Here is a 135,553-nt window from a genome sequence, read left to right as displayed (position 1 = left end):
CCTTAATTGGTACAGGTTGAGGGCAAGGGAAAAAGGCATGGAGAGATAGAGACAGCGAGAAAGAGAACGTTTGTGCCAGTCAGGGTGCATGAGACCTCACTAGCTCACTTTACCACTACTTTCACCCTTTTTGGAGTAGGGACAGAGAGTGAGTTCTGTTTTTCCTATTTCAAGTTTAATATAGAGAGACACGCGGATTGTGTGTGAATAGTACCATAGTAGATGTAAAAAGATAAATTAGGGGGTGAGAGAAGACAGGATATAGACTGGGAGACAGAGAGACTTAGAGGAAGGGAACGAAGGGAAAAATGAGAGCGAGTGAGAGAATGTTGTGAAAAGCAGAGGAATGTGTGTGTGAGACTGGGCCATCCAGTGTGGGAGGGTGGGGGGCTATGTCAAAGCCCCTCCTGGGTAATTGGCTCCAGATGTGGGGCAGCGTGGCTTCTGCCAGTGAGGCGTCAGGGCCGCGTTAAGGGCTCAGCGAAGTGCTAAGGGGATCGGGGGAAAGGCAAATGCACCCCCCACTTCCCAAAAACAGAGCCTGCTCAAAGCCCCATACTGTGCTGCTCACTATTGTGGCCCCCTTTCCAGACGAACTTCCCCACCTACCCAGCCCTCTCTGTCCAAGTCAGCTAAGGGCTGTTGGAGACAACCATTCTGCTCTAAATGTAGTAAACAGCTCATTGTGTTCTCCTCTTCTAATGTTTCTGTGCAGTTATGTGGAATTATCTTGATGTCTTTAATCTGGTCCTATTTTTCTATGGTGACAGCATTGCTTGAATCAGTCTATTCAACATTATTTTTCTGCTATTGTGTCAACTATGACTGTAGTGAGAAAGAGAAAAGTGATCAGCATGGAACCCAATTCTACTGCCAAGGCTTCACAAATGCATTCTGTTGACATTTGGTTGGTGTTGAGCGATGAACTCAGCGTTGTCTTTCTGTTGCAGGGATTGATGAAGCACTTGAGAGGACAACTAGGGGAAGTGGAACTGGAGGGCACTTTATCGAGCAGACCCCTGACACACAGTAAAGAGAAGGCCCTGCTCCATTCTTGTCATTATAATAAGGGTTATACACACAGCCCGTCAGCCCACAAAGACAATACAATGGTGTGTTTTCAAGATCTTTACAAGAAAAGATGTTGCAATGTGAAAAAGTAATCTTAGCTTCTTTCAGCTTAACCTTTCACGTATGCTTTTGTGATCGGTGTATGTCACTCACTTGACAAAGAGGCTGTTTTGAAAAGGTCTGTGGCCCTGAATCTTCCGTCAATTACACTGCGGGAGCCTGCTGCCAGCTTTACATAAATTTAACTGAGTGTTAACTCTTCAACCCAGAGAGAGAGAGTGTGTATACACGTTTTACTATACTTGTGAGTACCAGAAGCTCTCACAAGAATAGTAAACCAACAACGTTTCAGAGAAGTGAGGACATTTTGCCAATCCTCACTTGTAAAAAGGCTATTTTAGGCTTATGGATTAGGGGTTAAGGAACATAGGATTTTGAATGGGAATTAATTGATGGTTCTCAAAAAGTCATCACGAGTATAGTAATGTGCGTGTGTGACCAAATTTGATTGGTCCATACCGGACCAAATCTGAACCAATCATAGACGTCTATTTTAACCAAATGTTTCACAAGTAGAGTTCAGTACTGTACAGAACAGTAGAGTACAGTCAAGTAGATATGTTCAGTACAGTACATTACAGTACATACAGTTAATTCAACTGTACTCAAGTGTTTGGAAGATATATCCTTCAAACACCAGCTTCGAGGCATTATCACATTTATACAACGGGTTACCAACATATTCAAATAATGATTGACATATTTTCATTAACTTTTATTTTGATGAATTTATTCATACTATTTCATCCTTCCACAAGATATAGTCATGACACAAATCTAGGGTTGCTACCCAAGCCAGCTGGTCATTCGTTCTATCGGTTCAGTTGGCAGAGACGCGACCCAGTCATTTAGTCTTTTTGTTCTGCATATATGGACGCGACCCAATTTTCAGCTGTTTGAAGCTGGTGTACAAAACCAAACGAAGCAAAAACAAAACTTAAGAACGGGAAGCATAGAAATAGCGCACATAGAACAGACTTCCTTTAATGAGAATGAAAAATCTATAACTGACCATTTCTATGCGAATTCCGTCGGGTCTTGCAAAAAATGACATATTGCAGCTTTAATAATTAATAAACAAATTTGTTATCAAGAAAAACATTAACTCATTGGTAGGTCTACTTTTAATTGTTACTTCTGTGAACTTTCCTTATCCTACTTAAATGTGGGTTTTTGGTAACAGAATGACAATTTAAAAAAAACTGAGGATGGATTACTCCACAAAACTAAGCTAAATGACAGTGACAAGAAGGAGCAGGTACAGAATGAAAATATTAGAAAACATACATCCTGTTTGCAATAAGGCACTAAAATAACAATGCAAAAAATGTGGCAAAGAAATGAACATTTGTCCTGAATAGCCTAAAAAGCGTTGCTTGTGGCAAATTCAAAACAACAACACATCACTGAGTACCAGGAGTGTAAATTGGGTATGTCAGAGTATAGCAGTCGCCATACACTAGCTGAACACCAACAATTTAAAATAGGCTGCTAAAATCATTCCAATTCCAATTTAATAAAGCAATTGCAGTTTAGCGGGATTAGTGGCTGGCTTTAGGACCACGTGAGTGGCGAAGAGCTGACTGGCTTCAGTACATTCAAAAAGTATGCAGACCCCTTGACTTTTTCCACATTTTGTTATGTTACAGCCTTATTCTAAAATTGATTAAATAAATAAAAAATCCTCATCAATCTACACAATACCCCATAATGACAAAGAGAAAACAGGTTTTTAGAAATTAAGCCATGAGGTCGAAGGAATTGTCCGTAGAGCTCCAAGACAGGATTGTGTCAGGGCACAGACCTGGGGAAGGGTACCAAAACATTTCTGCAGCATTGAAGGTCACCAAGAACACAGTGGCCTCCATAATTATTAAATGGAAGAAGTTTGGAACCACCAAGACTCTTCCTAGAGCTGGCTGCACGGCCAAACTGAATAATCGGGGAGAAGGGCCTTGGTCAGGGAGGTGGCTAAGAACCCGATGGTCACAGAGCTCCTAAAGGACTCAGACCATGAGAAACAAGATTCTCTTCTCTTTGGCCTGAAAGCCAATCATCACGCCTGGAGGAAACCTGGCACCATCCATACGCTGAAGCATGGTGGTGGCAGCATCATGCTGTGGGGAAGTTTTTCAGCGACAGGGACTGGGAGACTGGTCAGGATCGAGGGAAAGATGAACGAAGCAAAGTATAGAGAGATCCTTTTTTTTGTTGCTTTTTTTTGTTGAATTTATTACCCCTTTTATCTCCCCAATTTCGTGGTATCCAATTGTTGTAGTAGCTACTATCTTGTCTCATCGCTACAACTCCCGTACGGGCTCGGGAGAGACGAAGGTTGAAAGTCATGCGTCCTCCGATACACAACCCAACCAGCCGTACTGCTTCTTAACACAGCGCGCATCCAACCCGGAAGCCAGCCACACCAATGTGTCGGAGGGTACACCGTGCACCTGGCAACCTTGGTTAGCGCGCACTGCGCCCGGCCCGCCACAGGAGTCGCTGGTGCGCGATGAGACAAGGACATCCCTACCGACCAAGCCCTTCCTAACCCGGACGACGCTAGGCCAATTGTGCGTCGCCCCAAGGACCTCCCGATCGCGGCCGGTTACGACAGAGCCTGGGCGCGAACCCAGGGACTCTGATGGCACAGCTGGCGCTGCAGTACAGCACCCTTCTTAACCACTGCGCCACCCGGGAGGCCATAGAGAGATCCTTGATGAAAACCTGCTCCAGAGCACTCAGGACCTCAGACTGGATGCGAAGGTTCACCTTCCAACAGGACAAAGACTTGAATCAAACATTTCTGGAGAGACCTGAAAATATTTTGGGGGGACAGCAATGGCTTCTTCCATGGTGTCCTCCCATGAACACCATTCTTCTTTAGTGTTTTACGTATTGTAGACTCTTCAACAGATATGTTAGCATCTTCCAGAGATTTCAGTAAGTCTTTAACTAACACTTCTAGGATTCTTCTAAACCTCATTGAGCATTCTGCGCTGTGCTCTTGCAGTCATCTTTCTCAAGTTATAGACAATTTGTCTTACCGTGGACTTTCTTTTGGAGATACTTTTGTAACCCTTTCCAGCTTTATGCAAGGCAACAATTCTTAATCTTACGTTTTATGAGATCTCTTGTTTTTTTTCACCTTTATTTAACCAGGTAAGCTAGTTGAGAACAAGTTCTCATTTACAACTGCGACCTGGTCAAGATAAAGCATAGCAGTTCGACACATACAACAGAGTTACATATGGAATGAACAAAACATACAGTCAATAATACAGTAGAAAAAAAGAAAAGTCTATATACAGTTAGTGCAAATTAGGTCAAATAAGGGAATAAATAGGCCATGGTGGCGAAGTAATTACAATATGGCAATTACACCCTGGAATGGTTCATGTGCAAAATATGGATGTGCAAGTAGAGATACTGTGGTGCAAAAGGAGAAAAATAAATAAATACAGTATGGGGATGAGGTAGATAGATGGGCTGTATACAGATGGGCTATGAACAGGTGCAGTGATCTGTGAGCTGCTCTGACAGATGGTTCTTAAAGCTAGTGAGGGAGATGGGAATCTCCAGCTTCAGTGATTTTTGCAGTTCGTTCGAGGCATGGTTCACATTCGGCAATGCTTCTTGTGAATAGCAAACTCAAATTTTGTGAGTGTTTTTTATTGGGTAGAGCAGCTCTAACCAAAATCTCCAATCTCATCTCATTGATTGGACTCCAGGTTAGTTGACTCCTGACTCCAATGATCTTTTGGAGAAGTCATTAGCCTTGTGGTTCACATATTTTTTTCAACCTACACTGTGAATGTTTAAATGTTGTATTTAATATAGACAATAAAAATACAATAATTTGTGTATTATTAGTTTAAGCACACTGAGTTTGTCTATTGTTGTGACTTAGATGAAGATCATGTCAAATTTATGCAGAAATCCAGGTAATTCTGTGTTGAAGTGTTGAAGTAACAGTGTTTATTACAACAACAGCACAGGCAAACGACAGGTCAAGGCAGGCAGGGGTTGGTAATCCAGAGTAGGGGCAAAGGCACCAGACGGCAGGCAGGCAGAGTGTTCAGACAGGTGGGCTCAGAGTCAGGACAGGCAATGGTCAAAACCAGGAGGGTGAGAAAAGCAGGAGCTGAGAAACAAAACGCTGGTTGACTTAACAACAAGACGAACTGGCACAGACAGACAGAAAACACAGGTATAAATACCCAGGGGATAAGTGGGAAATTCTCTAAATACTTAAGAAAAGTTTTTCTCAACTTTGATTCCTAAAAGATGTTTCAGGGGATTTGGTCAAGTCCATCAGATTTGTCTAAAATCCTAAATGAATTAGGTATAAGAATGTCCACATTACATGTAGTGCAACAAGATCACTCATGGTCTGTAAAGTTCTCTACTTTAGATTTTTTTAAATTATTGTAATCACCATGGTCACAAGCCTAAACTGTCAACTCAATCTGCCTGATAGATTAAAATAGAAAATTAATTTAGGTTCAAGTATGTTACATTTAATAAGGTTTTAGAGTCATAAAGAAACTGAGTATTTTTATTTTTTTGTATTCAACTCCTTCAGATTGCTGAAAGATTTGACAGAATGGTTGTTTTTATTGGGGATTTTCAAATTAATAATTTTCCATATTTTACAAATGTTTGTATTAATCTTTCATTTGGAGGCAAAAATACGTCTGTTTTGAGTATGTTGTCAACCCCTGTCAGTGACTTGTCAACTCCATGTCTGATGCCTAACTATTATTATTTTTTCGCAATCACTGTTCTGCAACATATGCTTAAACAATTGAAGTATTTGCTGAGCTAGACTCAAGGGATCATGTTTGCTTTATAAATGTTGTTTAATGTCCTAAATGTTAAAAAAACATGCCAAAATATTAACATAATTAGCCCTGGGCCATTTAATAGTGCTATAAAATGAAACAAAATTACGTTTGGAGATTTGTATTACATATTTGAATAATCAAATGTTAGAATTAAACAATCAAGGCCTTTAAACACTTGTTGGACAATAATTGTACAAATGTAATGCCTTTATGGTGTCTGATGGAGTTGACATAACACCAGTTAGTTGCATTTTATGAAAAATAAGGTTGTTCCTTCACATGGTGTGATAGCTGATACTTTGGTCTATCAAAATATATATTTCAAATGTTGTTAATATTAAGACAAATATTTGTTGAAAAAAAGTTGAGATTGTCCCATCTTTCAAGAATCCCTGAGCTCTAAAACAGCAACATTTTCTCTCAGACTCATAGCAAAATGTGTAAAATAGCATGAGATTTCTCAGACCTTGCGAGCACCGAGAAATTCTATTATGCCACCGCTGACGCATCGACGCAACTGGACTGTGCAGAGGTGGAAGTTAGGTAACGTCGGCTGTTTGACATGACATGAAACTAAACTACAGTTTTTAATCCCGGTGCTGAGCTAGTGTCTACCACCTAATTGCTGTATGGCATGTGTTTGTAGAATTTTAAGTCACCTATCAACTGAGGTGACTGAAGCTACAGTAGACAAGTTGATAATGGCTGGAGTAAATGTAGCTTATTTTTGCTGTTCTTCAAATTGTATTACCCTAGGTTTAGGTGAAATGACGCCACTGCTGAGTACCACTCTTTTCAAGTATGGTGGTGGCAGCATGATACTGATGACAAGCATATTCATAACATGATGTAAGGAGAAGGGAGTTTTTGGGGGGATAAAAAGAAACAGAATAGAGCTAAGCACAGGCAAAATACTAGAGGAAAACCTGGTTCAGTCTGCTTTCCATCAGACACTGGGAGACAAATTCACCTTTCAGCAGGATAATAACCTAAAACACAAGGCCACATATACAGTGGAGTTGCTTACCAAGACTATCATTGAATATTCCTGAGTGGCTTAGTTACAGTTATCGGCTTGAAAATCTGTCGACTTGAAATGGCTGTCTTCCAATGATCAACAACCAACTTGAAGAATAAAAAAATAAAATAATGGGCAAATATTGTACAATCCAGGTGTGTAAAGCTCTTAGAGACTTATCCAAAAAAGACTCCCAGCTGTAGTAACTGCCAAAGGAGATTCTAACATGTATTGACTCAGGGGGTTGAATACTTATCTAATCAAGATTGTTTTTAAATTAATGAAAACTAAAACACTATGTTAACATTTTCTTCCACTTTGACATTAGAGTATTTTGTGTAGATTGTTGACAAAAAAATGACAGTTACATCCATGTTAATCCCACTTTATAACACAACAACATGTGGAAGTCTAAAAAAATATAGACTCTTAGCTTTCATTTGACACCCAATTTAATATGCTGCTATGAACTTCACATGTTGGTGCGCATGGGTCTGTTTACATGGAAACGCCCTAATATGACTGGAGTGGTGTGAATGAGGGGACATCTGTGGACTTAAAAGAGTCCTCAGAGTGAGGAATGTTCTTAGTTTGACGTGAAAAGCATGGTTAGTGATATACCATGTAAATCGATTGGGGTTGAAGATGGTCTGGGGGATGGAGAGAAGCAAGGAGGAGGGGTTAGAGGCAGCAGGATGACACGGTGGTTACGAAAACACAATCTGTGGTGACACTGTCAAATTACATTTTGTAGAGATCTATTATAGTATTTACAAGTAGATTCAGACTGTTCTCATGTCTGCGTGACATTCCACAACCATAATGTTAGAACAATGAAAACTCACACCGCCACTAGGAGAAAGTCTAATATCAGAAAGTATTACAAGACTTCTTCTCAGTGCTGGCTTTGAATAGGTTGTAAAGGTGAACAGTAAGCAGATGTCTTACAGGACTTAGATCTACTACAGTGCCAGATGTAGTAGATCTGGCACTGTAACTAAGCCACTGCAGTGAGCCTATAGTGACCGCTCCTCATCTGTTGCAGGAATGACCAGGAAGTGTGGCACTCAAGCAGAGGTTCTGCTTTCCCTCATGTCCACGCTCTCAGAGCCAACCACTGATCATCCTGGCTACTACCACACACCCTGTTACACCAGGACTACCTAAGGAAACCTGGACTGTCTGACCATTCATCTGTCTGGCCAGGACCTGTCTCTTCCTACTGGGAGGATGACAGGACATTATACTGGGTCCCTGTGGGTTTACTCTGTATCGTTACTCAGTTCTCAGAATAGGAATACATTGAACTGGAATTCTTAGACTTTTGAAAATATGTATTTAAAATGTGCACACACACCCACAAACAGAAGGGTGTGATCATAACAACATACATCAAGTCCTTCTGTTCACCTGACTTAGAATTCCTCACAATCAAATGTTGACCGCATTATCTACCAAGAGAATTCTCTTCGATTATAGTCACAAGTTTATTAGCAAGTGCATCGGCGATGTCGTACCCACAGCAACTATTAAAACAATCCCAAACCAGAAACCGTGGATTGATGGCAGCATTCGCATGAAACTGAAAGCGCGAACCACTGCTTTTAACCAGGGCAAGGAGACCGGAAACATGACCGAATACAAACAGTGTAGCTATTCCCTCCGCAAGGCAATCAAACAAGCTAAGCGTCAGTATAGAGACAAAGTAGAGTCGCAATTCAACAGCTCAGACACAAGAGGTATGTGGCAGGGTCTACAGTCAATTACGGATTACAAAAAGAAAACCAGCCCCGTAGCGGACCAGGATGTCTTGCTCCCAGACAGACTGAACAACTTCTTTGCCCGCTTTGAGGACAATACAGTGCCACTGACACGGCCTGCTACCAAAACCTGCGGACTCTCCTTCACTGCAGCCGACGTGAGTAAAACATTTAAACGTGTTAACCCTCGCAAGGCTGCAGGCCCAGACGGCATACCCTGCCGTGTCCTCTGGCTGGCTGGTGTGTTTACGGACATATTCAATCAATCCTTATCCCAGTCTGCTGTTCAAGAGGGCCACCATTGTTCCTGTTCCCAAGAAAGCTAAGGTAACTGAGCTAAACGACTACCGCCCCCCATAGCACTCACTTCCGTCATCATGAAGTGCTTTGAGAGACTAGTCAAGGACCATATCACCTCCACCGACACCCTACCCGACACCCTAGACCCACTCCAATTTGCTTACTGCCCCAATAGGTCCACAGACGACGCAATCGCAACCACACTGCACACTGCCCTAACCCATCTGGATAAGAGGAATACCTATGTGAGAATGCTGTTCATCGACTACAGCTCAGCATTTCACACCATAGTACCATCCAAACTCGTCATCAAGCTCGAGACCCTAGGTCTCGACCCCGCCCTGTGCAACTGGGTACTGGACTTCCTGACGGTCCGCCCCTAGGTGGTGAGAGTAGGTAACAACATCTCCATCCCACTGATCCTCAACACTGGGTCCCCACAAGGGTTTGTTCTGAGCCCTCTCCTGTTCTCACTGTTCACCCACCACTGCGTGGCCATGCAGGCCTCCAACTCAATCATCAAGTTTGCAAACAACACTACAGTGGTAGGCTTGATTACCAACAACGACGAGACGGCCTACAGGGAGGAGGTGAAGGCCCTCGGAGAGTGGTGTCAGGAAAATAATCTCACTCAACGTCAACAAAACAAAGGAGATGATCTTGGACTTCAGGAGACAGCAGAGGGAGCACCCCCCTATCCACATCGACGGGACAGTAGTGGAGAGGGTCGTAAGTTATAAGTTCCTCAGCGTACACATCACAGACACACTGAATTGGTCCACCCACACAGACAGCGTGGTGAAGAAGGCGCAGCTACGCCTCTTCAACCTCAGGAGGCTGAAGAAATTCGGCTTGTCACCAAAAGTACTCACAAACTTTTACAGATGCACAATTGAGAGCATCCTGTCGGGCTGCATCACCGCCTGGTACGGCAACTGCTCCGCCCACAACCGTAAGGATCTCCAGAGGGTAGTGAGGTCTGCACAACGCATCACCGGGGGCAAACTACCTGCCCTCCAGGACACCTACACCACCCAATGTCACAGGAAGGCCATAAAGATCATCAAGGACAACAACCACCCGAGCCACTGCCTGTTCACCCCGCTATCATCCAGAAGGCGAGATCAGTACAGGTGCATCAAAGCAGGGACCGAGAGACTGAAAAACAGCTTCTATCTCAAGGCCATCACACTGTTAAACAGCCACCTCTAACATTGAGTGGCGGCTGCCAACATACTGACTCAACTCCAGCCACTTTAATATTGGAAAAATGTATGTAAAAAAATGTAGCACTAGCCACTTTATACAATGCCACTTAATATAACGTTTACATACCCTACATTACTCATCTCATATGTATATACTGTACTCTATACCATCTACTGCATCTTGTCTACGCCGTTCTGTAACCATCACGCATTCATATATCTTTATGTACATATTCTTCATCCCTTTACACTTGTGTGTATAAGGTAGTTGTGAAATTGTTAGGTTAGATTACTCGTTGGTCATTACTGCGTTGTCGGAACTAGAAGCACAAGCATTTCGCTTCACTCGCATTAACATCTGCCAACCATGTGTATGTGACAAATGAAATTGTATTTTATTTGAGTAGGGACATGGAATAAGAATTGGTGGTGGTACCTCACGTCCCGATCTCCAACAACAGAAGAAAAAACATGAAAAAATAAAACTGACAGCTCTAAAAATGATGGCGCAAGCTGCAGCTGCCAACAGAGGTTTAATTTAAGCCCCGTGTTCCCTCCTCCCCACTCCAACTCTCCTCCGTTAAGTCCATTAAGCAAAACAAAAACACTGAGGACACATGCATGAACCCTCCATCAAAACATCTCTGGTCTGCATTAACATACAGCTCAAACTCAGGGAAACGCTTGGAGAAAACTGCCACATTTGGTTACATCTCTCTACCAAAGTCTACGTATACAAAGCACACAATGTCAACAAGCAGTGGTAGAGGTGGAGTCGAAGTTGCTGTGAGCTTGGTCAAACACTAGATGGTGCTTCTGTTCAGTGATTGAGGAATATTGACAACTTACTCTATACTGGTTCCTTTGGGAACATAAGACATGGCCATCAGTGTAGTGATGTTCCTGATTATCACCATTTCTGTGAAAACCTGTGTCCTGACCAACAGACAACAGTGGTGACAGATAGCTATGATCTGTACAACTCATATCTGTTACTGTTTAACAAGCCTGTGTTTCTGCTGCAAAGCATTACAGAAGAGCCTCTCTTTGCAACCAAAGTCGTCAGACAAGCAGACAAAGGATAGCTTTTGTTTGATCAGTTCACTGTGGAAATATGTGTAGTTATGGGGCAGATGAGAGATGAAAATATCTCAATTGCGTACTCACTTCCTTCTCAAAACCCAATGGATGAGAAAGCCAGGGGTCCCGCCACTCTTACCTTCTCCAATGAGTTTTGAGGCGGTGGTAAGGTGTATGCAATTGAGATTCTGCCCTTGGTTTCTATAAAGCCAAACTAGGAGATCCTTCCTCTGGGGTGCAAAGCCTGTCATAGGAAAGACACTGGACTCCTCACTGCTGAGGTAGACCAGAACTAAACCACGTGAGCTAAACTAGCAAATCTCTACCAGAATACTCCAGCAATGACACACCATGTCCTCCCTCCCCTGACGATAGCAGATCTCCCATATGTGTGAGGAGTGGGCGGACTCCTGCTAGGCCTGGGGACCAGAGTACTCCATTCCTCAGATTAGAAGCAGCAGTGCAGCGGCCAGAGGTTCCAGAGGGTGCCGAGAGACAATCTAAACAGCATCATGATTGGAAAAGTACTGGGCATTTGGCTTTCATTAGCTACAGACCCCAAGCGCTACACTGCAGACTGTCCCAACGTCAATACATTGCATGCAAATACATGGTAGAGTGATTATTATTCCACAGTAAAGGAGATCGCAGCAGTACTCAATTAAAATTCCAAAGTCAATTACACAAGTCCCAATGTTTCCCTTTTATTTTACAATAAATGTATCATGTAATACAACAGATGATAAACCATGATTTGCATTTTTTATGTTTTAAGACAGCAGGATAACTTTTCTATGATTGATACCTGAGGTGCAGTCAAGGAGTGTATAGTATATTCACTCAACACATCAGAGCATTAAGTAACTGAAAATGACATTGTCAGAGAGACCATGTAAACTACTAATATACACTACTCAAAAAAATCAAGGGAACACTTAAACACAATGTAACGCCAAGTCAATCACACTTCTGTGAAATCAAACTGTCCACTTAGGAAGCAACACTGATTGACAATACATTTCACATGCTGTGGTGCAAATGGAATAGACAACAGGTGGAAATTATAGGCAATTAGCAAGACACCCCCAATAAAGGAGTGGTTCTGCAGGTGGTGACCACAGACCACTTCTCAGTTCCTATGCTTCCTGGCTGATGTTTTGGTCACTTTTGAATGCTGGCGGTGCTTTCACTCTAGTGGTAGCATGAGACGGAGTCTACAACCCACACAAATGGCTCAGGTAGTGCAGCTCATCCAGGATGGCACATCAATGCGAGCTGTGGCAAGAAGGTTTGCTGTGTCTGTCAGCGTAGTGTCCATAGCATGGAGGCGCTACCAGGAGACAGGCCAGTACATCAGGAGATGTGGAGGAGGCCGTAGGAGGGCAACGGTCAGAAACAGACTCCATGAGGGCCCGACGTCCACAGGTGGGGGTTGTGCTTACAGCCAAACACCGTGCAGGATGTTTGGCATTTGCCAGAGAACACCAAGATTGGCAAATTTGCCACTGGCGCCCTGTGCTCTTCACAGATGAAAGCAGGTTCACACTGAGCACATGTGACAGGCGTGAGTCTGGAGACGCAGTGGAGAACGTTCTGCTGCCTGCAACATCCTCCAGCATGACCGGTTTGGCGGTGGGTCAGTCATGGTGTGGGGGTGGCATTTCTTTGGGGGGCCGCACAGCCCTCCATGTGCTCGCCAAAGGTAGCCTGACTGCCATTAGGTACCGAGATGAGATCCTCAGACCCCTTGTGAGACCATATGCTGGTGCGGTTGGCCCTGGGTTCCTCCTAATGCAAGACAATGCTAGACCTCATGTGGCTGGAGTGTGTCAGCAGTTCCTGCAAGAGGAAGGCATTGATGCTATGGACTTGCCCGCCCGTTCCCCAGACCTGAATCCAATTGAGCACATCTGGGACATCATGTCTCGCTCCATCCACAGACTGTCCAGGAGTTGGCGGATGCTTCAGTCCAGGTCTGGGAGGAGATCCCTCAGGAGACCATCCACCACCTCATCAGGAGCATGCCCAGGCGTTGTAGGGAGGTCATACAGGCACGTGAAGGCCACACACACTACTAGGCCTCATTTTGACTTGTTTTAAGGACATTACATCAAAGGACATCAAAGTTGGATCAGCCTGTAGTGTGGTTTTCCACTTTAATTTTGAGTGTGACTCCAAATCCAGACCTCCATGGGTTGATTAATTTGTGTGATTTTGTCAGCACACTCAACTATGTAAAGAAAAAAGTATTTCATGAGAATATTTCATTCAGATCTAGGATGTGTTATTTTAGTGTTCCCTTTATTTTTTTGAGCAGTGTATTTATTTTCTACAGCACTTTCATTTACAAACAAGAATCTCAGACTCTGAACGCAAAAAATAATTTAGGGATCTGGCAGTTCATGGTCTTCCACAGCTTCAAGTGATGCTACTAGTAATGTAGAGTTACAAAGTTCCAGGGGTGTCATGCACCCATCATTTTAGAGGGGGCACAAAGTACATGAGGATATGCCTATTTTTCTGCATGGCTTATGTAAGCATACCTCTTTACCTGGTGTCATTTACCAGTTGTCGATTGTAATTTTGATGTGTGTCATTCTGACTGTTGTATATCACACATCTCGATATGCTGCACTAACACGCCTAGGATATTACACCAGTACATACGATCATATAGGCACATATGATCATTATCATAAGGTGCCAGATTACATTTAAACCAAGTATTTATCTGTATCCTCCTGACCGGTGGTGCCTTTTTTAAAGAAACTAAATATGCTTCTCTGCATCTTTGCCAAAATCTGGGTAAAAGATTGAAAGGAATGCAAGTCTTATTCAGTACATTTAGAAAGTCTAGCAACCTTACCAGCAGGCATTCCAGCTTAAATGGTTAGATTAAGATACTCTAATTTTACTGATAACTAGCTACAAAGCTAATTCAGGCTATGTGGTTGGTAGATTGGGAACCCATCTAGCTTGCTAGTTTAAGCTAATTTCATAAAATTGTTGTGGCTAGTATTACAGCAGAAACTAAATGTATTTTATTTATTCATCAAGGAGTCAATAGGCTACATCACTTGTCAAATTAACTTATTAACATACCACCTGCAAGTCCTACCCATCACTGGCTCTATACTTTGCTCCATGGTTCACCTTGGAAGGAACCACTTACTAGGGAGAATTGGGGTGCCTGGTCCACTCAGTGTGCCCCCTCTGTCAAATACTGCTGACAGATCTTTTTTTAAAGAATTAAGGTAAAACATGGGCTTAAAAATTAAGTTGTCATTAACCTAACATCTGAAAAATGTGACAGATCTGCACATGTCCTTGTGCCCCCTATGAGCATGACGCCTCTGTTGTCTGGTGATTGGCCGGTCTTCAGCATGGTCAGCCCCAATAAAAGAGCTTGGCTCGCTAAAGCATTATGAACAATTTCTTAATCTTGTCAATAATGAGGGAGTTTAAAAGCAGTTTAAAAATAACAGTATGAATAGAAGAACTTCACAGACACTAATACGTCATCCCACATTCAAGATGTATTGTCAAGTGTACACATTGTCCAGAAGTAAAAAAGGCAACTCTGAAGCTTTGGAAGCACCATAGCTAAAAGGTACAGTCAAACATACAAATACAAGAGCAGCACTGATTGTATGGGGTTGGTGGGCAGTCAAATGCTTTCAGAGTCTGGGTGAAGTGATGCAGTGATCTTGTGGTCATGCCACTGACCTGTGTTGTGGTCATACAGTCTTTTGTGGTCATGGAGTTCTGTTGTGCTGCCTAATAGTATTTCTTTGGCATAATTCTCCCTTTAGGCTCTATGGAGCAGAGCGGTGGGTGGTCTAGTTCTGCGGTCCTGTTCAGGGGTTCTGTGCCCAGGTGACCACGATGACACACAGACTGAGCAGTCCCACAAACAGGCCGAAGATCAGCAGACATACAGCCTGGGGGGTGACATCACTTTAGTATTAAATACAGTATTATATACAAACAATCACAGGTAGTCATAATCATTACCAGATGTTATTGTAGAATAACTATGCGTAGATGGCTATATAAATTCAATAGTGATGTTTTCTTGAGTTTCCAGCCATTACAAATTCCTATTTTCTATGAGTTGAGGCTAAACAACTCCAGTATGAGGATGAATTGGGTAAGTATGCACTTACCCCCACAGACTCCAGAGACTTGAGCGGCTGGTTGCTGAGCCGGAGGTAGAAGATCCCCGGGAACACAAACAACAGGCAGGTCGACGTGGTCGAGCCTGGAGGATGCAGAGGCACAGGCGGTAAAACATCTCAGAACATACAGTACACACACAATATACTTAACACCCAAATCTAACTATAGATTAAAAGACCGTCACTCTAAACAAGAGAACATTAACCAACCATTTGAAACCCATTTATCTGATAAGGACCTAACGTATGAATGCAAATGGTACAATAATAATCCCCTCTCCCCTCAAAGAAAACCCCATTAGTTAATGACTAAACACCTACCCACAACCCCGAACACATTCCTGATGTCAGGGACAAGGATGGCCAGCAGCATCACCACAGTCAGGATCAGGAGAGTGGAGAAGATATGATACACCCAGGAGAGAGGCCTATCTCCACAAAACAGCACTGACATTGCCTTCCGGGCCTTTAGGGCAGACAGCACAGGTTTAGAGCAGTCATACAACTGGACTCATTCAAATATGGTACTGTGATTGGAGGCAAGTCATAACTTTCTATGGGACAGACATGTACATTCTTGGTCATTTAGCAGATAGAATGTCCCAACTACTCATATGGAAGTATGAGAGTGTAAGCAAACAAGCAGACGCAGAGCAGTAGTCTAAAAGGGGTACAGTACTTACAGGGAAATGGATGAGGGGTACAGTAAGCAGCACAGCCAGCAGGATGGCCAGACGCACAGCCATCACCAAGACATCACGCGGCAGGTACGTGTCGTAGCTTATCAAGAGCTCTGAGTCTACATGGCCTGTCAGAGATATAGCAGAGCTTGTCCTAATATTTCTTAATTCCATAACTTTTTAGATGGGTGTATTGTTAGATATTACTGCTAGGAACACAAGCATTGTGCAACACCCGCAATAACATCTGCTAAATGTGTGTATGCAACCAATAACATTTGATTTGAGTGAAGGACTGGTCCAACATTTTGGAAGGAGGGGGAGACACCATGGATTGAATAGTTTCAACCAGCGCTCTCTCTGTGAGGTGTCACTGTCCGCTTACTGTAGAAGGTGAGGTAGCCAAACAAAGCAGAGATCAGGTAGAGCAGGAAGCTCAGAGAGATGCTAACATTGGTCACATTCTGCATCCTCTTCTTACTGGGCCTAAACACACATCAGGAAAGTGATTAATTATTTCAGTATACATACATTTAAAAAGGCCCCACAATACATACATGATAACTGCAAAGGCCATGATAATTTCCATGGAAATATGCTGTGAATGTAAACAGGAAATGACTGCCCACTCAGCCTTGTAGTTTTTCGGAATGCTCTTTAATAAGACAGAAACATGGCACAATGGTATTCAAGAGCAAAAACTTCCTAAAATGCATCTGGTAGAAGTAAATTCATCTACATACATTCATAAATAAAAATGACCAGAAATATATACATTTAGTGAGGAAGGATGAGGATAAACGGCGGCTGAGGTTATTATGCTCGATTAACAACAAGACAGAGAGCGACCCCATGCAGGCAGAGGGTTGTCGTAAGGACATCGAAAACACAGGTATATACAGTATGATGTGTATGGGATGTGTCAGGCAGGGTACTGACCGGTCCATCTCACTGTAGATGGGCAACACGGCAGTGTGGCAGAGGAAGGAGAAAGCCAGGGTGGGGATGGTGTAAGCACTCTGAAACACACACCAATCATTCACCACACTGCAGTCATTTAGGCCTTAGCAGTTTATACGGTAACCCGGGGAGGGGGAGCGGTTTGTACGGTAACCCGGGGAGGGGGAGCGGTTTGTACGGTAACCCGGGGAGGGGGAGCGGTTTGTACGGTAACCCGGGGAGGGGGAGCGGTTTGTACGGTAACCCGGGAGGGGGAGCGGTTTGTACGGTAACCCGGGAGCGGGAGCGGTTTGTACGGTAACCCGGGAGCGGGAGCGGTTTGTACGGTAACCCGGGAGGGGGAGCGGTTTGTACGGTAACCCGGGGAGGGGGAGCGGTTTGTACGGTAACCCGGGGAGGGGGAGCGGTTTATACGGTAACCCGGGGGGGGAGCGGTTTATACGGTGACCCGGGGAGGGGAGGGGTTTATACGGTGACCCGGGAGGGGGAGCGGTTTATACGGTGACCCGGGGAGGGGAGCGGTTTATACGGTAACCCGGGGGGGGAGCGGTTTATACGGTAACCCGGGGAGGGGGAGCGGTTTATACGGTAACCCGGGAGGGGGAGCGGTTTATACGGTAACCCGGGAGGGGGAGCGGTTTATACGGTAACCCGGGGAGGGGAGCGGTTTATACGGTAACCCGGGGGGGGAGCGGTTTATACGGTAACCCGGGGAGGGGGAGCGGTTTATACGGTAACCCGGGGAGGGGGAGAGGTTTATACGGTAACCCGGGGAGGGGAAGCGGTTTATACGGTAACCCGGGGAGGGGGAGCGGTTTATACGGTAACCCGGGGAGGGGAAGCGGTTTATACGGTAACCCGGGGAGGGGGAGCGGCAGTGTGTGTGTGTGTGTGTGCGGACCGAGTAGTTGAAGCAATAATAGTAGACATTACCAGCTAAACTGAAGTGTGGTAATGTCACACGTGTTATTCCATACACTACACAATCCTACACTCTTAATGACTGGGAAATGTCACCAGCGACCAACTAAGAACTAGAGACAGACAGTGCCATTTACTGAAGCGCTAAAAGAGCCATAGGACTGCTTCTGCAACTGTCATTATACTGCACTACTTATTGCAGCTTACCAATTATTATATAGCTTCTGTGTGTTTTATGGACTACATATCCATGGTTGATGAAGACAACTTTTCAACCAATGCATACATACCTTACTGGAGATGACGAATAGTTTGGGCGTACATTCCGAGGAATTGGATACCTGGAAAAATGTTATGAACAGAGAAAATGGAGCAAGGATAAAGCTACTCCATTCTTTTAAAACTTTTTTTAAATGAGACCAGTTGTAAAACGTGGCTAAACATGTGAGCGTTGTTGCGGTAGATTAAATTCCAGTCATGGCTGTGGAGAATGGTAAATAGCAGCCATTTAAAAATGGACCCAAAGCCGTGACTGTGTACAAGGAAGCAATAGTGCAGCGCTTATACCCAACAAGGTCAACGGTCACTTCCTTGCACTGGCGAGGTCATAGGTACTTCCTCCGCTCCAGGACTGGCACCAATCACAGTGCAGTGTTCCCTGGTCTTCGTCATACATAACTAGCTCAGTCAGCCACCAAAGCCTCCCATTCAGAAATTCAATCTCCAGGATTGTGTCCTATGGCCTAATCCTATGGCCCTGAACCAGGCCTGCAGTAAAGCTCACAGCCTTCAGGTCAATGTGACCAACAGTATCTGGAGTGTGTGGCCAGGGCAGTTTGCATTGTGGTTGTTACCTGGTTGATGCTCAGGGTCACATTGCTTGGGAGGGGGCAAGGGATGGCCCATTTCTTGACCACAACCTGGGAAAGAGGCGACAGGTCAGATGGATTATGGAGGAAAAGAAACAAGTATTTTACAAGCATAAGATTTGAACTGAACTCACCACAACTGTAAAGAAGAGAATGAAGAGGAATGCAAGGCTACTGGTGTAGCCCAAGAAACCTAGAGGTTGGAAGGAGAGGAATGGTGATACACAGCCATCAAAGATTCAGGGGCAAGAATGCCAGATGACGAGACCAAACCAGGACACTCACCAATCTTGGGCAGCAGAGCCAGAGGTAGAACCACACACACCGTCATCAGAATCAGCAACGTTTTGCCATCTTCATACCAGGCCCCCCTACAGAGAGATAGTCAGAGAGGATGACGGGAGAGGGGGAAAGAGAATATTGATAGTTGATATCTTCAGAACCCCCCCACCCCACCAGTCTTATGATGAAGACACTAATGGGGAATCTCCCTCTCCCCTGGAACCCTGAACAAAAAAATTGTCTCCATTTCATGCTCAAATATAGCGAGACAGTCTCATCATGTGGTATACATTAAAGGCTTTAACTCTCACAAACCATAACAATTATGTAATTCACATGCAAACGTTCTGTCAGATGGGGCATGATTTCAATCAGTTTTTTTTCTGAGGGCGAATAATATTTTCCTTTGCTGAGGGATAGCCTTGGCAATTTATTCAGAAAGCGGGTGGTGGGAGAGCGAGGGGGGTGAAAGGGTGACATGTGGAAGGCATGCTGGCTCCGCTGGGGTCGATCGGGATGGGAGTGAGCGGTGGCTCTGGCTGCTGGGAGGGAAGAGACGCAGTGTGGGGTCATGGGGGACTGGTTCCAGGGCTGTTTATGGGGCTCCCAGTATCAGCAGCACCTGCTCTGACCACAACACCAAGTGACTCGTTTGGCAGTTTCACAGCTCCTGGGTTACCATAGTGGCCCAGTCTTCTCTGTCTGCACAGGGTGGACATTCTTTAACAGGATGCTATGTAAACAACCACTCTGACCCAAACGCCTGTCTCAGCTCAAACCTAAACCCTTCCTAGGACAATCAGGTTACACTACTGTTCAGTTCAGAACCTTTCCTCTGCTTCTACCAAAGGGAAGCCCATATCACCACTGGCTATGTGGAGGATGTGGATCAACCCTGGTTAGATTACTCAATAGAGAGGGGGAAAAAAAGATTGTTGAAATGCCCGTGAAATGTGCTATAACAAGCTGCAGGATGGGACTGAGTTTTGACTAGCTCTGCCAATGAGTCCATCTCCACCAAGTGTTGGAGATTAGCATAAATCTGGTCAATGCAGCAGAAACCCATCCCAGCTGTCCATGACCGTGCTTGGCTTCATCAGTGGCCTTTAAACAAGGGCTCATTGACTTACTGTAGGCAGTACATAATTCACTACAGACACAACTCGAAAGCTCCAAAATAGACTACAACTGACTGCCTTTCACTCTGGGATACCAAGATAAATGGAAATGCTTTTTAATATAAATCAACTTGGGGTATGCTATTTAATATAAATCAACTTGAGTATTTATCATTTAATGGGCTTCAATATGAGCGTGTTAACATCCCAAAGCCACTCATCAACAGCACAGTTGTTTCCCTCAGCACGGCCGTAATTAAAATGGCAAAACTGATATCCCGTTGTATCGCTCTGATTCCAGGGAACATATGCAAGAGATTTGGGGCGAGGCAGTGCCTCTAATACAAAGCAGCTGCGAGGGGAAGAGTCAGATGTTGACGGATTGGGCCGAGACCAGCCACAGCTATCGCTCAGCTCAGTGTGGCTGATAATAAAGTGATATAAGTTCAATTCTAGGCCTTGGACTTCTCTGTGGGCTGTTCTCAGGAGGTAGGGAGGGGAAGGGGTACGTCTTCCAGGCAGCCAGGCCTAAATGAAGGACAGGACACTGATGGAGTCTGAGGAATGGTTCTCACTCAGTCAGTCAGTCAGAGGTACAGTTCCTTCACTGCTGCTCCACGTTACACAACACCACTGAGGCTTTCCTCCAAGCCCTGCTAGACAGTGTTTTGTGGTTTGGTGACATATTTCCTCCACATTCTTCATGTGATCTTAGCTGAATCTGATGCCTGGCTAGGTATGAGTAGTTCATTCCAGGTTTAGCTGCCTTGTGGTTAGAATGTCTTATGTCAGTTACTTGATCCAAATCTGCTCTAAATGGCATTTTACCTGTGTCAGTCATGTGATTAATGCACCATATGGACAGAAATAACTGTTAGTGATAAGGCAGATAAAACCACAGGAGGAATGTCTTGGTAACTAGTTTCTTGTTTGTTTGAATAAAAGCTCATTTGAATTGAAAATGCAGGAAGTGTATGCATACCCAGAGGTCTCTGGGCTCAGGAAGCTGGCAATGGCTGCAGGAAGCTCTGTTTTCAAGATGAACATGTATGACGACATGGCTGGGGAGGAATATCAGAGACGCTCATTATAGTTAAAACCACATTGTTCACACACGAGCAAATAGTCAAATATGCTGTTCCAACCAAACACAGCTCAGACAAAGGTTAAGAATATTAGTCCACATCTCTCCAAGCTGACAGAGGTGGGGCAGCAGACTCCGGGGATCACCCAGCTAAGCCCAAATTGCAGATACTATGCAGATGTTTCCACTGCAGAAGCCCCGTCAGGGCAGCAAGAATGGAGAGGGAAGGAATACTAACAATAATGATCCCTGACACTAATCCAGGTATTTCTCCTCCTCCCTCCTGCTTCCTAGGAAACAGGATATTGTATGAGTCTCATGAGCCGCCCCCTCCCTCTCACCCAAACTCTTCTGACAGCCAATCATAGGCCAGGCTTTAGGTCACTTCCTGTGGGTCAGACTGCCCACCCCTAATATGAGAGAGCGGGACAGAGGGAGCAAATGACGTGAGGTGAGAAGTGCTTAGGTCAGGGTAAGTGAGAGAGTGTTAGTCAGTTGCTATGGTTAAGGGAGGCAGCGTTATGGGTATTAGATTGGGGAACGAGGGAGGGCCAGGGCCAGCTGCCTGGACCAGACTGCCCTGGGGCTGGACTTCCTGTCTCCTTTAAACTAAACTAACCTGTACCCTTATCCCTACTAATCCACTCATTAGAAAACGTTTCCAACACTACTGCCCACACAGACAGCCACACGTACAGATAATCATTAGGCGCCTATCTTGGACTCGCACAGATGAAATGAACACTGTGCCTTTAACAGTGTATTTTCTCATAGGATTTGAGGTAACCCCAGCATCAGATGCCAACTTGTCTCTGCCCTGGCCTTGATGAAGTGCAGTTACAGTGTTGGCATGCTTTACTATGGGGGTGCCAGGAATCTCCCTTCCTCAGACATAATAGCCCAGTGGTATGGCTACAGTGTGGGATATTCCTTGCTCACACGCTCAGTTCAGCTCACAGACACTATGGTAAATACAGTACATAACACCTAGTCTGGAGTTTAGTCTGACGTATGGACCACAGAACCCCGACCTTCCTTATGATCAGGCATAAAAATGGATTTGCATGTCCATACAGACATGGGGAACATGATGGAATTGTTTAGAGTCATGCAGTCATTTACGGTAAGTAGACGTCTTCCACAAGCCAGACACATTGGTAGTGGGGAATATACTTTCATCTCTAAACATAAGGCCATGAGCATAAAAATGATATTCTTTCAATCAAAAGCTGTTGAATTATGGTCTTTCTCAACAAAAAAATGAGAGTTGGTGTAATGTATTGGTGTATGTACAGTATGTACCCTGTGGACACAGTGGGAAGGTGTATTTAGCACAAGACAGAAGCACTTTCATTTCATTAAGCTAGTGGGCGGGGGTCTGAGAGAGTCCTAGGGCAGTGGTTCCCAACCCTTTCAGTTACTGTACCACCAACTGAATTTTACTCTGCCTGGGGTACCCCTGAAGTACCCCCTCATGTGCATTTTACCAGTAGGCCTATGATCTCATGAGTCTTCTCAAGTACCCCCGTGGATAGGCCAAGTACCCCTAGTTGGGAGCCACTGCCGTAGGCCATGTAGTAATTAAGGTCGATAGGCCCATCAGCTTTTGGTAGGGTAGATAAGTGTTTACCCAGAGTGAGCTAATTGCACCCCTTCCAAAAGGACGGACACAGGGGGGCATGGCAGTGCATAGGCCCTCTCTCAAGGACTGCCCCATGCTGGGACAACCACAAACATTTTAAAGGGCACTGCAATAATAATCCACTCAGCCCTGCTGCTAATGACTGGGCAAGAGAGAGCACCTAGGCTCCCATCTGTGTGAGAAGTAGTGCTGAGGAAGGGAGGGGGTGGGGGTATAAGTGTGGGCTCCCATTAAGTCTCATCACTGAGGGGTGGGACTATGAGGGTCACCATCTGAGATCAATTAGTGCGTTTCAGACCCATATGGAAGGGGCCAGAGGAGACAGTGCCTTGAGGTTAAAGGTTATCAAGGACTCGGGCCAATGGCCACACCAGGAAGGGTTGTGGTGCAGGGCCCTTTGGTTTCCAGCAGGAGGCCCAGTAAGACTGCAGTAAACACGAGTCAAATGAACAGTTTATTTACTATTATTTCACTTGACATTTACTGAACTAGGCAAGTCAGTTAAGAACAAATTCTTATTTACAATGACTGTCATTGATGCCTCTTGTACCGAGATTTTATTTATTTATTTTATTTCACCAGGTAGGCTAGTTGAGAACAAGTTCTCATTTGCAACTGCGACCTGGCCAAGATAAAGCGTAGCAATTCGACACACAACAACACAGAGTTACACATAGAATAAACAAAACATACAGTCAATAATACAGTAGAACAAAAGAAAACAAAACGTCTATATACACTTAGTGCAAATGAGGTAAATTAAGGAACTAAATAGGCCATGGTGGCGAAGTAATTACAATATAGCAATTAAACACTGGAATGGTAGATCGGCAGAAGATGAATGTGCAGGTAGAGATACTGGGGTGCAAAGGAACAAAATAAATACCAGTATAGGGATGAGGTAGGTAGATAGATGGGCTGTTTACAGATAGAGCAGTTTACAGATCACTGCACCTGTACTTAGCCTGACAGCTGGTGCTTAAAGCTAGTGAGGGAGATGTGAGTCACCAGCTTTAGAGATTTTTGCAATTCGTTCCAGTCATGGGCAGCAGAGAACTGGAAGGAAAGACGACCAAAGGAGGAATTGGCTTTGGGGGTGACCAGTGAGATATACCTGCTGGAGCGTGTGCTACGAGTGGGTGCTGCTATGGTGACCAGTGAGCTGAGATAAGGCGGGGCTTTACCTAGCAGAGACTTGTAGATAACCTGTAGCCAGTGGGTTTGGCGACGAGTATGAAGCGCGGGCCAACCAACGAGAGCGTACAGGTCGCAATGGTGGGTAGTGTATAGGGCTTTGGTGACAAAACGGATGGCACTGTGATAGACTGCATCCAGTTTGTTGAGTAGAGTGTTGGAGGCTATTTTATAGATGACATCACCGAAGTCGAGGATCGGTAGGATGGTCAGTTTTACGAGGGTATGTTTGGCAGCATGAGTGAAGGATGCTTTGTTGCGAAATAGGAAGCCGATTCTAGATTTAATTTTGGATTGGAGATGCTTAATGAGAGTCTGGAAGGAAAGTTAACAGTCTAACCAGACACCCAGGTATTTGTAGTTGTCCACGTATTCTAAGTCAGAGCCGTCCTGAGTAGTGATGCTAGACGGGCGAGCAGGTGCGGGCAGCGATCGATTGAAAAGCATGCATTTAGTTTTACTTGCGTTTAAGAGCAGTTGGAGGCCACGGAAGGAGAGTTGTATGGCATTGAAGCTCGTCTGGAGGTTCGGTAACACAGTGTCCAAGGAGAGGCCAGAAGTATACAGAATGGTGTCATCTGCGTAGAGGTGGATCAGAGAATCACCAGCAGCAAGAGCAACATCATTGATGTATACAGAAAAGAGAATCGGCCCAAGAATTGAACCCTGTGGCACACCCATAGAGACTGTAAGAGGTCCAGACAACAGGCCCTCCGATTTGACACACTGAACTCTATCAGTGAAGTAGTTGGTAAACCAGGCGAGGCAATCATTTGAGAAACCAAGGCTGCAGAGTCTGCCAATAAGAATGTTGTGATTGACAGAGTCGAAAGCCTTGGCCAGGTAGAGATGCCGTGCCTTAAACCGCTGCGCCACTCAGGAGCCCTAAAAGGAGTGGAGATGCCGGGGATTGAACCCAGAGCCTCATACAGTTACAGGAAACATGTCCAGGTTTACAACCTCCTCACTCCCGCCAGTGACACATGATACTGTGACATCATTGAGGCTAAACCAGGTCTGCCTCACCGTAAGATGTTACTTCTCAATGGTGCTACCTAATTTCAAATGTTACAACTGCAGGATGCAGAATTGAGGAACTTAAGAGCAAAGAAACAAAGCTGACCTTACCTCCAATGTTTTGGATGAGAATACTGACTCCAACAAGAACCTACAAATAATTTAAAAGGGCGTTACTTGAATGATAGATTATTTCCTACGCAGGTACAAAAGTGAAATATCAGGGTTCATAACATTCCACAACTGTGTAGTACTATACTAGGCGTACAAGTCAAGCTTCATGTCTTACTTCCTTCTTGATGGAAACAGTGAATAATATTTATTGGTGACTTATGACTTGTTATTCGGACTCACTTTGCCTGGCTTCTGCAAGGCTCTGCCTCCTAGGTCTTCATATGAGGTGATACCTATGGGTGACAGAAACACATCAATCCACCATAAACAAACAGTGTACATTCTCTACAGTTCACACCTAATCTTAAACAGGAACTATATGGAAGTCTACTATAATTCTAATTCCCATTGACATCTCATCTAAACCAACTCTCAGGAGACAATACTGGTAGTAACATACTCAAGATGTCTGAATTAGAGGTGTGCCATCACCTGACTGATCATGTGGGTTTATTTTAGCTTGTCTAAGAGATAAGATGGAATGATCTAGATTGTCATTATTACATTGTCAGCCTAATCATGCTATATCATACAGATGTTTGACATGAGATCTGAAGGCCAGCTCACCGGTTTGATCACACAGCTTCAGTAGGAGGTGTATAGAGTAAGCTGCCAGGCTGGACACTAGCAGCAAGAGGATACTGCAGACATGGAGCCACATTCACATCACAGTGACATACATAGAGATACAGTTGTAGAGCTTGTACGGGAAAGCTGAGCACACAAAGGATTTAAGAGGCAGCGCAATTTCTTCTTAAAAATATGCCTGGATATGTCCTACTCACCAAAAGCCCACTATGCCTGTGTTGGCCATAGCGTAGGCCAGGCCCAGGATGCCACTGCCCATGATGGCATTCATCAGGTTGAAGACCGAGGAGGTAAAGGAGGCCCCTTTAGCCCTTGGCTCCTCTGCTCTCTGGAGAGGTAACGGAAGAGCGAGAGAGAGGGGGGGGGGGCATAAGGAGAGCTCAGTCAATCACAAATCAATATACAACTCACTACACAATAGCTTACTTTTACTTGAAAGCACAATTTCTGATGCAAAACATAATCAAGAAAGGGACACACGGACTGACTACTACTTAGGGGAAACCCTTCTGAGATACACTGGTGTAATGGTGATGAGGATCACTGCCCTATAATGAAATGTAGGATGTGGGAATGGAATGAGGGATGAGTGGATTTGAGCTGCCTGAGCTGTGTATATTAAGGGTGATGCCTGGCTCGGCAGGGCCTCTCTCTATTAGGGAATACCCTGGAGAGATCCAGCCACAACCCTGGTGTCAGTGTCACAGCAAACAGGAGTATGAGTCTGGATTAACATACACGTTTTTGGAGCTGATATAGCCAAGGTTACAGCAGTGGTGGACAGGAAGTGCACTATAATTACATCAAATCAAATGTTACTGGTCACGTGTTTAGCAGATGTTATTGCGGGTGTAGCGAAATGCTTGAGTTTCTAGCTCCGACAGTAAAGTAATATCTGACAATTTCACAACATACAACACACACAAATCTAAGTAAAGGAATGGGATTAAGAAAATATAAATATTTGGACAAGCAATGTCAGAGCGGCATATACTAAGATGCAGTAGAATACAGAATACATCATATACATATGAGATGAGTAAGGCAAAATATGAACACATTATTAAAAAGTGACTAGAGGGCTAAACATGAGGCGATATAGGGACTAGCAGAGAAGCCGTAGTAACATGTCTGAGGTGCTCCAATTCCCGTGTATGTTCATTTGTTTCACAGCAATCAATCACCATAATGAGTAACCAGTCCAATCAATCATTTTAAAGACTAGTGTTGCAATGCTTGAACTTATTAGGGGTCATTATTTTCTTTGTCATGACCTCTAAGGTTCACTTTACAGTGGGATGTGTGAAAATGCCAAATTTAACAGACAAAAAATGCCAAAGAAATATGTAGCCTACCAGTCACTATCTGCTGGCTCAAGAAGAATAACTTTTAACAAATCATTCTAATGGGATGTGTTCAGTACTTCCCTGGGGCCAAATCATTGTGAAATGTGGACTTTGCAATGCCAAACAGCCTGAGGAGAGAATGTGCATGATTTCCAAAGTGCTGAGGGAGACAATGCAAGTGAACTAAAGTGTCATGTGAGATATAATTGTACAGATTGAGCATTGATTCATGTTTACTAGCAGGGTCCTGCCTTCTATTTAACCGTTTCACTTTCTAACATAATATAGACTCCCTACTAGAGACCAGTTGTAGTAGGCTAGATTGGGATTGTAAACCGGTTGCAAAAAGTAACGTTACTGAAACGCAGACTGCCATTGTCTGAGTGAGCACAAGGTTATTTAACGTATGCCTCTTAATTCCCGGCTAGAGCGGAGTGCTTACTTACATTTCCCAGGAGAGGGTTGGTCTCGCAGCCCATGTCATCCGCAGCGGCCCAATGGTCAGAGTGGACGGTGGTGCCTTCCCCATTGATACTCATGTCTCCAGGTGACTTACCCTCTTGGGCAAGGCGTTAGTATAATGTTACTTTCAACAACCAATACAATAGATACCTCATCTGTGCAGTTTGTGGTGGCTGTTCACGGCAAACGCTTCCTTTAACCAACAAAATATGCTCCACTATTAGAAACGTTCTAGCTGTGTTTGCAACTTCTCAGTTGATTTGAGGTGGTCACATGACATGAAAACGCTTCCGCATGTATTCGTCGCCTTTATAGGTCGCACAACATTTTTATCAAATCAGAGATCGACAGTTCCATCTGACGAATCATATGGCTGCAAACAAGTCCACTAATGATGACATAAACATGTGCGCGTTATGCAGAGCCGATGTTGAGGTGATGAATGCGTTTCAATGTTTACATTTTTGACTGAATAAAGTAATCTTTCCATGCAATATCAAACAGTAATCGTTCAGTGTTGTGTGTCAATTATCCGCTTTTTATTTTACGTATATTGTCTGTTTTTCATTTTCCTAATGTAGATGCTTAGGACAGGTAATATTTCAAAGAGACCTCTTCTACGATTTGTCATTGCAGGATTATTCCTAGAATATTCTCACTGCTACAAATGTAAAACAGCTTGCAATCCCGCTATCGATACCGGACCCAGTGTTCTGCGGTCCCGTGCATCAACTTGTCCTGTGAGTTCCAGAATCAGATGCCTGCCCAGCCTATACACAGCTCCTCCAGAGGTCCGACTTGTTTGTATAAAGAAGCCTTTGCCCAGACAGTTGTTGTCCCAGCCCTGTGTGTGACAAAATAAGTCCTGAATAAATTGGTAAAGAGCCCGAAAGAAATAGCCCTCCAGCGCCCAGGCATGTTAAAGCGTCTTTGACGGTCGAAGGCAGCGATAACGACAGGCTCTTGCTGCTGGACCCTGCCAGTGTCTCCTCACCCAACTCATTCAGCGACGCAGAGGCCGAGGTGTTGCGGTCATTTGGAGTACCTCAAGAGCTACAGCTGCAACAAGCTACGGCTGACCTATGATGACCTGAAGAGTGAGGAGGTTCTGTGCACTCTGCTTCCAGAGGGACAGGATTTCACTCAGGGTTTAGTCGAGTGGGTCACATTGCACATATGAACCTGCGGGAGCACCAGCTTCCCTACAGAAACCTCATAGGTGAGAGTGCCACAAACATACTGTACTGTTCTGCATCACAATATAAGTAGTACTATCTGTCAGAAGACAGACACAGGCATGGGTATCAGAGATGCTGTTGACAGGACATTGTGTATTTTACAAGTGATGCTTTCTTCAATCCCTGACCACCCTCCCAAGATTGTGTTTCCTGAGTGGTCAATTAGCTACCGATGAAATACATTAAGTGTGTGTGAGGAAAACGATAGTGCTGATTCATTTTCTTTTACTGGCATGATGCTGTCTGCTGTTGCAAATCAATTTCCAGGCCAAGTCATAATGGATAAGAACCCTTGGGTGACCTGTGTGGTCAATAAGACCAACACCATTGACTCCACCTACCGCTTCTTGAAGATGGTGATGGTTGGAGAGGAAAATATGGTGGCCAAAGTAAGTCCAATGAAATTGTGATTTTGATTAAACATAGTTTGTCATGAAATCAGAGGCATGCGCATTGCATTCATTCCTTATCTTCACTCTCCCTCTGCTATAGGTGCGTGAGAACAGTGTGACATATGAGTTTGATTTCTCCTGTGTGTATTGGAACTGTCAGGGGTTCACATAGGGGTCATGATCAGGGCTGTACCAAATGTTTGATGTATTATAATTGATTATGCTTATGTTATCTCCACCCGGCATAGCCAGAAGAGGACTGGCCACCCCTCATAGACTGGTTTCTTCCTAGGTTTTGGCCTTTTTAGGGAGTTTTTTCTAGCCACCGTGCTTCTACACCTGCATTGCTTGCTGTTTGGGGTTTTAGGCTGGGTTTCTGTACAGCACTTTGATATTTCAGCTGATGTAAGAAGGGTTATATAAATACATTTGATTTGATGTTGTATTAATAGAAGGGGAGGGGTTATAAGACCCCTCCCTCCTTACATTTACAGGGTCCTAGACTACAGATTAACAATATATATATATATATTTATTATAAAGGTTTAATATTGTTCCAGTCTTTTATCATCTCTGCCTCTTATAAAGAAACTGTCTGAGAAATGTGTGACTGTGAAGACAGAACTCTGCAGGGGACTGTAAGAGACTAGTCAGACATTCCACTTTAAATCAACGTGGACATTTACTGCGAAGCTGTTAGATAACACTAAAACTTTTGTTTAGCTATGAGTGCATGGGTTTGGTCTCATGAGAAGAAGGTAATGACATAGGCAGTGACATCACTAAGATATGACTGTAGGCATGATAAAACAACTCGGACCCTTTTCTATTTTGCAGAACTTACTCGGAAACACGCGTGCTATCTTCCTGTTGCCAACCTCTGTCTGCCTGCCCTGCTGAAGGGGACAGCCAGTGTACATGTGATGTGAAACTGCCGCAAGTGCACTGCTATGTGTTCTCTAAGGAGTACGACCCTCAGAGAAACATGGTGGAAAGGGCCTCAGGGGTTTTCCCTAGAGGGGCGGTGCTCTGTGCATCTGGTGAGGAATGTGGCCCCCAATAAGGAGATGTCTGTGACCTTCACTATCCCCAAAGAGGTGCTCTTCAGCAGTAAGAATACACACAGGTGAGCTTTCATTCACACAGTACTCACACATGCATGATTCATTCACTCTCTGAAAAACTGAAAATGCAAATACTCTTTCTCCTCTCCTCAGAAACCATAGAAGAACCAGCGCCAAAGTGACAGAAGTCTGGGGAGACGAAAGATTGAATATATTTGACCAAGGAAGTCATTCTGAGACATTAAAATGATACATTTAGTTTTTGATCTGTAAATGGTGTTCACATTTTAATTTTAAAGTGTCAATGAGGCGGTCATGATCTAAATCATGGTAACGTCTTGACTGGTCCATTATCCTGGTCAAACAATAAGGCATTGTTTCAAAAGCTTTATTATCCAACAAACGACATGGTTCAGACCACAACTGGCTTGTTTTTTAAAATATTTATTTGAATAAAAATGAAAATAAGATAATACAAAAATAGCAACATATACATCCTGGTCTGACTTTAGACCACCATCCATAGCGGTCTATGGCTCCCTCCCCAATGTAGAGCAGGGTGGTGATTTGAGTCCTTAGACAAGAGTTTATATTGACAGCCTCATATTTCTGAGCTCCTCTCTGTTTTTGAGGGGTCAGCCCAGTGGATGGAAGAGCCCACTGAAGGCATCCTGGATGGCTCGATGACACGCCAGTCCTGAGTTGTATCCTCCAGCCATGTCTTGGGGCTGGGCAGTACGCACGTGGTTCAAATACCTACCAACAGAAAGAGAGAAGAACCATACCAGTAAAAAATATAATTTTGTAACAAAGCAGTGTCAGCACCTACAGTGCATTTGAAAAGTATTCAGACCCCTTGAATTCTTCCACATTTTGTTACGTTACAGTCCGATTCCAACATTTATTAAATGCATTTTTTCCCTCATTATTTTACACACAATAACTCATAATGACAAAGGGAAAACAGGTTTAGACATTTTTACAAATGTATTAAAATTTTAAAAAACATCTAGCTTATTTACATAAGTATTCAGACCCTTTGCTATGAGACTCGAAATTGAGCTCAGGTGCATCCTGTTTCCATTGATCATCCTTGAGATGTTTCTACAACTTGGAGTCCACCTGTAGTAAATTCAACTGATTGGACATGATTTGGAAAGGCACACACCTGTCTATATAAGGTACCACAGTTGACAGTGCATGTCAGAGCAAAAACCAAGTAATCAGGTCGAAGGAATAGAGTAGAGCTCCGAGACAGGATTGTGTCGAGGCCAGAGCTGGGGAAGGGTACAATGGCCTCCATCATTCTTAAATGGAAGAAGTTTGGAACCACCATACACTTGCCGGCTGCCATGCCAAACTGAGCAATCGGGGAGGAGGGCCTTGGTCAGGGCGTTTACCAAGAACCCAATGGTCACTCTGATAGAGCTCCAGAGTTCCTCTGTGGAGATTGGAGAACCTTCCAGAAGGACAAGCATCTCTGCAGCACTCTACCAATCAAGCTTTTACAGTAGAGTGGCCAGATGGAAGACACTCCTCAGTAAAAGGCACATGACAGCCCGCTTGGAGGTTGCCAAAAGGCACCTAAAGACTGACCATGAGAAACAAGATTCTCAGATCTGATGAAACCAAGATTAAACTCTTTGGCCTGAATGCCAAGCGTCACGTCTGGAGGAAACCTGGCACCATCCCTACGGTGAAGCATGGTGGTGGCAGCATCATGCTGTTGGGATGTTTTTCAGCGGCAGGGACTGGGAGACTTGTCAGGATTGGGGGAAAGATGAACGGAGAAAAGTAGAGATATCCTTGATGAAAACCTGCTTCCAGAGTACTCAGGACATCAGACTAGGGTGAAGGTTCACCTTCCAACAGGACAATGACCCTAAGCACACAGCCAAGAGAATGCAGGATTGGCTTCGGGACAAGTCTGAATGTCCTTGAGTGGCCCAGCCAGAGCCTGGACTTGAACCTGATCGAACATCTCTGGAGAGACCTGAAAATAGCTGTGCAGCGACACTCCCCATCCAACCTGACAGAGCTTGAAAGGATCTACAGATAATGGGAGAAACTCCCCAAATCCATGGGTGCCAAGCTTGTAGCGTCATACCCAAGAAGACTCGAGGCTGTAATCGCTGCCAAATATGCGTCAACAAAGTACTATGTAAAGGGTCTGAATACTTATAAATGTGATGATTTTTAATATTAATAGATTTGCAAAAATGTCTAAAAAAAACAGTTTTTGCTTTGTGGTTATGGGGTATTGTATGTAGATTGATAAGGGGGGAAAAACAATTTAATACATTTTAGAATAAGCTTGTAACGTAACAAAATGTTGAAAAGGTCAAGGGGTCTGAATACTTTCCGAAGGCATGGAATATTAGTCTACTATCCCCTCTCCTTCATCATCCCTATATTAGCATCACTTCTACTAACTGATGTATATGTGATGTGAAGATAAAATCTTCACAGTCTGTCTTTAGAGGTGGTGAGGCCTTTAAAAACAAATCACCCAGTCAACACATCCAAAGCTTGGATACAAAGGCATTGATGCAGTTGATGTGAAGCATTTCTTGAGCATTGGTTGATTTTTCCTCAGACACTTGGCCCGCACCCAAGGTTTTTCTAGCCCTACAGAATTCCCTCCGCACCATATGAAGGCAGGAGTAAACCGCCCGTCAACCCCACACAGTGCACACTCACAAACACCTTGTGCCTCGGCGCCCCTCCACCCTGCCCCCATTATAGTATTATAGGTGTCTTTTATTTTTAAGTGCATACAGATGTTGCCCTAGCCCACCAGAGGATGGCGAGTCACTGTTCATTTTCACTCTGAGCTGTAGATGGAAAAAAAAGCGGCGCTGTCTACTGTACCTTGTACCCTGGTCTCTGTGGTGACAGGGGTGCTCTTCCTGACTCTACCTCCCCTCCTCCTCACACACTCAGTCCTAGGCTGTCAGTCAGCTCAGTGGGCACCAAGGGAGCGACCTCCCACCCCCACACGACTGGGCCTCCCTCACTGGATTCTACAGTCTCTGACTACTAAGCTAACATAGTCCTCAAGCCACTGAGACACAAAGCAACAGACAGCACACACTCACCCCTCTACCACACTCACAGCCCAAATACAGAGGGCTAAAGCCCCCACACGAGTTAAGCTTTGTGCCTCCTGTCCCTGAGAGCCAGGGAAAGTGAAATAGGAAGTGAGCACACAAACAGCCCTCTGATTTCTGCTCCAGTTCGGTCTGCTTTACAGAGTAACCCAACACATGGGGAGGCTCAGAGAGAGACTGTAGGAGTGGGAGGGAGGTGGTGTGTGTTGGAGTATGTGTTTATGGAGCATTTCTTTTTGGCAGTTTACATGTGTACTTAACATTTGACATGATACACAGTACATGAAAAACAATACTAATATCTAAAAACCAACTGCTGAGCATAACGTATGCATGGTCATTATGGTCAATATGGCATTTACTAATGTGTTATGCATTGACATGAACAGAAAATGAATTCTAGCCATCAGTGGTTAAGTTCCAGACGTAAGAAGAGAAGGACGGATCGGGTTTTGTACATAAAGACCACTCTTCACCCACTAGAGAAACAACACACAAGTCCAAAACAGGCATCCCAGTGATTAATAATAACTTCATTTAGCCTTAGCTCCTGTAGCCTGTCCTTCACAGAGCACTTGATGCCTTCTCCGATGGCTTCCTGCTCCTCTCCCACAGCAGATGAGTGCTGACTATTGATTATATTGTACTGGGCCCTTTTAACAGTGAAAAAGTGGTCTATTTCCAGCCCGGCTAAGTCTGCTCTTCCTGCTAATCTAATCCCCAAGCTACTCGTGTGGTCATTCCTTCCAAGAAAGCTGAGAGCTCTGTGTAACTTTATACCAGCCTGCCCCTAAGGAGGGAGAGCGAAAGAGGGAGGGAGGGAGAATAATGGTGGGAGGAGAGAGAGAGTGGGAGGATGTAGAGTGAAATCACCTTCGAGTATCATCACCAACGAGTCCACTAGTCTAAAGCCGTTAAACTAAACCAGTCAGTCTGCCTTCTGCTCCCCCCTAACGCCACACGTTAGTTCAGTTCAGCTCCATTAACTCTCCTCCTGTAAGTGCATCTCCTCTCAAAGCTCTACTTTATACACACACACAGACAAATATTTTACATGGGTGCTTCATAAAACATTTGCAAACAGACAATGAAGTTTAGTAATTGGTACACAGCAATAGACATATACTGAATGAATGAGACACTTAACAGTATACATGGTGCACTGAACCAGCTTTGCTGCTACTATTTCACTATACTGTGTCTGTACTTCACCTTCTGAGACAAAGTTAGGCTTACACCTCTCCCCCACCACTCATTCTCTTTCTCCCAGAGGACTGGCTGCCTTTTGTTCACAGGCCCCTGAAACCCAAGCCGTTTCGGCCGGTAACATCTTTCACTCTCCGGGCCCCACTGGAGCATTAGCTGCAACTCGATCTGGGCCTTTTCAAAGCCTCCTGTTATTGGGTAAATATGGGTCACTTTGGACTGGTCGCTTAGGGGTGCGGGAACAGACTAATGCAGGCGATAGAGATGACAGAATGACATTTGTCAGCGTGATTTTAGTTGGATCTTTAGTCCATACTAAAACCCATGATAACGTATGGATCCTATAGCACGTCCAGCTCTTTGTTATACAACACCGAACAAAAATATGAAGTATTGGTCCCATGTTTCATGACCTGAAATAAAAGACCTAAAAAATGCTCCATGTGCACAAAAAGCTCATGTCTCTCATATTTGGGGCACAAATATGTTTACATCCCTGTTAGTGAGCATTTCTCCTTTACCAAGAAAATCCTCCCACCTGACAGGTGTGGCATATCAAGAAGCTGATTAAATTGCATGATCATTACAGGTGCACCTTGTGCTGGGGACAATAAAAAGCCATTCTAAAATGTGGAGTTCTGTCACACCGTTTCCAGATAATTGAATGTTCATATCTTGTCATTCTAGAGAATTTGGTAGGATGTCCAACCCGCTTCACAACCACAAATCATGTGTAAGGCGTCGTGTGGGCGAGCGGTTTGCTGATGTCAACTTTGTGCCTCATGGTGGCGGTGGGGTTATGGAATGGGCAGGTATAAGCTACGGTCAACAAATCCAATTGCCTTTTATCGATGGCAATTTGAATGCACAAAAATACTGTGAAGAGAGCCTGAGGCCATTTTTTTTTTTCATTATCTGTCACCAGATGCATATCTTTATTCCCAGTCATGTGAAATCCATAGATTAGGGCCTAATTAATGTATTCCAATTGACTGATTTCCTCATATGAACTGTAACTCAGTAAAAGCAAATCAAATTATTGCATGTTGCGTTTATATTTTTCTTCAGAATACATGGTCCTACACGGCCTAGAAATGGAAAACTAATGATCCTACTGTTAAACCTAAAAACATGAACACCTTGGATCAGTGTATTACCACAAGGGAGTAATAACAATATTACTCTAGAATTCGGTTTTCAGTGTTCATGCTACCATCCAACCCTTTCCGAGAGCCAAATGCCTCCAAACTGTTGGAGCGAACAGCATTTTTCCTCTGGCATGGAATGGTGAATACCTGGGAAATGTCTCCTGCTAACGCTAATAATCGTCTTGGATTTCCGGTTGGAACCTCAAAAGTATTCCCTGCTCCTGTTGCCTGGTAAACTACACAGAGGCACATCTCTAATTCAAAGTGAAAAGATAAGTGCCGAAATGTTCCGGAAGGTTCCGCGTGGTTATCATCTGAAAATGTGTGGCTTCTCTTTCTGTTGTGCGAGTGTGTGTGTGGAAGGCAGGGAGGGTGTTAGACTTCAGTGAAATAGCTGCAGGACTGAGGCTGAGTGAAAACGGCCTGCTTTGGAGCAGCTACCTTATGTGAGGGACTGGCAGAGTGGCTGGATCGAGGCCCTCGTCTAGACTCCATGTGTTAGCTGTGGGGAAACCCAGCCATGATGTAAAGAAAAGAGACCCAGATATAATGCTGCCACAACCACACTTGCCTATAGATGGCCAACAGTTGGTGGTGCTCTCACAAACCACATACACAAGAGACAATGTATTAATTCATTTGGACCAGCCTTATTAAAACATTGCTGATTGACACTGTGGGATTATGGCAGGTTGCTTGGTTGTATTCCTCTATGAAAACATCCCTGTATGTAGGTCTGAGTGGGTTGTGCTCATATACAACAGCGTATCAGTATAAATTAACTCCACTGCGAATGTATAAGAGGCCCCTGTCAGAAAACCATGAATCACTGAAGCATGGCGTCTAGTAGTGGTAGCCAGCTGTTGTTACAGTACGTCTCCGTCTCCCTCCTCCTGCTACTGCACTTTACTTTCACAACGGTCTGGTCACTGACCCCAGACCAGGCTGCAGCTCAGCACCTGTCTGCTCCCAGACCACACTCTCTGATCCTGGGAATGCAGTAGTTTTTGCAGCACAAAATATCAAAGAGAAGTGTTACTTCCCATCACTCTTGGCCATGGTAGAGACGGAGCATCTTAACTCCCATCACTACCGCACTATGGGACAAAACTGGGACAATTCTACTCTGTACACAGTGAGAGAGAAAAAATATTTAGCAATGTCAAAACTCAATTAACTTTCAACTATCCAAGACTACAGCCTTCTGGTTGAAGGTGGTGGAGGGTTTTGTGTAAGATATCAGGGCTGAGGTGTGTGGTGACAGTAAAGGGTTATTAAGGTCAGTGTTTGGGAGGTCGTGGCTGGAGCTCTCCACAAAGACCTGTTTCATACTTCTGAAAGGCCAGTCATGAGCCTCTTGGACAGCAGGCCTCATGTCCGGAAGTCTTCCTTTAGCGCTTCGATCCAGCAGGGGTTGGAAATCCTGGCCTGGGAATGAGGGGGTGGGGGTGCAGAGCCACACACCTGCCGGATGATTTGTCATTATAGACGGGTCAGCACTCAGCTGTCAACCCCCTAATCACCCTCCCCACCCCAACTGCTCCTCCAGAAACACCCCTGCATTCCTTAGCCAGCTCCAGTTACACTCACAGCTCCACTTACACACACACACACACACACACACACACTGCCCTAAAAACAAGAGCACCGCTGTGTGTGGGTGTGTGTGTGTCTCTATGTTACAGGGTACAGTGACCTGCATATCCCAAAACCTTACTAGCAATATACTTCCTCTCTGCAGAATTTACTAGAAGGTATGCTAGCTAAAACACACCCAGCCACCCAGGAACAAAAAACCCTGCAGTGGAGACGAACATAGAGCACTCTTACAGGTAAACTAAATATGTCAACAGCAGCCTTTCATCATCAGGGGCCAGAGGCCAGTCTCATCTCCCTGAGATGGAGTTTCCTTCAGGACATGGGAGTGTGAGATTATATCCTGAACCATTTGGATGATATGGCACGGCCCAAAACCCTGTTGTACACTGGAGAATTGGTCTGTGACATCACACACACACACGCTTGGTCATCGACTCCTTATCCTTTATCACTTATCTTATCATCACTTGCAGGTCAACTCCACTGACAGAGAGTCTCTCTCAGAGAGCCATAAGGGGCATCAGTAACACTTAGTTAAGGAGGGACACTTTCAGGGTGTTAACACAAGCATTGTATGACACTTGACATTAACACTTATAGAAATACACTCATTTGTGATTGACAACCGGCAAGCAGAACCTTTAAGGCTGGTTTACATTAATCACAGCAAGAGTATGAATGACATTTTTGTGTCTGTGATTTTAAGGCATTACAAAGAAAAGAGCCTTAAGTAGACGCCTAAAACTTAACTATACTTCCTTCACAAAGCGTCACCTGTCACCGCTCCTCCAGGACTGTCTGTGTCACAGACCTGTTCTGTCCATGTCTGGCCTGATGGGGGCGGTAGAGGCTGCCTGACAGCGCAACAGGACAGCTCAACTCTGTACTTCAGCCATGGCATGGAAACCCACCACTAACTAGCCACTTGACACAGGAATCCACATTAGGGCAGTGAGATGCCAGGCAGGTACTGAGCATCTATCCCCTGGAGAGCCGGGAGAATACAATCAGGGTCCTCGTTAACCAAATGGGCCCATAAACAATGGAAGGGCATATGCTCTTCACCAAATGGTTGTTAGCACGGGACACACCCACAAAACACACCACACGGGAGTGTTGATTGTCATATGTAGCAAATTGTGAATAGAACACTGCAGAAGAAAAACCTTCTCCCAGTTGGGTTCTGAAACACAGGTATCAGTTTCCACAGACCCTCAAGCTATAGGGAAAGGCCAGATCATTTCAATTAGAGGGTGGGAGGGAGATTCAAACATCATAATGGAAAGGTACCTACTACAATTAGCTGTGTGAGGCAAGTCCCCAAAACACAGCACCAGATGACGGGAGTTTGTTTTCTTTCCCTAGCTCTTAAGAGGGAAAAATGAGCCAGCTAATCTCCCTGTACATCACTGAACCCTGGGAGGGAAGGAGGAGACACACAGCAATCCACTGTGCCAATATGTGTGTGTGTGTGCCTATAGCTAGGGTGAGAGGAGCCTGCCTTACACACCTCTGCATATACAGTGGGGAGAACAAGTATTTGATAACCTGCCAAATCGCCAGTGTTTCCCACTTACAAAGCATGTAGAGTTCTGTAATTTTTATCATAGGTACACTTCAACTGTGAGAGACGGAATCTAAACCAAAAAGCCAGAAAATCACATTGTATGATTTTAAAGTTATTAATTAGCATTTTATTGCATGATCACCTACCAAATAGTGAGAATTCCGGCTCTGCTCTGCTTTGTAAGTAGGAAAACCTGCAAAAATCGGCAGTGTATCAAATACTTGTTCTCCCCACTGTATTAGGGGAATGTATAAATAGTAAGGAGACATCGCCCCTCTCTCTCGTTCTTCTGGGAGTTGACCCTGCAGTCTCTAACCAGCGCCACAAATAAACAAAGGAGGCAGCAGACAGCTAGCTAGCTATCCCTAGTCTCTATCACTGGGGCTGGCCTGTTGTGTGTATGGGAACACCACCTGCCTGCCTGGGGAAGAGGCTGGCAAGGGGCCCTAATAAGAAAAACAGAAAACAGCCCTCTCTCCATTCAAACCTACAGACAGATCCCAGGAACACCCAGTGGAGGACTGGCGTGGCGACTCCCTTGCTTTCTGCTGTTTTTACAAACAAACCCATAAAGCTAAAGAGCTTTCTACTGTCAGCAGAGAAGCATCCTCCTCCAATCCACTGGCCTAATGACTCACACTCAATCAATATTTGCACAGATCACATTAAGAGACAACAATAAATCCGGTTTATACAGAGCTATGCTTGTTTTGCTTCCGTTTCCTAGGACAGAGAATATTCTCTGTGAGTGCAGGTCAGGATAATGAGTGGATTCTGTACTATACAACATTCACACAATACCCTGGGAGTAGCACAGCTACCCCTGTAACGGAGAGAACCACCACCACTCCCCTTCCCCCTATTTCCAGGCTTGCCCCACGAAAATACAGCGCCTGGCCACGCGACAGTAGCTATAATAGAAAATCAGAGATGAGAGTTGACGGACTCAGAGCTGAGCCAGTCAACCCTGCATTAAAGATCTGGCTCCCATACTCTCGTATACTTCCTGCAGTATCTTTTGGCTATGTAAATGTCAAATCTGTGAGCTACAGCTTTCACTCGTGCTCACTGCTCTGAGAGGGTGTGGATAGAGCATCCAGAGAAGCAGTCTCTTGCAATGGTTTGCTTTACCCAGCTAGCTGCCAGCAAAAGTGACACTTTCAGCCTGAGCTTTTGAGAAACAGAAGGTATACCATATTTGTTACACAAAAGTATCCTATAACATACATCTTTATGATTCATTGTTGTTAAGTTATACATTTCAATCGCCCCCACAAAAGCTTGAATAAATTAACGAAGGTTATGTAATTGCAGTAAAAACCAGATGAAAGACCTTGGGTTCATCCGATCATACTAGGACAGCGCCTTTCTCACCTTCATCCAGCCCCATAACTCAATCATCAAAGCTACATTGTGTGTGTGTCCAGTATGCGAGGCCTTCACTGTGAGGTGCCGTCACTCTCCTCTGTCCCAGGCAGCCCCCCAGGACCCTGTGAAGACCTCAACCCCTCCCAACCCCCTCTCAGGCCCCAGGCCCATCAAGTGGATTTGATCTCAGCTGTGATCAGAGAGCTGTGGCCGTATGGAAAAGCCATTTCAGGCAATTTTGTGTAAACAGTCCCTCTGGAGTGGTCCTCAGCCAAGCACACGCCTGCTGCTCTCCACACACTCAGAGAGCGAGACGCACGGGAGCCACAGTGACTAAGATTTACTGACTCCTACTAGTGAGGGAAACGGAGAGCGGGGAGGGTGGGGGAGAGAAAGAAAATGAAGAGAGACACAGAGGAGGACAATTAACCCCCAAGGTCGATGTCCGCGCCCCTGCGGAAATCTAATTAGTATATAAAACAAAAATCCCCATAAAAATCTCTGTTTAAGCTAGAAAATGCGGTGAAAAGTGACAGAGCTAGAGCGGTTTTTGTCAGACCATGAGACATCACAAAAATCAGTCTTCTCACGAAATCGTCTATAACCGTCCGAAAGGTTTGGCCAACTATCACGAACACGATGGTGTTCTGCGTTTTGCTCTATGACCCTAGTAAGCGTAATTGGAAATAGTCTGAAGTTGGTGCAGCCGAATGCCACGAATGAGACCCCTTTGTGTAAAGTTGAGACTCTCATGGACACATACATATCGGTTAGTTTGACTCGTCTGAAGGTCCCCTGGTACCAGTCGAACACAATTATGGAAGACTATATAGAGACTGTTTAGTGACAAAAATAAGTGGTTAAAAATCTAATCAATTCAAATTGTATTTGTCACATGCCCAAATACAACAGGTGTAGTAGACCTTACTGTGAACTGCTTACTTAAAAGCCCTTAACCCACAATGCAGTTCAAGAAATAGTTAAAATAAACGAAAGTTTAAAAAATCCAATCAATCAAAAAGTAGCACACATTTGCATAATAACGAGACTATATACAGGGGGTACCGGTACCGAGTCAATGTGTGGGGGTACAGGTTAGTCAAGGTAATTTGTAACGTGACTATGCATAGATAATAAACAACGAGTAGCAGCAGTGTAAAAACAAATATAAACAAATGTAAATAGTCCGGGTGACCATTTGATTAGCTTAGTTGTTCAGCGATCTTATGGCTTGGGGGTAGAAGCTGTTAAGGAGCCTTTTGATCCGAGACTTGCTGCTCCGGTACCACTTGCCGTCTGGTAGCAGAGAGAACAGTCTATGACTGGATGTCAAGAAGCTTGGCTCCTGGGATGTACTGGGCCGTAAGCACTACCCTCTGTAGCACCTTACCATCAAATACTGAGCAGTTGACATACCAGGCGGTGATGCAAATGGTCAGGATGATCTTGATGGTGGAGCTGTAGAACTTTGAGGATCTGAGGACCCATGCCAAATCTGTTCAGTCTCCTGGAGGGGGAAAAATTGTCGACCTTCTTCATGACCATGCGAGTTTGTTGGTGACGTGGACACCAAGGAACTTGAAGTTCTCAACATGCTCCACTGCAGCTCTGTAGATGAGAATGGGGGCATGCTCAGTCCTCCTTTTCCTATTGTCCACAATCATCTCCTTTGTCTTGATCACATTTAGGGAGAGGTTGTCCTGGCACCACACGGCCAGATCTCCTCCCTATAGGCTATTTTGTCAGTGATCAGATCTACCACTGTTGTGTCATCGGCAAACTTGGTGTTGGGAGTCGTGCCTGGCCGTGTAGTCATGAGTGAACAGGGAGTAGGAGGGGACAGAGCATGCACCCCTGAGGGGCCCATTTTGAGGATCATCTTGGCAGATGTGTTGGGCTGCCCCCAGGTGGTAAGGGTAGGCAACGTCAGGAAGTCCAGGATCCAGTTGCAGCGGGTGTTTATTCCCAGGGTCCTTAGCGATGAGCTTTGTGGGCACTATGGTATTAAAGCTGAGCTGTAGTCAGTGAAGAGCATTCTCACATTAGGATCTGTTGGGCGGTATGCAAATTGGAGTGGATTTAGGGTTTCTGGCATGATGGTGTTGATGTGAGACATAACCAGCCTTTCAAAGCACTTCATGGCTACGGACGTGAGTGCTACGGGGTGGTAATCATTTAGGCAGGTTACCTTCTCTTTCTTGGGCAGAGGGACTATGGTGGTCTGCTTGAAACATAGATACTACAGACTCGGTCAGGGAGAGGTTGAAAATGTCAGTGAAGACACTTGCCAGTTGGTCCGCTCATGCTTTGAGTATACATCCTGGTAATCCGTCTGGCCCGCGGCTTTGTTAATGTTGACCTGTTTAAAGGGCTTGCTCACATCGGCTATGGAGAGCGTGATCCCACAGTCGTCGGGAACAGCTGGAGCTCTCATGCATGCTTCAGTGTTGCTTTCCTCAAAGCGAACATAAAGGCATTTAGCTAGTCTGGTAGGCTCTCGTCACTGGGCAGCTCACGGCTGCGTTTCCCTTTGTAGTCTGTAATAGTTTTCAAGCCCTGACACATCCGATGAGCATCAGAGCCGGTGTAGTAGTCCTATATTGACGCTATGCCCGTTTGATGGTTAGTCTGAGGGCATAGCAGGATTTCTTATATGCGTCTGGAATAGTCTCCCACTCCTTGAAACTGGCAGCTCTAGCCTTTAGCTTGGTGCGGATGTTGCCTGTAATCCATGGCTTCTGTTGGGAAATGTATGTACGGTCCACTGTGGGGATGACGTCGTTGATGCACTTATTGTTGAAGCGGTTGACTGAGGTAGTATACTCCAATGCCATTGGATGAATCCCGGAACATATTCCAGTCTGTGCTAACAAAACAGTCCTGTAGCGTAGCATCCACGTCATCTGAACAATTCCTTATTAAGCGAGTCACTGGTGCTTCCGGCTTTAGTTTTTGCTTGTAAATTGGAATCATGGATAGAATTATGGTCAGATTAGCCAAAAGGAGGTTGAGCTTTGTATGCATCTCTGTGCGTCGAGTTAAGGTGGTCTATAGTTTTTTTCCCTCTGGTTGAACTTGTGGCATGTTGGTAGAAATCAGGAAAAACAGATATAAAAGTTTGCGTGCATTAAAGTCCCCAACCACTAGGAGCGCTGCTTCTGGATGAGCATTTTCTTGTTTGCTTATGGCCTTATGCAGCTCGTTGAGTGCGGTCTTAGTATCAGCATCGGTTTGTGGTGGTAAATAGATGGCTCCAAATAATATAGATGCGAACTCTTGGTAGATAGTGTGGTCTACAGCTTTTGACAAATAGACAAATACCCCCCCTCTTCTTACCAGATGTAATGTTATACATTCTGGATGTAACTTTTTTTGTGCGTATGTGTTTTGTATGTGTGTGTGTGTGAGAGTGTGTGTGCGCGTTTGTGGAATAGACAGAGGAGTATTTTTGTATTTTTTGTCTGAACTGCAGTTGAAGCTGTGCTTCTACACCTGCATTGCTTGCTGTTTGGGGTTTTAGGCTGGGTTTCTGTACAGCACTTTGAGATATCAGCTGATGTACGAAGGGCTATATAAATAAATATGATTTGATTTGATGTAGCTGCTCTGTCTAGCCGAAACACATACAATTGAAGTCAGAAGTTTACATACACCTTAGCCAAATACATTTTAACCTGTTGGAGTGGGGCAGTATTTGGATGTTTGGATGAAAAACAGACCCAAATTAAACAGGCTATTTCTCAGGCCCAGAAGCTAGTATATGCATATAATTGTCAGATTAGGATAGAAATCACTCTAAAGTTTCCAAAACTGTCAAAATATTGTCTGTGGGTATAACAGAACTGATATTGCAGGCGAAAACCTGAGGAAAATCCAACTAGGAAGTGCCTCTTATTTTGAAAGCTCCCTGTTCCATTGCATGCCTTACCTCCATTTAAAGGGATATCAACCAGATTCCTTTCCCTATGGCTTCCACATGGTGTGAACGGTCTTTAGACATTGTTCTCGCTCATTTTTCAGAATAAAAGGCTGAAACTATCACATAGTTTCAGTGGATGGCTGGGTGCCAGCAGAGTTTTGCATGCGCCAACAGCTTGGAGCAGAAATTTTCGCTCTCTCTCCTATTGAAAAAGCTACGGTCCGGTTAAAATATTAGCGGTTATTTATTGTAAAAACAACCTGAGGATTGATTATAAAAACGTTACGGATACTATTTGGAATTTGTCTGCACCGTCATGACCGCTAGAGCCTGTATTTTGCCAGGTATTTTGGATATAAAATCATCTTTATGGAACAAAAGGAACATATAGTGTGTAACTGGGAGTCTCGTGAGTGCAAACATCCGACGATCAAAAGGGAAGCGATTTAATTTACTGCTTTTCTGACCAAACTACTTGGCGTCTAGCTGTTTGTTATGTTTTGTCTGCTGAGAGAGATGTCCTTACATAAACGCTTGGTTTGCTTTACGTGTAAAGCTTTTTTGAAATCTGACACGCCAGGTGGATTAACAACAAGCTAAGCTGTGTTTTGCTATATTTCACTTGTGATTTCATGAAAATTAAATACTTTTAGTCATTTAATTTGAATTTGGCGCTCTGCAATTCAGCGGATGTTGACAAAAATGATGGGTGTGCTAAGAAGTTAACTCAGTTTCACAATTCCTGACATTTAATCCTAGTAAAAATTCCCTGTTTTAGGTCAGTTAGGATCACAAGTTCATTTTAAGAATGTGAAATGGCAGAATAATAGTAGAGAATTATTTATTTCATCACATTCCCAGTGGGTCAGAAGTTTACATACACTCAATAAGTATTTGGTAGCATTGCCTTTAAATTGTTTAACTTGGGTCAAACGTTTTGGGTAGCCTTCCACAAGCTTCCCAAAATAAGTTGGGTGAATTTTGGCCCATTCCTCCTGACAGAGCTTGTGTAACTGAGTCAGGTTTGTAGGCCTCCCTGCTCGCACACGCTTTTTCAGTTCTGCCCACAAATGTTCTATAGGGTTGAGGTCAGGGCTTTGTGATGGCCACTCCAATACCTTGACTTTGTTGTCCTTAAGCCATTTTGCCACAACTTTGGAAGTATGCTTGGGGTCATTGTCCATTTAGAAGACCCATTTGTGACCAAGCTTTAACTTCCTGACTGATGTCTTGAGATGTTGCTTCAATATAGCCACACAATTTTCCTTCCTTATGAAGCTATCCATTTTGTGAAGTGCACCAGTCCCTCCTGCAGCAAAGCACCCCCACAACATGATGCTGCCACCCCCGTGCTTCACGGTTGACCAAATACTTATTTTCCACCATAATTTGCAAATAAATTCATTAAAAATCCTACAATGTGATTTTCTGGATTTTTTTTCTAATTTTGTCGGTCATAGTTGAAGTGTACCTATGATGAAAATTACAGGCCTCATCTTTTTAAGTGGGAAAACTTGCACAATTGGTGGCTGACTAAATACTTTTTTGCCCCACTGTATATGCATAACAATACCTTGTTCACAAGCAAATAGATTAGCTGACTTCTCACTAGCATGTGGGCTTGTGCTTGAGAGACTGTTGATGAGACCTGTGTTCATTTTATTGAATGTCTGCTACAAGACGTTGGTCATTATTAATGGATGTACATGGTTCTGGTTACATTTGCAACAAAAAGGGTGATCAGTGATTATTGCAACAACAAAAAAAGCAAGTTAAACTATTTTGGTAAAAATAATTAGTGGGTGTTATGGTTGTGGGAGGCTTATATTTAAGCCTAGGGATAATTTTACAAGCCCTGAATTCATGAAATTATTTCTGACTGTTTGAATTGCAGATACATATGATGAATCAGAAATAACTTTGAAAAAAAGAGATGTGATTTTTAGGCCATATGGCCCAGCCAGCGTGGCATGAACCGTCGCGATACATTGGCACATGACAATTATTAGAATGTCAAATATTTGTCAATTCTTGCATGCTGTCCATGCTGGCTTTTGCGGCTTACCTGAGACATGAAACGGATAGTCTGAGGGCATGCATGCTGTTGCCAACTTATTAATGAGCAATTTTCCAAAATGGGTAATGGAAAAAGTACATTTTTATTTGACATTGTAGGTTTTTGCCAGAATTATATATTTTTTGGGTTTGACGTCATTATGTCCAGCCGTTTTTAAAATCGACACAAAAATGTCAACTGGACACACACTCTTGCAGGCAAATGTCAAATCTATTTTCTATGCAAACTTTCTAAATGTCGACAAAAGTGAATGGAAACATAGCTTATGGTAGCTTAACAACAAAGTGTCCTTTTCTCTATATGTACCAATCAATCCCCTCCATCCATCCATCCCTCAGAGAGCTTGAACCCTTCAGCCAGACTCCAGTGAGTCTCAGGAGCCTCCATGGCTCAGGATCACTACTTCCTGGTCTGCAGCTCAGCTTAGCTCTGGGTCCCCTGGAGAGGAGCTCCAGACTAAACATCCAGCTCCCCCATCCCCCTCGCTCATCTGCTCCCCTTCACCCCAACCAGGTGAGGAGAGACAGCCGCCTGAGAACCAACCTCTCCACGACGAAAACCTTTTTCCACCAATTAGGTAGAGCTGGGAGGGAAGAGGGGCGGGGGTAAAACGTCTAAATATTATCTACATTGCCAATTAAAGTGGCGCGTTGAGCAACCCCTGTCACAGAGATGGACTAATTTCAGGGCAACCTGTGCCAACACAAACAACTGCTCTCTCTAGCTTTCATTGTCAGCACTTGAGGTTTTAGTAGAATGTTTGAGTGTGGTGCTGCCAATTTCTCCTTCTCCCCATTTTCCCCCCACGCGATTAGTCATTGTCCAAGATTTTCTCCCCTTTCTCTCTAGAGCGGCAGACAACTTGGGTCTGTCATCGCCTACACAGTCAGAGCTTAGGAAGTGCACCAGAAGACAGACAGACACACACACACACATCACACAGAGAGATCAAAGACAAGCATACATAAACATGCTCCCTCTTTCCATTTCTCAAAGACACACAACAAGACCAAAACAAACCTTCCCTAACAAACACACAAACCGTACATGACTTCCAAAACAGTAACATATGTTCACAATATACAAATGTACCATCATTCAGGTTCTCTTTTCATCCACAGACAGCAGAAGCACAGATAGTACAATGGCATCCCTCTGTGGTGTGTGGAGGCAAGTGGTGAAACCTCAGTAATCAGTTCCCAACCATGTCACTGGAAGTCAGACTGGGCTGAGGCGGCTTGGCGTGCCAGGAGAGGCCAGTATTGACCCAGCCACACCTGTCCTGAACACCCTCAGTTCTAAGACTACAGTAAACCACACCTTCAGTGGTCCAGATCACAGTGTAGGAAAATTCACATTATAATCTGTTATGGTAATACACAGCAAAAAGGTATTTTCGGTGCGGAATAAATTAATGCATGTGCCAATCAGTGAAACAGAATGTGTGACGCTTCCTTTTCATAAAATGTCTTCACACTATAGGGGGCCTCCTCTCTTATGTGGTTTTTAAATCACACACAGAGACACATGCACAAAGACATGCACATACAGAGTGTGTTTCTGAGATTGTATGTGTGTTGGGGGGGTGGAAGCTGAATGGACACTTTCGGGGGCCCCTGTTGCCTGAACATGCAGACTTCGCTCTCCCCCATTAGTGTAGCAGCTGCCTTTAATAAGAGCTCAGCCCATATTTATTCAGGTACTGAGCGCGAGAGAGCGCCGAGAGACCGACAGGGCACACACCAGCAAGAGAGACTGACAGAGCGAGAGCGAGCGGGACAGAGCGAGAGAGCGCGAGCGAGCGCGACAGACAGAGCGAGAGCGAGAGAGCGCGAGAGAGCGCGACAGACAGACAGAGCGCGAGCGAGCGCGACAGACAGACAGAGCGCGAGCGAGCGCGACAGACAGACAGAGCGCGAGCGAGTGCGACAGACAGAGCGAGAGAGCGCGAGCGAGCGCGACAGACAGAGCGAGAGAGCGCGAGCGAGCGCGACAGACAGACAGAGCGAGAGAGCGCGAGCGAGCGCGACAGACAGACAGAGCGAGAGAACGCGAGCGAGCGCGACAGACAGAGCGAGCGAGCGCGACAGACAGAGCGAGCGAGCGAGCGCGACAGACAGAGCGAGCGAGCGAGCAGGACAGACAGAGCGAGCGAGCGAGCGACAGACAGACAGACAGAGCGAGAGCGAGCGCGACAGACAGACAGAGCGAGCGCGACAGACAGACAGAGCGAGACAGACAGACAGACAGAGCGAGAGCGAGCGCGACAGACAGAGCGAGAGCGAGCGCGACAGACAGACAGAGCGAGAGCGAGCGCGACAGACAGACAGAGCGAGAGCGACAGACACAGAGCGAGAGCGACAGACAGACAGAGCGAGAGCGAGCGACAGACAGAGCGAGAGCGAGCGCGACAGACAGACAGACAGAGCGAGAGCGACAGACAGACAGAGCGAGCGCGACAGACAGACAGAGCGAGCGCGACAGACAGACAGACAGACAGAGCGAGCGCGACAGACAGACAGACAGACAGAGCGAGCGCGACAGACAGACAGAGCGAGAGCGAGCGCGACAGACAGACAGAGCGAGAGCGAGCGCGACAGACAGACAGAGCGAGAGCGAGCGCGACAGACAGACAGAGCGAGAGCGAGCGCGACAGACAGACAGAGCGAGCGCGACAGACAGACAGACAGACAGAGCGAGCGCGACAGACAGACAGACAGACAGACAGAGCGAGCGCGACAGACAGACAGAGCGAGAGCGAGCGCGACAGACAGACAGAGCGAGAGCGAGCGCGACAGACAGACAGAGCGAGAGCGAGCGCGACAGACAGACAGAGCGAGAGCGAGCGCGACAGACAGACAGAGCGAGAGCGAGCGCGACAGACAGAGCGAGAGCGAGCGCGACAGACAGAGCGAGAGCGAGCGCGACAGACAGAGCGAGAGCGAGCGCGACAGACAGACAGAGCGAGAGCGAGCGACAGACAGACAGAGCGAGAGCGAGCGAGCGCGACAGACAGAGCGAGCGCGACAAGAGCGAGCGCGACAGACAGAGCGAGAGCGAGCGCGACAGACAGAGCGAGAGCGAGCGCGACAGACAGAGCGAGAGCGACAGACAGAGCGAGAGCGAGCGCGACAGACAGACAGAGCGAGAGCGAGAGCGAGCGCGACAGACAGAGCGAGAGCGAGAGCGAGCGCGACAGACAGACAGAGCGAGAGCGAGAGCGAGCGCGACAGACAGACAGAGCGAGAGCGAGAGCGAGCGCGACAGACAGAGCGAGAGCGAGCGCGACAGACAGAGCGAGAGCGAGCGCGACAGACAGAGCGAGAGCGAGCGCGCGACAGACAGAGCGAGAGCGAGCGACAGACAGAGCGAGAGCGAGCGACAGACAGAGCGAGAGCGAGCGCGACAGACAGAGCGAGAGCGAGAGCGACAGACAGAGCGAGAGCGAGCGCGACAGACAGAGCGAGAGCGACAGACAGAGCGAGAGCGAGCGCGACAGACAGAGCGAGAGCGAGCGCGACAGACAGAGCGAGAGCGAGCGCGACAGACAGAGCGAGAGCGAGCGCGACAGACAGAGCGAGAGCGAGCGCGACAGACAGAGCGAGAGCGAGCGCGACAGACAGAGCGAGAGCGAGCGCGACAGACAGAGCGAGAGCGAGAGCGACAGACAGAGCGAGAGCGACAGACAGAGCGAGAGCGACAGACAGAGCGAGAGCGACAGACAGAGCGAGAGCGAGCGCGACAGACAGAGCGAGAGCGAGCGCGACAGACAGAGCGAGAGCGAGCGCGACAGACAGAGCGAGAGCGACAGACAGAGCGAGAGCGAGCGCGACAGACAGACAGAGCGAGCGCGACAGACAGACAGAGCGAGCGCGAGCGCGACAGACAGACAGAGCGTGAGCGCGACAGACAGACAGACAGAGCGAGCGCGACAGACAGACAGAGCGAGAGCGAGCGCGACAGACAGACAGAGCGAGAGCGAGCGCGACAGACAGACAGAGCGAGAGCGACAGACAGACAGAGCGAGAGCGAGCGCGACAGACAGACAGAGCGAGAGCGAGCGCGACAGACAGACAGAGCGAGCGCGACAGACAGAGCGAGAGCGAGCGCGACAGACAGACAGAGCGAGAGCGAGCGCGACAGACAGACAGAGCGAGAGCGAGCGCGACAGACAGAGCGAGAGCGAGCGCGACAGACAGACAGAGCGAGAGCGAGCGCGACAGACAGACAGAGCGAGCGCGACAGACAGACAGAGCGAGCGCGACAGACAGACAGACAGAGCGAGAGCGAGCGCGACAGACAGAGCGAGAGCGAGCGCGACAGACAGACAGAGCGAGAGCGAGCGCGACAGACAGACAGAGCGAGAGCGAGCGCGACAGACAGACAGAGCGAGAGCGAGCGCGACAGACAGACAGAGCGAGAGCGAGCGCGACAGACAGAGCGAGAGCGAGCGCGACAGACAGACAGAGCGAGAGCGAGCGCGACAGACAGACAGACAGAGCGAGAGCGAGCGCGACAGACAGACAGAGCGAGAGCGAGCGCGACAGACAGAGCGAGAGCGAGCGCGACAGACAGAGCGAGAGCGAGCGCGACAGACAGAGCGAGAGCGAGCGCGACAGACAGAGCGAGAGCGAGCGCGACAGACAGAGCGAGAGCGAGCGCGACAGACAGAGCGAGAGCGAGCGACCCGACAGAGCAGAGCGAGCGAGCGACAGCGACAGACAGACAGAGCGAGAGCGAGCGACGACAGACAGAGCGAGAGCGAGCGCGACAGACAGAGCGAGAGCGAGCGCGACAGACAGAGCGAGAGCGAGCGCGACAGACAGAGCGAGAGCGAGCGCGACAGACAGAGCGAGAGCGACAGACAGAGCGAGAGCGAGCGCGACAGACAGAGCGACAGACAGACAGAGCGAGAGCGACAGACAGACAGAGCGAGCGCGACAGACAGAGCGACAGACAGACAGAGCGAGAGCGACAGACAGAGCGACAGACAGACAGAGCGAGAGCGACAGACAGACAGAGCGAGAGCGACAGACAGACAGAGCGAGAGCGACAGACAGACAGAGCGAGAGCGACAGACAGACAGAGCGAGCGCGACAGACGAGAGCAGAGCAGAGACAGACAGACAGAGCGAGAGCGAGCGACGACAGACAGACAGACAGAGCGAGAGCGACAGACAGAGCGAGAGCGACAGACAGAGCGAGCGAGCGAGCGAGAGCGACAGACAGACAGAGCGAGCGAGCGCGACAGACAGACAGAGCGAGAGCGAGCGAGCGCGACAGACAGACAGAGCGAGAGCGAGCGAGCGAGCGCGACAGACAGAGCGAGAGCGAGCGCGACAGACAGACAGAGCGAGAGCGAGCGCGACAGACAGAGCGAGCGAGCGACAGACAGACAGAGCGAGAGCGAGCGACAGACAGAGCGAGAGCGACAGACAGAGCGAGAGCGAGCGCGACAGACAGAGCGAGAGCGACAGACAGAGCGAGAGCGAGCGACAGACAGAGCGAGAGCGACAGACAGAGCGAGAGCGAGCGCGACAGACAGAGCGAGAGAGCGAGCGAGCGACAGACAGAGCGAGAGCGAGCGCGACAGACAGAGCGAGAGCGAGCGACAGACGAGACAGAGCAGAGCGAGCGCGACAGACAGAGCGAGAGCGAGCGCGACAGACAGAGCGACAGACAGACAGAGCGAGCGCGACAGACAGAGCGAGAGCGAGCGCGACAGACAGAGCGAGAGCGAGCGCGACAGACAGAGCGAGAGCGAGCGCGACAGACAGAGCGAGAGCGAGCGCGACAGACAGAGCGAGAGCGAGCGAGAGCGACAGACAGAGCGAGAGCGAGCGCGACAGACAGAGCGAGAGCGAGCGCGACAGACAGAGCGAGAGCGAGAGCGCGAGACAGAGCGAGAGCGAGCGCGACAGACAGAGCGAGAGCGAGCGCGACAGACAGAGCGAGAGCGAGCGCGACAGACAGAGCGAGAGCGAGCGCGACAGACAGAGCGAGAGCGAGCGCGACAGACAGAGCGAGAGCGAGCGCGACAGACAGAGCGAGAGCGACAGACAGAGCGAGCGCGACAGACAGAGCGAGCGCGACAGACAGAGCGAGAGCGAGCGCGACAGACAGAGCGAGAGCGAGCGCACTCAGTCCTCAAGTGGGTGTAGGACATACTGTGCAGAGCCGGGCCCTAGAGGCCACAAGGGGTGTGCATGGCTAATCGCCCAAATCTCCTGTCCCCCCCAAATTCCCCTGTCCTAGACAAATTAGCAGCAGTGCTGCTGTCACCATGGGCCCTGACCAAGAGGAACAGCCCTGTTAAAGATAACACCCTAGGACAGTCCCTCCTTCCCTATTCATATCCCCTTCAAATTGTAGGTCAAAAGACTGACGCTCTGGCGCAACGCTGCACTGGAGAACTCCCTTCCAACCTCTCCATAAACTCCCACTGTTCTCCACACGCCTTTCAACCATATCTGTTGTTGCCAGAAATGCAGACTAGGACGTGTACGTGTGTGTGTGTGTGTGTGTGTGTGTGTGTGTGTGTGTGTGTGTGTGTGTGTGTGTGTGTGTCACTATGCAAGTTTTTGGGGTGTGTCTGTCAGACTTTGGCGTGCGTGTGTGTGTCCATGCACGGGCGCATAAACTCTGAACTTAGCTGAATCACAAAACTGCCAACAATGCAGAAGTGTCAGCAGCATTCCAGCTCAAGCTAACAGAGTCCACTGCATCATGGGAGTTGTGGTTTATTTGTCAAACTGGGCTACAGTAGTCTGTATGGCTGCCTGCGCCAGAGGGACTGGGGTTCCTCATTGAGAGGAGCCTCATTTATCTCAGTGGCAGAGCCCTTCCCCACCAGCCTTGGTCCTGCAGGACCCCTGAACTGCTGACACCAGACACCCCCCCCTCTTAATGGTGTGTTTCATCTGCATATTGATCAGCCTGGCCAAAAGAACAAAAACCTCAGCATTACACTGCATATATAATGTACACTACCGTTCAAAAGTTTGTGGTCACTTAGAAATGTCCTTGTTTTTGAAAGAAAAGCACAGTTTTGTCAATTTAAAATAACATCAAATTGATCAGAAATACAGTGTAGACATTGTTAAAGTTGTAAATGGCAATTGTAGCTGGAAATGTATGATTTTTAATGGGATATCTACATAGGCGTACAGAGACCGATTATCAGCAACCCTCACTCCTGTGTTCCAATGGCACGTTGTGTTAGCTAATCCAAGTTGATCATTTTAAAAGGCTAATTGATTATTAGAAAGCCCTTTTACAATTATGTTAGCACAGCTGAAAACTGTTGTGCTGAATTTAAAGAAGCAATAAAACTGGACTTCTTTAGACTAGTTGAGTATCTGGAGCATCAGTATTTCTGGGTTCGATTACAGGCTCAGTCTATTCATCAGTCTATTCATGTTGAGAAATGAAGGCCATTCCACACGAGAAAATGCCAAAAAACTGAAGATCTCGTACAACGCGGTGTACTACTCCCTTCACAGAACAAACTGGCCCTAACCAGAATAGAAAGAGTGGGAGGCCCCGGTGCACAACGGAGCAAGAGGACAAGTACATTAGAGTGTCTAGTTTGAGAAACAGACGCCTCAAGTCCTCAACTGGCAGCTTCATTAAATAGTAACCACAAAACAGTGAAGAGGCGACTCCGGGATGCTGGCCTTCTAGGTTCCAGCTAGAATAGTCATTTACAACATTAGCAATATCTACACTGTATTTCTGATCAATTTGATGTTATTTTAAAATGGACAAAAATAAGAAAAAAAATGCTTTTCTTTCAAAAACAAGGACATTTCTAAGTACTGCAACGTTTTGAACGGTAGTGTAAAAAAAGTCCCCGTTATTCTACTAAAGCCTCCTGCAATCCTTTAAGGAAGGTTTCACTTCAATTAGGTGGCTCAGGACTTCATTAGGGAAATGTGAAATGATTGAGGAACTTAAAATCAATAGGGCATTTTTATTACATATAAAATAGGGAGTCACGATATATCGTTGACCATATCGGAATCGGCCGATATTAGCTAAAAATGCCAACAACGTGCGTACATCACGCCAAGTAAAATGTTGCGCTACACGTGCAACACAGCATTCCTAACCTAGTCCACAAGTTCTGTGGTGTGGATCGAGCAGTCAACAAGTCGAGCAGTCATTTGAAAGAGTAAGAACATTTCAGTGAGACAACTCAAAGGCGAAATCCATTAACGCCAAGATAATGGAATTCATTGCCCATGACAAACATCCGTTCTCCGTTGTGGGTGATGTTGGCTTTCACAGACTGGTCAAGCACCGCTACACACGACCAAGTGTGCTATTTTTCAGCGACTCCTACCTGAGTTACACAGTAATAGCATCACTGCTATTAGCTTCACGACATAAATACTATGGAACGCCATGTGTCTTTGTGTGTCAAAAAAAGATACAGTAGCACTGTCAAAGCTGTAAAAAAAATACACAAAAAAAGTCTGCAAACAAGCAAACACCGGCCACGAACGATGTGTTTACAATACCACGTTGGTAATAAAGCATCATTTGTTTGACCGCAACGTCTGGGGTAGCTAGCTTTATCTTGGTACCTAACTAGCACCAATACAACCAGCCTGAAATAACTTTTGGTCAGTGTGGTGTGTGTGTAACCTTTATTTAACTAGGCAAGTCAGTTAAGAACAAATTATTATTTACAATGACGGCCCGGACAACGCTGGGCCAATTGTGCACCACCCTATGGGACTACCAATCAAGGTCGGATGTGATACAGCCTGGATTCGTACCAGACTGAAGTGACGCCTCTTGCACTGAGATGCAGTGCCTTAGACCGCGGCGTCCATGTGTTAATTATTTAACTGTACTAGAAAGCTTAAAAGGCCGCAAAAGTTCTAAATTACACATCACTTTTTTTTTTGGTAAGGAAAATATCGGAATCGGCCAAAAATGTCATATCGGTGCATCACTAAAATAAAATAATTTAAAAATTCAATGGAAACGGCAAGATAATCATCCCTCACAAGGGTCTGAAATTCTTCCTTGCAAGACTATCATTGTGGACAACAAATACCTAGGCATCTGGTTAGACTGTAAACTCTGCTTCCAGACTCACATTAAGCATCTCCAATCCAAAATTAAATCTAGAATCAGCTTTTTATTTCACAACAAAGCCTCCTTCACTCATGCTGCCAAACATACCCTCGTAAAACTGACTATCCTACCGAGCCTGGACTTCGGCGATGTAATTTACAAAATAGCCTCCAACACTCTACTCAGCAAATTGGATGGTGTCTACCACAGTGCCATCCGTTGTTACCAAAGCCCCATACACTACCCAGCACTGCGACCTGTATGCTCTCGTTGGCTTCATATTCATTGCCAAACCCACTGGCTCCAGGTCATCTACAAGTCTTTGCTTGGTAAAGCCCCGCCTAATCTCAGCTCACTGGTCACAATAGCAACACGCACCCATAACACACGCTCCAGGAGGTATAATTTCACTGGTCATCCCCAAAGCCAGCTCTTCCTTTGGCTGCCTTTCCTTACAGTTCTCTGCTGCCAATGACTGGAACGAATTGCAAATATCATTGAAGCTGGAGTCTTATATCTCCCTCACTAACTTTAAGCATCAGCTGTCAGAGCAGCTTACCGATCATTGCACCTGTACACAGCCTATCTGTAAATAGCCCACCCAACTCCCTCATCCCCATAGTGTTCTTTTTTTGCACCCCAGTATCTCTTCTTGCACATCATCTTCTGCACATCTATCACTCCAGTATTAATGCTAAATTCTAATTAAATTTCGCAACTATGGCCTATTTATTGCCTTACCTCCCTAATCTTACTACATTTGCACACAATGTATATAGATTTTTCTATTGTGTTATTGACTGTACGTTTGTGTAACTCTGTTGTTTGTGTCGCAATGCTTTGCTCCATCTTGGCCAGGTCACAGTTGTAAATGAGAACTTGTTCTCAACTGGCCTCCCTGGTTAAATAAAGGTGAAATTTTTTTTAAAAATGGTTTGATGAAGAATGCAAAAACCTAAGAACAACATTGAGAAACCTATCCAACCAAAAACAGAGACCCAGAAAACCTGAATCCACACCTTCACTAAAATTAATCAAAAACAATACAGAAATGCACTACGGAAAAAGAAATAACAGCACCTCAGAAATCAGCTCAGTGGAATTGAAGAAACCATACACTAACCACTTCTGGGAAAATTGGATAACAACACAGAGTTATCTAAAACGGAGATGTATGGGTAAACCACTTGTCCAATCTTTTTGGCCCTATAACAAAGAACAAACAGAAAAACCATATACATGAAAATCAAATACACATCTTAGATTTAACTATTAAAGACTACCAGAACCCACTGGATTCTCCAATTACATTGAGTGAACTACAGGACAAAATACAAACCCTCCAAACCAAAAAGGCCAATTTAAATTGGCTATACTTAAACTAACATCATCCTCAGCTCTGGCAACTTCCCCAATATTTGGAACCAAGGACTGATCGCGCCACAAAAGTGGAGACAAATTTGACCCTAATAACTACCATGGGATATGAGTCAACAGCAACCTTGGGGAAAATCCTATGCATTATCATTAACAGACTCAGTACATTGTTTTCACTGAGGAAATGGATTTTATAGTACATGTACACAAACAACAAGTGAGAGGTTAAAATTGGCACACACAAAAAAACATTCTTTCCACAGGGCCGTGGGGCGAGACAGGGATACAGCTTAAGCCCCACCCTCTTCAACATATATATCAACGAATTGGCAAGGGCACAATAACATTCTGCAGCACCCAGCTTCACCCTACTAGATTCTGAAGTCAAATGTCTACTGTTTGCTGATCTGGTGCTTCTGTCCCCAAGCAAGGAGGGCCTATAGCAGCACCTAGATCTTCTGCACAGATTGTCAGACCTGGGCCTTGACAGTAAATCTCAGTAAGACAAAAACAATGATGATCCAAAAAAGGTCCAGTTGCCAGAACCACAAATTCAAATACCATCTAGACACAGTTGCTCTAGAGCACACACAAAAAACTATACATACCTCGGCCTAAACATCAGCGCCACAGGTAACTTCCACAAAGCTGTGAATGAGCTGAGAGACAAGGGCCTTGTATGCCATCAAAAGGAACATCAAATTTGACATACCAATTAGGATCTGGCTAAAAATACTTGAATCAGTTACAGAACCCATCGCCCATTATGGTTGTGAGGTCTGGGGTCTGCTCACCAACCAAGAATTCACAAAATGGGACAAACACAAAATTGAAACTTTGCATGTAGAATTCCACAAAAATATCTTCTGTGTACAACGTAAAACACCAAATAATTCATGCAGAGCAGAATTAGGCAGATACACGCTAATTATCAAAATCCAGAAAAGAGACGTTAAATTCTACAACGACCTGAAAGGAAGATTCTCCCAAACCTTCCATAACAAAGCAATCACCTACAGAGAGATGAACCTGGAGAAGAGTCCACTAAGCAAGCTAGTCCTGAGGCTCTGTTCACAAACAAAGCCCACAGAGCCCCAGGAAAGCAACACAATTAGGCCAAACAAATCATGAGAAAACAAAGAGAGAAATACTTGACACATGGGAAAGAATTAACAAGAAAACAGAGCAAACTAGAACGCTATTTGGCTCTAAACAGAGTGTACACAGTGGCAGGATACCTGACCACTGTGACTGACCCAAACTTAAGAAAGTTTTGACTATGTACATAGCCTTGCTATTGAGAAAGTTCGACGTAGGCAGACCTGGCTCTCAAGAGAAGACAGGCTATGTGCACACTACCCACAAAATGAGCTGGAAACTGAGCTGCACTTCCTAACCTCTATGACCATAGTGACACATATTTCCCTCAGATTACAGATCCACAAAGAACTGGGAAAAAAACTATTTTGATAAACTCCCATATTTACTGGGTGAAATAACAGTGTGCCATCGCAGCAGCAAGATTTGAGACCTGTTGCCACAAGGAAAGGGAAACCAGTGACAAACAAACACTATTGTAAATACAACCTATATTTCGGTTTATTTATTTTACCTTTTGTACTTCAACTATTTGCACATCGTTACAACACTGTATATAGACATAATGACATTTTAAATGTCTTTACTCTTTTGGAATGTCTGTGAGTGTAATGTTTACTGTTCATTTTTGTTTATTATCTACTTCACTTGCTTTGGCAATTTTAGCATATGTTTCCCATGCCAATAAAGCCCTTAAATGGAATTAATTGAGACAGATTGTGTGAGTGCCATTCAGAGGGCGAATAGGAAATGCAAAAAATGTAAGTGCCTTCGAACAGGGTATGGTAGTAGGTGTCAGGCACACCGGTTTGTGTCAAGAACTGCAACGTGGCTGGGTTTCTCACACTCAACAGTTTCCCGTGTCTATCAAGAATGGTCCACCATCCAAAGGACATCCAGCCAACTTGACAACTGTGGGAAGCATTGGAGTCAACATGGGTCCGCATCCTTGTAAAACACTTGACACCTTGTAGAGTCCATGCCCTGACAAATTGAGACAGTTCTGAGGGAAAAGTGAGGTGCAACTCAATATTAGTAAGGTGTCAATGGTTTTGTACACTCAGTATATGTGTATTCAAGTAGTCAGATGTTTAGTATTTGGTCCCATATTCCTAGCAAGCAATGACTACTTAAAGCTTCTGACTCTACAAACTTGTTGGATTTACAGTTTGTTTTGGTTGCATTTCAGATTATGTTCTGCGCAATAAAAATGTAATGGTAAATAATGTGACACGCTTCCTCAACACGTCTGAAGTTGAAGAAGCGTGCGATTGAAATGCTGACTGCAGGAATGTTCACCAGAGCATTTGCTAGACAATTTAATGTCAATTTCTCTACCATAAGCCAGCTCCAATGTCATTTTAGAGAATTTGTCATCAGTTTGTACAACCAAGCCTCACAACCGCAGGCCACGTGTAACCCCGCCAGCCCAGGACCTCCATAACTCATTCTGATTGGTAAGGCCAGGCTCCCCAGTCACCTGTGGGATCGTCTGAGACCAGCCACCCAGACAGCCGAAAGTTGGCATCCTATGACGGTGCCACGTTGAAAGTCACTGAGCTCTTGAGTAAAGGCCATTCTACTGCCAATGTTTGTCTATGGCGATTGCATGGCTGTGTGCTCGATTTTATACACCGGTCAGCAACGAGTGTGACTGAAAATAACGAATCCACTATTTTTTAGATAAAAATATGACACCTTGAAATGGGGGGACTAGACACCGTGTTTTCATTTCTAAAACATACACAGTACCAGTCAAAAGTTTGGACACACCTACTCAAACAAGGGTTCTTCTTATGTTGTAGAATAACAGTGAAGACATCAAAACTATGAAATAACACATATGGAATTATGTAGAAATCCCCCCAAAAAGTGTTAAACAAATAAAAATATATATTTATATTTGAGATTCTTCAAAATAGCAATCCTTTGCCTTGACGGCTTTGCACACTCTTGGCATTCTCTCAACCAGCTTCATGAGGTAGTCACCTGGAATGCATTTCAATTAACAGGTGTGCATTTGTCAAGAGTTGTGCTATGACATGGTAGGGGTGGTATACAGAAGATAGCCTATTTGGTAAAAGACCAAGTCCATATTATAGCAAGAACAGCTCAAATAAGCAAAGAGAAACGAAAGTCCATCATTACTTTAACCTCTTCAGTCGACCCTCTACTTTTTTGAACATTCTGTTAAAAATCGCGCAACATTTCAGCGCCCTGCTACTCATGCCAGGAATATAGTATATGCATTTGCTTAGTCTGTGTGGATAGAAAACACTCAGACGTTTAAAAAACTGGTTAAATCACTGCTGTGGCTTTACCAGAACGGCATTTACATCGAAAAGCACAGGAAAAACTGATCACTGAAAATGGGGAAAATATATCCATGCGCTACTTGAACCCATTGATAAACGTGAACCACAATTAATTGACTGAGGTTGCAGTACCTACAGCTTCCACAGGGTGTCTAGAGTCTTGTCATTTCCCTTCGAGTTTTTTCTTGGTCAAACACATACAGGACACCGTATCTAATCCGGTCTAGGACCGGATATTTTCGTTGAGTTTCTAGCCGGACATTTTTCCAGACGGACAGCTAATGATCTTTACATCGCCTCCTGATGAATTTTATCGCTTATTAACGTTTACTAATACCTAAAGTTGCATTACAAACGTATTTCGAAGTGTTTTGTGAAAGTTTATCGTCGACTTTTTGAATTTTAAAAAATGACGTTATGTTTTTTTCGTTTATCACACAGTCTACATATAACGATATCTAGGCTTTATATGGACCGATTTAATCGAAATAAAGACCCAAATAGTGTTTATGGGACATCTAGGAGTGCCAACAAAGAAGATGGTGAAAGGTAATGAATGTTTTCTATTTTATTGTGCGGTTTGTGTAACGCTGAAATGCTAATTATTTTGTTTACGTCCCCTGTGGGTCTTTTGGGGTGTTGCATGCTATCAGATAATAGCTTCTCATGCTTTCACCGAAAAGCATTTTAAAAATCTGACTTGTTGCCTGGATTCACAACGAGTGTAGCTTTAATTCGATACCCTGCATGTGTATTTTAATGAACTTTTGAGTTTTAACTAATACTATTAGCATTTAGCGTAGCGCATTTGCATTTCCAGAGCTCTAGTTGGGACGCAAGCGTCCCGGGTAGAAGCAACAGGTTAAGACATGAAGGTCAGTCAATACGGAACATTTCAAGAACTTTGAAAGTTTCTTCAAGTGCAGTCGCACAAACCATCAAGTGGTATGATGAAACATGCTCTCATGAGGACCGCCACAGGAAAGGAAGACCCAGAGTTCTCTGCTGCAAAGGATAAGTTCATTAGAGTTACCAGCCTCAGAAATTGCAGCCCCAATAAATGCTTCAGAGTTCAAGTAACAGACACATCTCAACATCAACTGTTCAGAGGAGACTGGCAATAGACATTAGACAGGTGGAAATCTGTTCTTTGGTCTGAAGAATCCAAATTTGAGATTTTTGGTCATTCAAAGGCATTCTAAGGCCAGAATCCCAGAGTCACCCCTTCACTGTTGACATTGAGACTGGTGTTTTGCAGGTACTATTTAATGATGCTGCCAGTTTAGGACTTGTGAGGCGTCTGTTTCTCAAACTAGACACTAATGTTCTTGTCCTCTTGCTCAGTTGTGCACCGGGGCCTCCCACTCCTCATTCTATTCTGGTTAGAGCCAGTTTGTGCTGTTCTTTGAAGGGAGTAGTACACAGCATTGTACAAGGTCTTTCTCGCATGGAATAGCCTTAATTTCTCAGAAAAATAATAGACTGACGAGTTTCAGAAGAAAAGTCTTTGTTTCTGGCCATTTTGAGCTTATAATCGAACCCACAAATGCTGATGCTCCAGATACTCAACTAGTCTAAAGAAGGTCAGTTTTATTGCTTCTTTAAAAATCAGAACAGTTTTCAGCTGTGATAACATAATTGCAAAAGGGCTTTCTAATGATCAATTAGCCTTTTAAAATGATCAACTTGGATTAGCTAACACAACGTGCCATTGGAACACAGGAGTGATGGTTGCTGATAATGGGCCTCTGTACACCTATGTAGATATCCCATTAAAAATCAGCCATTTCCAGCTACAATAGTCATTTACAACATTAACAATGTCTACACTATTTCTGATCAATTTGATGTTATTTTTTAAAAAAGGGACAAAAAAAAGTGATTTTCTTTCAAAAACAAGGACATTTCTAAGTGACCCCAAACTTTTGAATGGTAGTGTACCATCAAATAAAAAAAGGTGACATTCTGTACTGTCTGTCGCCTCATATGAGAAATTTTATCTCAAATACAAAATGCTGGAGTAGAGCCAAATTAAGTTTTAGCTTCACTGTCCAAATAAATACAATAACAGTCACCTCCTTACACCACTGAGCGCTCTAATTCGTCTCCATGTGCCACTCTCCACCAAATAGATCAGGGTTCTTGGCAGGTGGGAGGGCCTTAGTCAAGTCAAATCAAATTGTTTTTGTCCCATGCTTCATCAACAACAGGTGTAGTTTAACAGTGAAATGCTTACTAGTGCCAGCCTGTCCCCGTGGAGACAGACAGCTGGGCACTGTCTGATGGATGGGCTGTGTTGGGTGATGAGAGGAGAGGGCCAATGACGTCGACGAGTGTTTGGCCCAGGGGGCCCGGCATTGAGAAAGCACTTCCTGTGTGTGCTGACAGACAGCAAGGTCCAGGAGAAGCAGTGAGAGGGAAAGGGGCAGAGGGCTGGTGCAGGGGAACTGGTTGGCTGTTCACCTTTAAACCTTGCCCTCCCCCCACCTCTCACAGCTAATCAAGGGCAACTTCAGAGAAGAAAAAAAAAGACATTCAGAGCAGCCTCACTCCCAGTTAAATGCCTTACTGTACCACATCAGATATGCTGTGCAAACTAGGCCAGGCCTTACACTAAGCTGGTCAACCTTTGGAGTTGCTGATTACACTACTGTTCACTGAACAATACAAGCAAGACCTTACAGTGTGGTGCTTTCCCCTGTAGTTGTTTATCAAACCACTGGCATCTCCAGATTATTTTGTGCAGCAGCTAACTTTGCCAGTTGTGCAGAGCTGTGTGTGTTACAGGATGGGTTCTTACCCGAGTCGTCCCAGCTGCTCCAGCTCAGGGACGGGGGGTCCGTATGTGTGCATGTGGATGGGCTGGTAGTGGTACAGAACCTCTTCTAACCGGTTCACGGTCAGCAGCGACACAGTCTGACCCTGTAGCACAGGAGAAGTGACACATTACAGTCAAACATTGTTTGCCGGTGTGAACATCACTAATAAATCACCACAAAGAGATTTAGCAGTTGTAGAACAAATATGCTACCCAAATCCTTAAGGAAACAACCGGTGGTCGTCAACCTATGTCGTCGTAAGAAGGCATGCTAGATCGAACAGCATTGACCAAGTCCAAAACTGCCCCCAAAGTAGACAGCAAGAGTTAAGCAGTGAACAAAGCTATTTTTCTCAATAGTGAAAATAGCCTACCCTAAGTTAAACCCTCTGATGGTGATTTGGATAGTGAAAGCCTGTGCTTATGCTAGAGCTCGTATTGTACAAAGCAAGAGAGAGCTACTCAAAAATAGTTCTGAACCAAAGTAAATACTATAAATAGCCAGAATAAATCCTGTGGAGAACAAGGTAAGTAATGATGAGAAATACAGAACACAGACTGCCCAGAAGGCTCCGGTGATTCATGATAAATTAACTTTACAGGAGGGAGGCAAAGTCATGGAGGAGAGCAGTAACCGTCCGTCCGTCCGTCCATGCATCCGTCCGTCTGTCTGTGTGACTCCAATCAACGGGAGCTTTAAGTGGATTCATCCAGAAACACCATCATGGCACGGTGGGTGGCCAACCAAATGACCTGAATGACATCACTGCCATTTGGTAAACTCTCCGGCACGCCAAATGACCCACATTAATCTGTCGTGTATCCTCCAATCAGAAAATATGCTGTAAAACAGATTTGATATCTGCATATTCTCTTCCAATCCATGAAGGTTGAAAGGGGTTTCAAATTTGTCTGCCTTGCCTCGCAGTCAAAATGCCCTTGACTGTGGCCATTGAGCAAGAAACATGATCCTTCTTCAGGACGTTGCAGAATTGTTCGATCTCAGCCTGTGACATTAGTCAGAGGGACTTTCCGGTCGGCCATGTTCTCTACTGAGTTTCAGTCTAGCTTTAAAGCATTTAGACTGGAAGAAGGGTAATGGATGAGTTTGGATGACAATGAAACAAAGAGAATTAAAAGAAAACAGATCATGTTTAAACAAAAATATAGGAAGGGGGTGGGGGACAGAGAGAGAGAAACAGAGTGATAAAAAGTATGAGAGAGAGAGAGAGAAACAGAGAGACGAAGAGCATAAACATTACAGTGAAAGGGGAGCTGATGAAAACCAACTGAACTAGTAACATGTGGCCCCTGGCCTCCGACTGCTGTTCTAATGCATGCTGCTGGCCAGGCAATCATGCACAATAGAATGAACAAAGCTGGGGGCCGACACAAGCAACACAGTCCGATGTGACACACAGCTCAAAACAATGATTCAGTGGTGTGGGACCATATAAAATATCAGAATATTATGTGATAAAAATCAAGATATTGCCACTAACAAATAAAACAAACATAGGTTTCTATCCAACTGGCGACAGGTTTTCAGAAAAATATTCTAAAATCTGCATAAAATCAATATGCGCATTTTCCGACCAGGTGTGTTTCCATCAAACTGACTTGTTTTGCAGATAAAATGGCCTGTGCGTGATGACGTAGAGTACACTTTTTTTTTTTTTAAGCACTTCGGCGGTCAAGTTCCCATGACGAAAATGTTTTTAATTGCATTTCAAACTCCACTGATGGTTTGTCACAAAAACAACTGGTCTGATAATAGCAAACTAGTTAGCTGATAAAGATATGGAAAAGAGCAAGATCATTTTATTTGATAATTGGCAGCCAAGCACTGATCATCATGTCACAAGCAATCAAATAAGAGCCTACCCTCCATATTTTGCGTTTGGGCAATTTGCATGATCACTGTGCACTTTACCAGCATGTGAAGTTCATAACTTATTTAATCTGCTTATTAAGCGTAATGCTTTTCCTTGTCGTGGTGGTAGGCCTACAACAGCCTGATGTGATTCTATCAATATTGGCATTATCACCTCTATTCATTTTTCTGAAACAAGAAGTTCCCAAGTCAAACGAACAAATTGTCTATCAACATTTATGAAATTGCACCATCATCTCCTGTTTCCATCAGCCCTGTCATGACTTTATGCGTCAGGTTATTCATCCACATGAAACGGTTGGATGGAAATCTGGTTATTGACAGTCAAACATTCACTCCACAAAACAAAAATACTCTCCTCCTCCCACGCACACATTTCTCTGCTGCTGCCACTCAACCTTTAACCCTGTGGGGCCAGTGACCCAGGCAGACTCTTCCCTCCCATTCATCCCTACAACACTTCAGCCCCAACACAAGCTAATCAAACACAGACCGGCCACTCTCTCTCCCCGCTCTTCATCAATCTTCTTTCAGTCTTTCTTTCAGCACTGTATTACTCCTACTCTCCCCTGCACCAATCACCCAGACAGCCTAGAGTGATGGTGGGGTGAGAGAGAGAAAGCGAGACAGAAAGTGAGAAGAGAAAGAGTCACAGATGGTGAAAGGGCAGTAAATCTCATTTGACAGACAGACAAACTAGAGCAGTCCAGAGAAGTTTGTTGCATTCCTGTCCAAAGGCACCTTGAAAACTGGCAGGAACACACACATACTGTATCGCTCACCCCTACACCACACACAGAGCTCCCCTTAAATGTGTCTGTTAAATGTGTCTGCATCACTGTAACATCAGTATTGTCAACATCCAGTTCATTCACTAGCTGCCTGCAGATTGTACAATGGGATTGAAAAACAATACCTAACAACGAAATGTTGACTGGTTTACAACTGCCAGACATCAAGAATGATGACCACATACATGACAGGTAGCATCACAACTGCATTTAAATATTCAAATGAGTAAAACAAATAAACATCAACAGTTAAATCTCAATGATCGTATCTCTCCCGCATGTGTGGCAGAAACTCATCATGTTCTATTAAAAGCTGTGTGGATCAGTGTAAATGGTTGTTTTCCGAGCGCTCACTGTCAACACAGCAGAACAACTCGGAGATCTAGGCTCCCGTGGCCCACGTGACTGTCCGAGATCGAGAGCGAGAGAACCACTACCACAGGGCCAAAACAAACATCTGCAAACAATATTAAGAGGCCAATCTTAAAACCCAAGGAAAAAGTGTGTAATTGCGTGTGTGTTTAAGATTCCCAAAAAGTCCCCTGTGACACTATAGTGAAACTCTTGGGACCATCCATCTTAATAAAACAGCAGGGGAGGATAACTTGTCCCTCACTACTCCCTTCTAGTTATCCCTACTCCGGTACGGTCCACATCAGGTTTCAGATCACATCATCTTTATTCAACTCTCAAGATACTGAATTAGCCAGCCATTGTAGCCAGCATATGATTGTAAAAAAGCAACCCACATTCAAACATGGGAGCTACTTAGTCAGTGTTCAAGGCCAAGCCTAATTAACATCCGGGCACGAGACCTGATCACACACACACACTACCCCCAGGGAGCCACTACCTACGCCACACACAGTCCACTTGCTCTCGTGAGCAGCCCCTCTCTATCACTCCAACTGTGGAGCTCTGCGGGACATCCCAAGATCGCTGGAGACAACCCCCCCACCCCCATGGGTAGCCTAACTTCAGCTGAGCTCTATGTAACCCAGGCAGAGCCACAGGGGGCTCCATTCACTAAAGGCCCAGTGATAATTGCTGCAATCACAACAGAGTGAGGTGGCGGAAGTAAGACGGCCACTGTGTGGAATTGTATTGGGGATAAGTCTAATGACCAGAGTTAGGATGAACTGCACCAGCGAGCGGATCAAATCCTCCCACGTGTGATCCTCCTGCCTCCCTCACCCTCTCTGCCACCCCTACCCGGTCACGGATGGTGCTTCTGTGTGGATAAAAAGCTTTGTGGCCCCCTCTGGCCCACTGAGCACAAGTAGCAAGTGTATACGCTCCTGCCTTTGCAGTGCCTCCCCTTCCCTCGGAGGGTTAAATATAACCATCCTGCAGGCAGCAGCTGCACCAGCGCAAAGCCCTTAAAGCTGACAACTATCCTCTGGGCTGGGCCGGCCTGCCTGTAGGGTTCTGGGGCCAAGCAAAACAAGGCCAAACCAGAGGCAGGGGCACAAGTGTGAATGAATGCCCACAGATGGTGCCAATCGGGGGGGGCTACTATCCTTTACCCCAAAAGTCATCTCCCAAACCCCCAGCCCACACATCCCCGCCCCGCAGCCATGGGACTCCGTGCCAACAATGGAATATAAGAGCAAAGGTGAAGGGCCGAGCCCTCTCCCACATAAAACAAGCCAGGCTTTGAAATGTGAATGACACACTAGTCAAAATGAATGTCAATCACGTTGGTGGGGTATAAAGGGAAACATACTACTAACATATACAACCACACGTTTAGAGACCCGTGTTAATACACATAATGGAAGTGTTTAAAAGAAAAAGAAGAAATCAGAGCAATGGCTAAGTGGAGCAGAAAGAGGAGGAACATATCACAGCATTGAGAGAAGAAATGGAGTGCGTGATTAAGACTCAAGAGTGAAAGAGAAAGAGTAAGAGTGAGGGGAAAGTAGCTGTGTGGTGTAGCTGTAGCAGACTGCCTCCACAGTAGAACAGGTTGAGCAAGTCTGCCAGACAGAGCTTGGCTTGGCCTTGAATGAGGAGCATGACTACCCAACAAGGGTCACTGCAGAGGACAGCAATGAAAAACAGGCCAGCGCAAACACACACCGAATGTGTGTTCACTAAGGCCCTTAGATTCCATTCTATGGAGTCGAGCCTAAGAGGACCCTGAGAATTTTAGCAAGGTACACATCTATGTTAAGGGATAAACTTCCCACATGCATTTGTCCAAGTATTAGTTTTGCTCTCGCGCTCTCATCAAGAACGCACGTCAGCCTTGTCAGGCATGTCAGCTGCTCTGCTGGCCACGAGGGGTGCACCTCACCCCTGTGGCAGTGGGATGTTTTATTTAAGATGGCGCTGAAAGCTGGACCACGGTGGAGATTCTCTACAGGTCAACAGCAAGCAAGCATGGAAGACTGTTGTAGTCGGTCTGTATGTGTGTGAGACAGCTGCAACACAACACTTAACAGACATCTACACACAGTTACCTAGGCTACTTCCATGAACCAGTGGATAATTGAACTAAAGTAACACAATTTAACCAAGGTTTAATTTTGCAAACAAGCTTGGCTATGGCAGACTATAGCTGTCAGACTACAACAAAAAGAGGGAGAGAGCCATCATCAATAGCTAGTTTCAGCATGGAAGGGTTACCTCTCACACATCCAATTTCTTTTGATTTCAACAGATGTCTACTTTAAAAAGAGAACACGCTTCACTTTGGTCTTCGAAGGATGTTTGCCCAGGCTGGGTAACGTGTGTGTGTGTGTGGAGTACACGGATGTGTGTGTGTTTGAGAGACATCAAGGCAGGGAGTGAGAGTCTCTCTTTGTTCAGTGGAGTGCTACAAAGTCAGGGATTACCCAGACTGACTTAGGACCATTCAAGTTCACGTGCACAAGTACAGTGAAATGCCTTTCTAGCAAGCTCTAACCCCAAAAATGCAGTAAGCAATAACAATGTAATACTAAAAATACCATAAGGTAGAACAAAAACATACTACAAGAAATAAACATGAGGAAGTAAGCTATATACAGGGTCAGTTCCAATGCCATGTTTACAAAGATACTGGAGTGATAAAGGTAGACAGTGTAGGTATAGGGGTAAAGTGACGAGGCATCAGGATATACAGGGCATTTGGAAAGTATTCAGACCCCTTCACATTTTCCACTTTGTTACGTTACAGCCTTAGGTTTTTAGAAATTGAAAGTTTGTTAAAAATAAAAAACAGAAATACCTTATTTACATAAGTATTCAGACCCTTCGCTATGAGACTGGAAATTGAGCTCAGGTGCATCCTGTTTCAATTTATCATCCTTGAGATGTTTCTACAACTTGATTGGAGTCCACCTGTAGTAAATTCAACTGATTGGACATGATTTGGAAAGGCACACCTGTCTATATTGGAAAGGCACACACCTGTCACAGTTGACAGTGCATGTCAGAACAAAAAACAAGCCATGAGGTTGAAGGAATTGTCCGTAGAGCTCCAAGACAGGATCGTGTCGAGGCACAGATCTGGAGAAGGGTACGAAACAAATTGAAGCTCCCCAAGAACACAGTGGCCTCCATCATTCTTAAATGGAAATAGTTTGGAACCACCAAGACGATTCCTACAGCTGGCCGCCAAGCCAAACTGAGAAATCGGAGGAGAAGGGCTGCATCACATCCGGCTGTGATTGGGAGTCCCATAGGGCAGCGCACAACTGGCCCAGCATCGTCCAGGTTTGGCTGTCATTGTAAATAAAAATGTGTTCTTAACTGACTTGCCTAGTTAAATGAAGGTTAAAAAGGGGTTGTCAGGAAGGTGACCAGAACCCAATGGTCACTGACAGAGCTCCTCTGTGGAGATGGGAGAACCTTCCAGAAGGACAACCATCTCTGCAGCACTCCACCAAATCAGGCTTTTATGGTAGAGTGGCCGTTCAGAAGCCACTCCTCGGGTAAAAAGACACGACAGCCCGTTTGGAGTTTGCCAAAAGGCACCGAAAGGACTCTCAGACAATAAGAAACAAGATTATATGGTCTGATGAAACCAAAATGGAACTCTTTGGCCTGAATGCCAAGCGTAACATCTGGAGGAAACTTGGGACGATCCCTACGGTGAAGCATGGTGGTGGCATCATGCTGTTGGGATGTTTTTCAGCAGCAGGGACTGGGAGACTAGTCAGGATTAAGGGAAAGATGAATGGAGCAAAGTACAGAGAGATCCTTGATGAAGTCCTGAGTGCTCTGGAGCAGGTTATCAGAATGGGGCGAAAATTCACCTTCCAACAGGACAACGACCCTAAGCACACAGCCAAGACAAACGCAAAATTGGCTACGGGACAAGTCTCAAAGTCCTTGAGTGGCCCAGCCAGAGCCTGGACTTGAACCTGATCGAACATCTTTGGAGAGACCTGAAAATAGCTGTGCAGAGACGCTACCCATCCAACCTGACAGAGCTTGAGAGGATCTGCAGAGAATAATGGGATAAACTCCCCAAATACAGGTGTGCCAAGCTTGTAGCATCATACACAACAAGACTCGAGGCTGTAATCACTGCCAAAGGTGCTTCAACAAAGTACTGAGTAAAGGGTCTGAATACTCATGGAAATGTGATAGTTTTTTTTTAAAAAAAAAAACTAAATGTCTTTGCTTTGTCATTATGGGTTAGTGTGTGTAGATTGAGGGTGAAAACAACCATTTAATCCATTTTAGAATAAGGCTGTAACAAAATATGGAAAAGGTCAAGTGGTCTGAATACTTCACAAATGCACTGTATGATAAGAACAGAGTAGCAGCAGCATATATGATGATTGTTTGAGTGTGGGTGCATGTGTGTAAAGCAGGGTTTCCGTTAACCTACAGTTGCCGGCTTTTGGCCACATTTTTATTTTTAAGCTGCAAATATATATAATGCTGGCCAAACCGGGATATTTTAGATTTTTGTTACAAAAAAAAGGCTCTTTATTCATTGATGGAAATACCAGTGAATGGAAATACATTTGACCGTCATGCCTATCGGTCTTTATCCCGCACAACTATCACATGTGCAGAGCAAACAGAGCCCATCTATTGTGAAATTTCTCCTGCTGCTCCTCTGCTGGAGTAAAAACGTGCTTTTAATCAACCCATTCAGTGCGCAACAATTCTAAAGGCAATCGCATGTTAAAAACAGTTTTAGTGCATGATTAAAAATAGCTACCATTTTTATTTCTCAACTGGTAATTGAAGCGTGCCTCCCAATCACCATTCAAGTGCAAGCAACAGGCTATCAGCGCGTCACCACTTTACAATGTGAGCTGGAGGTCGTATGCATTTTGAAAACATACTTAATTGTTTGAAATCTGAATGTATTTCTCATATTATGAGGAATGTCTTACCTTGCTTCAAAGTAGACAAAAGCTAAATCCAACCATGGAAACGTGGAGGCAATTATTTTCTAAAGACTTCATAGGCAGCACGTGAGTTTCAAGTTTGTGCAAGTTAACAATTTATCCTGACATTTCTACTGTTCTGCGTGCCAGTTATGTTTTTCATGTGCATTTTTGTGAAACAGTTTAATTTCAATAATGGTTTTCATTTGCTCAATAATTGTCATGTGGTAATCATAAAAATCTGAATCTAAATTAATGTTAAAGTCAACTATGCGAAATCACCAGCCTCTGCCATATGGACACTGATACACCGTGATCCATTTGGCAGCTAAATAAATTAGCAAATGGAACTCATAGCCTATAGGTCAATGCAGCAGTAGGCCAATAACTTCCATTGCTCTTTCACACCAAGGATTGGTGATTATCGTAAATATTTTTTAAATTGCTTACTGAGGAACTACTCGGCCAGTTTATTAGGTACACCACCCCATTCATGAAAATACAGAGTTCCTACAGAATTACGTGGCCGTGGCTTGCTATATAAAAGCAGGCAGACAGGCATCGAGCCATTCAGTAACTGTTTGATTGAGCGTTAGAATGGGCAAAATGAGTGACCTAAGCGACTTCGAGAGTGGTATGATCGTCGGTGCCAAGTGCGCTGGATCCAGTACCTCAGAAACATCCGCTCTCCTTGGCTTTTCAACTACGACAGTGTCTAGGGTTTACTGAGAATTGTGCGACAAACAAAAAAAACATCCAGTCAGCAGCAGTCATGTGCGCGATAGCTCGCTGATGAGGGAGGTCGAAGGAGAATGTCAAGAATTTTTCAAGCTAACAGGCGGGACAAACAGTAAAATAACGGCGCCATACAACAGTGGTGTGCAGAACGACATTTCGGAATGCACAACTCTCCGATCCTTGCAAGAGACGACCACACCGGGTTCCTCTCCTATCTATACTGACAGCTCACCTTGGCCTGCCTGCCTGCCAGGAGAGACTCTTCAGTGTGAGGCCAAACCCCCTGCTTCCACACCCCAAAGGGGTGTCTGCTTCTATCTCCAGGATATGATAGTTAAGAGGAGCGAGAAGCGCCCTTCTTACAACCATGTGGTGCCTATAATTGATTAATGGCAAGATAATTTCTCTGTTAATTCTCTTGCTCTCTCGCTCTCAAATGACAGCAACATGACTCTGCATCTTCTCTCTTTTGAATCCTACTTCAACAGGACACCAAAAATGAAGAGATAAATAAGCCGGCGTTCTCCAGGAATCAACTGCGACATCTTGAAACGCCACCAAGTCAAACAGCAGTCTTCTGGACTGAGGTGAGTGGAAAACAAAACCACACTGAAACCAAACTGAAGCCTCAACTGCTCTACCCCACCCCGAGTCAGAGTGAGGAGAAAGCGGGAGGAGGGAGGAGAAAGAGGGGTAAAAGTGACTGGAAAAAGCCAGAGTCCGAGCCAAGAGCAACAGCATCTTACAACCTTCTCTCCATCAGCAAGTAGCACTTAATGCTGCATATCCAGTCAGTTAGAGAGAACCACATCCTCCTGAAGCCAGCCATACTGGAGCAACTCTTTTTCCAACGGTGGAAGAAGACTGGACGGTGGTCATGTCTTTGGGTTTAAATGGATATCAAATAAACTCATGGTACAAATATATTGCCCAGAGGATTACCCATGCTAGCTGGGCTGATGAGACAGAATAAAAGGTTTCTAGATTCTGCAAGCAAAACTAGTATATAGGTATGCGAGTGTGTGTGGAGAAAGACAGCTGGACAGAGAGAGAGACTTCACAATTCTGTCACAGATTTGGGACTAGTTGAGCAATAAGACACGATTTCTCCCACGCAACATTGCACCCTGGGAAGTCAGCCACACCTCCCATATGGGCTTGTGGAGAGAAAGGTGGGGGGATATCGCCTTATCTCGTCATGGTATAATGAAAATAAACTAGTGTGAAGGAAAACATAGCCATTGCCAAATGGAAGGAGGCCTCAACAGCTACCCTGAACAACAAAGCTGACAACTCAACAAAACACCTAGCCAGAGCCCTCATTCTGTCTCTGAGAGCTGCAGGTAGGAATGTGATGAAACTATGGATGAGATGAGGGCTTGTTCCCACACCAGGCAGAGAAGCGCACTAAGGGATTGGACACAGTGCACTGCAGCAACACTCTCCTTCAGGGGCTCCTCAACCATTAGCATGAATCTAAATCTAAACTGACCACCACTGTAATATGCTAACAATGAATTAGCATTTACCTAAATGGCAGTGTGTGTGCCCCATTAAGCTAGCCAGCATTGGGCTCTGTTTAAGTATGCTAACCATGCGTTACTATTGAGTGAAATCATGCAGGCAGAGTGTTCGTATGACTTTATCATGCTTTAAAGCTAGCTAAAATAGGCCGACCCAGGGTGTATGCTGGACATTCATTAGCATTTCTGTGTGGGTGCTGTTTGTATGCTAACTATGCGGTAGGCTTAAAGCATCCTTCACAGTCAGGACAGTCAGCGTGTTTACACGTGGCGTGTGGTACTCACCATAGGGATGCCGGTGGAGAAGATGGTGGTTTTGACCACCTGTTTCTGCTTCTCAATCTGGGTCTCCAGCTGGGCGGCCCGGTCCTTGTGTTGGGCCAGCAGGATGGTGGCGGGGACATGAGAGCGCTCCTGGAGGGGAACATACAAATACAGGTATGAATATGTCATCATATTTCTGTGTGTGTGTGCATTTTCAAAAACCACTGACTAGCCATGATCTAGCCTCAAGCAAAACCTGTATTTAAGCCAAGTAAAAGATGGGAGGAGCTTCAAAGACTGGCACCTGTAAATGAGATGTGTAACTTGGGAACCTCGGAGTTTACAATATCAATCACACACACACATCTCCCTATAACTGCACAACTAAGAAACCAAGGTGCTCTGAGGCTAGTCATTAAATTATTAATGCAGGCCAAGTTAAAAACAGTAGTATGTCGCTCTGCGCCATCATTACCTCCAAAAAAGACAATGCATGGTGTCCAGATGGAGCAGGACGTTATTGTCGAGGTATACAGGCGGTATGGACAGAACTGGGAGTGTTTTCATCACTAGGCAGGAAGGAAAGTGTGGCGCAGAACAATGAACAGCTGGAGGTGATCAACCGATGTATCCTTATCAGGATCTATTGCAAACACTATCAGTCTATAATGATCGTGTGTGTGTGTGTGACCCCGACCCTCAGAGATTGCTAGTGTAAATGCCAACACACAGCAGCATGTCCCCGGGGGCTGACTGCTCATCTCCCAACAGACGAGGCCCAGTGTTTAAACAAACAAACAGCTCAAACTGCTATCTGTGATCGCGCTTTACCAGGCAGCTCTTCAGGGACAATCCCTTCCACAGCCTGTTGCTAAATAACAGCTTTGCACACTTGGCATTCTCTCAACCAGCTTCCTGAGGTAGTCACCTTGAATGCATTTCAATTAACAGGAGTGCCTTGTTAAAAGAGTTCCTTTGTGGAATTGCTTTCCTTCTTAATGTGTTTGAGCCAAACAATTGTGTTGTGACAAGGTAGGGGTGGTATACATAAGATTAGAGGTTGACCAATTAAATCGTAATGGCCGATTTAATTAGGGCCAATTTCAAGTTTTCATAACAACCGGAAATTGGTATTTTTGGACACCGATTTGGATTTTTTTGTTTTGTTTAACTAGGCAAGTCAGTTAAAAACATTCTTATTTTCAATGACGGCCTAGGAACGGTGAGTTAACTGCCTCGTTCAGGGGCAGAACAACAGATTTTTACCTTGTCAGCTCGGGGGATTCAATCTTGCAACCAAACAGTTAACTAGTCCACCGCTCTAACAACCTGATTACACTGCACTCCACAAGGACACTGCCTGTTACGTGAATGCCAAGGTAAGTTGCTAGCTAGCATCTTATAAAAAACAATCAATCATAATCACGAGTTAACTACACATGGTTGATGATTTTACTAGATAATATCTATCGTGTCCTGCGTTGCATATAATCTGACTGAGCATACAAGTATCTGACTGAGCGGTGGTAGGCAGAAACAGGCGCGTAAACATTAATTCAAACAGCACTTTCGTGTGTTTTTTCAGCAGCTCTTCATTGTGCGTCAAGTATTGCGCTGTTTATGACTTCAAGCCTATCAACTCCTGAGATGAGGCTGGTGTAACCGATGTGAAATGGCTAGCTAGTTAGCGCGTGCTAATAGCATTTCAAATGTCACTCGCTCTGAGCCTGTGGTTGTTTCCCTTGCTCTGCATGGGTAACACTGCTTCGAGTGTGACTGTTGTCGATGTGTTCCTCGTTCGAGCCCAGGTAGGAGCGAGGAGAGGGATGGAAGCTATACTGTTACACTGGCAATACTAAAGTGCCTATAAGAACATCCAATAGTCAAAGGTTAATGAAATACAAATGGTATAGTCGGAAATAGTCCTATAATTCCTATAATAACTACAACCTAAAACTTCTTACCTGGGAATATTGAAGACTCCTGTTAAAAGGAACCACAAGCTTTCATATGTTCTCATGATCTGAGCAAGGAACTTAAACGTTAGCTTTCTTACATGGCACATATTGCACTTTTACTTTCTTCTCCAACACTTTGTTTTTGCATTATTTAAACCAAATTGAACATGTTTCATTATTTATTTGAGGCTAAATTGATTTTGATGTATTATATTACATCAATAAAAGTATTGTTGTAATTGTCATTATTACAAATAAATAAATAAAAATCAGCCGATTAATCAGTATCAGCTTTTTTTGGTCATCCAATAATCGGTATCGGCGTCGAAAAATCATAAAAATCGGTCGACCTCTACATAAGAGCCCCATTTCGTAAAAGACCAAGTCCATATTATGGCAAGAACAGCTCAAATGAGCAAAGAGAAACAACAGGCAATCATAACTTTAAGACATGAAGGTCATTCAAAATTGAACATTTTCAGAACTTTGAAAGTTTCTTCAAGTGCAGTCGCAAAAACCAAGTAGTATGATGAAACTGGCTCTCATGAGGACCGCCACAGGAAAGGAAGACCCAGAGTTCTCTGCTGCAGAGGATAAGTTCATTAGAGTTACCAGCCTCAGATTGCAGCCCAAATAAATGCTTCAGAGTTCAAGTAACAGACCCATCTCAACATCAACTGTTCAGAGGAGACTGTGAATCAGGCCTTCATAGTCGAATTGCTGCAAAGAAACACTAGTAAAGGACACCAATAAGAAGAAGAGACTTGCTTGGGCCAAGAAACGCAAGCAATGGACATTAGACTGGTGGAAATCTGTCCTTTGGTCTGATGAGTCCAAATTTGCGATTTTTGGTTCCAACCGCCGTGTCTTTGTGAGATGCAGAGTAGGTGAATGGATGATCTTCGCATGTGTGTTTCCTACTGGGAACCATGGAGGAGGAGGTGTGATGGTGCTTTGCTGGTGACACTGTCAGTGATTTATTTAGAATTCAAGGCACACTTAACCAGCATGGCGACCACAGGATTCTGCTGCGATACGCCATCCCATCTGGTTTGCTCTATCATTTGTTTTTCAACAGGACAATGACCCAACACACCTCCAGACTGTATAAGGGCTATTTGACCTAGAAGGAGAGTGATGGAGTGCTGCATCAGATTACCTGGCCTTCACAATCACCCGACCTCAACCTAATTGAGATGGTTTGGGATGAGTTGGACCGCAGAGTGAAGGAAAAGCAGCCAACAAGTGCTCAGCATATGTGGCAACTCCTTCAAGATGGTTGGAAAAGCATTCCAGGTGAAGCTGGTTGAGAAAATGCCAAGCGTGTGCAAAGCTGTCATCAAGGCAAAGGGTGGCTACTTTGAAGAATCTCAAATATATTGTTTAAAAAAATAAGTGGTTACTACATGATTCCATGTGTGTTATTTCATAGTTTTAATGTCTTAAAGAAAAACCCTTGAATGAGTAGGTGTGTCCAAACTTTTGACTGGTACTGTATGTCACCTGATTGTTTTCTCCATTTGCCTGTGTGGTGCTATGTGGCAATCTGAGTTTATTAGTGTGTGTGTGTGTGTGTGTGTGTGTGTGTGTGTGTGTGTGTGTGTGTGTGTCTCACCAGTTCATCCAGTAGAGCCTGCTTGCTCTTCCTCTTGGCCTGTAACTGTCTCTGTTCTTCCTGCAGAGTCTCCAGCCTGCGCTGCTCATTCCCCTGCTGCTCCAACAGCAGCAGCTCCTCCAACTCCTCCTGCTCTCGTGTCTGACAAAGAGAGGGAGAGGAGTCGGAGAGAAAACAATCAATATCATAGTAGACAGAGTATTGCAGAGGAGGAGACAGAGGTTGAGAGAGGAAGCTTGACCATTTAGTACAACAGAATAATGCATAAGCCATGCGTTTCACCAGGCAAAGCAGAGTGAGTCAGTGTGGGGTTACAGGTACCCACCAGCTTGGCCTTGTTCTTCTGAATGATGTCTCTATTCTCTCTCTGGTAAGCCTCCATGATCTGTTTGGTCCCCTCCACCTCTAGGTTGTTGGTCAGGTTATAGACTGGAGAGAAGGGAGCAGGGCAGCCCTCTATCAACATACTAGCATGGACTTCAAATGATTTAGGACTGATACTGGAAATCAGATTTGGCACAAGATGAATTATGATGTTGCAAAGCATCTGACTAGATACTTATTTAATCAAAACGCATTGAATTAAGGTTTAATGTTGAAATTGTATATATCCCTATGTAAAATAAACAATAGAAACACATAGGGTTTGCCAGTGCATTTCTCTAAAAGTAATTAGCCATGTTTCTGACGATGTAAGCATAGGGGACAGTAGAAGGTCCAACACCTTGTCACAGTGCAAACACCATCTGACAGAAATCTCTGAGAATTGGCACAGAGAGACTGGTGTGTCTCTGACCCTGGCACTGAAGCCTGTAAAACATCAACATCCAGAGGCAAGGCCAGATCAATCAGGCTACATCCTTCCCTCTCTCCCCCCACCTCCTCTCACCGATCTCCTCCACTCGCTCCAAGTAGTCATTGTATTCTCTCAAGTTGGAGAAGTCAAAGTCTCTCTTGTTGTAACTGTGAGGGAGAAAGCGAAGAGTTATTATATGCATTAGGCTTAATGCTTGTTTACAGACATTGCATTGAAACAGCAGAGCTAAAGAAATAAAGATGAGAGATGGATGGAATAAGAGGGGCTGAGAGGAAAAAGTATGGCAGGGAAAGAGCTTTCCTATTCGAGCAAACCCTGGGGGGCCCATTGTCTACAAAACAAACAGCATCATGACAATGACAAAGGCAGCTTAAGGAGAGGGAGGAGTGGGCTGAACACACAGAGACACACCCTTCTCCCCCGTGCCCCTCACTCACATCTTGAGCACCTTCTTACGGATCTCCACCTCCTTGTCGACGGCAGGGTCTTCAAAGAGCTGCACACGGAAGTTACTCTTCCTCAGGGGCGTGTCGCACTGCACACAGTTCCCCGAGCCGCGCACAAACAGCATGTCCACACAGCTCTCACATCTAAGAGGAGACAGAGACACAGACATAGTAAACCAGCCTTTCCCCATACTTGGTCCTCGGGACTACGCAGCTGATTCAAATTATCAAAGCTTAATGATGAACTGATTATTTGAATAGCTTGTGTAGTGCTAGGGCAAAAAAACAAACGTGCACCTTGGAGTCCCAAGTTTGGGAAACCCTGTGGCAAACACACACAGCTGTAGAGGAAACTATATTATATGGAGCATGCATGTCAACTACTGCCTACTGTATGTGCATGTCTAATGCACTTTTCATTAGCAAAGGCCTGGTGGTATATTTCAATTTTTTCGGTCTGTCGGAGTTATCAGCCTCACAGCACGTGATAATGGCCATCTTGTATTTTTACAGTAGGAATCATGAATGGAATGTTGATTTATACACACCACCCCCCACACACGGAAATTAATCTGACACCCCTGCCATTGACTGTCTGCACTGGAAAAACGGTTGTTGTTTTTTTTTCATTTCAAAGGAACTCATAGTGAGCATGCCACGTTGCATAGAATATAGAATCTAGTTCAGCAATGTACCCACAGCTCCTCTCATCACTAAACCATTTCAAATTCCACTGATCCTGAAGTTCCCTGAAAGGCTCTGGGTTCTTTCAACATTGTCAGGATTGTAATCATTTTTTAAATGACCTTGAAAGTGCTCTAGCAATTGACCTAATATGAATTAAATCAAAACAATTGCAAAACAGTTATAGTAGATTTAGGCTAAATTACGTTAGGCTAGAGATGAATACGTCATAAGGCATTATGAACTGCATCGATAAAGAAAGTCTAACCACATGACTACTATTGTTGCATGATACACAAATCCCATCTCATCAAGTCAATTTAGATCAAAAGGAAGGCATTCCAATGCAGCAGGTTCTATCCTCCACAAACCATCAGGACAACACAGCCGTAGCAACGACCAGAGCCAACTTTGGACCGAGCAACATTTACTAATCAATCACACCTTTGAGCAGGTTGGCGTTTATCCATGAAGACAATGGAAAAGGCCTTAATTCTTCCCTAAGTAGGCGGCAGGAGAGGCGAGCAGGGGGGCTGAATAAACATTTGCACAGTCTACTCTTAATTAAGTCTCTGAGAAGCTTTATTCCACTGGAATTCCCATTCTGTAGGCTTCCTGCTCCTAGCTGCCCACCTTCAAAAGCAAGCCCCAACATCTGGTTTCCAAATGGCCACATCTAGGGTGACTACTGCCATTTTCACCCCAAAATGTTGTTGCTTATTCAATTTGATGAAATTCTGGAGGAAATCATCTTGTGTCTCCATGTTTTTTATTTGTTTCCAAAGTCACATTGCTTTCAAAACTTCTTTAGAATGCAAGTCCTTCAGGCCAAGTTGCAGTAAACCCTTGTCACCTCATCAGCAAGATTCTCAATTAAAAAGCAGTTATGGGAGAAACTGCAGAAACTACAGGGCTTTGCCTGTTTACATATCAGATATGGATCAATCAAAGCAAACCTGCCAAAAGATAATTAACACCAAAACACCCTCTTGTATAGAACAGAGCTCACAAAACATTCACAAATAGGCCTAGTGTTCAACAACCACTGGATTTAGCACAAAAACATAGATGAAACAAAAAAGTTATCCTATACGTGGTTGGTCCCCGGGACCATGAGAGAGCCTTCTGATCAAGTGCAGCCCAGTGGGGGCAGATGTTCACTGTGGCCTCAGGCTACAGGAGATGTATAGGCCTGGCCATATGGAGGTAGAAGGGGGAGGGGTGCTGCTTGTTTCCACAGGCCCACAAAGAGCCCATTCATCAGGCAGGGCCAGGAGTGGGGTATAGCTTGCCCCCTGCCCCATAAATGGACCACACAACGGACCCTCCACAGGGGAAATCCTGTGTAATTCTAGAGCGAAGAGGTGAAGCTATGAGAAGATTGAAGGGAGGAGACTTTCAAAGTGAACTTGCCATCTTTAGGCTAGCCATCTGTATAGGACCCTCTTTCTGATTGTGCCTTTCTCCTGCTTCTGGGCATAAGGGCTTGGGAGAGACCATATGTCTAGCATCATACACACGGTTTCTCTGGCATATGCTCTCTCTCCTTCTCTCCCAAGGCTATTCTCACTGCAGCAAAGTGGTGAGTGAGCCCTCCACCCCCAGCCCTCACCTGTCCTGTTCAGAGCTCCTGGCTCATATCTCTCCCATCTGCAGCTGTCAGCAGGTCAGGGGGAGGTAAACAGGGGCCTGGCAGGGCAAAAACACCCCCCCCCCCACAACCCAAGGGCCAGTGACATTGCCTGCCTCCCTCCTCTACGGTAGAGAAGGTAAGTACAACACAGCCACATAGGGGCTGGTTCACCCGCTTCTCCCATGAAGCCCTCTCCATGCTCTGGACTGGGCCTAGGCCCAGACAGGAGATCCTTTTGTGTAGTAATCATCAAACACTGCTAAGCTGCTGTGACGCCCCTTTCCTGCCTGTGACACCCACCACCTGCAGAGCCACAGCCAGAAAACACTGAGACACTTGATTGGCTCTTAAAACTAAATGGGAAGAGGTATTTCATAAATTACAATGTACCTTATCAAGCATGGGAAAGAGTAAAACTTCCTAAATTAGTTTTCGAATAAACTACACCGATCTGCCCTCTAATGGGTAGGTGACTGACAGACACACAAGAACATAGCCTCCACCTGCAGGTGGAGGCTATCACACCTTCCTCAATCTCTACATACCCACCCTAATGTACCTGGCCCACCGTCATCTGTGCTGTGCCCAGTCCCTGCTTCCAAATGCCAAAGGACATAGGCCCTGCATCAATGGTGTGTAGGTTATAAATAACATAAGGCCAGTGTTACTGGTGACAGGGACACTAAATGTGCTGCTGTGGGATTTAAATTTAGACACATGGTGGAGTGGTTACATATAGCGTGTGGGACGGCCTACACTGGAATGGCTTCATAGCGTTGTCAGCAAGACTCTCTCCCCAATGCAGAGAAGACCTTGCCACAGTTTGACAAACCGTCAATCAGACCAACGGACAGACAGGAAGATAAACTGGTCGGCACAGGATATTTTTGTTTCTTCAATTTCATTCAAACGTAGACAATGTGTTGATTATGATTCACTATGAAACTTTTGTCAAGTTTAGGCTATTTTGTGACAGATCAAATTTGGTTCTGGGTTCCAAGATAGAGTAAATATTGTGCATCAACAATAGCACACCAAACCTTGAAATCATGAGTTATCAAATGACCAGCAGTCAGGACAGTCAAAAACAATTACCAATGTGTGTGGTTGCAGTTTCCTAGCAGCACCCAAATAATCTGGTAAACAATTCTTAAGAGCACCATCAAGGTGAACAGAGCTAGGGAAGGGTGATCCTCTAAATTGCTTTATTGCAAAGTTATTTACATTTTCTCCCAGTGTGACCCTGCGTCCAGATAGAACAGAAGCCCTGAGTTATGAGTGTGCTGACTTAATGAAAAGCACAGCCACTTCCTGATGGTACGGATAATAAACAAACAGGGTCAAGCATATGCGCCAACAGACACCAGCATTTTCCTCACCCACTGTCACTGCATAACAACACCCATAAAAATCAACCCGTCTCCTCTCCTTCATCAGGGAGACTGGGAGGATATCTGGGCTTACAAACAGGGGATGTAATTGAGGACAGCTTTCTTGCTATGTTTTTATTTTACTTCCATAGAGACTGAGGCAGTAGATCAACCTGAGTTGATAGCTATATGGTTACGTTTCAGTATCACATGTTCTTGCAATAAAAATAAACAAGCCAGCGTTGTCTATTTAAGTGATTAATGCCCGAGAAGACGGTTTTTGGAGGATATATTGGCACGGGTGTTAAGCCAGAGACGAAAACATTTACTTTGTACAACTTGTAATCAAGACACGCTGAGACAAGGGGAAGTGTTTATGTTGCAGATAGAAAGGGATGAAAAACAACAAACGTCGTGCACCTAAAAGGTCATAGTTCTTCACTTTCAGCTTTGCTAGCTACATAGTAACATCAACAGATTAAACTCCACGAGTTGAGTTTGACTAGCTAACGTTATATAGCAGAAGTACTACTAGCTAACATTACATTTTATATCCCTTGTTGTAGTGGTCTGGCTATATAACATATTTAACGGGTTGAAAACCTGCAGCTATAACTGTGAAGCTAGCTCGCTCACTGCTGGGCTTGCTAGCTAGCTAGTTAGTTAGCATGAATGGATAACGTTACTCACAGCGTGTGGCCACAAACATTCACCATCAGTTTCAGGGAAGGATTCCTGTATTTCGTTGTCTTGCATCTCGGACACCCTTGGTCGTCCATCTCTACAAAGCACAGAAATGAGATAAAACAGAACTAAAATGAACTAGCCCGCTAGCTAATAAGTTAGCAATCTTTCTTGACAGTTCACTCAAGCGGTCAAATGTGTCACCTTCAAATAGTCCCGATAAGAACGTCGCTGGTAAGAACGCTTCCTAGTTAATGGTTCCTCAAAGTGCATCGCACAAAGTGGACAAATGCAACATAGTGATAAATATTGTTATTGTCCAATGATTAAAAGAAAAAACTCACACACACGAACATTTCAGAATTCCACAATGTTTAGGCCTACCGGTATTTCAAAAATGTAACTCATTAGCCTAACTTTCATCAGTTCACTTTTTTACATTAATCGAAGGTGGAATTGAAGGCAAAATGGCAAGGGTAGGCTTTCATCTCACCGAAAATGTCTTTCTTTCTCTAAAAGGGGCAGTCCATTGTCACATAGCTCAGTTGGTGCAATCAAAAAATAATATGCCATAATGCAGGCAAAATGGATAGTCTTTTCCGTTCCCATGACAAAATCCCAAACACATTCACCTTGTACAGGTAAGCCTCTGAAATACTGTACGTCATGTCTGAGTGACAGATGCAAACCAAACACTCGTCTCTGGATCGTGGTCGCTCCTCCCTGGTATAGCCCGCCGTAGCCAATTGGGTGACTCTCAGACAGACCCCAATGCCCCTTCTTGCTACAGTTCCCGCAGAGTAAAAAACACATTGGAACTAAAGGGGAGAGCTATCCATTTACAGCTGCTGCCAGACATTCGATCGTGTTCGCATGGCGAGGGGGTAACCTGATCGGCTGAAGGCTTGCCGAAACCAGGGAGGAGTGACTTACAAGGAAGGCTTGAAAAATGTCTTCTTCTTCAGGAGAAGTCACAATTTCAAATAACATCAAGAAGGAAAATGTGAAGACGGACAGGCGAGATTGCATCAAGCTTCTAGCGCTGGAAACCGCGGAGTTGTCTATGGAGCGCGCAACTTCGAACACTGATGCAGTCCACAGTGAACTTCTGGTGAGCGCGGCTTCCTCGCTGGCATTCTCCCCGGAGCAAGTGGCGTGTGTCTGCGAGGCTTTGCAGCAGGGAGGCAATGTGGACCGGCTGGCCAGGTTTTTATGGTCCTTACCACAGAGTGACCTGCTACGTGGCAACGAAAGCATCCTGAAAGCCCAAGCTCTTGTCGCTTTTCATCAAGCTCGGTACCAGGAGCTCTACAGTGTTTTGGAGAACCACAACTTCAGTCCATTCAATCACTCCTCGCTGCAAGACCTCTGGTATAAGGCACGGTACACCGAGGCAGAGAAAGCGCGGGGGAGACCCCTGGGCGCCGTGGATAAATATCGCCTGCGGAGAAAGTACCCACTACCCCGGACTATCTGGGACGGGGAAGAGACAGTATACTGCTTCAAAGAGAGGTCCCGCAACGCGCTGAAGGATCTCTACAAGCAGAATAGATATCCCTCTCCAGCCGAGAAAAGAAACCTCGCTAAAATCACGGGACTCTCCTTGACGCAGGTCAGCAACTGGTTCAAAAACAGGAGACAGAGGGACAGAAACCCGTCCGAAGCACAATCAAAAAGGTGAGAAAATAATCCGTTGATTGCTTGATTTTACGCAAATGGCACAGTGTGCATAATATCTTAAGAAATTAAACTCATAAATGCATTACCAGGAGTCATTTTGAGAGATTATTCCTGGCAAGGTCGAGCAGGCTTGCCTTGTATGGTACATGCACTGAAGCCTCTGACTATTGCATGGTAATCGCTCATAGAGCTTGGTGTGCGAGTTGACAGCGTAAATCATTAACATTATAATATAGGCACACAAAAAAATGTGCAGGGTAGCTTACACGCCGCTAATGTTTTGAAATATGAGGCTGTTGCCATCCAGATCAGGTTTCATTTGCGTGTTAGGGCACTAAGAGCATGGACCCCAGTCCAACATAAGCCTACTCTATTCCAAATATAACTTTTATACTCTAAATTGTGTTATAAATAAGTTGCTTTTATAGATGTAGCCTATACATATGAATAGTCTCCGTTGGTGTGTTAGGGTTCACAATTAACTGAATCCAATTCTCACCACATAAATCACTTTGGCAATTTTCTTTCTCTCTTATCAAACCAGGGGAATTAGAACACCTCCCCTTCATTAGAAAATCCCTCAGACAGAGATATTATTCCCTTCTTTTTATGTTTTCTTCTCGCGCGCACCTGGTGGAGGTGACCTCTTACCCACCCTGCAGACATTGGTTGAATCAACCTTGTTTTCACTTAATTTCAACGGAATTACATTGAACCAGCGTGGAATAGACTTTGAATTGAGGTCTGTGCGCCAGTGGGTACTCTCCCTCTCACCACAAACTTCCCCCAAATAATGCTATAAATTGATCAAAGGCATTTGTTTTTGCAATCCACTTCATTCCAGTTTGTGGGGGCCACTAATTATATTGCCACTGACTAAACATTATTGTGCTTTGAGTGACAAAATAAGTGATTATAAGCCTGAGCTAATTTATGGAGAAGATGAATAGGATTTATGCTTCTTCAATAATTGGCATGCAGGCCTCAGGACGATGAAGAATACGTTTCTCTTTAGTTCAGAGAGCACGTCTTTTTTGTAGCAAGTGAAATGCAGCTTTTTCAGTCACTCGCTCATGATGAAAAATACGATTCAGATGGCATTGTTCGATTTCCTAATATTTTACTAACATTATTAACTTAAAAAGTGAAGCTATGCAAACATAAAATAAAAAGACGTTATATGCCAATGACCACATAAGAAAATACAAATTAAGGTATTTGACCATGTGTTGTCACGCTGCGACCGCTTGCATTTGTCACCCCGGAGTTTATTACCCCAAATGGTAGACCTGAATGAGTATAACTAAAGGAGGGCTATAATCCAATTTACTCTCCATGGAGTAAAACGTTTGGTAGTCGACTTTCCTCATTAACGCCATGTTTGAGAGAACTCCATTGATCACCACTGCCCACAAATATTGTGTGCCAATAAAATTATATAGCCTGTGTAATGTGGTTGTATCATTGTTTTCATAATCTAAGAGAGTTGAGGTATGGACAAAGTTGCTTTGACATATCAGCCATATTTCTTTGTATGCAAATCATGTCTTTCTATGGTTATTTCAGTTTCAAAATCTGTCTGTCACTCACTCTGTCAGTAGTAAGACTCAACCTGTGCACTCACCAATGACAACAACATAAGTCAAACCAGTAGGACAACTTACTTCGCTGAGCTCAATTCTTCCTCACACAATTCCATCATTAAAGTCTACCAAGAGTTAAGAAGAGGACATATTTTCTTCAGACAGTCCCTGAGCTGCTTTCAATGTCTCACTCTCTTCTCCCCCCTGCATTTTTTCCACAGTGAATCTGATGGCAACCACAGCACAGAGGATGAGTCTAGTAAAGGGCAGGGGGAGCTCTCTCCACGCCCCCTCTCCAATTCATCTGACGGGACGATGACCCATGGGGTCCTCCCCCTGCAGACAGGGTCTCTGGACAGTGGTGTAATCATCCAACAGATTGGAGACATCAAGATACCCCCTGGATCCAGCAGCGAGGTGCTCTTCAACGGAAACCTAGTGACAAGTAACCCCTCCACTGTCTTCCATAACGGTGGCTCGTCTTACCTCCAGGCCCCCAGCAACATCCTGTTCAATGGGCTCAACATGGGCATCCAGCCCTTGGCCTTCAACTCCCTGCGGCCCTCTGGGGGGGTCTTGATGGGGGGCTCTGGTGTGGACATGCAGATGCAGGCAGGCCAGGAGAAGGGGCTGGGCGGCTCCAGTGTGGACTACGCCTCCTATTCTGGCTGTGTAAACGGAGCAGAGGTGAAGCTGGAGGGGGTTTACAGCATGGCAGCTCAAAACGGCGGCTCGTCTGTCCTCACGTTCAGCTCGTCTTCAGGGGCACTCCAGCTGGGCAGTTACAGTCTGGTCCACGTGCCCAGCGGCGTATCCAACGGCGAAGGGACGTCACTGCTCAACAGCAACTTGGGTCTTCCTCCTCTGCAGCTCCCCTCTGACTCCTCATCACTCTCACAAGGTGGGTTGACTTGACCTCATATCTGTCTATGTGGTGGTGTGTGTGTATCAGGGGGTGTTGGGAAAGACAGAAGACACATTTCCCTTCTAACCAATGGACAACAATGTTGTATTTTATTCTATTCTACATTGAAAACAAAAAATCCACATTGAAGTTTTGCTGGTAGCAGTTTCCGAGGTATTGGTGACAACTAATGACTGTTCTATATATATTATTATAGCATTTTAGGTGCTCTTCCAACTGCTAATAGAGAAAGAGAGAGTGCATTACAGTAACATGGTGGTGGTTGACCCTAACCTTTCAAACATCTAAAATATTAGAGCAACTTAACCCCGCTCCCCTTAGAAAAAAAATAGAGTCCTGGGTTGAAATGGAAATGGGTGTAGTCACCAGCTTTGTTATGCATTCAATATGTCTGAGCTGTCTTAGCAGATGCTTTTTACTACACTGCAATGAGTTGGGGCTGGATGCAAAGGCCACACACAGACACACACACACACACATCCATATTTTCTTGTGTGGTGATATATGGTGGTCCTGGAAAATTATAGAGATGAATGGAACACAGGTTCTGAAGTCATCATCAGTCATCATCACTGCACACTCCTGACCTCAGGGGGAGAGAGGAGGATAATCTGTTTAAGACAATCACAGGACTGAAAAAACATACTAACGAGGAGAGCGTCATTACAGCACTTAATTTGACACAAAGCAGAGAACTCATACCAGGACAACAGGAAAGTAAAATGGAAAGAAAAAAGCCTTCTTGTTGGCCCCTAGCAGGCTTTTACAGCAATACGACTCTCCTGGGTCTCACAGGGCCAGCTTCCAAAACCAGGAGTTGTGAGAGAGACACAGCAGAGATTTCAGATGGAATTCTGTTGCAAGTTAGAGTAAGAGTGAGGGACAGTAAAAGTGAAGCCAAAGATTTACAGAACTATGTTATAGTCAAGGAGGAGAGGATGTTCTAGTGGTTCAGAGATTAGAATATAAAGTACTGTTAGATGAAGGAAGTATAAAATGTTTAGTCTAATAATCTGTCATTTGAATATCCCAGGTACAATCCAAATGAACAATGTAGCAGTCAGTTCTTCTAGTGAGGACTCCTACCACCACCAGCACCATCAGGACAAACTGGCCATGGCCCCCATGCACCCCAGCACGGTGCTCTACAGCATGGGCAACGCTGGACAGACCTCTATCAAGAAGGAGCCCCTGGAGGGTGGTGGGGGTGCAGGGGTGTACTCCTACCACCATGGCCTTCACCTGGACCCCAGTGGGCAGCTCAGCTACTCCTCAGACCCACTAACCTCAGAGGAGGTCCCCTCCAGCCGGGGCTCCTCCTCTGACGTTACCACCGTCAGCTCCTCCAGTCCAGAGCCTGAGGTCTACACCAGCCTCACCGTCAGCACCCCTCTGATGGCCCAAACAGACCCTAACGGACACCAACTCCAGCCTGGGGAGTACCTCAGGGGCCACAACCCACAACCTGTCCCCTCCTCACACCTTCTGGGCCCTGGCATGAACAACAACTACATGTCTGTGTCGGAGAGTAAGGTGGACGCTAGTGGCGGTGAGGTGAATGAGATGGTGCGGGTCATGTGTGGGGAAATGGAGCCGGGGGAGGAGAAGGAGCTGGCCAAATTACAGACAGTGCAGATGGACGAGGACATGGTTGACGTTTAACCTGTAACCTATGACCTTTCATAAGCACTCATATCTGCCCAAGCAGTGATGTGGTGAATCTTTTTACTCTTTTTTTTTTTTACCATTAATTTCCTCTAACTGTTAAATTATTTGCTAATGTTGTGTTCATTTTACCTTACAATAAACTCTATTCAGATACAAACCCCTTGGATTGGCACCATGAAGTCATCCTAATTAAATATTTTAAAATCCCCCGATCTTTCCTCTATGCCTTGCAGAAAGGCATGACTAGCTGTTATTTTCGAAGTCCCTTGCATGCATTTGAACCACATTTTAAGTGTGCATTTTTTTAAAGACAACACCTGCTACTTCCTGTTGAGTGGACTTGATCTGCAGAACAGGTGTTGGAATGGCCCTGGTCATGTGACCAGGATGTTCCTCCAAACTAAGTGCATCATCTGGGTGAAACCAAAAAGGTAATTTAGTAGGGGCAGAGGTAGCGTCTCTGTGAAAAGGTTAATTAAAACCACTAACGCTGCACTGAAAACCACACATGAAACCACATACGAATAACAGGAAACCACTGTGCACAGCAGTTGCGGATTTATGCAATTTAGTCCTTCAATAAGAAATTAATGTACATTTCTGCCTTGTAAAATGTCAGACTTCAAATGGGTGGCAGGTAGCCTCAAGGTTAGAGCGTTGGGCAAATAACCGATCCGGTTCGAATCCTGTGGCTGACAATGTGAAAATTCTGTCTATGTCTTTGAGCAAGGCACTTAACACCAGGGGCGCTGGACAATGGTGACCCTGGTCGTGACCCCACTCCCTGTGGGTGTCTCTGGGGAGTTGGGATATGCAAGAACCACATTTCCATTACACACACGTGTAACAGGACAAATATAAGACCCCCCCCCCAATTATTATTATTCACTGACCTCTCCCAATTTGCACTATAGCATCAAAACATAAGATTGTAGTTTCAAAGAACATACTTTGTCCTCTGGGGGAAACATTAGCAAATCAATACTGTGACATTTGTTATAATGTGTAAAACATATTTCAAGCTTCATATATTTCAAGCTTCAACCATTATTGGAGACAAGGTGGGGGCCTAAAAGGGCTGTTACACAGTCCAGTCTGTGTCTAAATGAACATAATAATCCTCTATATGCTGTTTGGCAACAGTATGTCCCATCATTCATTTCTAAATGTCTCCTAAACTGTCTCTGTGAAAAAATACATCCAAAATATTTTTCTACAAAGTAAGACCGGCGTGCCTGTTCGTGTGTTTGTATGAGAAACTGGGAGGGGGGTATTGTGTTTGATGGAGGAGAACCACATGCAGTCTGATGTGTTTTATATGGAGAGGGATTTCTATTGTGTCCCTTTGCATGGCAGACTGAGTTAACAATATTAGAATGTCTTACTACTAGTGCCTTTTACTTTTAATTGTTATTTCTAAAAACGATTGACTGTGGCTAACACATTCTCTACACTTTATGATTGATGTGTAGGTGCAGAGTGTGACACATGCAATGCATTAATGGGTTTCTGATAAAACTTAGCTATTCCACCTTGGGTAATTTCCTGGTTTTGTCAGATAGGGGCATAAGGAAGACATATCCTGTTATATTAATGTAGATAGTAAGTGGACATCATCAGTCAACAAATACATGTGGAGCACACAGACACACAACACAAAACCATTATATGCCATGACCAGCAGATGTCATTTACACATAACAGTAAGACAGTAAGACACAGATCCATGTACATAGAGTGGCCAGTACATTTTTCTTTGTCAGGTTCCATGACCTAAACCCCCATTCATAGTAGTGCTATGAACAGACTGCAAACTGACATAAAGATGACATTACAGAACAACTTTGTCTACTTGCTCTGATGTCACATACCAAAAATGAGCCATAGGCATATGGTAAAAACAGATTGTTTTTTATTTGATCTTGAACTGTACATTTGTAATCTCAAATGATCTGGATGTATTTTTTTAAATCTACATACTTCATTAAAAGTTTATATTTATAAAAATATAAAACTGTTACTTTTTTTCAATTTTTTCTCGATTCATTTTTGATTAAACATGTGAGTTGGGTTCGTGTTTAATGTTATGTCTACAGTGGACCTAAATTCTCGAGACAGGAAGCATATATCTTCTATATATTTAAAAGACTTAAAAAGCCAAACTCTGTGAGGATAGGGGTATAACAGTCGTGCCCTAATCCAACAAGCCTACAACCTAGCTCTGCAAACCTGCAGTGATCATTTGCACATGCCTGGCAACCTGGAGTTCATTAGCCCTCCTTTTCTCATCTCAGCCCCCGTAATTCAAATAAACAGCAATGAGATTTCCAGAGGTACTGCTCTTAGGGGTGGGGGGTCTACAGCTCCAAAACACCCTGTCCCATGGCCCTCTCCCTGGGCTAACCCAGAGCAAGCCCTGCCTGGCTCACTCAGCCAACCCACAAGTGGACGAATGAGTCTGAAGTGCTGTCACTCACAAGCACTGTGTGTCTGTACAGAGAAAGCCTGAACTGCTCACATGGCTTAGGGGGATTTGACATGATCTTCCACCCAATTCTGATTCACTCCATCGGATCCCAAGTAAGGCTAAGTAAGATGGTGGGGGGTTGTGGATGGGTACATGGGCAAATTATAGTGGTTTAGAGACCGAACTATTGGCCTTATGCTATTTGTGGATCCTTTTTATGGGTTCTATGCAGATGACCCAAATAAACAGAAGGTGTTTGTCTCTGCTCACTCAATGGTGATGAGGCCCGGACAGAGACGGGGGAGAGAGTGGGAGAAAAGGAGCTGGAGAGGCTGGTGTATGGTTACCTGTGCACAGGTGACCTTGCCACAGGCATTGGATTAGCTGATTGTTAGGTATCAGGTAACGCCTCCTGTAATATTGAAGAAGGCTTTGTTGAAGCCCTGAACAATGTCCCATTGGCAATGGGAGCCCATGTTCTGTTGGTCTCACGGGGTGGGGCCCCCAGAAAGCTCGAAATTGCATATTTTTATTGTGCCTGTAGAATAGGAAAAAAATGAACACCACACTCAGTCCATTTTATGGAAGACTAATCATTATTTTGAAGAACATGTCACATCTGTTTGTAATATTGCTATTTTATTTTAATTACAGTAGCCTACAAGGCAACCTTGTTAGATGTATTGCATATTTTATTTTTCCATAAATATTTCACTTTTAAAATTACACACTTGTTTGTATAAAATGCAAGTACACTCCAATCCAACGACATAATGTTACCAAAAAGTAGAAGAAAAAATATGTAGGCCTATCATTTTTTCCGCAATTTAAAACGTGCACTGTAAAACATGCAAGGGCGAGCAGTAAAAGAAGGGAAACCCCCCAGAACCGAGGCCTTATTAAAAACGGTGACCTCTGATCTCTTGGATAGTTTCAAAGATGACATTTAATGCGGTGCAGCAGACTGCAAGCCATATGTAACATGACCTGGGGAGCGCGGTACTCCGCTGCTCCACGTCCCACTCACTAATGAGAGGCCAGGGGTCGCTGGGTGCCGCACAGCTCCAACAGACCCACCACCAATACTTTCCCCACTGAGATTCATTTGTTGATTCCGAAAGAGAGAAGTAAATAAATGAAAGTAAAGTTAGTAAATATATGTAAAATGATGCATCATTGGTGAAAACGGGCATTCTACGGAGTTTACGATGTGAGATGTGTCTGTGCGTAAAATCCATTGGGAATGACAGAGGTTAGGCTAGTTGTTTTCACCATCAAAACGACAACGCAGTTTTTAACTTCGACTTCAGATAATAGAGTTATCAGGCGTGAGAAAATATCTGCACATGTTCAGTCCATCATCCACAATCAAAGAGAAGGGGAAAGGTGCGACCTGGGGCGATTTAATGGTCGGTTCTGCACTATAAGGGCAACGAATAACATATGCGTGAAAACGGTCCAAACGTGCACTAGTAAACGTCCCCTGATTACACGTGCCCGTGTGATTCCATCCATCTCTATATATCTCTCTTTCTCCCCCTCACTCACACACACACACACACACACACACACACACACACACACACACACAAATACACACACACACACACACACACACACACACACACACACAAATACACACACACACACACACACGTTGTTCGCCACTGAACAGTAATATGTTGAGAGAGAGGCAACAGCTGGGAGGCCGCATCATCTCCACACCACACGGGTCAGATGGTATTTCCCAGAGAAACACACCACTTTGTAACAGGAGCGACGCAGATAAGACTCATATGACTATTGAGGAGTTAGACTTCGTCTCAAAGCCATTAAAGCATGACAGCTTCTTTCGCCATGCCGAATGTCACCTGCCCAATATATGTTTTATTAGTTGTGTTTCCAACACTCACAGACATTTTAAATTCATTCAAAATATAATTTAGCACATTGACACTGAAGATAAGCTACTCTCCAAGTAGCCTAACTCAACGGAGGCTTCGTTTTAGGCATTGTGAATATATCACATCTCGATCTGTGCATAAGGCAATTGGATTGTCGTTTATAAGCTGGCGCCCCCTCCCTGCCAATAACCTTACACGTTGTCTGAAACCAATGGTTTCAAATGGTTTAGAAAATAAGGACAACACGACAAAATATTGTGGTTATTTTAATACATAGACCTCGTACAGGCCTACGGTTTAAGCCTCTTAATCGAATTATATTTTAACAAGCGTGTTTACTGACCTGCTGTATAATAACATTTTGTAGCCTATGCGCTGGCCCTGCGAGGAAAGTGAGCCGTAATGATTTTGATTGGGGGTGACCGCAGTGCTCTTATAAAATGCCTAATTTTCTAACATGATAGGATCCTATGTTACGATGATAATTGCGGCTGCAATTTGATCTACTCATTCATGTCAACGGTTGTGTTTTGAGAAAGCAGTAACTAATTCGGAGTATTGCACTAAAAGTGATGAATAGGCTTGTATTTTTACTATATAGGCCCTATGTAGGGCTGAGTCTAGAGCCCATTACGAACTAACAGAATATAAATCAAGTCGTGGTAATTAATGAATCACATATTTTCGTCACAGGTGAGTGAGTTAAATGATCAATTATATATTTTAAAAAATAACAATAATACAAGATTGTCGTTTATACAGACACGACATTTGCCTAAGCCTATATTGGGTTATAAAAATATAGACAATCTAAAACAGATTTGATGTAACCTAACAAAAGACATGTTTGTTTAAGAATACTTGTTGCATACTTTGCATAGTTTGAATATATATAGGCCTATGCAACGAATTGTACGGGGTGGCAAATATTATAGGCCCACTTTTTAATTGAAAAACGTTTTACAGCAATTATTAGGCCTGGGCTATAGGTCTATGTCTCGAACTATTTAGATTTATCAAAGTAGGCTGGATATCTTAAGGAAAGCCACTGGACTACATACATTCCATATTTTTCAGCCAATTTGAACAGTATCAGCATTGTTCCATTTAACAGCTGAAATAGCAGTTTTGATTTAGCGAAACCCATCTGCTAGCCTATTGTTTGTGTTAAGCCGGCTTTGCTGGACTTTCATGATTTTACTCTCTCCCCTTTTAATGAAGAAAAAGCTTCACTCACAAAACGCCACATAGAGACGGTTTGATATGAAATATGGTGACGTTTTTATGAAGTGGTTTATGTTTTTGTGGCTCGGTTTCTTTCTCCCTCTCGTTGTGTGCAGAGACGTGGCCAGTCGTCATCGTTTCTCATGGGCATTGGAGGGGTGTCCACATCTTGAAATAATCACGACCTGAGATCGAGCACGTCCCCCTGGCTTCTCCGGTTAAAGGAGGAGGCGCGGCGCAATGTGGTAGAGATATTAGAGAAACCTGCGAGTGGCTCATTTGCTGGTGCATGGGGTTAGAGAACTGAGCGGAGCGCACCCCATAGGTAGGCCTAATGTCGAGGACCGGCAGGCCAACCGCACATTATGCACCTTTTTTTAAATGCAAAATGATGGGCCCTTTGTTTTCGATTGTAGCCTATCCCACATTAATTCATAACTTATTGTACTGTCTGATTTGCATGGCAGAATGCACATCTCTTAACCGACGTTAGGCTACTTGTGATGCTCGTTTGATTTTGTTTTCCTTTATAATCAGTAGAACTGGGAAGGTCGAGTAATTATATCTGGCCATAAATTCATCAGGAGGCAGTTATGTTGAGATCATAAAACGTTCTCAGCAAAGCTTTGAGTCTTAAACTTCATTCATTGCATACCCTTGTTAATTAGATTGTATGATGGAAGGTTCATTTACAAAAAGTGCACCTAAGTCAATATTATAATCTTTATGGTAATAGGCATTATTTCCAGACTGATGAAGCACGAGGTAGCCTACAGTTTGTTTTTGCAGGTGTCTGCGACCACAAAAACAATTGATAAAACCAACGCTCGATTAAACCTTAACTGGCAGTGGTGTATGGAATACCAAATATGTTACCAGTAAATTAGACTATATTTCATTAGCAATATCACATATTGGTTAAATATGTAGCCTAAAGGACAGCAGAAATAATATTGGCTGCCCTCGAAATGCTCCTTTCGGGTGTCTAGTTCTCAACGTGTTGCCCGAGAGTCACGTAGCAAAACCTGGGAAAGATAAGGAATTTGATCTATCCTTCAAAATAACGACTTAACGACCAAGAGCCTGTGACTCACATCACTAATGTACTAATGGATAGGTGTTATGTTTCACGCCACAACATTGAGGACAGCAGGGGAAAGACGATTTCCAAGAAAATAACCTTGGGAGAGCCCGGAATATAAATGTACATAATTTCCTAGAAATATAAGGTTTTCACACCATAATAAATTAACAATTAGTGCAATATAGTAGGCCAGTCTAAAATTGACTAATGCGAATTGAAACGAAACATTAAAAAAACAGATAACAGAATATCCTAATGATTACATATGAGCCTAATGATGTAGGCAAGGCTTTTGGAAATTGAAAGAATTAGACAAGTTGCAAAAAAACTCAAATACATAAATTATCAATGTACATTTCCATCAATGTGCTAACACATTTTTAGGTTCAGCCAGTCAGGTAGCCCTATGCATTGGTGCATAGAGAGGAGTCGAGTCACACCAGTAAAATATAATGCAATAGCCTACTTTAATACTGATGTACAAACTGAATAGCATAACGTTGGGTTTATTAGGGCTATTATTTGGACGTCAAATAAAAGGAGAGGAAATGTATTCCATAATCTATACCACATTATTATTTTTGGAGAATGTCCGTTGTAAACTCAGTGAAATAACGTGTAAGAAGGCTACTATTCTACATTATAAGGTATATGCCTATAGGTTTCTTTAATCAATAGATCAGCATGCAATATTTACATACAGAGGCCTTTCAAATAACTATCCTAAGTTATTTTTGAAATAGGATAGCATTGGTGCTTTAAACCCATGCCAGTTTATTTACAATATCTTTACAATTTTGCACCCCACTGGGCATAGATGCCATTTCAACGTTTAGGTATTATGTACATTTTGGCTGTTTTCAACTAACGTGAATTCAACTTGAAATCAACAAAAAACTTTCACCATGTCATTGGATCTAAGTTAAAATGCCTGTAAATTGATAAGTCCAATAAGTGTTCCACGTTGATTCAACGTCATCACAAAGATTTTTGGGGTTAAATGACATAGAAACAACGTTGGTTCAACCAGTTTTTGCCCAGTGGGATGTTTCTTTACCTTTCTTTCCTATCTGAAAGCCCCAACCTTTGTGGCAGGCACTCATGACACGTATAACTAGTATAAGAAGTTCTAAAATTATATCACCTCATAAAATAAACTACTTGTAATTAATAGACTATGAAAAATAGCAGGGAATTACACAATCTGCGTGCTATGAACGCGAATGCAAGATGAGGGGGGTTGACAGTGACAATAATGAATCATGCATGGTGATGCAATAAATTACTTCAGCTATATCCATCGATCTCTTACTTAACTTCAAGCCCTGTCTGAAACTCTCCAAAAACATGGCGAGGACATGATAAAAATGCCCTTTAAGCGGTCTGTAATAATTGATTAGCATTTAGGTACCTCTGCTCCCTCCGCTAACGCTGGAGAGGAGTACAGGGTGGGGGTGAGGGGGGGGGGGGGGTCCAATTTCAGCCCCTGACGTATTCCCTCCAGGGAGGAAACGGAGCTGCAAACTCAGTTCTGCTCGGCTGCCAGGGTATAGGGCAGTGGAAGAGCCAATCAACGAATCGCGCAGCGCTCTCTTTAAGCCTGACATATCTCCAACAGGAACAAATTGTCCCAACAATCAACATCCGAATCTCCCGTGCGCATCGGGGGTTGAGTGGATATTGCCCGGGCGGATTGTACAGGGTTCTGGAACACAATAACAGTGAAGAATATTTTGACTCTCATCATCCTTCTGGATTGGGCTGGGGACCGGACATCATGTCAATACTACCTTCGTTTGGGTTTACCCAGGAGCAAGTCGCCTGCGTCTGCGAGGTCCTGCAACAAGGAGGGAATCTGGAGAGGCTCGGTCGTTTTCTCTGGTCTCTCCCAGCGTGTGACCACCTCCACAAGAATGAAAGTGTACTGAAAGCAAAGGCGGTGGTCGCCTTCCACCGAGGGAACTTCAGAGAGCTATACAAGATCCTGGAGAGCCACCAGTTTTCCCCGCACAACCATCCCAAGCTGCAGCAGCTGTGGCTGAAAGCGCACTACGTGGAGGCGGAGAAATTGCGCGGCCGACCGCTTGGAGCGGTGGGGAAGTATAGGGTCCGCAGGAAATTCCCTCTGCCCCGCACGATCTGGGACGGCGAGGAGACCAGCTATTGCTTTAAGGAGAAGTCAAGGGGTGTTCTGAGAGAGTGGTACACGCATAACCCCTATCCCTCCCCGCGAGAGAAAAGGGAGCTGGCCGAGGCCACGGGACTGACCACTACGCAGGTCAGCAATTGGTTCAAAAACAGACGCCAGAGAGACAGAGCCGCAGAAGCTAAAGAAAGGTATGCTTAGATCAAAAAGTAAAATGTTGCCATATAGGCCTATAAGTTAATAGTAGAATATAATAAACGGAACATCATCACATGTGTAATCTCCCAGGTGGAATTTCGTTGAATAAACTCCCAACTTTCTAATTCATTTCCAGTGACATGTCCTTATGCTGCTTTTTAGATGGCCCAAATAATATTAGTAAGTAAATGTATGCTGAATGATTTGTCCATTGTAAGTTAGAATTTATCCACAGTAAATTACATTTCCAACATTTAGTGTGATAACCCTAAACAAAGCCTATGGCCTGCAAACATTTGAAATGGAACTAATGACAGCCTATTGACTATCATTATTTCGATAGTGTTCTAAACATTTCTGGCATCTGAAGAAGTTATAGCTATTTAGATAATGTTACATATACAATTGGAGCTACAGGTCACGCGTTTAAGTCGTCAATATATGGAATCAGTATTATAAGATATATTATTCTAATGGAATAATTAAAAATATGTGACCAAAAGTTTACATTTTGCAATTGAAATGTACAAATAATTCAAACGGATTTAATATTTTCTAAATTGCTTTCTCCTAAAGTTTAAACCAATATTGTTTGTATTGGATTGTTGTTGTCTTATTATTGAAATGTATGGCTTGTTTTTAGCCTATACGACTATAGATTCTGTAAACCTGTGTCCAAAAGGCCTTCATCACTAATTTTGACATATCTTCCCTTCTCAGAGAGAACAGCGAAAACAATAACTCCGGCAACAACAAACAGAACCAGCTGTCTCCCCTCGACGGCGGCAAGTCGCTCATGTCCAGCTCGGAAGATGAGTTCTCTCCACCACAAAGCCCTGATCAGAACTCTTTGCTTTTGCTCCAGGGAAATATGAGTCACCCCGGCGTCTCCTCTTACCCTATGACCGGCCTCGGTGGCGCACAGCCGCTGCATGGAATGCACGGACACCCGCACCAACTCCAAGACTCGTTGCTGGGACCTCTAACGTCGAGCCTTGTGGATCTAGGCTCCTAAAGGCAAACTGATACTATCTTTGAAAAGACTGATAACTCTACAAGATTGAATAGGCCTACATATATGAAATTAAACTGTGGTAACTTATAACTAGACTGACTTTTGTCTGTCGTTAAATTTGGTTACAACTATAACGCAATTCCTTTATGCGCTTATCCGATTTAGGAGGTACCCTCCTGCCCGTTAATATACAATCAACCCCCTTTACGAACTCTTAAGTCAACGAGACACTTAAACTGGACTGCCCTTTGCTTAATTTATGATATTTTTGTTCGGATTAAATGTATAGCAACTTCCTGCTATGGAAACTAAGAAACAACGTTTTCATTAGAATCATAATAATGAGTTTCCAATAAAACAAAAAAGACGTCACATTTGTTTCATGTGTGTTATTTGTATATCCACTCAATAAAATAAATAGTATTATATATTCATATACTATATATGAATTCATTCCTCAAATATATTTAGGGCATGCAAAAAATATGGGCTAAAATAAACCAAAACATATTGGTTAGGTTTTCCTCCATTTTGTAGCCTTGAGGCCTCTACAGTTACGCACAGCCATGGCAGGAAACAATAAAAAATAATATATGTTAAACTTTTGTAGACGGAGTTATTCGAAAAGCAAATGCTGTTACTTAGGCGTCAATGTCACTTGTCACTGATCACTGACTACATGGGTGAGATAGTGAGGAATTGGTGTGTGTCACTCTGGATGAAGTTCTCTGTTCAACTCTCCGCACCAAAACTACATATTTCATATTTCGTGGAAATTGTTGCTTTAATTTTCACTCAATGTCCTGGGATTTCAGAGATGCTAAAGGCGTTGAAACCAAACACATGAGCAATCCAGAATAACTAACGTTAGAAAACATCCGGATTGGGAACGTCTAAAATGTGGGCCCAAAATCTCATCGGTAAAAAGGGCCATGACATGAGGTATGCACAACAGAGCAGTTTTGTTGAGGATATTTAAAGCCATGTTTTGCCTAAGGCGAAGCCTAGTTCTCGCCCGTGGTCCATGAGCGCTGCGGATCATTACGTCTGTGTTGCAGTGTTTACATTGCTCTCTCCAGGTGTTTGTTCTGTCGGTTCTGGGCCACGGGAAAGCCACACCATCTGTGAAAGGCGCGCTCACGCGATGATCTTACATGAATCTGTGGCCTATTAAGAAGAACAAATACATGTATATTTTTGTAATATTTCATTCTTACACAGATATGTTCAACATCATGCACAAATGTTAGAATTACAATACAATTACTATTGAACCCTGGTATAACCCTGGTATCACTCTTGTTATAGTCTAAATGTCCTATAATAATTGTGGAAATTAAATGGTTAATTATAACACCACCATCACCAACAAGAATAACAACAGTAGCTTAATCTGAATGTTGTTGTTGTTATTAGCATATTACTATATTTGTCTAACAATAATACAAATAATATACTAATAATAACACGACTAGAATAATATTAAGAATTATTGCTGCAAGGCTGATTTGTATAGGGTATTACTAGGGCCTAAAGTAGCGTGAGTTAGCCCATATGGCAATCGTCAATTGACAATAACATTTATAGCCTACTGCCTGAACCAAATATCTGCTCATATTTTGAAACTGATTTTCTCACTTGCACTAGAAAAGATTCTGGTAACCTCTTCCGTCCCCCACCCCCTACCCATTCGGCTTATGTCAGGGTGAATTGTTTTGAACATAGAGCACCAAGGATTTCCTGAGCCTAATCTGAACCAGTTGTTGCTAGCTTTAGAGCCTGATTGTGAAGATTGCAGGTCTATGCCCCTCTGTAGCATGAGGAACCCTGGCCTGGGGCAGTCTGCATCCCGGAGGAAGTTGTCATTTGGGACTGTTTCTCAGTTATGATTAACAAATGCATTCTACAGTGGAGTGAATATTTACCACTTACAGCTACGCATTTCATATTGTGAAGTGATGCGGTTGTTAGATTTTGAGTAGTTTTCCAATAATATGTTGAGAAACACTCTTTTTCATGCCACTTCGATATGGAAGATACTTTTTTGTAGCAGGTTAGGAGATCTTACGCAGCAGGTTAGGAAAAATCATGTAGCAGGGTAGGAGACTGAGGTTAAGGTTAGGAAAAGGATTAGGGTTAGCAAAAATGCTCTCTTAACCTGCTACAAAAATCTATTTTTTATCAGTGGCATGAAAAGAGTGTGCCCCATTATATGTTATACTAGTCCTAGGTCTACCCTACTACGAAAGGCAACTTGACACAATGCCTCAGGATTCCCTGGATGTACATGTATCCTTTAAATCTTATAAGAAATAACGTTTGGACCTCGTTTGAACTCCAAAAAATCAGGAACCCCAGTGTATTTGATTCACAGTAGACACATACACAAGTTTATGTCTTAAAAAAGTTTAAGTGACTCAAAAAAAGGTTTGGAATATTCTGCACTCTACCTCCCAATGTGCAGCAAACCTTTGACTAACAAAATAGATACTTCAGACCAAATTACAGGAAATCTCCCATGTGGCTGCAGGCAGAGAAAAACTAACAGGTAATTGGCAAACAGGTAATAACAAAGGGACCAAAGCAGACATGCAAGTTAAGTCTAAGGGCAATATGTCCGGTAAAGGACGGATACACAGGAGATTACTATGTGCCATACAGGAATGCAGCCATCAATGTCACCTCTACAGGGGGTATAAATAGAATATCAATTCAATCCCTTGCGGAAACTCGGACAAGGCTTTTAATTACACCTGAATCCCACACTTCCGATTCCAACTGAACACACTGTGCATTTACACTGGACAGTTAAGACAGACACACAGAAAATGTCAGTCTACTCTATCTGGCACACAGAGAATTCCACAAGTGCAGCAGTGCAGCATGTCTAGAAGGAGTAGCCTTGGCCTCAGCCTTAGCCACTGGGCTCCTTCTGCACTAGGCCTGGATGGGATGTGGCATCAGGTCTACTGTGAGTTGACTGGTGTCAGTAACAACAGCTGCTAATGGACAGTAGAGAAGTCACAAGGGCATTTTGTTTTTCGTGGATATAACTTGCAGTCCCATTAAATCAATGTCAGGAAAGGCCTTTTCAGGTGTAAATAAACATCAAGAAGAGTAAATGAATGTACACAGTCTGCTATAGAGCGTGGGAGAGGGGTCTGGTATGTCTTTTTTTGGTAAGAACTCAGAGTGAGTAAAACAATCATATACAATGAGGACAAAAGCCAAAGGTAAGGAACTTGGTCTCGGGTTGGCTTTCTCAGGTCTAGTGCCTGCAGGTATAACCTTACCCCCACATGGGAGCATCATGTGAGACAATCCCAGGTATCCATAACCACAGACTGTATGAGGGGTGTGGGCTTGGGGAGATGGGGGTAGAAGGGGGGTGATGAGGGACAAAAGGATCTTTTCAGGTCTGCCGCAGAGAGGGAGGTGGGGCGGGGGTTGACGGGCTTGTGGGGAGATTTTCTTACCAATGATGCATGGATCTGACAACGCTCCAGCCTGGCCTGGCCTGCCCCAGAGGCAGACTAAGACTGTGTGTGTGTGTTTGTGTGTTTTTGGTTTTACATTCCTTGTGGGGACCAGACATCTCCACAAAGACAGTAAAGCAAGGACAAAGTGGGGACATTTTGCTGTTCCACACAAGGAAAAAGGCTATTTTAGGCTTAGGAGATTTAGGGTTAGGGTTAGGGTTACAATTGCAGGTTAGAGTTAGAATTAGAGTTAGGGATTATGGTTTAGGTTTAGGAGTTAGGGTTGGGTTTAGGGGTTTGGGGTTAAGGTTATGGTTAGGGGTTATGGTATTTTGAATGGGAATCAATTGTTTGGTCCCCACAAGGATAGTAGAACAAACATGTGTGTTTGTGTGTGTGTAAGAGAGAGAGAAAGTGTGTACTATAATACAGTGCTATAACCTTTAAACAGCTGTTCTCCGTAGTGTTTCTAGGTAAATATTGTGTGTGTGTTGTTCAATGCAAACAGTGAGTGCCATAGAAAGTCTCTTCTCAGAGTGGTCCAGCAGGAAGCCTCTGGTACAACAGGAAGCTCCTAGTAGCGTTGGTGAAAGAAATATTTATCTCTATCTCACTATGCTGAGTGATGCATGACCCAGAGTTCAAAGACAAGGAGGAGCACAGACTATGAACCCAAGCTATTATTGTGTAAGATAGCATGTTGTGTGTCAAATGAAATGTGTCAAGTAGAGCAGACAATGAATGGGAATTTTAATATCTTTACAAATAGAAAAGGTGGAGGACAAGATGGAACTCGATTCTGACGCCTTTGAAAAAAGCTTGTAAAGAGAAATATAGCTGGAAGGCCTGGGCTCATGTAACCGACCCTCACAGAGACAAAGCTAGGTTTCACAGAATCAGATATCGGTATTTTGGGACCTTAGTAGGAAAAGCGATACGTAGATATTTTTTTCTAATATTGAATTTTGAACACAAGAAAGTGACTTCAGTCTGGGATGTTGGAACTGAATATTTCCACAAGTTGACAGCTCTTGTTATCCTGTGCCAAATCTAGTTTGAGCACACTACTATGATGTTCCTCAGAGAAGGTATACGCACACACATACAAATACATGTACATATACACATGGACCACACATTATTCTAAACTAAACTAAAGAAAAGCATGAAACTAAAAAGCAATAACATTATTCCACAATAAAAATACTACAAATATTACTATCCTTAGTAAACCATCCATCCCTAGAGAGGCCTGATGGAGCTAATGTTACCTGGCTGCATGCAATGGCCCCGGGGGCGTAAGGGGCACAGGCAGACACAACAGGAGGAAGTGTTATGGGATATGGGATAATGAAATATACCCCACTGTCCCATGGGCCGTCACGCACCTACCCCAGAGGTTCACAAACAGCTTATGTGACCCCCCCCAGCCCTAAATCACACCCCTTCCCCCCCAGATTCCGGTGCAAAATGTAGTTTGTGTTTGTTTGGTGACATGAGAGAGACAAGTCACAGAAATCTAGATTCCATCCAGTTCCCCGCTCCCCGCTCCCCTCGCCCCTCATTCCCATATGCCAGCACAGGATAAAATACCCTTGTTGGGTCCTCCAAAAAATATTTAAGGAAATGAAAGTTGGAACACGATCGTCTGTGTGCCAAACATCTCCCTGAGAAGGAACAAAAGGGAGGAAAAAAATCTGCTCAGGCTATTTTAGCTTGCAGATGACAGAGGGAGAGACGGAATGGGAGGGAGGGAGAGACAGAGAGAAGGAGGGACAGAGAGAGGGAGGGAGAGAGAGAGAGAGAGAGAGAGAGAGAGAGAGAGAGAGAGGGAGCAAGAGAGCAAGAGAGAATGAGGGACAGAAACAGAGTGCAAAAACAGAGGAAAAGGTGAAGTGCAGAGAAAGAAAGATTCAGAGAAAGAGGTGGTGAGAAGACGTAAGAAATAATACAAATAAGGAGAGACAGGAGAGAAAATAATATTGTGTGGGAGAGGGAAGGAAAAGGATAGAGAGGGGGATGGAAACAGTTACCAGTACTTTGGACACAGGACCCCTATGCCGCAGATATGCGTGCACTAAGGAATATAAACTTCTCATTCCTGTCCTATATCGCCAGTAAGCCTCTCTTGTGGGAATGCCTTTGTGGCTCGTCATTCATAAGAGGTTCACTGGTTATGCTCTAGTTAAGTGAGTCCAGAAGAGAGAGAGAGAGAAAATATTATGTTAACCTACTGTGTGTTTCTGTGTGTGTTTGTGGGTGTGTGATTGTGTACATGCACGAGAGAGAAAGACCTCTTTCAAGAACAGAGATAAATGTATGCATTCCCCTCTTACCTCTGACCACTCCCACCTCATCTGTCTTGCTACTCTCCTGATATCTGTGGCAAGCTCCTCTGCACCCTTCCCTGACCTCACAGATGGAACATGGACCTCTCAACCTGTAACAGAAGACGGAATCCTTATGAGCATCTTTAAAGGCAGACAACAATTGCTAGATTGCTATTGACAGCATGCCACCTTAGGTAGAGGGATACATATATGATCAGGCATGGCTAGGTATACGGTTGGGAGTATAATACACTTCACCAATGTAACCAACAGCTCAGTCTCATTGATAAGGACATAAAGGCAGAGGGATGAGAAGGGGTTAAAAATGTCCTGGTTGTGATGTCCTGTGCATTCGCTGCATTGTGACAGTGGCCATGGGTAATTACAGCGCTCTCCATGGGTTACACCCCCCCCCCCACTTACAGCAGACAGAGGGACTGAAGACCCCCTTACAGAGCATTGGTTTATAGGTCTACCACTAGATGCAGATATTTGTTATGTGCTCAAAGGCTCAAAAGCAGACAATGTCACTCCTTTGGGTATGCACTACAGCATATCTGTGACACAGTGGAGAACAGCAGAAAGGAACTGTTGCTGTCATCATGACCTAGCCAAGCCTAACCATAAAACCAACCCGAATGAAAATGTAATTGACCTAGGCTTTGTGTGTGTGTGTGTGTGTGGTTTAACTTTACTATCCTTTATCCTTTTAGGAAAACAAGGTCAATTTGACAAGTGGGGACATTTCACCTGTCTCCAAAAGGAAAGGTCCTGTTTTAGGATTAGGGTTAGGTTTACAATTAGAGTTACAATTAGGGTTAGGGGTAGGATTAGGGTTAGGGTTTGAGGTTAAGGTTAGGGTTAAGGGTTAAGATTAGTGTTAGGGTTAAGGGTTAGATGTAGGGTTAACATTGTTTACATTTGTTTTACCAACGCCCCAGACAGTAAAGCCACTCCCAAGTTTGAGAAGGATGCTGCTAAATCTATTAGATTAGCCTTAAATGAAAAATAAACATCTCAACATAAATAAACAGAGATTACAAATGAATACACATTGTGTGCACAGGATTATGTTGTGTTCACCTGAAGACAGTCTCATTCGCATTCCAAAGAAACTTACGTCCAATAAAATGTGAACGCTCTGTAAACACCCACACCACTTTTCCTCATCCTCATCCTCATCCTCATCCGGGTGCATTATTCTACCCTTCCCTGAAAGGTGACTACAGTGATCAGGTAAGAAAGAGTTGTCTACGGTATGTGTTAGACACCGCTCTTACTAGAATGTCTAGCTATTGTCCCTGGTCAAATGAATTACCTACTTACAATAACCAGTTCCAATATGTAGTTGAGAGTCAGAGAATTAAGTAGGCTTACATGCATGTTCTGCAGACAGATACATTAATTAATCGATCACAATGCATGCAACTAAGTGGTATTAATGCAACTTTATTCAATGACTTAAAGCTGGGTACAACTAGCTGACAGAACTGGTGGTTCGCGGCAGCAGCTGTGTGTGATGTGAGTCACTTGTGCACAGGGGGATGACATGTTCAACAGGGATGTTCTGCTGAGGGGGCACCGCCACCGCCTCAAGGGTAAGAGAGAGTCCCTCACTGTCACTCTCTCTTAAAGGTTTGGCAGGTGTATAACTCTAACTCAAGAGCAGTCTGAGAAAAGCTAAAGGTGCTGAGCTTAAACTTGGTGACAGCTGCAGAAACTAGAGACCAAAGTGTTTAAATATAGAACCCCAACTGGAGCACTTGCACTTCTCAACACACTTATTTACACATTGATATTCACACCCACTACCATGATACAGTGCACACAGTGATATAGGCTAAGCAGTCATACATTAAAACTCAATAATTCTCTCAATAATAATCATAATCTACTGTAGTGTGCTGCTCGATAGTAAAGCACCATATTTATTGACATAGAGTACTATCATGCAGTGATGCATGACTTCAGACATCGACACAATGGCATATGCAAACACACCTGCTTTACCCTATACAGACATGCAGACAGTAATCCACACAGTAATCCACACAAAAGACAGAGACACACAGATGAGGTAGCCCTGACTCGCTCCTTAGTGTTATGTACTTCTCGGGACAATCTGGTAGTCTTGAAACAGTTCCATCTTTCAACATCATGATTTGTGAAGCTAGGTGTTGCTACGAGATCTAATATCATGACATGATGATCATATACGTCACAAGCCCTCAGTAAAGTAAATGGGTTGCAGCCAGGCTTGGTGCAGTTATTTTGGCAAGGGATTTGCAACCAAATACTAAGCTTTGTAGTACATACATTTATTTTAAACTGATGTCCAAATACTTATGAAAGAAAGCTCAATTAAGAAAACAAGCATAAAACTACGTCCAGCTAAAGGTGACATTCTGTACTTTTGCCTCATATTCATAACTAGATTTTAAATTTGAATTGCAGGGCCCATATGAATAAAGCGTCTCAGAGTAGGCGTGCTGATCTTATAGTGCATGAATAAGATTACATGGATTAGTCCACCAGCAGGTGAAATAGTCATGTATTTTATAATACAATTATCAATCTTGGTACACGAATACTAAATACTATAAGGAACATTTCAAACATTTGGCGGCAGTCTGGAAGCCTGTCAGTCAACCAGGATGGCCATTTTAATCATACCGCTGCCATTTGGATTTCCTGTGAGAAGACAATAGGGTAAAATCATTCCAAACAATATCAAAATGACTTTGTAATATTAACTAACCACTAAATAAACCCAGCAGATAATGTAAACGATAATTCTGTACTCTTAAGACCTTCATGGGGCTTGTCTTGAGATCATTTTGAGCATAGTCGAGCTGCTACGTAAAATAAATGGTGCACTTTGTGATAGAGCCACCAAATTTCACACACAGCTACGGCATGTCTAAAGACGTACGTTATTTGTGGCTATATTGCCCTCACAGTTTTTGTCCACTACCCCTATGGTGGCTATTTCCAATATGGCCCCCAACAAGCGGCATGGGGCCATATTGGACACGATTCACTTGGCCACATTTCCATAGATAATTGGTATATATAACCCAATAATGGCTTAAAATGTTGTATGGGGGTCTGGAAAACACAACAAAATTGCCAAAATATGCCATATGTACGTATCCTGTTAAGTAGAACGGTGGTGAAAATGAGTGCCAAATTATTGTTTTCCTTAAATGTTTTAATGGCTATTTCCAATAGTTTACATGTAAATGCTCTAAGAAATTATATGAGTGTCTACTGATTGCAATGATACATAACGTGATTTTCTGTTTTGTGCCAATTTTAAGAAATGTGACAGGAAATTTGCCCAGTACACGTCACTTTCTGTAAAATCACATAGGAATGCATTATGTCCAGCAGAGAGGCAGGTAACCCAAGACTTTGTACCCATTTTCCCCCCCTATTGGTAGGTATAGTCTTGTCCCATCGCTGTAACTCCCGTGAGGGGCATGCGTCCTCTGAAACACGACCCTGCCTAGCCACGCTGCTTCTTGACACACTGTTCGTTTAACCCAGAAGCCAGCCGCACCAATGTGTCAGAGGAAACACCGTACAGCTGGAGACTGAAGTCAGCGTGCATGCGCCTGGCCCACCACAAGGAGTCGCTAGAGCACAATAGGATAAGGACATCCCGGCCAGCCAAACCCTTCCCTAACCTGGAAGAGGCCAGGCCAATTGTGTTCCACCTCATGGGTCTCCAAGTCACGGCCGGCTGCGACATAGCCTGGGTGAAGGCTCTAGCCCTGCGATGCAGTGCCTTAGACCGCTGTGCCACTCGGGAGGCCCCAGGTAACCCATTTTGACAGAATTTTATGATGAGACCTTTCAGGCTACACAAAGTTAGTAAAAGTCCAAATACAGATGTCTAGATTTAGCGCCATTGCAGATTTCACCAATTATACTATAAAGGACCAGTTTTCCAAAATCATCATCAACCAGCTACATTGGTTCTAATTGTACAGGATTCGAAGCTCCATATATCCATAAATAATTGGTACATACAGCCCAATGATTGCTTAAATAGGAATGGCTTTGTCTGTGGTTCCTTTTTCAACATTCTAAGTACAAGGAAGTAAGTACAGGGAAGGTTTCTTGTCATATTTCTAGAAATGGACAAAATACAGAATATAATATTATATATCATTGTAATTAGTAGACTTTAGGGAACACCCATTTCACCGTTGTTTTTCTTTCTTTCTTTTCTAAAAGTGTTTAAATGTAAAATACTGAAAATTAGGATGAAAGTGTGTTCAAGAATCAGAATTTAGGTAGGTTTCTGGGCACTTTTTTGCCACTTTTCTACAAACTCTTTAAGGATACATACATATGGCTGACTAGGGCCATTTTATTGTGTTTTCTAGATCTCCCTCAAACATTTTAAGCCCTCATTGGGCTCTATGTACCAACTATTTATGGAGATATGTGAATCCTGCCCAACATGGCCCTATGGAGCTGGAAGTCATTTTGGAAAACTAGTCATTTAGAGTACAATAGGTTCAATCTGCAATGGCACTATAGCTTGACATCTTTATTTTGAATGTTACTTACTTTGTGTAAAGGCTGAAAGGTCTCATCATAAAACTATTTGGTTAAAATGTGTTACCGTTCGCTCTGCTGGACATAATGCATTCCTATGGGATTTCACAGAAAGTGAGGTGTACAGGGCAGGATTCCTGCCACATTTCTATAACTTTTAGAGTGTTTACACTAGCCATGAAAACGGTGTTTTCCAGACCCCCTCAAACATTTTAAGCCATCATTGGGCTGTATGTACCAATTATTTATGAGATATGGCCATGTGAATCATGCCCAATATGGCCCCATACAGCTGGTTGGCGCCAAGAGGGTAATAGACAAAATAGACTAAATCTGCAATGGCAGGCCTCTCGAGTGGTGCAGGGGTCTAAGCCACTGCATCGCAGCGCTCGAGGTGTCACTACAGACCCGGGTTCGATCCCAGGCTGTGATCTCCCGGCTGTGACCGGGAGATCCATGAGGTGGCGTGCAATTGGCCCAGCATTGTCCGGGTTAGGGGAGGGTTTGGCCAGCTGGGATTTCCTTGTCCCATCGCGCTCTAGCCACTCCTTGTGGCATGCCAGGTGCCTGCAAGCGGACTTCCAGTTGCCAGCTAGACGGTGTTTCCTCCAACACATTGGTGCGGCTGGCTTCCGGGTTAAGCGAGCAGTGTGTCAAGAAGCAAGTGCGGCTTGGCAGGGTTGTGTTTCGGAGGACGCATGGCCCTTGACCTTCGCTTCTCCCCAGTCAGTAGGAGAGTTGAGCGAAGGGACAAGACTGTAACTACCAATTGGATATCATGAAAAAGGGGTCAAAATAGTTTCAAACTATGATTTTGGGCAACTCTAATCCTTGGGCGCCACAGAGTCTGCTGGTTTTGGTTATTTCCTTCAAATCAATGACTGGAAAACCATGTGTGTGCACTTTCTGAACAATAAGTGACATGAATGGATCAATAAAGTGTAAAGGGGAAGAGCGAACCAGCAGGCACTGCAGCCTTCGAGCGAGGCTGGAGTTGCTCATCCCTGACTGAGTTAGGACATATAACACTGGTCTTTTTCGCCACCATGTGGCAATGTTGAATTACTGCAACATAAGACGTTTTTACTGGACAATGTGAGATGAGGTGGACTACCTAAAACCTGGAGAGCTCATGTGGCCTGTCCCACACTTAACATACACATACATAGTGTTTAATTCAAGATGAGTGGAGTCGTGTACTCATCAAGATGTGCACAAGTGTGAGCTCAGTGACACACCATGATGACACAGTGATTGACACACCCTTTTTTCTGAAATCCATGTTTTATTCACAGAGACTTTATTGACAGAAAAATAGTGCTAAAAAAACAACCCACTGGGCACACACTGGTTGAATCAACGTTGTCTCCATGTCATTTCAATGAAATGACCTTGAACCAATGTAGAATTGACGTTGAAATTACATCTGTGCTCAGTGGGAACAAATAATAAGTAATACGGAGAATACTGGAAATTAGTTAAGGACACCTACTAATCTCAAACAACAAGGTAACCCTTTATAAAACAGACAGTCAAGAGAAATCACACATCAGTTGTTCTAATCATCCTGGTTCTCTTATATATCATTCATTGAGAGCATTCTGTCCTACTGCTTGACCTGCTGGTTTGGGAATATCAAGGTTGCACAGAAAAATAGGTTGGGCAAGATAGTCAGGACTTGTGGGAAAATCATGGGCAGCAACAGCAAGAACTGTCATCTCTCTACTTGGGCAGAGCCCTCCAGACGGCAAGTACAATAGAGGTTCACTCTTCCCATCCACTCCACTCCGAATTCCAGCTCCTTTCCTCTGGACACAGGTACAGTCTCTTTTGTTCCGAATGCAATTCTGCAATTCAACAAAATGTTGGACTAACTGCACTTAACACTTGCGCTATGAAACTGCACGTACCCTGCCTATTTGCTTGAAAATATCTGTTGCTATTTATTTGAAATGTTTATATGTGATATGTTTTATGACCGCTGCAAAATGAATTGACTCTCTAAGGACATTAAAGTTTTCTGAATCTGAACCTGAATCAGTGATGTCACTGTTAGGCTATTTACTGGAACAAAGCATGTTCTCTTTGATGCATCTTTATAGTCACAGTCTCCATCTAGTGGGTGATAATATTTCACACGAGCCTTTGTTGTTCGACTCTCGTTTCAAAGGATAAATGTATGCATTCTTTAATGAATCATGGAATCTAAACTGGCATTTTGCAGTTTATATATGCCCTTAATTCTAACCTTGATGTCACATACTCAAGTTATATCATCAAAATGATTCATGTCTATCATGCCTTGTGTGTGGTAATTTTAGTGGATGTGGAGAGTAAGAGAGAATAAACTGGAGCACTTTAAATATATGTAAATGCAGTTTTTTTGGTACAATTAAGTATAATCCCTGATCTTGAACTTTGAACCTTAGCAGATGTAATAAGTCAACGTAACTGTATGTTTGATCTAAATAACAGCATTGTTTCAGAAGGATAACCTGATTGGACGTCAGACCAGCCTTAAGTTATGGATGAGGTCATGTCTGTTATACAGTACATTCAGAAAGTATTCAGACCCCTTGTTATGTTACAGCCTTATTCTAAAATGGATTAAATTGTTTTCCCCCCTCATCAAACTAAACACAATACCCCATAATGACAAAGCAAAAACAGGTTTTTAGAAATGTTTGCAAATGTATTACAAATAAAATACATTTACATGTATGAATTTCCTTTACTCAGTACTTTATTGAAGTACATTTGGCAGTGATTACAGCCTTGAGTCTTCTTGGGTAAGACGCTACAAGCTTGGCACACCTGTATTTGGAGAGTTTTTCCCATTCTTCTCTGCAGATCCTCTCAAGCTCTGCCAGGTTGGATGTGGAGAGTCGCTGCACAGCTATTTTCAGGTCTCTGCAGAGATGTTTGATTGGGTTCAAGTCCGGGCTCTGGCTGGGCCACACAATGACATTAACATTAGTCCCGAAGCCAATCCTGTGTTGTCTTGGTTCTGAGCTTAGGGTCGTTGTCCTGTTGAAAGGTGAACCTTCGCCCCAGTCTGTGGTACTGAGCGCTCTGGAGCAGGTTTTCATCAAGGATCTCTCTGTACTTTGCTCTGTTCATCTTTCCCTCAATGCTGACTAGTCTCCCAGTCCCTGCCACTGACATCCCCACAGAATGATGCTGCCACCACCATGCTTCACTGTAGGGATGGGGCCAGGTTTCCTCCAAACGTGACGCTTGACATTCAGACCAGAGTTCCATCTTGGTTTCATCAGACCAGAGAATCTTGTTCCTCATGGTCTGAGTATTTTTTTGTGTGTGTCCTTTTAGCCCTTTTCTCCCCAATTTTGTGACATCCAATTGGTAGTTACAGTCTTGTCCCATCGCTGCAACTCCCCTATGGACTAGAGAGAGGCGAAGGTCAAGAGCCATGTGTCCTCCGAAACATGCCCCTGCAAAGCCACACTGCTTCTTGACACACTGCTCGCTTAACCCCTTGACTTTTTCCACATTTTGTTATGTTACAGCCTTATTTTAAAATAGATTAAATCGTTTTTCCCCCTTTTCAATCTACACACAATACCCCACAATGACAGAGCAAAAACAGGTTTATAGAAGTTTTAGCAAATGTATTAAAATATAAAACAGAAATACCTTATTTACATAAATATTCAGACCCTTTGCTACGAGACTCGAAATTGAGCTCAGGCGCATCCTGTTTCCATTGATCATCCTTGAGCTACTGGAGTCCACCTGTAGTAAATTCAATTGATTGGTCATGATTTGGAAAGGCACACACATGTCTATTGTAGTGATGCACCGATATGACATTTTTGGCCTATACCTGATATCCGATACTTTCAATGCCAAAAAAAACCTGATACCGATAACCAATATTTAAAATTTTTGCGGCCAATTAAGCATTCTAGTACAGGTAAATAGTTAACACACACACAAACGCATCAGTCTAAGGCACTGCATCTCATTGCAATAGGCGTCACTACAGTCCCTGGTACGAATCCAGGCTGTATCACATCCGGCCGTGATTGGGAGTCCCATAGGGCAGCGCACAATTGACCCAGGGTCGTCCGGGTAGGCAGTCATTGTAAATAAGAATTTGTTCTTAACTGACTTGCCTAGTTAAATAAAGGTTACACACACACATACACCACACTGACCAAAAAGTTATTTTGTTGGCATTTACGTACACTACCATTCAAAAGTTTGGGGTCACTTAGAAATGTCCTTGTTTTTTAAAGAAAAGCACATTTTTCTCTGTCCATTACAATAACATCAAATTGATCAGAAATACAGTGTAGACATGGTTAATGTTGTAACTACTATTGTGGCTGGAAACGGATGATTTTTTATGGAAAATCTACATATGCGTACAGAGGCCCATTATCAGCAACCATCACACCTGTGTTCCAATGGCACTTGTGTTAGTTAATCCAAGTTTATAATTTTAAAAGGATAATTGATCATTAGAAAACCATTTTGCAATTATGTTAGCACAGCTGAAAACTGTTTTTCCTTTTAAAGAAGCAATAAAACTGGCCTTCTTTAGACTAGTTGAGTATCTGGAGCATCAGCATTTGTGGGTTTCGATTACAGGCTCAAAAGGGCCAGAAACAAAGACCTTTCTTCTGAAACTCGTCAATTCTTTTTCTGAGAAATTAAGGCTATTCCATGCGAGAAATTGCAAAGAAACTGACGATCTCGTGCAACGCTGTTTACTATTCCCTTCACAGAACAGCGCAAACTGGCTCTAACCAAAATAGAAAGATGAGTGGGAGGCCCAGGTGCACAACTGAGCAAGAGGACAAGTACATTAGAGTGTCTAGTTTGAGAAACAGATGCCTCGCAAGTCTGAAAATGGCAGCGTCATTAAATAGTACCTGCAAAACAAATTCAAAGTCAACAGTGATGAGGCGACTCCGGGATGCTGTCTTTCTAGGCAGCGTTGCAAAGAAAAAGCCATATCTCAGACTGGCCAATAAAAATAAAAGATTAAGATGGGCAAAAGAACACAGATACTGGACATAGGAACAGAATGCCAGCATCCTGGAGAAACAGGATGCTCTTCACTGTTGACGTTGAGACTGGTGTTTTGCGGTTACTATTTAACGAAGCTGCCAGTTGAGGACTTGTGAGGAATCTGTTTCTCAAACTAGACATTCTAATGTGCTTTTCTTTCATAAATAAGGACATTTCTAAGTGACCCCAAACTTTTGAACAGTAATGTATATCCCCCTTTACCAGTAAAAACATAATCAAAACCTTCTTTCACTTACTTGCTGTGCTGTTTTGTTGTTCATTTGTTCAGTCATTTCATTCCCAACCAGGATTTCATCATACATGTCAAGCAGTAAAAAGAGAATGCCACCGAATCGCTTGTTCACAGCCTGTGTCAGCAGTTTTGTTGAGCAGGCGTTTCAATTATTTCTCGAGTCAGTTGTTTGAATGGAGCTAGCTGGTGTGTTCATGTTTCAAACATGTTCTCAAATGCCATTGAAATGGCAGAAGCGGTATGACAACCAGCACATTCATGTGCGTGAAATACGACTTTCCTCAGAACGAAATCCTCGACCCACTATGCTGTCAGACTCAGCATGCTCAAGGGGCTGATATCACTGGTCCAAATGTCAGTCGTGAAGCTAATAGCAGTGATGCTATTACTGTGTAACTCCGGTAGGGCAACATCTGAAAAATAGCGCACTTGGTCATGTGTAGCGGTGCTCAACCAGTCGGCGAAAGCCAACATCACCCACAACAAAGAACTGTTGATTGTCAAGGGCAATGAATTCCATTATCTTGCCGTTAATGGATTTCACCTTTGCGTTGTCTCACTGATATGTTCTTACTCTTTCAAATGACTGCTCAACTTGTTGACTGCTCTATCCACACAATAGCACAACATTTGCGTGGTGTCATTACGTCATGTAACTACACGGTAGGCACGTCAGCTTTGACATCGGTTTTGCACATCGCTGTTAAACTAGACAACGGGCCGACGTCGATGTTGGCATTTCTAGCTAATATCGTCCGATTTCGATATATTCACCGATATATCGTGCATCCCTAGTCTATATAAGGTGCCACAGTTGTCAGAGCAAAAACCAAGCCATGAGGTTGAAGAAAATGTCCGTAGAGTTCCGAGACATGATTGTATCAAGGCACAGATCTGGGGAAGGGTGCCAAAAAAAGTCTGCAGCCAAATTGAGCAATGAAGGGAGAAGGGCCTTGGTCAGGGAGGTGACAAAGAACCTGGTGGTCACTCTAACTGAGCTCCAGAGTTCCTCTGTGGAGATGGGAGAACCTTCCACAAGGACAATCAGGCCTTTATGGTGGAGTGGCCAGACAGAAGCCACTCCTCAGTAAAATGCACATGACAGCCCGCTTGGAGTTTGCTAAAAGGCACCTAAAGGACTCTTGACCTGTCTGTTTTTGCTTAGTCATTATGGGATATTGTGTGTAGATTGATGAGGGGGAAAACAATTGAATCAGTTTTAGAATAAGGCTGTAATCTGACAAAATGTGGAAAAAGTCAAGGGAGGGGGTGGAGTCTGAATACTTTCCAAATGCACTGTATGTAAGAAAAAACTGTAATACCTATTCTTTACTTAACACAAGAAATACACTTCATTTTTCATAACAATGTGCAGCATGCTTGGTTTGGAATAAACAGTCATGCATCAACATTTAAAGATTTTTTACAGACTAAAGTATATGACTTTGCTGTCGGCAAACAATCAACCAGCGTGTCACACCCTGATCTGTTTCACCTGTCTTTGTGCTTGTCTCCACCCCCCGCCCATCGTCCCCATTATCCCCAGTGTATTTATACTGTGTTCTTTGTTTGTCTGTTGCCAGTTTGCTTGGTTCGACAAGCCTACCAGCATTTTTCCCCTTGCTCCTGTCTTTTTCTAGTTCCTGTTTTCTAGTTTTCCTGGTTATGACCATTCTGACTGCCCTGACCCTGAGCCTGCCTGCCGTTCTGTACCTTGTCACACTACCCTGAATTACTGACCTCTGCCTGCCCTTGACATGTCATTTTGCCTGTACCCTGTTTTAGTAATAAACTTGTGTTACTTCTCCTCCTGAAACGTGATAGTACAAACTGGCCTTGACTGACCCAGCAGACTTGGGCCAGCTCCGCAACGCCATCTCCTCCCAAGGAGCCACCATTGGAAGGCACAAGGAGTTGCTTCGTGGTCTTGTGGAAGGATTCCAGACCTTGGCCAAACGCCATGACCGAGCGTTGAACACATTGCTGGTACAATTCTGCAGCTTGTCTGTTAGGCAGCCTACCACGATGGTAACTTTCCAGCCCCTCAGTAAGCCGGCTGCACGCAGCGCCGCCTCTCTGGCCACCACGATTTCCCAGGAACCACGCTTACATCCCCCAGAAAGCTTCGATGGAGAGTCAGGCACCTGTCGGGTGTTCCTTGCTCAGTGTTCCCTCATCCTTGAGCTGCAGCTCTCCTCCTTCCCCTCAGAGCTCTCTAAGATAGCGTACCTCATCATGCTGATGTCCCGGAGGGCTCTAGCCTGGGCTAAGGCAGTATGGGAACAACAGTATGCTTCAGTCTGGAGGAGTTTGTGTCGGAGGTGAAGAAAGTTTTCGATGCTTCATTGTTCGGGAGAGAGTTTGCCCAGAAGCTAATCCAGATTCGGCAAGACTCCCATAGTGTGGCAGACTATGCAGTGGATTTCTGCACATTGGCAGTTGAGAGTACCTGGAACCCGGAAGTGTTGTTCGACATGTTCCTGCAAGGAGTATCGGAGGAAGTAAACTACGAGCTTGCAGCCCGGGAACTACCGACGGCTCTCGACTCGCTCATCGCCTTGACGGAAGCAAAGGAAGGAGAGGAGGTTCAATTTCACTGACCCGCCCAAGGCTGCCACCTCGCCTCCAAGACATCCCGGAAGTCCCTGATGGCTCCGTTGCCGAGAGAACCCGAGGCTACCCGAGTTCCCCCGAGAGTCTCCGAAGTCTACCATTTCACCTCCTCCTGAGTTGATGCAACTAGGCAGAGCTAGGCTTTCCCCAGCCAAACGGCTATACAGGCTTCACAGGAAGAGTTGCCTTCATTGTGGGACTACTGGTCATTTCATGGCCACCTGTCCACTAAAAGACCAGGCTCGTCGGTAGGAGCGAGTACTCTGGTGGGCCATACGGACAACTTTTCCTCTCCCCTTTCCCGCACACCTTTTCATGCCATCTTGCTGTGGGGGAACCAGTTGAAAACTTTCTGGGTACTTATCGACTCTGTGACCAATGAAAGCTTTATGGACGCTACCCTGGCGTCCGAGCTGGGCACCCCACTCAGCCCTTCTCCATTCCCATGGGCATTAAGAGCTCTGGACGGGCGGCTCTATAGGCCGGATCACCCACAATACCACCCCCATTAACCTACTGTACATGTGTCAGGGAACCACAGCAAGATGATCCAATTCACGCTTAGTAAGTCTCCTCAGGTTCCCGTGGTATTGGGATCCTCTTGGCTCCAGCGACACAATCCCCTTATTGACTGGTCTGCTGGTGCCATCATGGCCTGAAGCACGTTCTGCCACGCTCATTGCCTGAGGTCAGCGCAGCCTTCCCGGGAAGTCTTCCTGGGGGCTCGGAAGTTGCCCCGGACCGCTCCACCATTCCCGTGGAGTACCAGGACCACCGGGAGGTGTTCAGTAAGGCCCAGGAGACTTCGCTTCCACCGTACCAACCCTATGACTGCGGGATCGACCTTCTCCCAGGCACCACTCTGCTCCGGGGACGGCTGTACTCTCTGTCGGGTCCAGAGACCAAGGCTGTGGAGACCTATATTGTGGACTCCCTAGCTGCAGAGTTTATCTGTCCTTCTGCCTCCTCCACCGGCATCAACTACCGGGGCCTCAACAACATCACAAGGAGGAACTGCTATCCGTGAATTTCATCGCTCTACCATCCCCTTCTGGGTTACATCATTGCTGCAGGGAGTGTACAGATTAATTCTGGGAAGGTAAGAGTGGTGGTGGATTGGCCCCAGCCTACTTCCAGAGTGCAAATGCAACATTTCCAACATTGCCAGCTTTTATCACCGCTTTATCTGGGGTTACAGCACCCTGGCTTACCCCTGTCTGCACTCACCTCTCCCAAGGTTCCGTTCACATGGTCCCCAGCTGCTGACCGGGCGTTCCAGGATCTAAAACATTTTTTCACCACAGCTCCCATCTTGGTTCATCCTGACCCATCCTGCCAGTGATTGGTGGAGGTCGATGCTTCGGATGTCGGAATGGAGGCTGGCCTTCTTCTCCCGCCTCAATGCCATGGAGAGGAACTATGATGTGGGAAATTGTGAGCTTCTCGCGGTGAAGGTGGTGTTGGAAGAGTGGAGGCACTGGCTGGAGGGGGCAGATAATCCGTTCATTGTGTGGACCGACCACAAGACCCTGGAATATCTCCACACCACCAAGCGTCTCAATTCCTGGCAAGCTAGGTGGGCCCTGCTTTTCACCCGGTTCAACTTCTCCCTCTCATACCGACTGGGATCTAAGAATGTAAAGCCGAATGCGCTGTCACGCGCTATAGCCCCGCGGCTACACCCCCGGAACCAGAGACCATCCTTCCCACCTCATGCCTGGCGACGGTACTCAGCTGGGTAATAGGGAAGCAGGTTCCCAGCAGAACCCTGGGGGGAGGGCGCAAATAACCGGATGTTTGTTCCTGACGCCCTCCGCTCCTCGGTTCTGGAGTGGGCCCACTCCTCCAAGCTGCCACCACCGTCGGACACTAGCCTTTGTGCGAAAACGCTTTTGGTGGCCTGACGTCTCCGCGGGTCTCTCGCCCTTTGAGTGTTCCCTGGGTTATCAGTGTTCCCTGGGTTATCAGCCGGCCAACCGGCATACACAGTGAGGCTGTCCTGAAGGGGTACTGTTCCACTCTGATCTTTCACCTGTCTTTGTGTTTGTCTCCACCCCCCCTCCAGGTATCGCCCATCTTCCCCATTATCCCCAGTGTATTTATACCTGTGTTCAAAGTTTGTCTGTTGACAGTTTGTTTTGTTCGACAAGCCTACCAGCGTTTTTCCCCTTGCTCCTGTCTTTTTCTAGTTCCTGTTTCCTAGTTTTCCCGGTTTTGACCATTCTGCCTGTCCTACAGCGTGCTTCGTGCATCACTTGATAATAGAACACCGCCATTGGTGAAATTTCTATTTTTCCGACCTGCATGTGTTCTTCCCATTATTTCCCTTTCACATATTTTAACCCCTTTTAATTTAACAAAACTCTCACCAGCGATTGTCAAAACAATATCCACTTATTTCTAATAATTGTTTGAGGCAAGGAAGTTGACAGAAGATCCAAGTTCACATTAGGCCCTTTGTGTGCACAGAGAATCTTGATGATATGCACATTGATTGACTTCACTACATAGGCACCAGTCAGATAATAGCTCCATATTTCTGAATTGTTTCTTGTAACAAATGTGAGATTGTGAGTGAGGCAAGAGGGACAAGGCAGACAAACTATTGATCTGTCTGGAGCAATGTAAAAAGCACAATTTACAGCATGATGAAAGGGTGGACTTGGAAAACTGAATTCTTTAAGACATACTTCTACAACACTTGAGAAAGTGTTCTGTTCTGTAGAATTCATTTGGAATGTCTGTTCTTATTGTCTATGTATGTTTCTGTTTATTGTCAAAAAAATAAATCTATATCTATATATATATACAGTATATATATATATACCAGTGGCGTGCCGTGGGCCTGGGCCTTCAGTGAGGTCCTACACAGTCCCACCCGAATTAATCTTATTACCATCATTATGATGCCATGGCTCTAGACACTATACATTTAGACAGAAACGCAGTATAACCAGGCGTTGAGTCACCTTGAAATTGACATTTTTATTCAGAGAATTGCAGGGGAAGAGTACAATACAGTACAGTTCAACTAATAGGCAAGAACATAGTCGAGTGCAACAGAGTTATATTAATATTCTTCTTCTATCCATTTCTGGTCCACAAACTTTGAGCTTTAAGTCCAAAAAAAAAGAGTCAGCACTTTCATCATGTTCCCTAAATGAAAGTTCCTGTTTACCCAAAAACATGACACAATCAATGAGTATTTTCAATATTTCCCTATTTTTCTTCACCTTTTCATTGTGCAGCTCCGTTGCCCTGCACGCTTGTTCGTTGAGCTGTAGATCCACTTGGGTGTCCCCAAAAGTTTTCAAAAGCATCATTGCTTGTAAGTGCCCAGCCGTACTTTGGTGTCTCGTTGCTGCCTTGGTTAGACAACTCAAGTTTGCAAAGCCAGTGTGGCTCCAAACACCAAATCGATCACTTGCAAATAATAGGCATTCCCAGCAGTAGTTTGCAGTGCTTCTCGGAGCCTGTGAGCCATTGATAGCGCTCGTAGTTGGAACTTTGAAAGTGGCGAACGAACCCCTTTCCCGCCTGTGACAGGCTTTGTAGCGTCGGCGTCGGGCGACCTCTCCTTTACAATGTCTAACTTTTCTTGAAAAGTTTGTCTTGAGAATGCCGTTATAATTATATCCTCGACCAAATCGATATATTCTCCTCCTTCCGCTATTGTGGGTTGAAAAAAACAGCTTAGTAGTACGCGAATTAATTCGTTTATCAAATTCAGTTTCCTAGCTCTGAGGTTCTGCATAGACCTGCCCATAGGACCTGCCTCTCAATATTGATAATCCAATCAAAAGACGTGCACGCACTACGCCTGCTAGCTGGCTCCTGTGTAACACTGGAGCCAGCCAGCAGGCGTAAAATAGCTGATTGGTTGACACTAAATTTTCATTTCCATTCACTTTAAGCTACAAGCGCCCGCACTGTTGATTCTGAAGGCCTGAGGGCAACTTTTAGACCCCTGGCAACACATGATGGCTGAATATGATTGGATAAAAGATCTAACATAAAGACCACCCTTCCAAATCTCAACCTGGGGCTGGAAGCAGTGCAACCAAGAGGAAAGCTATGAAATGAAGAGCACAACTCTTACTCTGGGGAATAATTTAATACATATTTGTGGGAAAATATATTTAAAAAAAATTATATTCTGATGATGTTTAGGCCAGCAGAGAAGGCCTTGCTGGCCCTGACGGCCCACCACTGATATATACATATATAATGTTCAAAAGTTTATCTAATTCAAGTTGATCATTTTAAAAGGATAATTGATCATTAGAAAACCCTTTTGCAATTATGTTAGCACAGCTGAAAACTGTTGTTCTGATTAAAGAAGCAATAAAACTGGCCTTCTTAGACTAGTTGAGTATCTGGATCATCAGTATTTGTGGATTCGATTACAGGCTCAAAATGGCAGATGCCTCACAAGTCCTCAACTGGAAGCTTCATTAAATAGTACCCGCAAAACACCCGTTTCAAAGTCAACAGTGAAGAGGCGACTCCGAAATGCTGGCCTTCTAGGCAGAGTTGCAAATCTCAGACTGGCCAATAAAAAGAAAAGATTAAGATGGGCAAAAGAACACAGACACTGGACAGTGCTAGCATGCAGGAGTCGCCTCTTCACTGTTGACGTTGAGACTGGTGTTTTGCGGTTACTATTGCAAAAGGGTTTTCTAATGATCAATTATCCTTTTAAAATTATAAACTTGAATTAGTTAAACTTTTGAACAGTATATATGTACATATATATTACAATAAACATATATTTTACAATAAACAGAAACATACATAGACAATAACAATAGGTATCTGTTTCTCAAACTAGACACTCTAATGTACTTGTCCTCAGTTGTGCACCGTGGCCTCACACTCCTTTTTCTATTCTGGTTAGCGCCAGTTTGCCCTGTTCTGTGAAGAGAGTAAGTAGTACACAGCGTTGTACCAGATCTTTAGTTTCTTGACAATTAGTCTCATGGAATAGCATTCATTTCTCAGAACAAGAACAGACTGATGAGTTTCAGAAGAAATTACTTTGTTTCTGGCCCTTTTGAGCCTGTAATCGAAACCCACAAATGCTAATGATCCAGATACTCAACTAGTCTAAAGAAGGCCAGTTGTATTGCTTCTTTAATCAGAACAACAGTTTTCAGCTGTGCTAACATAATTGCAAAATGGTTTTCTAATGATCAATTATCCTTTTAAAAGGATAAACTTGGATTAGCTAACACAACGTGCCATTGGAACACAGGTGTGATGGTTGCTGATAATTGGCATCTGTACGCCTATGTAGATATTCCATAAAAAATCATCTGTTTCCAGCTACAATAGTCATTTACAACATAAACAATGTCTACACTGTATTTATGATCAATATGATGTTGATGTTATTTTAATGGACAGAGAAAAATGTGCTTTTCTTTAAAAAACAAGGAAATTTCTAACTTTTCAACGGTATATTACAAAAAATGTATTCATTTGGAATGAGTTCATGAGAACATAAGCGTAGGCTTCCTGACTGTTTCAACCCTTTAAAAAAACATGAAAAAAATCACATGTGTAAAGTTTCACATGGATTTTGTAAATATACATTTTTCACGTGAACAAATTACTTTACATGACCAAAAGTATGTGGACAAATGCTCGTCGAACATTTCATTCCAAAATCATGGGCATTAATATGGAGTTGGTCTCCCCTTTGCTGCTAAAGTATAACAACCTCCACTCTTCTGGGAAGGCTTTCCACTAGATGTTGGAACATTGCTGGGGGGACTGGCTTTCATTTAGCCCCAAGAGCATTAGTGATGTCAGGCACTGATGTTGGGCGATTAGGCCTGGCTCACAGTCGGCATTCCAATTCATGGCCAAAGGTGTTTGATGGGGTTGAGGTCAGGGCTCAGTGCAGGCCAGTCAAGTTCTTCCACGCCGATCTCGACAAACCATTTCTGTATGGACTTCGCTTTGTGCACAGGGGCATTGCCATGCTGAAACAGGAAAGGGCCTTCCCCAAACTGTTGCCACAAAGTTGGAAGCACAGAATCATCTAGACTGTCAGTGTGTGCTCTAGAGTTAAGATTTCCCTTCACTGGAACTGAGGGGCCTAGCCCAAACCATGAAAAACAGCACCAGACCATTATTCCTCCTCCACCAAACTTTACAGTTGTCACTATGCATTCGGTTAGGTAGCGTTCTTCTGGCATCCACCAAAGCCAGATTCCTCCGTTGGACTGCCAGATGGTGAAACGTGATTCATCACTCCAGAGAATGTGTTTCCACTGCTCCACAGTTCAATGGCTGCGAGCTTTACACCACTTCAGCCAACTGCTTCCAGAGGCAGTTTGGAACTCGGTAGTGAGTGTTGCAACCGAGGACAGATGACATTTACGTGCTACCAGCTTCAGCACTCGACGGTCACGTTCTGTGAGCTTGTATGGCCTACCACTTCACGGCTGAGCCGTTGTTGCTCCTAGACATTTCCACTTCACAATAACAGCACTTTGACTAACTGACTCGTTGGAAAGGTGGCATCCTATGACGGTGCCAGCTGAAAGTCACTGAGCTCTTCAATAAGGGCATTCTACTGCCAATATTTGTCTTTGGAGATTGCATGGCTGTGTGCTCGATTTTATACACCTGTCAGCAATGGGTGTGGCTGAAATAGCCAAATCCACAAATTTGAAGGGGTGTCCACATACTTTTGTATATATGTAGTGTATTTGTGAAAACAAAAACATCCTGTTCTTTTTTTTAAATGTAGCGTGTGCTTTTGTAACCGCTGGAATTAAAACCTAGGTCTCCCACGGGGAAGCCAATGTCTTGACCATTAGACCAAGAGAGCCAACACTAGGTTTCTCTTCCAATGTACTGTATATTTATTATACATTTATCTCAATGTCAGAATACTGACCGTTCATTTCAAAATAGGTCTGTCAAACATATAAAATGTTTATTGAGTTAATTGCAGGATTTTGCTCAAACTGAGCTGTAATTTATATAAAAAGCAGTATAAGAATATTGACATCTTGATTTTGTCCAAAGTAAAGGCCAGCAAATCAGGTAAATTGATTAACGTTTTCTTCCATCTCAATGTCAACTTGTTTTGACATCCCATTGATGTTTTTAGCGGTGTAGATTATGTATTTTTGTATTTTGTATTTTGGATGTTTTCAGTGTATTTTGAACTCTTTCAGACAATGTCATTAATTACGATTTAAAAAATAAGTGCACTAAAATTACAAAAAGTTAACTGAGTTAACTGATTAAAGCTGACAGTCCTAATTCAAAATCATCTCTTTGTAGAAAAGTGTCTGTTTACATTCATTCCAAAAGCAAACACATTCACACATTTTTCAAATACATGAAAATACTCTTCAGCCTGTATATTAAAAGTAACAAAAACCAATGGACAGCTAATAATAACAGAAGCTAAAAATAGCTAGTTATAGCGTAGTTAATATGTACCCATGTAAATGCACTCAATATGAGCCATCGTTTGTAAAAAATAAAACCATTTAAAAGCCAAAACGTTTATAAAGGGAATAAAAAAATGTTACGAAATGCCATCTTGTTCTCATTGACTTGAATACAAAAGTGAGCTTGAATACTTACCTTGGTTACATTCATGTGAATAGGAAAATCTCATTTGTTTTCACTCAGACAAAACAATTAAATAATTTTGAATTAAAATTGACCAGAAAACTCAACACAGTTTAGTTAAACGTGTTATCTCTAGATTTTGAAAACGTAACCATGCATACAAACCAGAAAACAGGATAAAGAATTAGGAGACACGGAGAGCTAGCTTCTCTGTTTTTTCTCTGGGCTTCTTCCAATGGCCACGGACACATTAACACTCCGAATGCCTCTTCCTCGTGGTTGCGCTAAGTATACATATATATCAATGCAATCCCATGGAGGACTACAATAACAATTGAGTGGACAACTCAGAAATGATCAATAATATTTGTTTATAATGGAATTATTATACTCATATTATACTCTTGAGGCAGAAGGTGCTATTCCACATGTGGAAATATTGCTACTGTCTGTAACATGTTAACACCACCTTTCACATGTGAGGAGAATAGCACTTTCACCCCCACATGTTTGTTTTTGAAATGTTTCATTATTTGTGGACTGTTTGACATTATACTGCATTTTTAAGAGACAGTAACATAAGCATTTCGCTGCATAACATCTGCTAAACTGTGTACACAACAAATACAACTTTGATTTGATTTGACATGTGAAAGTCAGATTTTCACATGTGGAGATTTCTTACATGTGAAACTGCAAATGAGATTTTCACATGTTAATGTTTTTCAAATGTGAACATGTAATTCACATGTGAGGTAAAAACATGTTATTCTCCTCACATGTGAAAAGGTGGTTTTAACATGTGAACTCTAAGTTGAATACATGTGAAAATATGGTTTCATATGGGAAATGTAAGCTCAACATGTGAAAACAGCCTGTTCACATGTGTAAAACTGCAAATTTCACATTTCTTTTCAGGGAATGACATGCAAACACTAGGTTTAGGCCTGACTGCTAATAACCAAATTATTTAATCTTGCATTTATATTACGAAGCCTCTGGATAGGCTGTAATAAAGGACCAATGGTTTCTGAAAAATAAGCATGTATGGTAGGTATCCCTCCATAGTGAATCAAACTGGGACATCGCTTTGTGGTAATGGTGAGAGAAACACTTAGGGTCTATGTCTATATAGGTGGGTATAGGCAAAAAAAACATCATAAACAATATCTGCAGGATAGCATAATAATACCAAATGTAGGCCTGTCTATAGGCATTGTGTTTTTTAAACTACCATAACTGGTCTGGTACAAGCCTTTATGCCTAGGCCTACTCCTAAAATGTACAGTGTTTTTAATGAACCATTAATGACCAAACATAAATGGAAAAAGACATTTAAAGTGAGAAGTAGGCATTGGTCAGATTTTTGTCTAGACCTTGATTTGTTCCAAACCTAAAAGACAGATTAAAAACATTTAACATCACACATTTTCCACCCACAACAACAACAAAATACAACAACGAAAAACAGTCCCCATGTTGGCTTTAAAATAATAGAAGCAAGAAGTTCAACATTATCATTATTATTGATTTTTTAAATAATGGAAAATAAAACACAATAAATACAAACAGCTAAATAGTATAAAATACAAACAATCAAATAGTAGTAACCTACAAACAGCAACAAAAAAGGTTAAGAAGTGGCTACAACCCTGCTGTTCCTTAAACCACTTTTTAACTTTTTGTGTGAACTCACGAACACTATAGCCACACGTTTTAATATTTCTGTAGTTGGTTCAAGTGGTGAACAGCTTTTAAAGAAAATGCAGACTGGGCAAGTGCTATTCTTCACACTGGAACTCTACAGTTGCCATTCACTGCTCCCTTAGAATGCGACCCTATAGATTATAGAGTAGTCACTTGACTACTTAAGGGTTGTGGAGCAAGTCGACGTAACCATTTAAAAAGCAGCTTTATCCACGCTTGTATAGAGATTGCAATATTTTGATTGTCATATCTCCTGGTTGTGACCAATTTGAGACATAAACCATAGCAGCATTAGTGTTAAGGCAGTTTCTTATATGTCTAAAGTTAAATTTCACAGTATTGACCAACTTCTTAACATTATTTTTAAAAGTCTGTTTAGAGTCCAATAACACACCCAGGTATGTATATTAAGACAGCATTTTTGTATTTAAATTCTGCCTTAATAAAGATGTCAGGAAAAGTTACATGATGTCTCCTTCTGGAGAAAGACATACCAACAGTTTAGTTAATATTTAAACTAAGACATGACTGCTGCGAACTGCCATAGCTTCACTTAGTTTAGATGCAACTTCTTCTGCAGTTGTGGCATGTGTATATATAACGGTATCATCTGCATACATTTGTAAATCAACACCATGACACACATGAGGCAAGTAATTTATATGTAAGCTAAAGAGTAAAGGCTCTAAGATGGATCCCTGTGGGACCCCCATTATGCTGTTGCCAGACAATAATACTTTCTGATTGATTCTAACACACTGTATTCTGTCAGACAAACATTGTAACCTCTCATAAGAGAATCGGCCAAAGGCTAATTGTGGCAGACATTAGGCTATCTATCAAACATTCATTCTATGATCAATTAAACCATGATCGAACAGACTATTGCCATGCAGATAACATTTTAGTAAATGTTTTAGTCTATCACCCAGAAATCAATGCTTTAATGATTTAATCTAAATTAAATGTGATGCTTAGAATACAAAATCATCTTTAATTTGAAATACACAACAATGGTTAAAATTAAAATGTAGGACAACATGTATTTCTATACTCATCCATCAGCCAGTGCACATTTCATAATCTGTAGGCCCACTCTTAGAAAAAAGGGGTTATTTGGGATTATACATAGAACCTCTTGAGGATTTTTGCCAACAACAGCTAACAAAAGATAAGACAGGCAAGTCAAACTCAGAAATGACCTCTAACTAGCTACCTTTAATTTGTTTTAGCTGTTTTGCATTGACATTTATATCCATATTAACTATCCTACTGCATGAATTCGCCTGGTCAGAAAAATGACTAGCTCTCGCCCGACACCATTCACTCACTATGGCAGGGGGAGATCGAATTCCTATTTTGCAACATTGTTGCCGAGGTCAGAGTGGCAAACAGCAAGGTTCATACAAACCTGGGCTGCTGCAAACTAAATGCTAGCTAATAAAATCATCCCACTGGGCAGACACTGGTTGAATCAATGTTGTTTCCACTTCATCTCAATGAAATTGCGTTGTTGAATTGATGCCTGTGCCCAGTGAGATACACTTACTGTGGTTATATGGCCTACGGAACCTTTTTTTCTGAGTGAGGTGTTGTGTATTTGTTTTTACTCCGGGAGGCCATCCCAGTTGAGAGATAGCATAGTAAAAAAACACAACATGCTATTTTAAATATGGTAATGCCTCAGCAGTTTTCCTCTTGTTATGTCAGTCACTGACAGTCAATCAATTAGCCCATGCCAGATAACATTTTATACATTTCTAGTTAAGTTAATCTAGCCAGCTATCTAAACCTTGTAGTAATCATGGCCGGATTACTGACTGGGGACCCAGGGCATGGGCCCAGGGGCCCCCTCTATTGATTATGTTAGTCACTCTCATTCAGATATCATATGCACACGGCATAAGTCATGGCAAAATGTGTAGAACTGCAGGCAAAATAGCATTAAAACTGCAACAATTTTACTCCAACCGTTGGCATAACGAGTAGCTTGCATTAAACATGCTTTAAAACTGCAAAATGTTCTCCACGCCCCATAGCAAAATATGTAGAATTGCAGGAAACGTACTTTAAAGCTGGAAAAAGTTATTAGTCTTATAAACATAGAAACTTGGTTGCAGTTTCTATGATACAATGGTAAACGTTTTTGATTTTGTTATACTCTTGTGAATTCTATGGTTTTCACTAGATTACTTGTAGTTTTTCATGTTGTTTGTCTGTAATTTTTGTAATGACTTGGTGCTGCCTATCTTGGCCAGGATGCTCTTGAAAAAGAGATTTTAAATCTCAATGACCCCTTCCTGGTTAAATAAAGGTTAAAAACGTTTTAATACATATTTAATACTGGTAATCAGTCTGTGTTGTTAGGGGTCAAGTTATATGGCTACCATTTGATTAATGTTTGAAGTGTCATTTTAGGATTACTTTTTTTTTTAAGATCTGAAAAAGCTATTGTTTACCTTATATATTTCTAAATAAATTATGTATATTTGTTCGGCCCGAGGCCCACCGCCTAGGCCCACCAAGCACAAAAGTTAGAGCACCCCTGCTATACATGCCCAAAAATTGTAGCACCCCTGCTATATGCCACGTTCATGTGCTAGTCAGAACTAGGAAACTCGGAAATGTCCATGGGTGCATGGGTGCCCTACCGGGTGCACTCCCGTGTTCCCTCCCGGGTGCACTCCCTGTCCGTGGTGCTGAAACGCAGTGGCCTCCCTGTCCATGGTGCTGAAACGGGGTGGCTTCCCTGTCCATGGTGCTGAAACGCGTCTCCCGAATTCTATGAGGCCTACACATCATCATAATTGCCGTTGACTGCCTCTTGCCAGAGGGGTGCAGTGCAAGACGATTAGACAAAAGGTTAGGGTGGGACTATGTCACATACTGTGAACAACTAAGTGAAACCCGTTGCTTCTTTGTATTTTTTTTAAATTGTTTTTGCTGGTGTAAACGTATATTTTTTTCATTTTTACCTTTATTTAACTAGGCTAGTCAGTGAAGAACAAATTATTATTTATACACCGGCCAAACCCGGACGACGCTAGGCCAATGGAGCGCCGACCAATGAGACTCCCAATAACGGCCAGTTGTGATACAGCCTAGATTCGAACCAAGGGTGTCTGTAGTGACGCCTCTAGCGCTGAGATGCAGTGCCTTAGGCCGCTGTGCCACTCGGGAGCCCTAAAGAAAAAAAGTGCATGCGTGCAGAAAAAAGCCAGTCTTCAGGCTGACATCAGTTTGGAGATATTTTGTGAAACATAAAACAACAGGTATGCGGAGGATATTAGGCTATGTTCGTTTTATTAGAGCTTGGAGGCATTCCAGAAAAATAGCCTTTGAAAATCATAATGCATTCTAACACAATGGAACCATTTTAATTTTAAATGATTAGGTTGTGTGATTGTAAATAAGTAGGCTACCATGACATGCGGCGTCTCTCCACTCCAGTAAGCAGTAGAGTAGTCTACCACCCAATATCACCACCAGAGGTCATCCGTGGCATTCTCTGGGAGCCTACTGTGAAACGCATGCTTTCATGCAATTTCTTAATGTAAAATGTTTATAAACGTGAATACATGGTAAATAGACCTTCACTATAGTCATTCTGTGAACTTCATTTATGAAAGAGACAATGTTCCAGTGAAGAAAGTACAGTATTTGACTTCAATAAAACACATGCAACACAAACGCGAACGAACATAACTGACTTACAGACAAGCCATTTTCTAGAGTATAAAATATGTTCAGGATTCTTATTCATTTTAATACGAATATTGATAGCTGAGTGTTTCCAGTGAGTGAATGTTATGTTCTTGCTTAACGAACGAGCAGTAAAGTTGGTGTGGCCCTGGCCGACGATATAGCCAACAATAATAGGCCTACCACACCAATAAAACAAAGATAGAGAAGAATCCATGAAATTGTGAAATTCAAGCAAGAAGAACAAACCAAGATATATACGTTTTGAACGACAGTCATTGCAGAGACGACATCAAGAAAGTGGTCAAATCAAATTAGGACATTGTGGGGAGACGGGACAGAGTGTTTATGGGAAAGGGATGGAGCAGTGTGGGGTCCTCCTTGAGAGCTTTGCTAATTAAGGAGGAGGACAAGCTCTTAAATGCACTTATGTTTCTACGTAATTTAATGACCTCATCCGCTTTAGGGAAAACAGGAAAAGGCAAGGTGAATGGTCTACTCTATGGCAAGTTAGGCTATTAAGTCTGTTTTACGAAAAGGGCCTACAACAGGTGATAATAATATAATAATAACAGTAGGCCTACTAATTATAATAATAATAATACATATATTTGAATATGTTTTTCACAGGACCATACCTAGGCTATAGCAGAGCCTGTTAAATAAAAAAATACGCCTAAAACCAGGGGATTTAATATAAACATCAAGAGGCAGAGTGGAGAAAAATATGTCAGAGATTAAACCAATCAAAATAGAAATGGTAGAGACTACTAATCACCGTTGGAAGGAATATGCATAAAATAACCCTGTGATAAACTAACATTGATTAGTGATCATTACGAATCAGTTCAAGACAAGCATGTAGAAATACAGACTAATGTGGTAAATAGCCAGATAATATCATGTAACTGCTGCAGGAGAAATAGCCCACGTAGCCATAGCCTACTGTTAGTGCTGACACGAGCTCGCACCACGTTGTGTATCACTGCTGAACTGCTATGACAGATTCGATCATAAAGACTCAACAGTATAGAGGGATTGGAGTTCAAGAAAAAGAGAACCTTCCTTCAAACTATGGTTGACACAAACATTGAAATTGGGGTCCCATCTGCTTTCATTTTTATATATAGATTACAAACGACACAAAAATCAAGAAGATACCATGTTACCAATATATAAAAGTGCTGAAGGTCTAAGGAAAAATAGTCAATGAATTTCGCTCGATTCAGTGGTTATATATCCAACATATTATATCATATTTTCTTCATCTTTCAAAATGTTCGTCATGTTTATTGGAGCACAATTAACGTGTTATGACTGTTGCAAACGTACAAGACAGTCAGAAAATAGTCAATAAATTGATAATTAGGCTAAATCCTTTTAATCGTCCTACTTGCGAATTCACATTGCAGCAGCTGCCCCAGAACACACACGCTAAACAAAAATGCTGACTTCCGTACCCAGGCTGGCAGACTATACCATGACAGCAGTTCATTCTTTGAAGAGGTACAAACTCGTGTTGCTTCCCCTCACAAAACATTGGGAGCGCCCCTTTATTTGCTCGGGGACCGTAGACCGCATCATTAGTGCTGATTACCGCTGACAACTTTATTCACTGTTAAAAAATACTTGTTCATGTGTGTCCCCTAGTTGCCCTGATTTTCAATAGAAACGGAAATATTCAGCCATTTTGTCCCCATGATTTGAAAGAAACTCAAGGCCCCCCCTTTCTTCCCCTCACTTGCTTCCTCTCTCTTTTTATCCAAAACCCGAAACACTGCATTTATGTGTTGTTCCAGCTGAAAGACGTTTCGAGGAATACATCTTGTCTCTTTCACTGGCTACTGTAATTAATTGCAAATTGGATGAAAACCCAGGTGTTTGTCCAAAACCAGAACTCTGGAGCCATTGAAAAAACACTAGCCTACTTCTCATTTTCGTTGCTCATTTGGGCTGACATCCTGTTAGCGCGTATAAAGAGGGAACAGACAGTGTAACCTCAGGTGTATGCACGGTTTACCCTCGTCTTCACGTTCCAATAGAACATTATTTGGCATATATTCATCATAGGCAGGGATGTGTGCTAGTGGTAAAAAATTTAAATACTAGCCTAAACCGTAATGCAAAAAAACAACAATAACAAAAACACTAAGGGCCTATCTATAGACGGTTAGGTCAAACACTATCACAAAATAATAACTGCATCACGTCTGATCATAACATCAAACAACCACATGTATCACAGCCATTGCGTTTTTTAGCCTACCGTAACATGGTCTGCTTCAAGCATTTCTGCCTATACCCCCTAAACACGTTACGTGTTTAACTGAACCATTAATGACCAAATATAAATAACAGACTTTACTCAAATACCTGAAACATGAAATATGTTGTAAGCTATCAACCATGCAGACTCTCATAAGAACATCGCCATAGGTCTACTCGTGGCAGACATTAGGCTAGCTAACATTAATTATACGATAAAGGAAATATGGTTCAGATCAACGGTCGAACCCGTCACTTTTCATGCAGATTTAATTCTAAGAAATGTTTTAGCCTATCACCCAGAAATCGATGACTATACATTTCTAAATGAAATGTAATAGGTTTTTAAATTATCTTTGATTTAAAATAATAAAATGGCCAATACCTATTTTTATAGGCTACTGCTCATCAGTCAGCCAGAGCACATTTCATATTCTGGTGTTGTGTAAGGCTATTTGTTTTTACTCCTTGACTCGGAGATCATCCCGTTTTGTTTGACGGCCTTTCTCTGACCTCTCGCTGTCATGCCACATTACATGACGCGAGGCATGTTGGCAAATTACGTCGAGGACCTGTCAGGGCACTATTAAGTGTGGCATTATAAAGAATAAAACTCATTTTCTCACTCAGAGTCCACACACATATCAAGATATTTGGTAGTCAAGCAGCCTACTTATTGACATGTCTAAATTCTCAGATATATAGACCACTCCATCAGGCCAAAGCAGAGGCACAACATAATACAGTAGGATGCACCACACCTGTCATAGGACGATATTTGAAATATTCTCTCACACATATATCATATTCTAAATATCGTCCCAAACCCCTAAAATATAATCTAATGTATCATGCCAAATTAGGCGTTACTCGATAATAATATCAAGTAGGCTAATAATCGGGTAATACAATATCTGCAAACACCATTCTCAATATCTGTGAATAAAAATACTGATGTTTTGTTCTTTTGATCAACAATAATTTTATTACGTTTCTTTAGGCTACTTTTTTGTCTTTTTTACTGAAACACATGTTCACTAAAGCGCACATGCTCAACGGGTTCACCTGTGGACAAGGTAAACATAAAAACACCAAGCAAAAAAATATCAAATTATAATAGCGCCTATCATTTAAATAAGTAAATAAACATTATTTATACAACTTTAAAAGTAAAGTAAAAATATTACAGCGTCTTTTCAACATGAAATACCCACAGAAAATAGCAGGTTAGGCGCTCGAATGTCTTCTCCTTTTTTCCTTATTTTTTCTATTTATTTTGAGTTTCAACTTGAGGCATTGGTTTATTAGTCATCCCTAAAAAGGGATCGTGAATATGAATATGTTTTTTCTTTACATTTTCTTTCAGCTTGCATTAGCTTCAGTCATCCATAGTGGAAAACGGAGAAAAAAAATGAAAGTAGCCTATAGCTTTAAGACATTCCGTTAGAACCCTCATGTTTTGGCAGTCATCAAAGAAGAACAGTTTCTTTCAATTCAAACGCAGGCACTATGACTGTTTTTATGTTAGATTGTTTTTCAGGATCTCCTTCATTTATATACTGTCAATTTATCCTCTTCCTCCTCTCGACTGCTTTGTGCGCCATTAGATGTCACATTCGCTGTCGCTGGAAGTGATAGAGATAGCCGAGGTGGCGGCTTTGCTCGACAAACTTGCCTCGGGGCTGGAGGCGGGACCGAGTCGATCGACGGTTCCATCATCATCAGCCAAAGACCGAACCGAGCCTTGGGACAACCCTTGCTGTAGCCTGGATAAAAGACAGACGTCGAGGGAAAACTGGAATTAACCACAATCCAATACGAATAGGTTCTGTCAAAGTAATCCTTAATTGAAACATAGTTATTGCTGAGGCCTAGCAATCCGATGCACAAGTGCCAGGCTAGGAGCCCAACAATGCAATGTTATGCTAGTAAACACACAAACACAAGCAACACACAGTAACCCAGGCCCATTTTTATGGATTGAGCACATTTTAGAGATAGACAGACTAGCCTTGTAATTCCAATATCTTCTTAAAGGAAACAATTCAGATGTATTCAATACACCTGCTACCTTCATGAGTTGATCAACACAAATGACATTATACATGATTGAACAAATAATATCTGTGTTTCTGTCTTTCATTGAGCAACATCCATAATACAAAATGTTTCAGACATATTGCATGCTTATTGTTAAATTACGTTTGAAGACTTGGGCCTACACAGACAGCTGTCAATACAAGCAAAATGCATTGTGGAAAAAGACAGATAATCTGAACGGAATTATTGAGACATTGAACTATAGCACTATATGCTTTAGCTGTTTTGCTACTGGGAAGGATATAGGCTACCATAGATAATGGTCAATTTGGGAAACTCTGTGATTGTATTTACACTGTAAATACACATTGTTGGCAAATCTATATTGTCAATTTTGCAATGAAAATGACAAGGGCAAGTCTCACAGTGGAGTTTGTCATACATTTTACTTCATTTCAATAGGCTACAGCGTTTATGGTGTCATTTCCGTAAATATTATTTATGAACAAAGGTAACTGAACTATAGGGTAGCCTATTGATATATTATAGACAGCTCTATTTCAATGTTTACGCGAAACAACATAACCTAATTCAAATAATTCGATTTAAAATTTTGCCCGAATAATTGCTCGCATTGAAACAAATGCAAGTGCATAGGCTGACTGCGATTCATTCGCAATGCAGGGTTGTTTTTGTTAAAAAGATTACAATAAATGTCGAAACAACTTCAGACCATCTTTGATAAAATACAAAGGTAAGCTACAGACTGCAGCATACATACCTATTTTTCGCAGCCGCCGCTCTATCCCTTTGTCTACGATTTTTGAACCAGTTTCCGACTTGTGTGGGAGTAAGTCCAGTAGCCTGCGCGAGCTCCCTCTTTTTGCTCGGGTTCGGGTAAGGGTCCTGCAAGTACCATTCGCGTAGCAAATGTCGGGTTCTCTCCTTGAAGCAGTGGGTCTTTTGCTCTCCGTCCCATATCGTTCTGGGCAGAGGGAACTTCTTCCGCACCCTGTATTTGTCCACAGGCCCTAGCGGGCGGCCCCGCAGCTTCTCTGCCTCTTGGTAATGCGC

The 135,553-nt window shown here is 43.8% G+C and overlaps 5 protein-coding genes and 1 pseudogene across 7 annotated transcripts in view; 3 read left to right on the top strand and 3 right to left on the bottom strand.

Annotated features, from left to right (window-relative positions):
- Positions 1-14,857: 14,857 nt before the first annotated feature.
- slc38a6 (solute carrier family 38 member 6) lies at positions 14,858-28,152 on the bottom strand. Of its 2 annotated transcripts, XM_065025729.1 has the most exons (17): positions 27,841-28,152; positions 26,246-26,376; positions 26,028-26,101; positions 25,641-25,693; positions 25,398-25,437; positions 24,731-24,847; positions 21,332-21,410; positions 19,235-19,320; positions 19,084-19,142; positions 18,935-19,000; positions 18,371-18,421; positions 17,139-17,218; positions 16,585-16,685; positions 16,203-16,327; positions 15,841-15,985; positions 15,508-15,602; positions 14,858-15,282 (listed from the first exon to the last, which is right to left on the bottom strand). In XM_065025729.1, exons 1-17 carry the CDS (start codon positions 27,931-27,933, stop codon positions 15,199-15,201), a joined length of 1,479 nt encoding a protein of 492 aa, XP_064881801.1. In that variant the 5' UTR covers positions 27,934-28,152; the 3' UTR covers positions 14,858-15,198. The 2 variants fall into 2 exon arrangements, with proteins under 2 accessions (XP_064881801.1, XP_029531380.1); XM_029675520.2 differs by lacking the exon at positions 24,731-24,847 and having other exon boundaries at positions 27,841-28,151.
- A 122-nt stretch (positions 28,153-28,274) lies between these two features.
- LOC115138570 (tRNA (guanine(37)-N1)-methyltransferase-like) lies at positions 28,275-30,824 on the top strand (annotated as a pseudogene).
- A 154-nt stretch (positions 30,825-30,978) lies between these two features.
- mnat1 (MNAT1 component of CDK activating kinase) lies at positions 30,979-84,782 on the bottom strand. Of its 2 annotated transcripts, none has more exons than XM_029675518.2 (9): positions 84,758-84,782; positions 82,998-83,088; positions 78,612-78,764; positions 78,247-78,320; positions 77,683-77,786; positions 77,358-77,498; positions 73,806-73,934; positions 63,221-63,342; positions 30,979-31,306 (listed from the first exon to the last, which is right to left on the bottom strand). In XM_029675518.2, the coding sequence occupies exons 1-9, from the start codon at positions 84,765-84,767 to the stop codon at positions 31,186-31,188; spliced, it is 945 nt and encodes a 314-aa protein (XP_029531378.1). In that variant the 5' UTR covers positions 84,768-84,782; the 3' UTR covers positions 30,979-31,185. The 2 variants fall into 2 exon arrangements, with proteins under 2 accessions (XP_029531378.1, XP_029531379.1); XM_029675519.2 differs by lacking the exon at positions 84,758-84,782 and adding an exon at positions 83,196-83,286.
- Positions 83,772-90,867, top strand: six4a (SIX homeobox 4a). The gene is made up of 3 exons (XM_029675516.2): positions 83,772-84,668; positions 86,476-87,155; positions 88,213-90,867. Exons 1-3 carry the CDS (start codon positions 83,941-83,943, stop codon positions 88,839-88,841), a joined length of 2,037 nt encoding a protein of 678 aa, XP_029531376.1. The 5' UTR covers positions 83,772-83,940; the 3' UTR covers positions 88,842-90,867.
- A 6,334-nt stretch (positions 90,868-97,201) lies between these two features.
- LOC115138990 (homeobox protein six1b) lies at positions 97,202-99,257 on the top strand. The gene is made up of 2 exons (XM_029676167.2): positions 97,202-97,863; positions 98,591-99,257. The coding sequence occupies exons 1-2, from the start codon at positions 97,304-97,306 to the stop codon at positions 98,883-98,885; spliced, it is 855 nt and encodes a 284-aa protein (XP_029532027.1). The 5' UTR covers positions 97,202-97,303; the 3' UTR covers positions 98,886-99,257.
- A 34,153-nt stretch (positions 99,258-133,410) lies between these two features.
- Positions 133,411-135,553, bottom strand: part of six6a (SIX homeobox 6a) — a 2,825-nt gene continuing 682 nt past the window's right edge. Inside the window, exons 1-2 of the mRNA XM_029676166.2 lie at positions 135,261-135,553; positions 133,411-134,205 (exon numbers count right to left, since the gene is read on the bottom strand). The exon at positions 135,261-135,553 is cut by the window's right edge and continues 682 nt beyond it. Coding sequence (XP_029532026.1) covers positions 134,043-134,205; positions 135,261-135,553 — 456 coding nt within the window. The 3' untranslated portion in view covers positions 133,411-134,042. The remainder of the gene's footprint in view (positions 134,206-135,260) is intronic.

This window comes from Oncorhynchus nerka, linkage group LG12 (genome assembly GCF_034236695.1).
Source record: "Oncorhynchus nerka isolate Pitt River linkage group LG12, Oner_Uvic_2.0, whole genome shotgun sequence".
NCBI classification, from domain to species: Eukaryota; Metazoa; Chordata; class Actinopteri; order Salmoniformes; family Salmonidae; genus Oncorhynchus; species Oncorhynchus nerka.
Note: the sequence above shows the minus strand (reverse complement) of the source record. Positions and strands in the feature narration are given on the sequence as shown.

What these genes read in the sequence shown, in the direction of transcription:
- slc38a6 (XM_065025729.1), bottom strand. Translation starts at nt 27,933, where the DNA reads ATGAGTATCAATGGGGAAGGCACCACCGTCCACTCTGACCATTGGGCC. An exon ending in CTGAGCCCAGAGACCTCTGG is followed by an intron (nt 19,321 to 21,331) that starts GTATGCATACAC and finishes ATCTCTCTGTAG; the next exon opens with GGGGGCCTGGTATGAAGATG. An exon ending in AGTCTCTGGAGTCTGTGGGG is followed by an intron (nt 15,283 to 15,507) that starts GTAAGTGCATAC and finishes GTCACCCCCCAG; the next exon opens with GCTGTATGTCTGCTGATCTT.
- six4a (XM_029675516.2), top strand. Translation starts at nt 83,941, where the DNA reads ATGTCTTCTTCTTCAGGAGAAGTCACAATTTCAAATAACATCAAGAAG. An exon ending in TCCGAAGCACAATCAAAAAG is followed by an intron (nt 84,669 to 86,475) that starts GTGAGAAAATAA and finishes TTTTTTCCACAG; the next exon opens with TGAATCTGATGGCAACCACA. An exon ending in CTCCTCATCACTCTCACAAG is followed by an intron (nt 87,156 to 88,212) that starts GTGGGTTGACTT and finishes TGAATATCCCAG; the next exon opens with GTACAATCCAAATGAACAAT.
- mnat1 (XM_029675518.2), bottom strand. An exon ending in AGGCTCTACTGGATGAACTG is followed by an intron (nt 73,935 to 77,357) that starts GTGAGACACACA and finishes GTTCCCCTCCAG; the next exon opens with GAGCGCTCTCATGTCCCCGC. An exon ending in TCTCCACCGGCATCCCTATG is followed by an intron (nt 63,343 to 73,805) that starts GTGAGTACCACA and finishes CCTGTGCTACAG; the next exon opens with GGTCAGACTGTGTCGCTGCT.
- LOC115138990 (XM_029676167.2), top strand. Translation starts at nt 97,304, where the DNA reads ATGTCAATACTACCTTCGTTTGGGTTTACCCAGGAGCAAGTCGCCTGC. An exon ending in GCCGCAGAAGCTAAAGAAAG is followed by an intron (nt 97,864 to 98,590) that starts GTATGCTTAGAT and finishes TTCCCTTCTCAG; the next exon opens with AGAGAACAGCGAAAACAATA.